Below are 131275 nucleotides of genomic sequence, written 5' to 3'. Positions count from 1 at the left end.
GGACCACTTCCTGTTTTCTGGTGGCTAACTGGAGATGAGTCTTACAGACTTTCCTGCCTGGGGCTGGCATCAAACCTCAATCCTTAGATCTCAGCCTCCAGAGTAGCTAGGATTACAGGTGTGAACCACTCTGCTGGGCACCCATTAATCTCTCTCTCTCTTTTTAAGTACCCAGTTGCAGATAAGCATGCCTATATTTGCTCATTTATAGCTCTTCAAACCATTGACTACAGGTGTACAGACAAAGTCCTTCTCAGTTGACAATACTACATCCAGCTTTCAGAAAAGTGAAAATTCCCTAAGCCCCAATGCACAAGTAGTTCTTAACAGGTCTTATTGCCTTGTTTGTTCTTCATATAAATTGGAGTTTGTGATAGTTATTATGAGAATTGTCTCCTTTTCAAAGTGTATTGAAATGTTTCCATTGCTTATCTTAATTTCTTTATTGAAAGAACCCGGTGCCTGAATAAAGATTTTGTTGTTGTTTTGTTTTTTGGGTTTTGTTTATTGTGTGGTTGTTTTTTGTTTGTTTTTGTTGGTTCTGGGGCTGGAACTCAGGGCCTGGGCACTGTCCCTGAGCTGCTTTTGCTCAAGGCTAGCACTCTACCCCTTGAGCCACAGTTCCACTTCTGGCTTGCTGACAGTTTATTGGAGATAAGAGCCTCACAGATTTCCCTTTCTGAGCTGGCTTTTGAACTGTGATCCTCACAGCTCAGCCTGCTGAGTAGCTAAGATTGCATGCCTTAGCCATCAATGCCCAGCTCAAAGTTTATCTAGTGGACTCAACAGATTAAGAAACTGAAAAATGCAATTAATTATCCTTAAGTTGCTAGTGGCTGTTAACTGTCTTTGTAATGAAAGATGATATTGCACCTAAGAATTCAAATAGGCAAACATACAATGTGTTTCTCATTGTGTCAATGTAGATTCTTGAGCCAAAATATGAGTTGAGTTGGGTGGATAGCCCAGACCTGTCATGGAGGCTAAATAGGCGGATCAAGGTTCAAGTGCACACCAGGGCAGGAAGCATGACCCTAAAGAATAACTAGCACAGAATGGGGCTGGAAGTGTGGCTCAACAGTAGAATACCTGCCCTACCAAGAATGAGCCCCTGAATTCAAACCAGTTCTAACAACAAAAAAAATCTGGTTTTGAAAGTAGTAGTTTGGAGCTGCTTCTGAAGTAAATTCTGGTGGATTGAGGTGCTTTCAATATTTTCAAGCGTAATTTTATGCGGACAAAATAATCCTGAAAAGGATTTATCCTGATGTAGGAACAGATTCTGTTCAAGCACGTTCTTAACTTTTTGAAATCATCTTACTTTCTAGAATTTAAGAGAAATCCCAAAGATGACAACATGAAGCTATCTGAAAACAAGCCTCTCATCTAGAGAGCCATTTTTACTGGCAGGAGATGGAATCCCAGAGTTGTGTTGCTTTGCATTTCTTTTATAGCCAGAGATGATGAACATTTCTTCATCTGTTTATTGGTCATTTTTATTTCTTAGAAGTTTCTGTTTAGCTTCTTTGACTGTTTCTTAATTGGGTTATGGATTCTTTGAGAGTTTACTTTTTTTTAAATCCTTACGTATTTTAGTTATTAGGCTCTTGTCAGAATATAGCTGTCCCTTTAGCTTAGTGACTGTACCTTTACTATGAAGTAACTTTTTGGATTGATACAATTCTATTTGTCACTTCTACTGACTGAGTCCTTGGATTTCTACTTAGGAAGAGCCTTCCTATGCCAATAAATTGTTTCCTCTATGCCTTCTTGTAGTAGTTTCAAGTCTTATGTTGAGGCCTTTCATCCATGTTGATCCATTTTGAATTGATTTTAGTGCTAGGTAAGTGATGGATCCAGTTTCAGTCTTCCACATTCATTGAAGATGTCATCGTTTTTTCTTTTTTAACCCCCAATGTATATTTTTGGCTCTAGTCAAATGTCAGATAGCTGTGAGGATATGGATTTATTTCTGGGTCACGTCTGCTCCATTCATCTTGAGGTCCGTGTTTGTGTCAGTACCCCGCTTTTGTTATCGATGCTTCATTCTTGACTGTATCTTGCACCAAATGGAAAGAGGACAGAGTAGAATATGAAACATACAGAGATGCTAAATCTAATCGTAATAATAAGGGCTATTGATTCAAAACACTGAATCCTTGGCCTTTGCAACAGCCCAATCTCATTTAGCTTAGGCAGCCTGAGCCGAACAAGAGTCCTAGTACTCACTCAGGCCATTCCGAACAAGTCTGAACAAGCCAGATATTGTCCATCAGGTCGCCTGGGCATTTTGAAGGTTTATTTCTAGCCACTGGCCAGATGTAAATTGAGAACGCCAAGTCATCCCTCATATGTGAGCCGCACGTGAGGTGAAGGCCCTATCCCTTTAGAGCACAAAGGGACTTTTGAGGGGAAAAAGTCCCACCAACTCCTGCTGAGGCATACGGCCCATATTTGGATCAAGTTTCTGAACAGTGTCTTGATTTGGAAGGCACAGCTGTTGCTCCAGACTCTTCAATGCAGCCTGCTGTTCTCTGTGGAAGCTATGGTGCATTGGTGAAGTTCACTTGAGACGCAGCAACCTTCCCCTGCCCCATATTCCCCCACCCCAGGACTTCCCCTCCTCCAAATAGAATCCATGCTTGCTTGCCAGTGGGCAGCGCTGATGTCGCTTCAACAGAACACACACAATTTTAGGAATAACGTCAGCCCTCTATGGGCCTTGGATCTACTGAGTCAAGACAGAGAGCAGGCTCCACTTCCTGCTGGGAAATCTACCCAAGAGTGTGCAGGTAGCACTCGTGCTGTCGGGGAGATTAATCAATAGAAGCCGAGGTTTCTAAATCAACCCCAGAAGTGTGGCTTTGAGAGCATTCCACGAAACACGAGACAGGGAGCAAGGGCAAAGCCAAGGTCAGATGGATGCTTTCGACAGCTGTGGCTTTCCCATGGTTTCAGGATGAGGTGGCCAACGCCACAGCTGCAGATTGACTTCTTCACAAACACAAGGGAGACACCAGCCCACGGCCATTTTCTCTTTTGCAAAGCCTCAAGTTATCTCTTGAGTTCTGTGCTGGCAGGATGGAGGCTTAGTGGCCCCCTGCCCTGAGCCAGACATAAATACAGGAAGTTAGGTTCCTTCACTCTGTTTTTCCAGTCACACGAATACTTTTTTTTAAAGATGTCCCAGACCTGTTGAACTATCAAGAATTGAAGAGTTCTCAAGTCCCCAAACAAGAATAAGCTGGCTCTTCTGTGTCATTTCTTATTTCTAGACCCATAGAAGACATTACTAGTCAGTTCACAGATCTCCCACCTTGGATCAGACATTCCTTTGCATCAGAGAGGCGGTCCACACTGAGAGATAGGAAATCGCACTCAAGGTAAAAAGTCATTGATTATCCCTGATCCAATACCTGCATCTTCCACGTGGAAAACTCATGTCTGAGATGCAAAGAAATTGGCCAATGTCATGTGGTGAATCAATGTGGTTTTTGGAACTAAAGAAAGGACCGAGAAGCCGGGTGCCGGTGGCTCACCCCTATAGTCCTAGCTACTCAGGAAGCTGAGATCTGAGGATCGAGGTTCAAAGCCAGCCTGGGCAGGAAAGTCCATGAGACTCTTATCTCCAATAAACCACTAGAAAACTGGAAGTAGCGCTGTGGCTCAAGCGGTAGAGTGCTCACCTTGAACTGAAGAGCTGAGGGACAGTGCCCAAGCCTAGAGTTCAAGCCCCATGACCAACCAAAAAAAAAGAAAGGAAGGACCCAGAATTCCTGGAAATGTCAAGTTAAAAACTAAGTTTACTGCTCCCTTACTCATTGGATCGTGTTTATCTTTCTATTTTCGCGGTTGATCGTGCTGTTTGTTTTTCTTTCTTTTTCTATTTGCCTTTACTTTCTCTCTCCCTCTCTTTCTTTCTTTTTTTCTTTCTGGAAAAGTCTGATTGTATAGCCCAAGCTGACCTCAAATTCATAATCCTTTCACCTCAGTTTCCTGAGTAACTAGATTGCAATTGTTCAATTTTTTTTCTTATATCAAAGCAACCCATGAAACAAGAAGCCCATTCCAAAGCTCGCTCTCTCCATACATAAAGCCGCTGCAATCCCTTTTCTGTGTATGTGGACATAGATGTCTCTCTTTCTCTGGTTTCTTATGGGAACAATTCGAGCTTCCCTCTTGCAATTTCTGGGTATAATAAATTCATAATTAAAAACAATAGGGCATACAGCCAAAGTGAACCCAGTCTTAGCCTATTGTTTTGTGAGCTGCTTCATGTAAATGTTCATCAGTTGTAATATTTACATGTACTCTTAACTTCTATGATTACACACATAAACAATTAGCCAAGTTTTGCTATTCTAAATAATAGCATCCAGGTGAACTTTGGTCAGAAACATAATTTATTTTTAAAGAAAATTTCTAGAGATCTAGATCAAAGGACAAACATGTTTGAAAGGCATTTGAGGGGCCAAGGTGTAGCTCAGTAGTAGACAGCACGCTTAATATTGCAAAGGTCACAAGTTCCATCCCAGCATCAAAAACAACAACAACAAAGCCTTTGAGACACCAACACAGCTCAAAGCAGAGGATTAGCAGTGTATGAAAAATTAAACTTTATGATCATCTTGTTCTTCTGTTTGAATGCTTTGTGTAGCAAATAGTGTAAAATGTCTCCCACTGGGAGAGCAAATAATGTAACATGTTGACTGAATAAATTTCGTTATAATTCATAGTAGTGAATTAGCATTTGCTTAAAAAAAAAAAAAAAAGTCCGTGGAAGACACTGGACATTTGCTCACAGGTTTACAACAATCCATGTTCTGAAGGGAACTCAGAGAAACAGAGCAACTTGCCTAAAGCCACACAGGATCGCAACTTAGGTTAAGTCCAACCTGAGTGTGCTCAGTCGCCTCTTTGGTTTGCTACTGCCCTATTACCCGTACAAACAAATATTCCCCACTTTACATAGGCTCATGTGCTATTTTCTTCTAGTGGATCAGACACAACTCAGCAGCAGCCGTACAAATGGACTAAAAAAAGCCACGTCACCAGGGTCCTAGTCAGTTCTGCCATGAGTAGTCCCTCCTAAGAATGCCAGCAATGTGAAGCTGGATGTGAGGCTGTGACCCGAGCTAGTATTTTTATGAAGGATTTCTTCTGACTGGGAACGCTCAGAAGGAAGCTTGAATTATCCCCTATGAAAACATCTCCGGCTAAGATTATCGGTGGCATTTCCTTTTTATAGTATGGGGCGCTAATAATAGCCCCAACTCCTTCACCCAACTTTCCAGCTTTTTAAAAGAACAGTAGGGTACGGGAAGGTTGGCACAGGCTCACTGGTAGGAGTGTGGCAGCCAGAGTTGCCAGGGTTTTGCCTGAAGTGGGGTGGGGCAGGGGGATCAAGGAGTTTGCGGCCCCTGCACAGGCTCTGTGCCGGGGAGACTGCATTCTTAAAGGAGGGAGGCTTGGCATGGAAGGCCCCAAGGACGGCAGCTGTGAGGGGTTTTCGTGACATTCAGAAGGAAGTTAGATGATCTACCCTAGGTTTCTCTTCCCACTTTGTGGCCCTGCTCCAGCTAAGCCCAAGCCAGCCCTCCCTTCCCAAAGGCTGAACGCATGCAAAGTCTCAGTGATTCCTACTGGGCTTCGCACGTTTGTTAGAGCCATACCTCTAGCCCTTTTCGCTTTGGCTGCTGGGCTCACCTGGTCTGCCAGGCTCCCTTGCTGAGCTTCTGAGAGGGGGCTGAGCACTCATTTCTCGTTGGCTAATGCCTCACCGTGGAATTGTTGCGCCGCAGGTGGGTGATAGTGAACTTTCCAACGATTTATGGAAGCGGGATATTATTGAGAGTAGTATCAAGTGGTAGCTCACTGTGGTTTAATCTTGTGTTTTCCTGCTAACTAATCGTGTTGAACATCTGGCCATTCCTATGGCATCTATTTGGGAAGCGGCTCCAGTCTCTTCACCCTTGTTTTTAGTGACTCACCTTCTTATGACATCTTCTCCCCTCTTTTCTCCGCACCTCCACTTTCATTTTGTTTTTGTGTTACTGGGAATGGAACCAGGGCCTTACGCTTGCTAGGCAAGCGTCCTATCGTTGGAGCTTTTCACCCAGCTCTTTTGTTTCTAACACAGATTCTTGCTTACTTTGCCCAGGCTGACGTCAAACTCGTGATCTTCTTGCCTCCATCTTCCTATAACTTCAGTTACAGGCTGTGCCACTAGGACTGATTATAAACTCAAAGAGTTCTTCAAACATTCTTGGTACAATCCTTGATACAAATCCACACTACAAACATTTTGCCCAAACAATGGCTGGCCTTTATTAGTTTCTTAGTGGTTTCTATCTAAGTCCAGAAGTTATTTTTATTTTGGTGAAATCTACCTCATCAATGTTTTTTGTTTTTTTTTTTCTGTCAGTCTGGGCCTGGGCATTGTCCTTCAGCTCTTCAGCTCAAGGCTAGCACTCTGCCACTTGAGCCACAGTGCTACTTCCAGTTTTTTGAGTGGTTTATTGGAGATAAGAGTCTCACAGACTTTCCTGCCCAGGCTGGCTTTGAACCTCGATCCTCAGATCTCAGCCTCCTGAGTAGCTAGGATTATAGGCATGAGCCACCAGTGCCTGGCTCAATGTTTCTATTTTATGGCTTATGTTTCTGTATCCTGTTCATGAAATCCTTATCTACCTTGAGATTGTGAGTTGGTTTCTCCTGTGGTTTCTCTGAAGTATGGATGTTTGTATATTTGTATATATGTATATGTAAGTATATAGGTGTATGTGTATACATGTGTGCATGTGCATGTATATACATGTGTGCATGTGTATATATGCAAATGTGCATATAGGTATGTACGTGTATGTGCATATATGCATGCAAGTGTACATTATGTGCACTGTGTATGTAATATGTGAGTGCACATAAGTGTGTCTGTGTGCATGTATGTGTGCACATGCACGGCATGTGTGCACGTATATGTTCATATAAGTATGCATATGTGTGCATGTATATGTGAACACGACTGTACGTGTGTGTGTTGCATTGCATACATGTATTGGTGCACACATGTATAGCTAGGTGTATGCAGTATATACATGAATGTGTATGTGTGTATGTATAAGTGTTACATGTGTGCATGTACATATGCGTGTGTGCACATGTGTGTATATGTATGTTTGTACACGTGTGTGTACACGTGCATTGATCCCACGTCCCTCACACACACCAGGCAAGGGATGTACGACTGGGCTACATCCCCAGTTCCCTCCTGAAGGTCCTCTGGACATTTGCTTCATCACTGTTTGTTTCCAGCTAACTTTAGCGTGCGATGTGCCATGAGCAATGCAGATGGAGCTCCTCCTTTCTCATGAGCGGCAGCGCCCGCACTGTGTACGGGCAGCTCGTCTCTTCTCCCACTAACTTCCCCTCACGCTCCTGTCCAGGGTCCGCCCGCGCTGTGTGCTCGCTTACCTCTGCTCCTGCTACTGACTAGCGTCACCGCCTCGGGTGAGGACTTCGCGTTTCAGAGGCCCCACGTCTCTATCTAGAAATGGAATAACAGCATCTGATCGGGGGTGCCTTGTATTTCCTTCAAAGAATAAATGCGTGTGAGAGCTCTGTCTTGCCGTGCAGTGTGGCCGTCTGCTGCAGAGCTAGCTCCGTGTGTGCAGCACATTGCAAATGAGGTTAGATTTGGACTTTGCTGGTTTTCTTCCTCCTCCTCCTCCTCCTGCTCCTCCTCCCCCACACCCCCCTCTAACTCCCCCTCTCCCTCTCCCTCCATCTCTCCCTCCACCTCTTCCTCCTCCCCCTCCCAGTACCCAGAAAGTGCTAAGGCTATATCCTCTTAAGTGCTTACTGGAAATGTGACTATCTAGTGGGCTACGAAAGTATCTTATTTCCTCTAAACATTAGTCATGTTTCTGGTCCTCCTTCTCATGGCTGAGCACAGTGTGCAGCCCTCCCTGGCATCCTAACCCAGCTTGCTTCCATTCCGTCCTCTCCTGGTTTCTAACATGTAGGTCTAACAGCACGTTCACCGTTCACCACCAGGTCTGAATCCAAGTGCTTGTGGTTGTAAAAGGCAGAAGTAAAAGAGCTGTGTTGGTTGAAAAGCCACAGGAGACCTCTCACATCCAAAGAACAGAGGTCCGAGCAGGCTGGGAGGAGCGCTCATGGAGGAGCTGATCGGTGGTGGTTGTATTTGAAACCAGGTCTGGCTGTACCATAGCAAGGTGTGTGTGTGGGGAGGGGGGGTGGTAATGGCAGGAGAGGTCTTTTCCAGCAAACAGAACAATTTCCTTAATTGTAGGAATACAGGAATGTGTAAGCCATTCTCAAATACTGTTTGACACTATGGTTATTTCTGCTGGATTCTGATGATAGATCTGATCTTAGATTTCTTCATATTGTGTTAGTACCAAAACTCGGAGAAGAACTGAGCTGGGGCATCGGTGGCTCACAACTATAATCCTAGCTACGCAGGAGGTTGAGATCTGGACGATCAGGGTTGGAAGCCAGCCTAGGCGGAAAAGTGTCTGATTAACTAAAAAGCTGGGCCCAGTGGTAGAGCGCCAGCCAGGACACGAGCAGGAAAGCTGAGAGCTGGAGGTCTGCAGGTCAAGCCCTGGTACCCGCACCTTCATCGTCACCACCATCATCATCTCAGTGAGTGCTCACAGAACGGTGAGATGTGATGGTCCATTCTTTCTCATATGCTTTTCTAGTTGTCTGAGTTCTTCTGAAATCCTGCCGAGGAATTGAAGGCCTGGGAGGCATGTTCTGTAGCTTGACCACAGAGATGACTCCAAAGGTACAGGGGAGCAATTGGACTCCAACCCAAGCCTTTCGGTTCCTTAATGTTGAACTTCAGGAACTCTTTAGAGAAGGTTCCATGTTCTTGGTGTTGGCCATGTCCCCACAGACACCTGTGGCTATTAGACTGTTGGTACCACACACTGAAGGGATGTGTGTTGTGTGCTCATGCGTGCCAGTCCCCGGGCTTAAACTCAGGGCCTGGGCACTCTCTGACCTTTTTTTGCTCAAGGCTAGTGCTCTACCACTTGAGCCACAGCTCCACTTCTGACTTTTTGGGTAGTTAATGGCGCATACGCGTCTCATGGACTTTGCTGCCCTGGCTGGCTCTGAATCGTAATTCTCAGATCGCAGCCTCCCGAGTAGCTAGGATGACAGGCATGAGCCACCGGCGCCTGGCCTTAAAAGATTTTTTTCATGATGACTTCATTCATCACTAAGATGAAAGATAGAAAGGCATTATTTTTGCAACAAGCTCTTCTTCCAGTGGGCTCTTCATGCTCAAGCCTGCCAATCTGGGAACTGGGAGGAGGTCACCTTGAAGTTAGCATTGCTGAGCTCCGGGCTAACTGCCTCTCTTGGAGCTGTTTCCCTGGCTTAGTTATTTGCTCGGAGAACAGTGTTCACAGAGAACACACAGGCGAGGCTGTGCAGCTGATACTGATCAATACGCTCTAGGAAGGAGATGCCGGAGACTCAGCCCGTGCCAAAACGCACTTCCAGGATATCAACAGCTGTGCTTTCACTGTGCCTGGTATTAAAACCATGCCTCTACTCCATGAATTGAAAGAAAAAAAAAAAAAAGACCGCCTGGTACATTTGTTGCACTGTATTTGAGATGGAATTCCTTGGAATTAAAAAAAAAAAAAAGCCCTCTGAGCGGTAATATCTGAATCATGGGCCATATATGGCCCTGAAATTTCTTGTCTGACTGGGCAAAAGGATGTGGGGGTGATAGAAAAGGCTCCTGGCTTCAGGAAGGCGCATGAATCATTCAACACAGCGCTTGGCACCCACCCATCGTCACATTAAATCCCAGCGCTCACCCTCCTCCTCCTCCTCCACCCGTAGCATCTCAGAAATAGTGGTTAGAGTGACTTACTAATGGAGGTGCAGCTGGTCGCTGGTGACTCACACCTGTCATCCTAGCTACTCACGAGGCTGAGGTCTGAGGATTGCAATTCAGAGCCAGCCCAGGCAGGAAAGGCTGTGAGACTCTTATCTCCAATGAACCACCAGAAAACCGGAAGTGGTGCTGTGACTCAAGTGGTAGAGCGCTCTCTTTGAGCTGAAGAGCTGAGGGACAGCGCCCAGGCCCAGAGTTCAAGCCCCACGACCAAAAAAGAAAAACAAAAAATTAATGGAAGTTACTCACATCTATGTAACTTGGAGTTTACCAGAATTTTGCATCATTTATTCATCATTGATCATTCACTAACTTGAGCTTAATAAGGATAGTAATCTTCTAGGCCCAGTGGTGGACAAGCATTATGGCAAACATGAAGGTGGTGGATGTATCGTTCATACGGTCAGGCCATTGCCAGGACAGACTTGGTAGTCCAGGACAGTGAGGAATGGCTCAAGACAATTCAATAACATTTAGATGAGATACAATATCAAATTGTGTGTGTGTGTGTGTGTGTGTGTGTGCGTGTGTGTATGTCAGGATGATGGGACCCAGGACCTCAAGCATGCTAGGTTAATGCTCTACCATTGAGCTACATCCTCAGCCCTAAAATATGCTTCTTTTTTTTTTTTTTTTTTTTTTTTTTTTTGGGTCCGGTCGTGGGGCCTGAACTCTGGGCCTGGGCGCTGTCCCTCAGCTCTTCAGCTCAAGGCTAGCGCTCTACCACTGGAGCCACAGCGCCACTTCCAGCTTTTTTCTTTTTGCTTATGTGGTGCTGAGGAATCGAACCCATGGCCTCGAGCATGCAAGGCAAGTGCTCTACCACTGAGCCACCTTCCCAGCCCCTAAAATATGCTTCTTACTGAGGGTTCTGACTAGAAGAGATATGGGGAGAAGGCAGTCAAAAATTCCACACATAGGGCTGGGAAGGTGGCTCAGAGGTAGAGCGCTTGCCTTGCATGCATGAGGCCCTGGGTTCAATTCCTCAGCACCACATAAGCAAAAAGAAAAAAAGAAAAAAAATTCCACACATAACCCACAAAACTAAGAAGAGAGGAAAGGGATGGATGAGAATATTAAAAGGGGTGACACGACTCAAGATACATTGTATTCATAAACTGCTTTGTTGAATGGCATCTTCTATACAACGACTTCAAGACAAGCAAAACACATACACATTTGGGACACCCTGGTTTGGTGGGGGCTGGTGTCAAATACCTTAAAATCCATCTCCCAAACAGCTCGTGGAGAGTCCTGAGTCTAGGGCAAAAGAATTGCTTGTGATGGTGCTGGCCAGGCACTATAGTTGGCTGGAGAAGTATAGGTAATCAGACAGAACCACGCTTGCCTCCTCTCCCTGTGGACTAACTGGTGTTATACAGTGACGTAGAGGCCACTCTGTGTGCCCCCCTCCCCCACCCACCCTACCCTCTCCCAGGCTCCTTCTCCATTGCTCATACCGCTCCCTCCCTCTCTCAGTTGCCCAGGAAATCCTAGCTACTTGGAAATGCACGCTCACCTTCTAACATTCAACTTGAGTAACTCTTTGTCTGTGCCTCTGGGCTACTCTTCTAGGCAGAATTGCTTATTGCGTTGTCTCCCATTACCCAAGTTCTCATCTTCCTTCCTCTTCTGGTCAGAACCCCTGCCTTCCGTCACCCGGGCCCTTGTAGCCTCAGACCCTCACCTCCTGGCGCTGAGGACAGGCAGGATTTATACAGAATATCACGTTCTGGATAATTGGGTCAAGGAAGACCAATCAGGAGCCATTCTTGGCCTTTTTCACACTAGGATCATTTGTGCTGGGTCTATAGTCTGTCTCCTGCCATACTTGTAAGTTCCTTCAAGGCAGAGATTGTTCTTTGATTTAAAAAAAATGTGGCTTCATGGTAGAGCGCTTGCCTAGCATGCATGAGGCCCTGGCTTCGATTCCCTGGCACCACATAAGCAAAAAATAAAGAAATAAAAGAAAAAAAACATTTAAAAATGAGTTTACAAAAAGAGTTAAAAATATGTATGTGTGTGAGTTTGTAAACATGGTATGTTCTGTTTTGTCAACAAGTGTTCGTGATCATTTCTTTGTGAGAAGAAAATTGAAAACCCAGCAAAGCGTTGTTAAACACATCCTCCTCCCTCTGCTCAAAGAGACTTACTATGCCTTTCTACAATGCAGAGATACACAATGCTCCCATTTTTCACATTTATAACATAATTGAACATGATTTTTATGACTTTTTCACTTAGTAAGAATGTGAATTTTCCCCCTTTATTAGATATTTTCCACATGATTTTTTATTTTCAGTCTATTATTCTGTCACATGGATAAAATGTCATGCCGTATTCATCATAAATCCACTATCAACCTTGATAGCTTCTGCTGCCACTTATGGGCCTTGAACTCTGGGCCTGGGTGCTGTCCCTCAGCCCTTCAGCTCAAGGCGAGCACTTTACTACTTGAGCCGTAGCGCCACTTGCAATTTTCTGGTACTTCATTGGAGATCAGATTCTCACAGACATTCCTGCCCTGGCTGACTTTGAACTGCAATCTTCAGCTCTCAGCCTCCTGAGTAGCTAGGATTACAGGCCTGAGCCACGGGTTCCCCGCTTTCACCATTATTCTTAAACATGCAAAGATTAGTCGTTAAACTAAATGACACTGGGTCAACACAATTTCTGCCTGGGAAGCTCACGAGTAATCTAACGCTATGGAAATCTATGGCTACAATCACTCCACTTCTATAAACAAGAGTTTGGGCCTGGCTTAACCACGTCTTCTGCTTGAGTCTCCCGGGCTACGAGCAAGGTGCCGGGCTGGGCAAGGATGGATGGCTTCCAAACTCTGCTGGTTGCTGGCAGAATCCGGGTCCTTGCAGGCACCAGGCTGAGGGCCTGAGGTTTCTGCTGGCTGTTACCTGCGACCTGGCCTCACCTCCCTTCTCCACGGCTCGTCTTCACGGACCTCTTACAACATAGCCACCCGCCTGCTCACAGCCAGCAAGGAGAAACAGAGTCACCTCCTACTTTCCGATGGCTCCAACTTCTTCTGGGATGCAACCATGCCCACGTAATCACTGCCAGCCTACCATCTTGCTGGTGAAGACAAAGCTAGACATCTTACCCAGCATGGGAATCACAAGGATGATTCTAGAATCTGCTTCAGTAGGGTTCCCAGATTTCCTCCATTCTAATGCCTTGGCCATTGTTTTCAGGGTACCACGGAGTCAGAAGGAATACCTCTCTATTCCGTTCACTGAGCAGCTCCATCCCAATCTTTTTTATGGTTGTGGGGCTTGAACTCTGGGCCTGGCTGCTGTCCCTGAACTCTTCAGCTCAAGGCTTACGCTCTTCCACTTGAGCCACAGAGCCATGTCTGTTTTTTTTTTTTTTTTTTTTTTTGTCAGTCGTGGGGCTTGAACTCTGGGTCTGGGCGCTGTCCCTCAGCTCTTCAGCTCAAGGTGAGCGCTCTACCACTTGAGCTACAGCACCACTTCCGGTTTTCTGGTGGTTTATTGGAGATAGGAGTCTCACGGTCTCTCCTGCCCAGGCTGGCTTTGAACCTCGATCCTCAGATCTCAGCCTCCTGAGTAGCTAGGATTACAGGAGTGAGCCACCAGCACCCGGCTTCCATGTCTGGTTTTCTGAGTGGCTAATTGGACATAAGAGTCTCATGGATTTTCCTGCCTGGGCTGGTTTTGAACCGTGATCCTCAGATCTCAGCCTCTGAGTAGCTAGGATGACAGGCTTGAGCCACCAGTGCCCGCCTAATCTTATCCTGAGAACTCAGTCTTTGTTTGGGGGGAAAAATAGTACACACAAATAGAAAGAAGATGTATTTTTACTGTACTTGTAAACGGCTCCAATGTTTACCAATCCTTTGGGCTCCTGGAGCCCCATACCACTTCTCCATTCTCACAGTCAGATTGATCACCACCCTGGTCCTGGTTTCACATGGCATTTACTTTCCTATCACAGCAAATGCCAACAGAACCCCAGCTAGGCAAAAACATGATGTCACGGGAGGAGGGAATGTGGTAGGATTTAATGTTGAAACTGTGAACTGCTTCAAGCTAAAAGTGGTATCCAGCAGACAGTACTGCATTCCCTTAAAAGGTAAAATGTCCCCTGGTGCCCCTTTGGGGTGGAAACTGTGGTACCCAAGGGTGATGTGCTATACAGTTTGGGACCCGTGGCCACAGGGAACAAATGGTCCTCATCTGTACCTCATTCCAGAAACCAACATAAATTTCAGCTAAAGTGCAAAGGTAAATGTGAAATGGAAGTGTTTCTCTTTTAATTTTTGAGAAGAGGGCTTGTTGTTTGATCCTGGGGTAGGAAAAAAACATTCCTTAAATGGGACCCAACATGTGCTAACCACAAAAAAATAAATAAATAAAAATACAGCTGGACACCAGTGATTCACACCTGTAATCCTAGCTACTCAGAAGAGGTTGAGATCTGAGGATTGCAGTTTGAAGCCAACCCAGGAAGGAAAGTTTGTGAGACTCTTATTGCCAATAAACCACTCAGAGAGACAGGGAGAGAGAGGAGAGAGAGGGAGAGAGAGAGAGAGAACAAAAGCATACCTCATAAAGTGAAATAAGACATTTGCACACATAGCTGACCAAAGGCTTGTAGCCAGGATGTAGAAAGAACTATTAACCAAGAAGAAAAAGGCTACCCAGTACAAAAAGGAGAAATACCTTTGAACAATCATCAGAAAAGAATGGCCCTTACTCATATAGAGTATTCTCAACCTTATTCATCATCAGAAATGCTAAAATTGAAACCAGCTTGCTCTCGACATTTACCACATCTCTAAATTTTTTTTTAATGGAAAATACCAAGTGTTAATAAGCATACGAAGAAGCCAGAACTTGACCAAGCTGATGGAGCATATAAATGGATATGGTCATTTTGGTGAGTTGTTTACCAGTATCTTCTAAAACTGACCATAGCCAGGTGCCAGTGCCTCACACCTGTAATCCTAGCTACTCAGGTGGCTGAGATCTGAGGATCGCGGTTCAAAGCCAGCCTGGGCAGGAGAGACCGTGAGACTCCTATCTCCAATAAACCACCAGAAAACCGGAAGTGGCGCTGTGACTCAAGTGGTAGAGTGCTAGCCTTGAGCTGAAAAGCTGAGGGACAGCAGCCAGGCTCAGAGTTCAAGTCCCACCACCGGCCAAAAAATAAAGCTGATCATATACTACAACCCAGTAATGTCCTCCCCATCCACCCCAGCAAAGATCTATGTTACTAGAAGTGTGCTCATGACAGTTCCATGTACAATGTCCTTTATCCAGAAGCAACTCAAATGTCTATAAGTTGTACACATACATACATTGTGGTACATTCAAATAATGACATACTGTACAGAATACACAATCTCGAATAAGAAACAATACAGCAGAATCTCCCAAACATATAATTAAGGACTCTCCTCACAAATGCCCATGTAGATGCTGCCCAACCCTGTCTATGCCAAGTGAAAATGAGGCAAAATGAACCACCTCTCTTAGAAGGTGAATGGTTTTCTTGATTGGAGGTGTTTTTTTGTGTGTTTTGTTGGTCCTGGGGCTTGAACTCTGGGCGTTGTCCCTCCGCTCTTCAGCTCAAGGCTAGCACTCTACCATTTGAGCCACGGCACCACTTCTGGTTTTCTGAGCAGTTTATTGGAGATAAGAGTCTCATGGCCTTTCCTGTCCAGGCTGGCTTTGAACAGTGATCCTGAGATCTCAGCCTCCTGAGTAGCTAGGATGACAAGCGTGAGCCACCGGCGCCCGGCTTTGAATGCCATTTTTAATGGGCGGTATTTATTGGTGGGATTTTCCTTTATACCATCCCCCGCCTCCTTCATTTTATTTGAGATGTAAGAATGGGATTTATCTATACACCAGTCACTCTTTCCGAATGCTTATCTCAGAGAAGGGCTGTTTGTATGGTTTGCTTGCAGTGTGTCTTGATCTTTTGGCAGAGCTGAGGAGCGAGCTGGATGTGCGGAGCGAGCCAAGCCTGCCCCATCTCCGGGCAGCCTTCAGGCCTCATGCCTTGCCGATTCATCACTTTACACTTCTAATTTGGCTTTCGTTACTGGGTGTGACTGTGACCTTGAGTAAGGCAATTTCCTCTTTCTGGATGGTGGTAACCCTCACTAAGAAGCGAAATAATGATCTTGTCTTTGGAACAAGACAGTTTCTCTACTGCTCCTTAGATCTCAGATCCTAGGATTTACGTTTTCCCCCTCCTCAGCAGTCTGGTCAGGAGAAAGTCACCTTCAAATGCTGGAAAAAAACCAGCAACATGATTCCTGGATCATAATACAACATAGAAATGCAGGACGCTTTGTCCCACAGTGATGAAGAGGTTTGGGGATGGAATCCACAGAGCTGTTGCAAATGATTCTCTCCATTTGATTCTGGTGTGAGCTTGAAAAACAAAAAAAAAATCACTGCTTTAAACCTCATGCCTTTTCTGCTCAGAACATTGTTCTACCTCAGGACATAGGAGCCTTTGACCTGTGTTCACTATTTATTAGTGTTCAAGTTTGGATGTAAAATACTCTGAAAAGGCTCTTGTGTTTTTTCCTTAGCTCCACCTCTTTCCTCTTCTCTCTTCCTCCCTCGCTGGTCTCATGGGGATTTTTCGCCTTTCTTTTTCCCCCCAAACATTGACCACTTCTTTGCTGTATGCCTTTGTGTGTTGTAAATTTTCCTCCTTCGAGACCCAATGAAAACCCCCTTCCTTCAAGAAGCTTTCTTTAATCTATAATTCATAGATTTTTCTTTCATTTATACCCAATCGCTCCTTTCCCAGGGCCCAATCAAGTCTCCACTTCCATTCCAGGTAAAACTTGCTCCCCATTGGCCAAAGGTAAAATCAAATTTTACTCCCTGTCTCCCAGCAATGCCTTTCAAGTTTTAATTTGTACACAAATCACCCTGAATTGTGAGGTCTGGAGTCTGAGAAGCTGCATTTGAAACAGCTTCCCGGTCTGTGGAACATTTGGTAATAGTAGTAGGGTTTTGTGGCACTGAAGTTTGAATTTGGAGCCAAGTTAAGTAGGTGCTCTATGGCTTAAGCCCTGCCCATCACATTTGGACCTTCTAGAAAGCAAAGTTCCTTACATAAGCACCGTTAGTTTCCAGAATACATGACAGTGCTTTACATATTGAGGAATAAAAAAAATAATAGGCTCAGTAGCTCTTCTTGTTTATTTACTCGCTTAGAATGCCGGTTTCTTCTTGGGCTCACCGACACCCAGCCCACATAGCTTTTAAAATGCAATAAGATAATGCAATGAAATGTCTCTGTAAGAGGCTTTTTTTTTTTTTTACATCAGGACAGGAAAAAGTGGCCAGTCCCCGTGGAAGGAAGCAGCTGCAGGAAGCTGGCTCCTACCATACTCTTACATCATGATCACTGATAAAAATATTTGACTTCCGGCTTCCAGTCCGGCAGCTAAGCATTTTAGGATTTGTCAGCCCATCCCACAGATAAGGAAAAAGCAGAGCAAGCTGAAAAGGCGACATCTCTTCGTAGGTCCATCTGAGAATGAGGTACCACCAAGTGGGAGAGAGATGGACAAGTGGAGGACAGACAGACAACCATAGCCGTAGCTGGCAGGCGGAGCACCCAGGGAGGAGGGCTGGAGGTTAGAGCTGTGGTTGGTGAGCTGGGGGCAGGGTGTCACCGCTCTGAGAGCTGGACTGTCCACCTTGGTCCAGTTCACACACTGCTCACACGCGTGTGAGTTGTGCCTCCAGGAACTATTATTTCCTCCAGGGAACATCAGAGAAAAATCCCCCTGTACCTTGAACGGAGGAGGGAGAAAGGAACTATTAGAAACAGGCCCGAAGATTTGGCAAGCCGTGCTCTTAGAAGACACTATTTCCCTAGGGCCAAACACCCTAGGACATTATCCCAGCTGAATCTACCCAAAGACAGGGACATAAGATCACAGTGCCCGCCAGCCTTCCGCAGGAGAAACGAGGAATCCATGACTGCAGCCCTCCAGCCTTCCGGCCCAGCCACCCACGGGGAAGGCGGTTGAGAAACACAGGTTTTCCAAGACAGACCTACCCACAGGACTCTAGAATGCTCTTCTCCCAAATTTTAAGACCACATTACCAAAGGTCTATTCACCACAGCTCCTGTTTTACCTAGTGTATTATCCTGGTCACCTTTTGATACAAATTACCAGGCATATGAGACAAAACACACAGTCTAAAGAGATAAAACAAGCACCAGAACCAGAGTCAAATACGATAGAGATTTAGAGGTTTGTTTTTTTATATATACTAGCAATTACAAAATTCAATTATTACTATGCTGAAGGGTTGAATGAAAATGTACGAAACATTTGAAAACAGATGAGTAAACAGAGATGGAAGTCTGAAGGAAACATCAAAAAGAAATGCTATAGATTTTAAAAAAAATTCTCTATTTGAGATGATTTTTTGTGTTCTTTTATATGTTTACTATTTACCCATTTCCTATTGCTAAAGTAATGATTATTAGGAGTGTATGTGTGTTTGTATTTGTGTGTGTGTGTGTGTGTGTGTGTGTGAGAGAGAGAGAGAGAGAGAGAGAGAGAGAGAGAGAAAGAGAGAGTTCAAACCAAAAGGATTTCATCCATAATCTCATGAGACAGAGGAAACCACTGCTGACATTTCAGACATATTTCCTTCCAGTCTTTTTTTTTAATGTCTTTTATTTACATAGCTGAGATCATTCTTAACTGTAATTTTGGATCCTGTAATTTTTTTTTCACTTAACGTCAGAGCGTAAACTTGCATCATTTTAAGTGGTTTCACATTAATCCATCATATGGCTATTAAATAATTTATGAGCTGTTCCTTCACAGCTGGGTATTTAGGTTGTTTCCAATAGTTTCACTATTATAAATAACCTGCTAGGAACATTCTAGTCCATAAATCGGCGTGTGCATCGCAGATTATGTTTTTCTTTTTTTAGGATCGTTTCCCAGAATTGTAATGAGTAGGCTCGACGGGATGAATATTTTAAAGATCATATAGAGATGTAGGATTCTTTATAAATAGCCCATACATTCTTCACAAGTTAACGGAAAAGTCGGAGGTCAGGAGTTGTGGACCTACTTGTTCCTGTGTGGAAGGGTGGGGTATGATGAGAGACAGCGCTGGGAACCTCCAGATTCCTTGGTGAAACCTCAACCCCTGGACTTCTCTCTTGTGAGCACATTCACAGAATATGCTGGTGAAGCACACATCAACCAAGGCCCAGGAAAATGGAAGTAAAATATGAAATCTGTTTTTTCAAGATGTCCTCACAAGCTCAGGTATGTGTGACACGCCCACATGCTCCTCTTGCCTCTGTGACTGCTGTCATCAACAGCTTCTTGAAGCGTCTGAGTGGGATGGAGTACAGCTGACCATTCCTGTTCCCAGGTTGCTCATCAGAAACTTGGGGCTAGAAAGGAGAAGTGATTTACCCCAGGTCACAGGGTTTTCTGGAGAGATCGCTGGGACTTTTGGCTCTAGGACTACTGAGTCTTTTGGCTGTAGGACTATAGCTTCTATTATGTACTGCATTTCTATAATGTACAGCTTCTGTTATGTCCCCTCACCCCATGTACCTAAGTAGAGTAATACAAGAGGTAATACAAGCATGATAGGACCTCTGTTCTTCCCACAGCTCCTCCCTCAACGAGGTGGAGAGGGGAGGCTGTGTGCGGACACACAGAGAAGGTGGCTTTCTATAGACCAACGTGGTCTCCCCAGAGATCACCCCAGTGGCCCCTTGCTCTTGGGTGTCTAGCCTTCCACACTGGGAGAAAATACATTTTAGTGGTGTAAGTCACACAGTGGTATTCCTGGTATTTTGGTCCTGAGAAGTATATGGTACTCCCATCGCCACGTGGAGGTGGCTTCAAAGGAAGAGACTGCATGAGCAGATGCTAAGACTGTTGTATGCTAACTCAATTAACGGGGTCCAAAGATGCCACCATTCAAACAGGTCGAATTTGGAGTGTTTATGAACAGGTTGGCAACTGCATGGTAGACTCCTGTCCCAAAGACCAGCAGCCCAGAACAGAGCTAGCACATAGCTTTTAAAAACCACTTTACTCCAATTAAAAGTAACAAGGATGGTCACTGGGAGCAGTTGTTAAGCATGGTCTTACCTGGAACTTATTGAGGACAAACTTGTAAGAATCCTCTGTGGGCCCGCTAGAAACCACATGCATATAACTGCAAAACAGCACAGAGACTAAATCACATCATTTCTTTGTGCAAACACCCCTTGTGGTCTATTGTGGGGATTAACATTACAGCTACATGGAAGAGAATACAAGAAAATCCGTCAACAAGGCCAAGGTTCAGGGCGATGCAAAAGTCTGAGCTTCAGTGGATCCGAAATGGCTAGTGCCTTCCATCCTGAATCCACAGGTTTTAGTCGAGGGTGTTGGAGCCAGACAGGGATCTGGTCTACCTTCACTGTGGTGGGAGCGGTCAGGATGACAATGTAGGGTCTCTTCCAGGCAGGAGTAAGGCCATCTGTGACTAATTTCTTGATCCAAACAATATCTCCAGGTTAGAAAGGATGGACTGGAGCTGAGCTGGGCAGAGATAGAATCTCTCGGACCTGTTTATGTGCTTCCTGCTGAGTCTCCTGGAAATTCTGCAAGAACTGGAGTAAGTGTTGTTAAGTTCAGCCAATATTTAGAGAGAAGCCTAGGGTAAATGGGTGGGGGTATCTCCCAAACATTACTCCAATGGGGTAAACCCTGCCCTAGAGGGGATACATTGAGTTTTCAATAAAAAGCAGTGGTAAAAGATGGGTCCAGTTGTCACCCATGTCTAAAATGAATTTAGTCAAGGTTTCCTTAAGAGTCCAAACCATTCGACTTGCCCTGAACTCTGAGGTCGACAGGCACAGTGCCATTTCCAATGAACATTTGAGGCTTTTGCCACTGGTTGGGAAATTTTTGCTATAAAAGCTGGACCATGATCAGAACCTAAGGTTAAGAGCAAGCCGAACCGGGAGATCATTTCATGCACTAGGTTTTTCTTCTTTTGTCACAGCCATAGCTGTTTCTTGCCTTTGTGGGAAACACTTCTACCTACCCTGAAAAGATATCTATGAACACTAGCAGATTTTTATATCCTCAGGTGGGGGGGGGTTACCTTCAGTGAAGTCCAGTTCCCATGGGAACTACTTCGTGTGGGTGGGGGTGGGGCTCTGGCTTTTACTTCTGAAGGTATCTTCTCACCCTCTCTTGCATTCACCTGAGCACAGGTAGGGCACCTACAGATCATTACTTCAACTACCTGCTCTAATTTAGGAACAAAGTCATGCTCCTTAAGAAGGCTTGTACTCTTGGTTATTCCTGAGTGGGTTGCTTTTGCACCAGATCACCCAAGGTTCTGCCCAAAGCCTTGGGCAGGAAAATCCTACCTTCTGGAAGGATCCACCACCCTTCAGGGTTTTGTCTTCCATTCAATGTCTTGCCTAGATGTTCTCCTTCTCCTGAGTACACTGGCGTGGGTAGTGGATCAGGCTCAGGACCAGTTCCTAAAATACTTCGTGGCTCTACTGGTTTTGAGGCCACTTCTTGCACAGCTGCATTGGCAACACGATCTCCTTAGGCTTCCCCTGAAACTCCTTTTTCATGCCCTGGGCAGTGTGCTATGCTAGAGCAACAACTTTTGGCAACTAGATTGCCTCCAGCAGGGCCAAGATGTCTTCCTTGTTTTTGATGGTTTTTCCTGCAGAGGAGAGTCAGCCCCTTTCCTTACAGATAGCTGATGAACGTGGGCCGTGGCACGGGCATCTCTACTGTCACTGTAGATGGTCACAGTGTTTGCCTTCACCCACCAAAGAGCCTGTGTCAGAGCAATGACCTCTGCCGTGGAGCAGAAGTCCCATGGCGTGAGGCTTGAGCCCAAGTGGCTCGATCTAAAGTCACTACCGCCGCTCTTGCATATCTTACTCCTTCCTGCACAAAGGTACTGCCGTCGGTGAAAAGTACCGCCTCCGGTTCATTTCGGGGAGCATCAGTGAAATCAGAGCGCGCTGTCTGAGTCAAGGCCAGCACATCTAGACAGTCAGGTAAGGGCATGATGGGGGGCATCATCTGGCAGGAGACTAGCTGGAGTTATTGCCTGGATTTTGCTAAACCATACATGGGGGTAGTCTAGCAGCAGGGCCTGATACTGCGTAACCCTAGCACTGGACAGCCAGCGCTGTGGCGTGCTGTGGAGTAGAGTTTCAACTGTGTGAGGTGCAGTGATTGACAGTTGCTGCCCCATGCTCAATTGACCAACCCCCCTTTACCTCCTTATCAGTGGCAGCTACTGCTCGAAGGCAAGTGGCCCATCCTGAGCCCACAGGGTCTAGCCTCGACATGTAGGCCACTGTTCTGAGCCAGTGTCCTAAAGTCTGAGTCAGGACCCCTTTCACCTCATGGGTGAACAAATGGAAAGGCGTAGTACTATCAGGCAGAGCCAAGATGGCGGCTGAAATGAGCGCTTATTTAAGTTGCTCGAAAGCTTGCCGCTCAATGTCTGTCCACGCTAAGGCTTGATTTCCCCCTGTGCTTGAATATAGGGGCCTGGCGATTCATACAAAGCTTGGAATCTGCAAGCGACCATAGTCCACAGCCCCCCAGAACTCCCGTACCTGCCTCTTGGTTTTAGGCACCGGAATTTTCATGATGGCTTCAATACAGCTTTTCATTAAGGCCCGCTGACCTCGTTGGAGGACGTATCCCAAGTAAGTTGCCGTTGTTCCACAGACCTGAGCTTTCCTGGCAGAGACACCATCGCCAAGACTCTGGGGAGCGTCCAGGAGGTCCTCAGTGGCAGCTGGGCATCGGGCTTCCATCTCTGTGGCTAGGAGCAGATCATCCACATACAGGAGCAGGGTACATTCTAGGTGGCTCACCCCAACCCTGTCAAGTCCTGATGGAAGGCTTCATCAGACAGGGTAGGAGAATTGTTGAAGCCTTGGGGTAGCTTGGTCCACGACAATTGCCCTGAAAATCCTGCTCCAGGGTCTGTCCATTCCAAAGCAAATATGGACTGAATGACTGGTACAAGAGCAATGTTGGAAAAAGCATCCTTTAAGGCCAGGACCCTATAGACCGAAGAGCTGGAGAGAAGAGGCTCAGTAAAATATGGGGGTTGGGGACCGTCGGGTGTATTGTCTCAACCCTCCTATTCACTTCCCTCAAATCTTGTACAGGACGATCATCTTTTGTCCCCGGCTTCTGAACGGGAAATGGGGGGGGGGGAGGGAGGTGTTCCAAGGCAAGTGGCATGTAACCGGAATGCCTGTTTTGAGAAAAGCTGAAATGTGGGGGGCAATTCCTTTCTTTGCCTCTAGGTCTCACCCAGAAGGGGGTGGCATCTGATGCCAACTGTACCACCACTGGTGCCTGGTGTTTGGCCAGTTCTGGAAGGCTGATCTCAGCCCATTCATGCGGATATCGTCGTCGTAATTCTGGGAGATAAGTTGCTGGCTGTTCTCCTTACAAATCCTCCTCGTGCAACGAATATTCCTCTGACAAGGGACCAGTCCACAGAGCTCAAACTGGTGGAGGAGCTTCTTTATCTGCATGGGTGGTGAAGAAGGCTCAGTCTTCCTCCAAGGAAATAGTAGCCTGCAACTTCCTAAGGAGATCCTGTCCCAACAGGGGATGGAACACTCTGGAATGACTGAAAAGGAGTGGGATAGGGTGGTTTTAGTTTTGGTTTTTCCCCAAATCCACAGTTCTTTCTGAAGTCCATTTTCTGGTTTCCCCTTGGATGTGTCCTTTTCGAAGTTGTAGGTCTTCTAGAGGATGTCAGTACTGAGTGGGCAGGTCTAGAGTCTACCAAAAATTCCTCTGGGTGGCCCCCAACTTTAAGAGATGCTGACTGTAAAGCACATCTTCTCAACCACAGTGGAGGGTTCTCGGCCAAGGCTCTCCACTGGTCTACGTGTGGTATTGGTCCAGGTGCCCAGGATTCCCGGTTACCACATTCCAAACTGCCAGGGTTAACTCGGGGTTAAAGGAACCTTGGCTTGGCCAGCCAACCCCAAAGGTAGGCCAATCTACTGTACAAAGACTTTTTAGCTTAGATTTAGAAATGCTGACCCCATAATCATCTGAAAATCCCAATTTACAATTGCTCAATATACACTGGAGGCAGGGTATGAGTGGAATTTTGGTTCCGCGTCCCAGCGAAACTGGGAATAATAACAACAGCAACAGCTAATTAGAGAAGCAGGGCTACAACCTAGATTATGATGGCCTCAGGTGTTCCTGAGGCCATGAAGTACCAAGGCATATCCTACAACAGGTGTCTCGCAGGTAAGAAATTATGCCCTAGAAAATAAGGAAACATTATTTCAAGCTTGTAAATCTTAGGGAGAGACGAGAGAACAACATGGATGAAATCAACACAAAGACAAAACATTGGCTGGGTGGAGGGCTTCTTCCGTTAAGAATGGGCCACCCGGCCCAACTATAACCAGAACTCTCTACTGCATGGGAGTCACAGAAGCTGCAAAACTCTCCACAGTACAGAGTCTGCCCAGTGAGCCTCTCCTACTCAGCGCCACCAGAACCTCTCTAGCTTGTCAGCGGGAGAGGAAGAAGAGCGGGTCACAAGCATGTCTGCTCCCCGTACTACTTTAAATTCCAGATGAGTAGACCCCAGGTTTCAGAAAAAACAGAGAAACAGAAATTTAACTTACTTCTGGAAGATTTATAGTGACTCCAAAAACGTTGTTGGCTTGTCAGGCGCCCACGAAACTGGCTGTTGGAGTGGCCGAAAGACCACAGGGCCCTGGAAAGTCTCAGGAGGCACACTTCCCCTGTGGGGATTTCTGCGTCCCCTCATCTCCAGCAGCCAGCTCATAGAGGCTGTCAGCCTGTGACTCAAAGGAACCCAAGTGCCCTCCTTGGCACTGGTATCTCGTTGGGGCCCCCAAATGTTATATGGTAACTCAATTAACGGGGTCCAGAGATGCCATCCAATTTGGAGTATTTATTAAAAGGCTAGCGACTGCGCGGTGGAGTCCTGTCTCAAAAACCAGCAGCCCAGAATAGAGTTAACACATAGCTTTTAAAGACAAGAACACATGCTTGGGGTGGAGACCAAGCCTTAACAATCTCAACAGAAGTGTCATACATAAAACAAAGCAAGCTAAATGAGCATACTTATTCCTCATAAAGCAAAGTGAATATATTTATTCTTAACAAACTGGTTATACAAAGTGAACATACTGGGGCTGGGAAGGTGGCTCAGTGGTAGAGCACGTGCCTTGCATGCCTGAGGCCCTGGGTTCGATTCCTCAGCACCACATAAGCAAAAAGAAAAAAGCCAGAAGTGGCACGGTGGCTCAAGCGGTAGAGCCCTAGCCTTGAGCTGAAGAGCTGAGGGACAGCGCCCAGGCCCAGAGTTCAGGCCGGACCGGAAAAAAACAAAACAAAACAACAAAGTGAACATACTTATTCTTAATAAAGTGATTATAGGTAGGCCAAGTGACCGGGTAGGGATACTTAACTCTAACAGAAGTGTTCTACATAGGCATAGCAACCAGGTGGGGGTACTTAACTCTAACAAAGTGGTTATCTATAGGCAAAGTAAACTCTCCAGTGGGACAATAAGGGACAATCAGGCCCCCAATTATCCAGGGGAAGTGGGAGCTTCCTGGGACCCTACGACTAATAACATTTTTGCAATCCAAAGAGTGTCCTCTTTAACCTCTAGTGTTTTCAGAAAGTCCCCATCTACAATTAATATCAAGATGCCAAGATGGCATCCAGTTACTTAGATGGAGTATCCATATTTCAAGACTACTGTGGCCAGGGCTCAGTGAGAAAAGCAGAAGATTATAGAGAGAAAACCGCTTGTCTTAGAGGCTACCTGTGTCATCATGAACAGGGCACTGGTAGAAATGTTAATATTGTAGGTTACTCATGGTCACTTGATTCCATTGTATTGAGGCCTAATGAGAGGGAGAGGTGGTAGGAGGAGGAGGGAGAAGAGGAGGAGGAAGGAGAGGAGGGAGAGGAAGTAAAAGAGGAAGAGGGAGAATCTGAGGATAAGATATGCCACTCAAAGTCAAGTAGCCAGTGATCCACTTCTACCAGGCAGACCTCAGTTTCGAATATCCTACTCAGCTATGCATTGGTCAATGAATTAATCCATTGATGAAATTAGAACCCAAGGGGTCCAGTCCCTTCTCAATAGCACCACCCGCTGGGAACCAAGCCCTCAATACAGGAGCTTTGGGGCATGGGGGGGAGGGGATTTCACATTCAAACCATTACAGGAAGGTATTTGGCAGAAGAGATTTCCAAACAACACCCTGAAAGGAATTGGGCCTTATTTCCCCTGGCTGCTGAGATAAAAGGTAACAGGGCTAAGAGCAACTGAAAAAGCTGCTCCGCAAAAAGCAATCCGGCCTTGCGAATCCGGCAGCCCATCCTGCTTATTCTTGACCAAAACACACTCCTGGAGAGAGGGTGTGCAGATTGTACGTGGCCAGTCGAGGAGGCGATTTTAACACCGGCTCGGCTCGGTGTGGGGATGGGACTCTGAGCAAAGGCTCAGCGGGTTGGGACTGAAGAACCGAGGAGGAGATAAAGGAAGAAGTAGATGCTGCTGCCCCTGGGGGGGGGGGGGCTCATCAAAAGGTGGGTCCCAAACCAACCAAGATCAAACCTGAAGGCGTTTATTTGTCCAGAGATAACAACGTCCCCGAGATGAGGGAGATCCTCCCCTCTAGAGGTGAAGTCCTCAGGCCCTGAGAGCCAGGATTATGGGGGGGGGGGCCCTTAACTTCATCCCAACCCATCTCCAATTCCAGTCCTCCCCACCGTGCCCCCCATCCCTCCCCCCCATTCAGGCCCAGCTCCCCCCCTTCTCCTGGGGGAGGGGGGAACCCCGGGGCTCCACACCCCCTCTCCAGGATTGTTTCCCTCCCTCCCCCCCCTTCCCCTAGGAAAACAACTCCACAGGGCGCTCAGTTAACCCCTTCAGAGCCGCCTGGGGTGGGGGTGGGGGGCGCGGGGTGGGGGTGGGGGGCGCGGGGTGGGGGTGGGGTCCGCCAGCTCTGCCCCCCCCCCCCCCCGCCTCCGCCTTGGCCCGCAGGGCTCCGGCCGGGGGGGGGGGGGCGGAGTCGGCTCCTCCCCGGCCAATCGCCCCCTCCCCCTCTCCCTCCCGCCCCTCCCGCCCTCCTCCCCCCGGGGCGGGGCGTCTCCGACCCGGCCGGGCTGGGCTGCGCGGCCGGGAGCCGAGCGCAGGAGCGGCGGCGCGCGGCGCGGCCTCCTCCACTCGCCGAGGGCCGCTCGCCGCGATGCCCGGGGGCGCGGGCGCCGCCCGGCTCTGCCCGCTGCTGGCGCTGCTGCTGCCGCTGCTCCCGCCGCAGGCGGCGCGGGGGCCCGGCCCGACGCGCGGTAAGCGGCCGGGATGCGCGCGGGGCCGCGCGGCGCGGGGCGGGGAGCGCGTCCCGGGGACGACCCGGCGAGTCCGGCCCGCCAGGCCCGGGACCTCCCTCGGGGCCGCGGCCCGGGCTCCTCTGGGGTTCCCCGCGGGGCCTAGGCCGCGTGCGGGGCGGGGGACAAGGGCGACGGTGTTGGGGTCCCCCTCCTCCTCCCTGGGTCTCCCTCCGGGTGTGGCCGGCGGTGGGGGGGAACCTTTCCCCGGAGGGTGAAGAACCGGTACGGCTCCGACGAGCCCATTGTACAGGTGGTAAACTGAGGCACGCAGAGTGGGGGAGGGAAGCAGAGGCTCTCTGAGCCCCCCACCCCGACCTCTGCCCTCGCTCGGCCTCAGTTTCCACATCGGTGGCGTCCAGGTGTCCAGCTTGCTTGGTGATGGTTGTCTGTCCTTCCTTCCTTCCTTCCTTCCCTCCTCTCCATCCCTCCATCCTTCTCTCCATCCTTCCCTCCTTCCCTCCCTCCTCTCCATCCCTCCCTCCTGCCCTCCTTCCCTCCCTCTTTCTCCCCATCCCTTCCTCCTGCTCTCCCTCCCCTCCTCTCCCTGAAGGGCTCTGCTAGGATTTGTCGGAAGGGGCCATCCCCGGAGGAGGGAAAGGTGGGGGCTGCTAGGTGTCTCCCCCCCCCCCCCCAAGTCTGTCTGGACAACCCAGGAAAGTTTAGCCTCAGTTGCACCCGGCCCGGACTTGCTGGCCGGGTCTGCTCTCTGCTTGGAGGGGCCCCGTGGTCAGCGTTTGCAAAAGAGGGGGCTGGGCAGGCTGCACCCCGGGGTGGGGGGCGCCTCGAAGTTGAGGGAGCCTGGCCCGGGGACTAGCACGGCCCCCGGCTGTGCCCTCCTGAAGGAGGCCCCGGAGGGGAAGGGAAAAGCCAGTAGCTGCTCCTTCAAACACATCCAGAGACCCCAGGCCGCCCCACCCAGCCTGGGCTGTGCATCTCTGGAAGGAACCGGAGGCGCAGCAGAGGTTAAATAATCTGTAATCTTCCAATCGCACCATTGCCATGAATAATTTGGGGGTGTTACTTCCTTTGGTGTGTTCCTGTAAAATATTTCTGGGTAACCGTGCAAGCGCACCTGGGCACTTTGCCCTTCTCAGATCATTAGAACGCTCCATTCTGGTGAAGCTGGTTAAAAGGAGTAATTACTGGAACTAACTGGCATTGGGGAGAAATTGAAATCTCAGTGGCTCAGAAATAGGGGCGCGGGGGCAGAACAATGTAATATTGGTTATCTTCCTATTGTGCTGAAAATCTTTTGTCTCTCAGGCTCAGAATCCCACAGTGAAGACATAACTTCACAAAATCTAGGCGGTTTTGTGTTCTGTGCATGTGTGCTGACTGGTACTGGGGCTTGGACTCAGGGCCTGGCACTCTTGTTTGGATCACAGGTGGCACTCTACACACGAACCAGGCCTCTACTCTGGCTTTTTGCTGGTTTATTGGAGATGGGCACTGCTTGGATTTGTCTGCCCAGGCTGGCTTCGATCTTCTGACCTTTAGATTTCAGCTGCCTGAGTAGCGTGGATTACTAGTGTGAGCTACTTTAAGATGTGAATCAGTAGTAGATAAAAAGTCAAAGGTAGCGGGGCCATGGTGGCTCACGCCTGGGATCGTAGCTACTTAGGAGGCTGAGGTCTGAGGATCGAGGTTCAAAGCCAGCCCTGTCAGGAAAGTCCATTAGACTCTTATCTCCAGTAAACCACCAGAAAACTGGAAGTGGCGCTGTGGCTCAACTTGTAGAGTGCTTGTTTTGAGCTGAAAAGCTCAGGGACAGTGCCCAGGTCCAGAGTTCAAGTCCAATGACCAACCAAAAAAAAGTCTAAGGTAATTTTCCCTAAGATAATTCAAAACCCACAGGAAGGCTTGCTAAATAAACTGCCCGATGATGACATTGAAAAGATATCTTGCCTTATTTCCAACTTTGTTGTTGTTGTTGTTCATGGAGCTTGATCTCAGGGCCTGGCTGCTATCCCTAAGCTTTTTCGCTCAAAGCTAGCACTACCACTTTGAGCCACACCGCTACTTCCAGTTTTCAGGTAGCTAATTGGAGGTAAAACTTAGGGACTTTCCTGCCTGGGCTAGCTTCGAACTGTGATCCTCAGATCTCAGCCTCCTGAGTAGCTAGGATAACAAGCGGTGAGCCACTAGTGCCCAGCTATTTCCAATTTTTGAGCATTTCTTCTTCTTCTTTTTTTTTTTGGTCAGTCATGGGGCTTGAACTCTGGGCTTGGGTGTTGTCCCTGTGCTCTTCAGCTCAAGGTGAGCACTCTACCGCTTGAGCCACAGCACCACTTCCGGTTTTCTGGTGGTTTATTGGAGATAAGAGTCTCATGGACTTTCCTGCCAGGGCTGGCTTTGAACCTCGATCCTCAGATCTCAGCCTCCTGAGTAGCTAGAATGACAGGCGTGAACCACCGCCACCCCGGGAGCATTTCTTCTTAAGCTATACTATGTTCCTCTGTTTTTGAGATGTTAGATTACTTTCACTATTTTCTTTCGTGATCATTGATATCATTTAATTACATTCAACATTCCACTAAAACAACCATAGCTCCTTTTTGTTGGAACAATCAGGGCTTATCAGAGCCTACGTTGTGTGGGGCTCAGGAAGTCGATCTTCTTCAGATGGTCTGCACTCAGGGTTTGTGGTCAGCAAGCAGTCTTCCCCAGTGTTTTCAATTCCTTTTCTTGCAAAGTAGAAATCCTGGTTTGCAGAGGAAGGAGAAGTAGGGAGTGCGATTAATCTGGGCAGTGAAGAAATGGAAATGAGTCACCGCTGGGAGGCAAGCAGCTGGAGCCGGTGCTAGGGTGCCGGGCTGGGTAGCAAACACGCTCAGAGCAGCTCTAGTGGGTATCATGGTCATTGATGCGAACATGAAGGCCCACTGGGTACTACGCCCTTGGGGAAGATTTCCAGAATCCCCTCCCTTCCTTCCTGTCCACTGATGGCATCCCACCAGGACCTCAACGCCCCCCGCCCTCCCGCCCTCCTCCCCTCGGCAGACACGCTGAGCTTTTTAAAACAGAATACAGATCCCATTACTCTGCCTTAGAAACCTCCAGTGCCTTCTAAGTCTATTTATAATGACATCCAGACACCGTGCATGGCCAAGATACTGTCAGGCCCCAGGGCTGTCTGTCTGTCTGCATCTCTGGTCTGTCCCTGCTACTCTGCTATTGTGCCTTCTACCTGGGGTGCCCCCTGCCCATGGTCCCCCCAGCTCTCCATTAAATGGCATCTTTGCTGGCCACCCTGTCCGAAGTGGACACCTGCAGCGGGTCCCTAGGCCCTGGCCTAGTACTTTCTGCCGGGGACATAGCACCATCTGAGAACATTGGATCATTTCTCTGCCTCACCTGTAGCACGTGACCCCGAAGAGCCCAGGGCCTTTGCTCTACCACCAGCACGGGCAGCATGCATAGGGTCCCGTGGAGCCCCGTGGGTTTTCTGAGTTCTTTCTGGGGCCGTGGCTTCAGCAGGCCCCTTCAGTACAGGGCTTTGGGGCTGCAGGTCTGGGATTCTCATGACTGTGTGTTTTGTGTTGGCAGGAGGAGGTGAAGAAGGCAGCCATCTGCTTCAGCATGAACTCATAATACCTCAGTGGAAGATTCCAGAAAGCCCCTCCAAAGAGAAGGTAAGCAAGGGTCTTGGGAAGGCAATGGAGATGTTACTCTGCACTTACAGAAAGGACTTGTGTTCTATAGTACTCTTCCTGCTTCTGGTTTTTACTGCTCAAAGGTAATGAAATTACCCTGTGTGACAGAAACCTACGTGACTCTGTACTTCATAAAGAAGTTGTGTTTTCTCATTTACAAACTAGGTCTTAGCTGGGTGCTCACGCCTGTCATCCTAGCTACTTAGGAGGCTGAGATCTGAGGATCGTAGTTCAAAGCCAGGCCAGGCAGGAAATTCTGTGAGACCTTTTTTCTTGTCAGTCATAGGGCCTGAACTCTGGGCTCTGACCAGTGCTCTACCACTTAAGCCACAGCATCACTTCTGGCTTTTTCTGTTTATGTGGTGCTGAGGAATCGAACCCAGGGCCTCATGCATGCAAGGCAAGCGCTCTACTACTGAGCCACCTTCCCAGCCTTCCCCCCACTTTTTTTTTTGGTCAGTTGTGGGGCTCGAATTTGCCACCTGGGTGGTGTCCCTGAGCTCTCTGGCTCAGGGCTAGCACTTTACTACTTTGAGCCACAGTGCCACTTCCTCTGAGAGACTCCAATTAACCACAAGCACACCAGAAGTTGTTGAACTACCACCCTCAGGGGGAGGAGTTGGTATCTAACATCTGTTTGGTTCAAAAGGGCCTGATTATTGGGCTGTATACATGAGCACAATGCCTGCAGTAGAGAAATGCATCATGAAAGACTTATGTATGGTGACTTCGGAGTCTGGAAAAATGTCCAGAATCCAAACATATCCCCAAATGTTCCAATTTTTTTTTTTTTTTTTCCAGTTCTGAGGCTTGAACTCAGGGCCTGGGCTTTGTCCCTGAGTCTGTCTGTGCTCAAGGCTAGTGCTCTCCTTGAGCCACAGTGCCACTTCTAGCCTTTTCTATTTCTGTGGTACTGAGGAATTGAACGCAGGGCTTCATGCATGGTAGGCAAGCCCTCTACCACTAAGCCACCTTCCCAGCCCTCCCATTTATTTTTAGGAAGAGGGAAATGAACAGAGAACATGTCAGGACAACCATACGCAAGGGACCTTTGGCCCCTCAAAAGTAGAGAAGGCTGAGAATAGCTTCAGGAAAAGTCTCGACAGATGAATGGATGGCCATGCAGGAGCAGATTATTTTTCAAAAAGGAGATCTTGGGTAGTGCGGCTCTCCGGGCTTGCCAAGGAACAGATCGGATGCTTTTCCTAGAGGCTCCTTTGTCCCTCCCGATGCAGGATGCGGGCATCCTCAGGAAAGGCCCAAGAAACAGAGCCCAGGATCAGATCCTGCCTTTGTTCCCAGCCCCATTGTCTCTCCAGATCGTGGGCAATTGTATGCTGTCGGAATTGTCAGCACAGTGCCTGGCACCAGAAACATTTGATGGAATGAACAAATGAATGACAGAGGTTGAGAGAGACAGAGACAGAAAGACAGAGAAAGACAGAGAGAGATGCCAGTCAAAGCTAGATTGCTACTTCTGTGGTACTGAGGAATCGAACTTAAGTTCTTTTATGTTATTAAACACAAATGGAGCCAGTACCCACACAAAAGCAAGCAAGCAAATACACATACACTGATTGATCGCCGACAGAATACTAAGTGTTAATACTAGATCTGAAAGGTGCAAACAGACAGGGCAGGTCCGCTGTGCTCTATGCAGCTGAATCCATTGCAGCCCTAAAGAGAATAGGAAGGGCTCTGCGGCCTTTTCTCGGGAGCGCGAGCAGCCGGTCATCCCCCCCAGGCTCCCCAGGACCGCTGGTGTTGCTCAGGGCAGCATTGGAGCTGCAAGAGGAAAGCTGCTCGGGGCCGGCCGAGGACCAGGGCGGCTTCACCACACATGGAGCGCAGCCTCAGTGTTTGCCCGCAGGGTCTGCGTGAGCTCCTCGCAGAGCAGAGAACTATCCACACGAGCACTCGAGTTGCTGCCCAGTGTCTTTGGGAGAGACAGCGTTGTGCTTGGATTGTGTCCCTGTCCCTTTCGTGCGTGGCCCCACATGCTTGCCTCTCTTGGTTTAGGAATTCTACCAGCTCTGTTGATAGATGCTGTTTGTCAGAGGCTCTAGTGGGGCTGTGTCTCTCTGTGACACTCTGGGGGACCAGGCCTAATCCCTGCATCTGATTTGAGATGTCCTGAAATCCTTCCTTCCTTCCCTCCTTCCTCCCTTCCTCCTTTCATTCCCTCCCTCCCTTCCTCCCTTCTTCCGTTCTTCCCTTCCTCCCTCCCTTCCTTCCTTCCTTCCTTCCTTCCTTCCTCCCCTTCCCCTTCCACTCTCCCCCCCTCCTTCTCCCCTCCCTCCTGCCTTCTTTCTTTCCCCCCTCCTTTCCTCCTTCTTCCCCTCCCTCCCTTTCTGTGCCAGCACTAGGTCTTGAACTGACTGCTTGGGTGCTGTCCCTTAGCCTTTTCTCTCAAGGCTAGCATTCTGCCATTTCAGCCACCACAGCTCCATTTCCAGAGTTTTCTTTTGGCGGTTAAATTGGACATAAGAGTCTCACAGACTTTCCTGTTGGGGTTGTTATGAATAGCGAGCCTCAGATCTCAGCCTCCTGAGTAGCTAGGATGACAGGCGTGAGCCACCAGTGCTGGGCAGCATTTTGAACTCTGGATCCATTATTTTTCAGAGACTTGGTTTGAATTCTCAGTGGTAGGGTGAGCGATTGCTCATTTTCCCACACGCTCCTTGCCTTCAGACTTACAGCTTTAAGTCGTTTCCCTTTGCCTTTGTTTCTGGTGTCACTTTTGTTGTGCTTTTTGGAGGAGTCCTGGAACAGTTTACTTGTGATGTCAGGCATAGTTTTCATGCTCTGTGTGTGTGTGTGTGTGTGTGTGTGTGTGTGTGTGTGTGTGTGTGTGTGTGCATGTGGTGACCCAATCTCGCTATACAATCCAAAGCTACACTTGAACCTACAGTCTTCTAGTTCTAGCCTTCTGAGGCTGGGATTACAAGAATACACCACCATGCTCAGCTCCCTTTGTATATCTTTAATGCTCCAGGTGGGTACATCTTTAAATCACTAGACAAACTGCTCGTGTTAAACTATAGCTACTTTTGGGCTTAGGAAACTGCAATTTAAGGGGCTCCTAGTTACTGCCTCTGAAGTGACTGCAGTTTCCAAACTGAGAGCCAAAATTATAAAATCATGTAAGCATGCATTCTGAAGAGATCCCCTGGTGCTTTACAAAACATAGCCAACATTTCCCAAGCCATACACAGCTCACACTCATCTCACTTAATTCTGACAAGGTCGATTATCAGCATGCTTATTATTATTATCTCAGTATTACCGAGGGAAACACAGGATCACAAGTGTTGATCCAGGTCTGACACCCCTCCCCTCCCCCTCCTCCCAGGAAATTCCTGTGTCTTCTTCCTCTCCACAGACCACACGCAGGCTCTAGGGCAGATCTCAGCCTGGAGCGCCTGCTGGGAGAAAGCGGAAGGGGGGAAGGATTGGGGGGGATTGAGGTCATTTCATGCCTGGTCTGAAAATGCAGCCGCCCTTCGGTCACTGGCTTCCGGTGGGTGGCCGGTCCCGTGCCCATCGGGAAGCCTGGCTCCCTGCCTTCAAGGAGCTCATTTTCTTCTGTGGTTCTTTCTTCCAGCATCCCTCTGCAGCCGAGCTCAGGGTCGTGGCTGAGGGCCGAGAACTGATCCTGGACTTGGAGAAGAATGAGTAAGTCAGCTCCTTCCTCCTTTATCCGCGAGAAAACAATGATCGTGTTCGTCCGCGCCGGACGCAGGTGCCACTGTTTGGGAAGGAAGTGGTTCATGGAGCTGAGCCCCGGCTCTCAATCCTTGGACCCTTTGTGGGAGCATCTTACAAGGACAGAGGGGGTTTTTTGTTATTGTTATTATTATTATTTTTCACTGGCTCTGGATTTGCTGAGGTTGCTGGGCTGCTGTGTTTCCGGTGTCTGGGAATTGACCGCAGGCCCTAGGTGTGTGTGTGTGTGTGTGTGTGTGTGTGTGTGTGTGTGTGTGTGTGTGTGTGTGTGTGTGTGTGTGTGTGTGTGATTAAGGGAAGGAGCCACCTTTCTAGTTCCTAAACCTACGATTCTGCCAGTCAGAGTATTGTCAGCAGAAACCCTGGCTTCCCGCCGCGCTGACCACATGCGTCCCGGGTAGCGTGGCCAGAAATGTTGCCACACTGACTTGCCATCAAGAATGGTTGCAGCCAGGCACCAGTGGCTCACGCCTGTCATCCTAACTGCTCAGGGGGTTGAGGACCGCTGAGGATGTTCAAAGCTTGGGCAGGAGAGTCTGGGCGACTCTTCTTGCCAATTCATCACCAAAAAGCTGGAAGAGGAGGAGGTGCGACTGAGTGACAGCCTTGAGCAGAAAAGCTGAGGGACAGTGTCCAGGTTCTGAGTTCAAGCTCCAGCACACACACACACACACACACACACACGTCATTGATGGGTGCTAGCCATGGAGCAAGGCTGTAATGTCTGAGACTGTGGGTGGGTACCACAGAAAGGGCTCTGCGTATCGAGCTGAGGTCTCTGAAGGCCTTTGTCATTTCTCCCCCACCTACTCTGGGCCTGGGCGCTGTCCCTCAGCTCTTCAGCTCAAGGCGAGCGCTCTACCACTTGAGCCACGGCGCCACGGACTTTTCCTGCCTCGGCTGGCTTTGACCCGCGATCCTCAGATCTCAGCCTCCTGAGGAGCTAGGATGCCAGGCATGAGCCACCACCCGGCCTGGGCAGACTCCCACTTAGATCTCCCACTTAGACCCTGCGGGGAAGGGAAGCATGTGCGTGTGTGGAGGCCGCGGCCTCCTCTGGGCAGCCTCCACACGCCCAGGAGAGGCTCGGGGCGGGGCCTTTCCTTAGCCAGGGAGACAGGAATGGAATGGAATGCATCCCAAATTTGGGCTCTTGGGAGAGCTGTGTGGGGAGCGTGATCACCGCCGTGGTGTGGCTCGCGCCTCTCTTCTGCCTCAGGGACTAGTGTCCTCTAGGTCACCGTGGTCATTGCTGCTCTCCTCTGGTGTGAAGCCAGGCCTCTACTGGCCTGGGGACACGCTGCCCCCTCCCTCTCGGGGGTTCTGTGTCGTGAGTGTCCCCCGTCTTAGGGAAAGGCCCCTAGAGGGGTTGTGCCTGACAGTCCGTCCCCAGAGAGCTCGTTTACTTTCCTGATGTCATCCACCTCTCTTTTGTTCAGCCCTGGAGTGGACCACGTGCCCTCCGCCCCCCCCACCCTACCCCCACCCCCACTTCCACGGCTCCCCCCCAAGTGTTTGGGGGTGTTCTCTTGAGCAGACCTTTAGATATTGGGTCCATGGAGCGTCCTTCCCTCCCTTCTTGGAATTGGGGCCAAAGATCAGGGGAAATAAGAGCAGGGAAAGAACAATGAAAGTCAGGGCTGGGAAGGTGGCTCAGTGGTAGAGCACTTGCCTCGCATGTATGAGGCCCTGGGTTCGATTCCTCAGCACCGCATAAACAGAGTGGTGCTGTGGCTCGTGTGCTAGAGCACTAGCCTTGAGCTGAAGAGCTGAGGGACAGCGCCCAGGCCCAGAGTTCAGCCCCACAACCGTTTTACACACACACACACACACACACACACACACACACAAACACACACACGAAAGAAAATAGTTGGGTGTGGTGTCAGACTCCTGTCATCCCAGCCGTGTGGGGAGGCTGAGGTTCCATGAGGATCAGAGTTCTAGGCCAGCCTTGGGGGGAAAAAAAACAAAAACAAAAAAGGCTTGTGAAACCCCATTTCAACAGAAAAGGTTAGGTGCGGTAGCAGAATCCTGTCATCCCAGCTCTGGTGGGAAATGTGAAACAGGAGGATCGTGGGAAAAATTGGGAGATCTCCCCTCCAAAATAATCCCAGTGGCAAGGAGCTGAGGGCGTGCGTGGCTCAGGTGGTTGGGGTGGAAGCCCCGAGTTCAAACGTCCACACTGCCCAAGGAAAATAATCGTCGCACCAGCCGCTGCGAGTTTTACGCCCAGATGCAGAAACTTCAGCTCACTCAGAGAGGGGGAGACGTTTGTCTAAAGCCACACTGCGGGTTATTGGGAGGGATGAGAGTAGGCACGGAACGTCGCTTGCCTTCTTGGCTTGGGTCTAGAGTCACAGAAGGCGACACCTCAGGCAGGTTGTGGAATCTTCTGGAAGGGCTGTGGGTACCCTCTCTTGTGAAATGAGAATAGTAATGCCGACCTCATGAGGGATTGTGAGGATCTGAGATTAGGTTTTTCAACCCCAAAGTCCAGGAGTCTCAAATTAGGTTGGGCCACGTGAAGACAAAGAAGGCTGATTTCATGGCCGCCGCTGGAAGACAGCAGACAGCCCTTTATTACCTCTCCAGAGCTTCAGAGTAGATAGACAGTGTGGGAAAGGCAAGCAGAGCTCCGCCAGTCCCCGGTCACACTTGTGGCTTGGTTCACCATTAGCCCAGACTTTGCCTTTGGAGAATTGTTAACCACTTTTTCAGGGACGGAAGAGGATAAAGGTAGAGACCCTCAGCGGTTTGGGGCTGTGTTCTTTAAGGAGATAAGATGTAGATAGCGCCTGTCGGAGGGGTAGCTGGCCTTCCTTCCACGCAGAATGTTAATCCAGAGTCTTCTCTTCCTTGCTGAAGTGGGTGGTGATTGCAAAGTTAGCTGCAGCAGTGAGCAGCTCAGATTGCAGGGTGCAGACGCAAAGCTGGGGGTGGGGGGTGTGGGGGGGTACTTCATTCACAGGGCCCAGGGAGGAGCCAGCAACTGTGATCTTTATTAGCCCAGGGCTTGCCCAGATGCGGTTCTATTGTCTGCCACGGATTCCAGCTCGCAGCCACTGGTGAGCAGTGCAGGGGCTGGTTGTAGTACCTGACTGCCCGACTCAGCAGAAGGCAAGGGAATTGTGACCTCACCAGGTGTCCCCAGGGGCTGCTTCCTGCATCCAAATCTGGCCCTTTTTTTTTTTCCTTCTGTTTGTTTTTGAACATGTGTTAGTGAGCGGAAGGGCAGTTGCACATGACTTCCGGCTGTGTTGATTTCCCCAGAGCTCCTCATTCACCGAGAGCTGAGTCCAGACTCCAAACAGCTCTGGAGTGGGGGTGGGGAGGGGGGAGGGGAGCGAGGCCTTCCTGAGGTTTTCAAGTGGCTGTTTCTGTAATCCCCTGATAGCCCTGTCCTGTGATTTCTCAACGCTGTTTGTTAACCTTCTCAGCCCATTTCTCATCTACCCCACGGCTGGCTGGAACATTCCAGGCCCCGGTGTAGATACTAGGGGTCAAGCTGGGGTAAGACACCGAGGTAGTGAGCAAGCAGATTAGCGCAGGGTATGTGAATGGTCAGTGCTTTGGCAGACGCACACACACACACACCCCGTTTATGAATGGCCTGCCCCAACTCTGCTATGGATCGTTGATATCTGAGATACATCAGATCTGAATGCTTGCGCCGTGGAAGATGGCTGAGAGAGGAAAATGATAGCCGTGGTCACTGCCACGTTCAAAGGCCCCATAGAGGATGGAAGTTTCTCGTCCTCTTCCCTCCTTCCTCCTCCCCCTCTCCCGCCCCTCCCCTCCAATATTTCTCCAAATGGTGGTTGCTTCTCGGGTCCCCCCAGGAGCCATGGGAGAGGGCTTCTGAGACTTTGGGGGTGGGGTGGGGTGCAGGGGAGAGGATATTTTAAACCTTTCACCAGCCCGAGGTGTCTGGCCGCCGCCCCCCCATGAAATCAAAGCCCTCGTGCTCATAATGCGGCCCGAAATAGCAGCAGCGAGTGGCCTTTAATGGAATTCGCACATGGGGAGATCATGGCCAAGAATGGAGAGGAAGAGGGGCAGGGGGAGGGGCCGGGGGCGTGGCCAGCCCTGCGTGCAGCCCACCGCTTTGGCTTTGGAGCAGCCCAGAGAAAGCATGAGACCTGAGTGCCCCCCACGTCCCACCGACCCCCCCCCCCAAAAAAAGAAAGAAACCGTCCCTTAGCACAGTCTGTCTGCAGGCTCCTTTGTGCTGGAACCGTCCTGTATTTGCGTCCTGGCTCTGCCACTGAACAAAGCATTCCCCCTGGGGACCGTGTATGTGGTGCTGAGGAATCGAACCCAGGGCCTCATGCATGCAAGGCAAGCGCTCTACCACTGAGCCACCTTCCCAGCCCCTCATTCCTTTTCATGTTTATGCTTTCAAGTTGTTGACTGTGCTCGGGGTTCGAGCTCAAGAACCTTGCGCTCGCTAGCAAAGTGCTCTGCCACTTGAGCCATGGCGCTCTTCTCCCACCTTTTTTGTTGTTGTTGGTTTGTTGGTTTTCAGTGCTTTCTGAATAGGGCCTTGCATTTTGCTCGAGTAAAGCCTGGACTGGAATCCGCCTGTTTGCCCTTCCCGTGAGGCTGGGTGACAGGCTTGTACCACCACCCCCAGATTTTTATTGGTTGCAGTGGGAGTCTCTGTTGCCGCCAGCTAGCCTTGAACCTGGATCCTCCTGACTTCTATCGGTGGGATTACAGGAACGAGCCACTGCGCCCGGCTTGTTTGTTGTTTTCACACTGCAAAGGTAGTGCACACTCATTGTGTGTAAGAGGCAAAAATACCAACTGAAGCATGAGGGCTTCCCACTCTCGAGGAGACGCCACCATTAAACTATGTGGGGGCTTAGCTTTGACCTTCCCTGGGCGCGTGCTGTGATGCCCACCTGTAATCTCAGACACAGGTGAAAGGATGTACATCCTCACGCAGACTGCTGTCTGCGTCAGGGAAGGAAGAGCAGAATGAGATTATACCAGACCGAGTGCTGCTTTGCGATTCACTTGACTGGATGACAAGAATATAACCAACTCAGGTTGAGTGCGCTGTTCCTCTTTTCGTGGGTACATACACGCCATTTGCAAATGTGGACCCCACGGAGTCCTTGTGGACAGCGGACGTAACACTGAGCTCAGAGACGGACTTTGGGGAAGCTGCCCGCACCCCATTCCACCCTCCCGAGCCTCAACTTTCCCATCAGGAAAATGGGCTTTTGTCTCAGCTGGATTCCCAAGGATTCTTCCTGTGCTAGGAAATGGGAAAGGGGGTCTCTGGCTCAGAGTTAAGTTGTGGGCAGAGGGACGACCGGAAATGGTACCCCCGAGAACCAGCTTGAGGTTGGGAATGAACCCTGAGTGTAGGACTTATCAAAAGAAACACAAAAAACAAAGAAACATAATTACAGGAGCGAGATTCCAGGCTGCTGCTCCACAAGCCGGCGTTCGGCGGCCTCAGCCGTCATAGTTTTCTCCATGAACTTAGGCGTGGTCTCCGAACCCTATAGTAACCACACAGGCTCTTCCTTCGCATCCTGGGAGCCAGATATCGCTTGGGAAGTGTGATGGGTCCTGGCAAATCTGCACCGCCCCCCCCCCCTTATTCCCAAGGGAGGGCAGATTGACCTTTTTTCTACCGGCTCCCAGGATGCTCAACGTGGCTCTGCTAAGTCGTGGGGTAGCGTCAGCGTATTACAAGGTCACCTTCAAAAGCAAATGAGCCACTGGGCGCTTTGCCCAGAGGTCTGATGGCGGCCATGGCCTTCTTACTGCTAGCTAGCATCCTAAGCACATTGGAGCCAGCTCTACTTCCTTGAGTCCAAATGATGATAGAAAGAGTGAGGTGGAGACACGGAGCGATGGCCTTTATGCTCATTGCCTTTATTGTGCCCTGGCCCAGGCAGCCAGGGAGAGAGAGAGAGAAAGAGAGAGAGAGGCTGTCTGTACAAAGTCTAGCGAATAAACATGGCCATTTGTTTTACGTGCTGCTTTCCCGGCGCTCTTGGGGGCAGGCTTGTCAAAACAGAATGCAGGCGGCTGGAGGTTTATGGATGTTCGCAGGCCCCATGATTTCTGACCTTAATCTCCCTCCATAGCTCAGAGACATTACAGGAAAAGAGGATTGTTTCTGTTGCCTGGGAAATTATGGGACAGCCTGGAAAATGAACAGCCATTCTCTGTGGATGATAGGCTCCATCTTTTTCCTCTCAAGCCTATTTAGATTATGTTGCGTGCTAGAGGAACGGGAAGGGGAGAAGTAGCTGAGGGGAAAGCTTTCTGGCGATCGGCAGAAATTTATATATAAATTGCTTTTATTATATTTATTTATTCTTTTGTCAGTCCTGGAGCTTGAACTCAGGGCCCGGGCACTGTCTCTTAGCTTTTTTTGCTCAAAGCTAGTGCTCTACCACTTTGAGCCACAGTGCCACTTCCAGTTTTCTGGTGATTCATTGGAGATAAGAGTCTCCTGGAGTTACCTGCCTGGTCTGGCTTTGAACTTCAATCCTCAGACCTCAGCCTCCTGAGTAGCTGGGATTACAGGCGTGAGCTGCTGGCACTGGCTAGTTACCATCTCTTATTCCTGTACTTCTCTCCCAAGGATGTCTGGTAGAATACCTCTCTGGCTGTGCCCAGACCCCCACCCCACTTCCTCTAGGGCCAGCAGTAGCCTTCAGCATCTTATCTAGGTTAAAGGATGTCTCTCTTTGACCCTGCCTTAACTGGAGCTTCATTCGTTGTTGGCAAAGTTCCATTTCCTGGATCTGAAAGAGCTCAGAATGGCTTAGCCACGGTGTCGCCGTTCCCAGCCGTCTGCTCGGCTGAGTTACATGGAAGGACATATGGATTGCATTTCACTTTAAAATACACATGGTCGAGGAAATTAAAGGATATCATTCTTTAACCAACGATTTGGCAGATCCCAAATATTCAGAATGTTTCCCAAGCCCTGCATGCAGCTGCACTGCACGCCGTGTGTGTGTGTGTGTGTGTGTGTGTGTGTGTGTGTGTGTGTGTGTGTGTGTCTGCAGCTTCCTTCCAGTGATTTCATTGTTGTTGTTGTTGGAGGAGGAAGAGAGTGTCAATAACAGATTTAACCCTGCCACGATGAAGACCGGGAATGCATGGACAAATTGGAATTCAAAGTGCTGAGTTGGCCTGCCAGCTTGTCCTGGAAGGACCTGGAAGGTTCTGGCTTTCTGTGGACTGAGATGATTTCCTTTGGAGCCTCCCTGACCCTTGGAGACCCCCTCTGGAGTTGCAGAACAAATGCACTGTTAGCTAGTGTTGGCTTTGGGCTGCGGTTTAGCCAGATTCTCAGCCACACCCTTCAGAGGCTAGGTCTCGGATTACAAGGAATCCGGGTCTCTGTGCTACCCTAGCCCAAACCTTTACACCCCATGGACCAAGTTGTTTGGAGCAGATGAGCTCCAGCCCCTCGTGCGGTGCCAGCTGTTTAGGTGTTTGGTGCTTTGCCATCTGAGCCTTCCTTCTCCTTCCTATTCCTGCCCATGCGCACTGTTCAGCGAGTCTTGGCTGAGCTATCTCTTGCAGAGACTTCTCAAACAATGGCTTGTTTCAGGAGCAATGTTGTCATGATCCCCTTTTCCTAAATAAGGAAAGTTAAACCTGAGGAACTGAACTAATTTACCAGCCAGCAAGCAGAATCGGGGGGTCCATCTCCAATTTGACTCTTAAAAGGCAGTTTCTACCTGCATGGAAATGAGCAACATTGATACCTTCATTGGCGGGCATGTGGTAAACAGAAAAAATGCACGCTCGACGCTCTGCTCCCCAAACCCATCCACATGCTCATCTCTGAAAGATGTAGCCGTGTCGCCTTATAAGGAAAAGAAAGGTTTTGGAGGCATGCTTTAGTTCACTTAAGGCGTGCTTAAGTTAAACTAGTGGAAGATGATCCCTAGATTACCTAGCAGAGGCTTAAATGAGATCCAACTGTGTCTATTTATTTGTATGGAGCAAGACGTTGAAGGGAGATTGGGACACAGCAAACCCGAGAAAACAAGTAGGCAGGGTTTGTGGCGGAGAGATATTCAGTCCTTGGGAACTTCAGACCATGTCTGGCACATTGAGAGCAGACCTGCCGTCCATGCTGGCTTTTGTGAACAAGAATGAAGGTTTGGGGAAGGGTGCTTGGCGATGGGCGAGGCATGCCCATCCTCTTGCTCCTCCCGCCTGCGGAATGTCCGTGTGTGGTGAATGACACGGGTGCCAGCTCTTTGCGTGCTCGGGAGCTCCAGGAACATCATCTGCTGCTGCAGTGAATTCGCAGCGTTAACACCCTGACAGGACTTTACTAAAGTCCCGGATGTACTGCAGCAGCGCAATGAATAGCCGCTGTGTATTTGCGTTTCGCAGGGTCAGAAGAGCATGGAAGGGTGATGTCAGAGGGAATTCCCCCGAGTGGGCTTCCAAATGGAATGAAGAGAGGTTGCCCCCGGAGGAAACCACCCCTGCTGTTCCGTGGGGCCCAGTGCCTGCTACCACCAGGGCAGCCTAGCCCGTTCTGCGTTCGCTCCCTGGCCCTCCCGTGGCCAGGCCTGACTATTTGATAAGGGTTGGGGCGCGGGGGTGGGGCGGGGTGTTTGGGATCCGTTCGCTGCTTCTGGCTCTATCTCCATCCAGGGACCCAGCCCGGGCTGCCGGCCTAGCCAGGAAGGATGTCCACTGTCTTCTTTTGTCTCAAGCTTATTTCTTCTGGCTGCCCTTCAGCGGGAGCGCAGGGGAAAATGAATGGGAGGAAGCTGTCAATTGCCCCGGTGGCCCTCAGATAGACCCTTGTCAGGGCTCAGGGATGCTGGGTGGAACTGAGAAGAAATCCGGGGCTGGATCCCTTCATCTTCAGGGTGCTGACCTAGAAAATAACAGCAGCTCACACGCGCTGATTAGCTCTTACCTACATTTACCCAGATGGATCCCCCTCCACCATCCCCGGCCTCAGGGCTAGTGCTCTACTCCTTGTGCCACAACTCCACTTCGGGCTTTTGGGTGGTTAATGAGAGATCGGAGGCTCACAGGCTTTCCTGCCTAAGCTAGCCTCAAACAGCGATCCTCAGCTCTCAGCCTCTTCAGTGGCTTGGATTAGAGGCATTGGTCACCAGTACCCAGCCAACAACAGATGGCTTTTGATGAGGCCAGGAGGAGAGATAATTGGGCGTCAGATGGAGAAAACAAGAGATAAACACTGGGTTGAGCCAAAGGCAATACAAGCTGTAGCCCTAATAATCTCAGTATTCCTAACTAGACACGTGGCTGGGTCACTCGGAAGAGTGTGGCTGAGGAAGGGGGTGGGCTTCTACGAGCCAGAGGTCCTTGGATCCACTCAGGGAAAGCAACTCAGGGTGCTTCCCACAGAGGAGAATCTCCGAAGGCGAAAGTTTTAGCAGTGATTTATTTCAGTATACCAGGGCTAAAGTAGGGAGAAACAGGAAAAAGGAAAGCATTTCCAGCTGCCCTGCAGGAAATAGGGAAGGAGTTCAAAACTCAAAACTGGCCCCTCTGAACTGTAGCTCATATACCTTACTGAGCGACTATAAGGAACTGCTGGGTCCCTGGACAATGGTGTTGCGTGGTTTGAGGTGGGTGAGGCCCACTCGAGCCCCGGGGACCTTTAGGATTTCCATGACCCAGGGCAGCCCTTCATTGTGTTTTGTTTTTTTTTTCTATCTCTACTCTAGCAAAGCCAGTTCCTAGCTTTTTACTACTTCAAAGGAGAGAGCCTTACCTCATTCTCCTAATCTTGTAATTTAACCCACGCAAAAGTAGGCGCCCTGGGAGGGAACAGGCGTGTGCTTTTTTTTCTTTCTGGTGACTTCCTGGTTTCATCTGTAAAAACAATAGAGTTTCCTCCTCTCCTCTCTCTATCCCTGTCTGGATTTGAGCGGCTCTGGGCTGAAACTGTGGTCCTCCCTGGGCTAGACTGCGCTTGCTGTGGCCAGGAGGAGAAGCATCTCCTGACAGCTTGAGAAAAGTAGGCCAAGCCTGGTGGATGGAGCACCAGGCCAAGATGGCTTCCTGACACCTGGAGTCAGTCTGGGAAGCGGTGCATGCTGGGATGCACTTGGGGACTGGGGTAATGATCCCGAAGTCCCGCCTTCCGGTCCTTCCTTTGCTCTTACCTTCAAGGATCTGACTAAATGCTTCATCTAGGCTCCCTGGAAATTTGAAGGTGTTTCTGACCCCCCTCCCCTCCCCGCCCCTCTCCAGTCCTTCTTCGTAGCCAGTGGAACGTGCCTGTGGTGGGGAAGAAGAAAAAAAAGATCTATGAAGAGTGAGACTGAGCCTGAGAGTCGTGGGAACCCATCCCGGGAGAGAAGCTGAGTTGTCTTCCTGAGGAGATAGATACTTTGATGTTAGGAAAATGAGCTTTGTGTGTCTCTCAGTGCGCGGAGGCATACACGAACCTCCTGGCTGAGCCCCTGAGTCCTAACTGAAGAGGCTCCTGGGAGAGTTGGGGTGCACTCCTCAATTAAACTCAACTGGGACAGATGGGGGGTTCAGAGAATCTCTGGCTTGACCTTCCTTCCTTCCTTCCTTCCTTCCTTCCTTCCCTGCCTCCCTCCCTTTCTCCTCCCCACTTCCTTTTCTGGGTTTGAACTATGCTTGAAACTCAGCCCTATTACTGCCTTCCAAGTCGCTGGGATTCTAGGTGTGACCATCTCTCTCAGTTCTTTTCTGACCAGTCTCCACGCCCTTGTACTCCTTACGCCTTCCTCCTGCCTTTCCTCCCTCACCTCATGGGCACGTACTGTGCGTGGTGGCTGAGCCAGGCCCTGGCTGCAGGCAGTGGCCACCCCAGCCACACCCTGCCACCCAAGGACTTAAGGGGAGACGGAGGAAGCACTGCGTGCTATCAGAGTACAGCGGGTGGGGGGAGCTACCCCTGGATTGGGGGCTCTGGAGGCTTCTAGAAGGAAGTGAAGAAAGATCAGTGGGGCGGGTGTGGCGGAAGTGAGTTGCCAGAGCTGTCCTAGGGTGGGAACAAAGGCCCTGAGGCAGGTGAGAGGCTTTCAACAGTTAGAGTCCTGGGGGAGGCAGGAAGTGGGGGGGGGGGGAGGGCCTTGGGGGCTCTTGGAAAGATTTGGGATTTTTATCTGGAGGCCAATGAGAAGGGATGGTGAAGATTTAAGGAGGGGGGTGTAGAGGACTAAATTAGGGAGGAGGGGGGTAGGCAGGGCAGGAGAAGAGGAAGGAATCCAGCCCTGTGTATGGGGGGACCATGGAGATGGGAGTGGGGAGACCTGGGGCGGATGGGTAGGGTAAAGAGCGTTGGTGGCTCACGCCTGTCATTGTAGCTACCTGGCAGGCTGAGTGCGGAGGATCCCAGTTCGTAGCCAACCCCAGGCAGGAAAGTTCACGGGAGTCTTTGTCTTCAGTCACCCACCCAAAAGCTGCAAGTGGAGCTCTGGCTGAAGTGGTAGAGCGCCAGCTTTGGGTGGAAAAGCTCGGGGGGCGGGGGGGGGGGCAGCGGCCAGGTGTCCGGCTTGAGCCAGGAGCAGGACACTTGCCCGCGCCGCGGGGTGGGACGTCCTGAGCTTGGGGACGCGTGACTTCTTTACCCGGAGCTTCCGTTTTTCTCTTTCAGTGGAGTGAGTGACCCCGTGCTGCCGCCTCTGCCCGTCATGGCGGGACCTGCTGAGGAAAGCTTTGTGAAGACTCACATCCTGTATTGTCCATAACCCTGGCAGGCCCACTCTGCCCTTCCCTCGCCGTCTGCCCCCCTTATTTACAGTTCTATCTACTTCATTTCCTAGGAAATGGGAGACACCCCCCCATCCAGTGGGGGCGGGGGAGAGGTTTAATCCTGGGGGCCCCCTGGGGATTTCAAACCAGCTGTTGTTGGTGGCAGTGATGTCATGGGCTGGACAGAGCTGGGCTGGGCACCCCTCTGCCCCCCCTGGAAGGAGAAACGGGGTCTTTATGACTTGTAGGCTGTGCCGATGGCTGGGCCTGGTGGGGGGTGGGGGGTCAGGGGTTCGCAGAACACAGTCACCACATTCCTGCCCCTGCATCAGCCTCCCCAGAGAAGGGCCCAGATGCACCAGAGGCTACAATGGTGACATTATACCAGGCCCGGCTTCTCTTTCTGAGACCACCCCCCTCCCTCTCCCCCTTCCTGGAAGGGAGGAAGTCAGGCGCAGGGGACTCGCAGTGGGAGACTGAGGAGGGTGCAGGGGGGGAGGGAGGTGAGGAGTGCTTGTGTTCTAGAAACTTTTCGTCTCTCCATGTGCAGATCCTAGATGGAGGGCTCCAGGTGGAAAGCGCCAGGCATGCACAGGTCCAACTGAGGTACGGGGTGGCAGAAATGGGGTTAGGAAAGAGGAGATTGTCAGTGCCTTAGATCAGCCCTAGGCTGGCCTTGCTGCCCACCCTCAGCGCGTACATGCGCGCACGCACACACACACATACACACACACACACACGCGTGCACACACACACGCACACGCACACACACACACACACACACACACATGCGCGTGCGCACGCCTGTGCGCTCTCTCATAGCTGTGAAAGAAGCTTGTTAGGGGAAATGAAATCACTTACTACACAGGTTTGCAACTGTGCTAGGAAGTACATTAAACAGGTGGGTTGTGAAAAGGCAACTTGCCTTCTGCCCCAGGGCCTGGGAGGCGTTGCCAGCCCTGGACATGCCTGCTGCCCGCTGCCCTTGGCCTTTGCCAAGATGATCTCCTGTCTTGATCGTGGCGGGAGAGGAAGCCCCAGGCCCCAGCCTGCCTCTGGGCTGCCCGTTAGCACAGGGCTCCGCTCATGGCCGGCCTCAGGCCATTCTTGTGGAGTGAGTGCCCTGGGTCTCAGGACTCAGAAGACGAACTACAGCATGGCCGACACAGAAAGCGTATGCTGGAACCAAGACAGGAGGATCGTGATTCTGCCTCCCGTGTGTCCCAAGCTGCCCCATTTACCAGCCACCCCTACGATCGGTTATTAGACTGCTTGGTGTCCTTCCTTCTGCGCTGGGTGGATGCCTTGATCTACCACAGACATTTAGCTCTTGAGTGTGTGCTTAATTTATTGAGATGGACACAAAACATAACTGTACAGTGTTGGGGATGTTCCTGTCATTGGTACTTGGGTTAGAACCCAGAGTCTTGTGCTTGCTTGGGTCTAGTGCTCTACCACCCTAATTTTTGTTCCTTCTTTTCGACAGAGTTCTTTTCACAGACTTTTCTGTCTGGGCTGGCTTTGAACTGTAATCCTCGGACCTCTGCCTCCTGAGTAGCTAGGATTACAGGTGTGAGCAACTGATGCCCAGCTTGCTGCTTTTAGCCTTAAAAAAAAAAAGTCAAAAATGGGATATGGACAAAGGGAGTCGTAAAGATTGTTTTGTTGACTGGGCATGGTGGCACACACCTGTAATCCCAGCTACTCAGGGAGGACAAGGTAGGAGGATCATGGTGGTGTGAGGGGGGTTGAACCAAATCAGCTCAGAAAACCTCTCTGAAGCGTGAACTCAAGGCAGAAGGGCTGCGGTGGTAGCCCACGACGGTGAAGCCCTTGGATTCATCCACAGTAACCACACAAAGACAGTTCTGTTGCAGCAGCTGCGGCCTCAGGACACACTCTGGAAAAGATGAGAGCCAGCCCACGGCACGAAAGACCACTGAAGCGCTGGGTTTGGATAGGATAACCTCGGGAGTTAATGGACAGTCCAGGCAGGAGCTAACGCTGGGCTGGCACCCGACTCCCACACCATGCCGGGGCTGGGGTGTGGCCCCGGGGCTGGGGCTGTCAGCCCTCCGGTCTAGAGGGAGCGGGACCCTTATGGATTCCCAGTTTCCGTGTCAGCAGGGCACTGGCTGCCAGGGAGGACTGCTTCTCTGCTTGCAAATTACACCACGTCATCTCTAGAACGTGGACTGGACGCCGGGCAGCCAGGGACAGCAGATGGTCCTGGAATCTGTGAGGACTTTTCACGTTCCCAACTTCTTAGCCAGGCACCGGTGGCTCACGCCTGTAATCCCAGGAGGCTGAGATCTGAGGATCAAGATTCAAAGCCAGGCTGGGCACGAAAGACTCTTACCTCCAGCAAAAAGCTGGACGGGGAAGTATATCAAGTGGTAGGGTGCCAGCCATGAGCAGAATAACGCTAAGGGACAGCACCCACACCCTGAGTTCAAGATTGAGTACTAGCACAGAAACCCCCACAATCTCTTTTCTCCCCCTCCCTCTCTCCCTCTCTTTTTTCTTTCCCTTTTTCTCTCTCCCTCCTCTCTCCCTCCTTCCCCTCCCTCTCCCTCTTTCTCCTCCCCTCTCCCCCCTCTGTCCCTCCCTCTCTTTTCCTCTCCTTCCCTCTCCCTCCCTTCCTCCCTCCCTTCCTCCCTTTCTCTCTTTCTCTCCCTCCCCACCCTTTCCTTTCCTGACTTTGAGCTCTGGCCATGTCTGCTGGTTTTAAGATGCTAAGAAATATTGGACGAGTCTGTGGAAGTGACTGGAATATTGGATCAGTCTAAAGGGGTGGAAGCAAGGGGCTCCTTTGCTCTTCTCAGGGCCTCTTCCTCCACGTCCTCGCAGATGTACAAGTCTTGAGCTGTTTTCTTCATCTTCCTGCGCGTTCTTTCTCCCCGAGCGGATGTGAGCAGCAGGCCCCTCCCCCGGCCGCTCCTCCCTCACCTGTGGTTTCCGCTGATCTGCTGGACAAACACGGCGGTGGTTTACTCCACACGAGTTGCTGAAAGACTGCCTGGAAGACAGAAAAGTTTCATTTCCTCCAACTGTTTTGGGCCGGTTGCAGTATACACCCATGAAAGGCAATGGGGCGGGGGAGGGGGGCATTTTGAGGGTTCCCAGGATCCCTGTCTGGGACCATGAGTCATCTTGGTAGAGAGAGCCAAGAGGGAGGTGGTAGAGGATTAAGACCCTGACAGCCCCAGGAGTAAGCAATGCTTGTGCAGACATTCTTGAGTAAATAATACAAAAGCACACAGCCCCCCCCCCCCCCCCGCATTGCTGCCAAAGCCCCCTCCCCCCCTTGGCTGTGGTTGGGCCTCGGAGTCAGGTGACACATTAGGCTTGATGCGCAGAGCTTCCCAGGGCCTGCCTTCCTCATCCTCTGAAAAGGAAAACCAAGATGCTGGGGATGTGGCTCCATGACAGAGCATATGCCCAACGTGTTCAAGGTCCTGGGTTCGATCTCCAGGACCGGGAATAAAAGAGGGAAAGGAAGCGAAGGAAGGGAGAATTGAATAGTCTGAATAGGGACTTGAATAACTTGCACAGAATCAATCCCCACTAGTGTTAATACGTTAATATCAGCATGTCCGACGAGGCTGGGGGCGTGGCCACCAACAGGAAGAAAGCTATAAAGGTTAAGGTTTTAATGGGAGGAGGACCCCCAGAGCCCGGAAGAGCATCTGGGGAACAGTTATCGAAGATAGAGGTCGAATTCCCCAGAGGACCCGCATGGCACCCAGGGTTTTATCAGTTTATTTTTCCACGAGCCTTCCTGGCATTGTGGGCCTCCTGAGTCCCATGATGGTGGCCTTCAGAGAATGAGCAGGGAACCGGAGGGGCCTAGGTCCCAGAGAACTCCCCCAGAGCAACTAAGATGGAGCCTCCAGTCTGTGCCTCCCCAGGGCCCAAACAGCTGTAGCACACCTGTTGGTTCTTGGCAGAATCAGGCAGAAACAGACCAGGGGAAGGAGGGGAAGGTGGGGGGGGGGGGAGGAAAGTGGGGGAGGGTAGCCTGTGGGAGGAGCAGGGTTTGCTGTGGGTGGGGGTTGTTTTTTAAGGTACTTGAACTTATCAACACTGTTGTTTATTGTTGTTGTAACCAACCGGCTTATCTGATGGGGCGAAAGGCAGCTTGAGTTTTGTGGGTTTCTTTTCATCATCCCCTTGTTCCTCCCGAGAGGGAGTTTCAGCTTAGCTATGTCACCAGAAATCTCCAGGCCCGAGGATTGTTGACCCCGTCAGTCCCTGTGCTGTGTGTGGGCCTGGCGGCTGGAGCCTGTGAAGTTCCAGGAGCAGTCCGTTCTGTTCCTCTAAGGAGAGTGGTGGTGTTGGGGCTTGTGTCTGGTGTGCATGTGTGTTGGGGGTGGGGGGTTTTCTGGTTGGGATTCAGAGCATGCGTGTTTCACTTCAGGACCTTGAGTGAGTCTGAGTCACCTGTGTTTCACCGAGAGTTAGCTGTACAGGGCCAGGTGCTGCGCAGGGTGTTGTGGCTGCTCTCTTCCTCTCGTCTCTGCTCTCCTCTCCTGAACATAACAGAGATTGCTTTTCTTTTTGCCTGTACTGGAGCTCGAACTCAGGGCCTGGGCATAGTCTTTGAGCTTTTGTGCTCAAGGCTAGCACCTCTACCACTTGAGCCACAGCTTCAATTGGAGATAAGAGGCTCATGGACTTTCCTGCCCCCAGCTGGCTTCAAACCTCAATCCTCAGATCTCAGCCTCCTGAATAGCTAGGATGACAGGCGTGAGCCACTGGTACCTGGCTTTACTTTAAGAATATAGCTGATAGACATGGCATGGGAATTCAGTTTGGACCATGTGCTAGGGTCCACCCAGCACCTCCTAGCACTCCACTATGAAACAGGAGGGGCCGAGTACCTCACACGTGCGCCAGGACTAGAGATCCCAGCACTGAGCACATGTGGGTGGCAGGCTTGGGTGGGACCCGGCGAGTAGTCAAGGCAGGTGGGTGAGGTGGGCTGCAGTCTAGGGCAGCCGTTCTCAGTCTGTGTCAGAATCACAAGGGAAGTAGAGGAAATAGTTGGTGGGGGCCAGGCCCTGGGGTTTCTATCTGATTCAGTGGGTCTCACTTGGGGTGGAACCCAACGTGTGCATTTCTAAACTAGATGTTGATTAGAAAGGCGGTTATGGGCAGACAAAGCACACTGCTCCCTGGAGATACAGAAGATGCAATGCACAGTGATCAGTGGTGGGTGCTCCTGACAGAGATAATTCAGTGTGGATAGAACTGGTCGGGTAGTCAGTAACGTGCCACCCCTGGAAGTTTTCCATTGTTGAGTGGCCACCAGTCCGACTCTTATACAAGGTAGAAATTCCATCCATCCATCTACTCACCCATCCACCCATCCATCGATCCACCCACCCACCCATCCATCTGTCCATTCATCCACTCAGTCATCCATCCATCCTCCATCCACCATCATCTTTCCACCATATATTCATCATCCATCCATGGAGGCTGGAGGCAGAGCCTCAGAATAAGAAACCATGGAAAGACACTTAGCTTCTGTCTGGATGTCTGGCTGAGAACCAGCAAGCATCTGAAAACCTCCAAGGCTAAGGGCACACAATGAGGTCTTTGGCTGTAGCATTAGACTGTGTTCGTATGCCATTTTGTATGCATTTAGACATGTATCATTACTATGCCATTTGATTTTTTGCTGGGTGTGGGGGTGCTGGGTTTGAACCTAGTGCCTCATACTTGCTCAGAAGATGGTGTACCTCTTCAGCGATGCCTTTTTGCTTTAGTTATTGTTCAGATAGTCTTGTTTTTTATTCCTAGGTTAGCCTCAGGCTGACTCTCCCGAGGCCTAGCATTTCTCATAGCTGGGAGTCTTCACCATATCCCTTCATGGCTGCTTTGTTCTTTATGATAGCGTCTTGCAAAAAAGAAATTTTTTTTTTCTTTTCTTACCTGAGCTGGCCTCCAACTTTGATCCTTCTTTCTCTGCCTCCAAAGTAGCTGGGATTATAGCCCTGGGCCATTGCGAGGTCCTAGGACATTTGATTCTTGACAGTTTATCAAGGAGATACATTTTCCCCATTTTTTTGGTGGAAAAGGAAGCAAAGGTCTGGATAAATGATTTATTTAGCTTCTGCTAGGACTCAGAAGAGGGTGAGAATGTACTTAGCACAAGTGCATTTCCTGTGGGAAAAATCCACGCCTTCCCATTGGCACCTAGGATGGACCATTACACTCGGAACCCAGGCCAGCTGTCCATTATGCAGTCTGCAAAAGCAACCCAGGAAACAGGCTGCGGGAACGAGCTAATTGCTTTTCATCGGCTCGCTCAAGAATTAATGGCTGGAGAGAGTTAGAAAGACATCTGCGTATCTGGAGTCTTCCACCCTAAGCCTTCTAAAAAGCAATGGTAAAGCCAGGTGCTGGTGGCTCACACCTGTCATCCTCACTCCTTGGGAGGCCAAGATTAGGAGGATCAATAATTGAGGCCAGCTCAGGCAGAAAAGTTCATGAGACCACCTCTTGACCGAGAGCTGGGTACAGTGGCAAAATGAATGCCTGTCATTGTAGCTATGGTGGAAAGCCTCAAGTACGTAGACTATGGCCCAGGAGTATGCCTGGGTGGGAAGTGAGGCCCGATGTCAAAAACAGCCAGCACAAAACAGGTCTGGAGGCATGGTTCAGCAGTAGAGCACCTGCCTGGAAAGCCCAGAGCCAGTGACGAAAATCGCTTATTTTTACCCGGCTCCACTCTGCACCAGCTATGCGATACATGTATTCTTGTCTTCATTCTTAAGACAGCCTTGACAAATTTACCCTCATTTTGTGTGTGTGTGTGTATGTGTGTGTGTCTGTAAAAGGAACTGAAAATCTGAGAGGGATAGTAAAATAGCAGAAATGAATCAAAACCCAAGTATTCAAGAACCCGGGCCATGCTGATTTTCCCTTCATCACAGAGATTACAGGCACACACTACCAAGCCTGGCTTGCCTTCCCAGAGACAAGAGTCTCCAGAACTCTTCTGCCTCCATCTACCTGGCACCATGATTCTCCCAAGTCTCTGGCCCCAAGGTGGCTAGAGATGCCAGTGCTTGGCCATCTGCCCAGCTGTGGGTTGAGAACGTGTCTGTCTGGACTGGCCTCAAAATTCAGACCTTCCTTTTCTCAGACTCCTAAGGAGCCAGGATGACAAGGCATGATTGACACCCTACGCTGACTTTGACTGGCAGGAGATCAGTTCCACTCGCTGAGCATCCATTTGACTCTTTCATTTGTCTTGTAACTTTTTTTTGGGCCAGTCCTGGGGCTTGAACTCCAGACCTGGGCACTGTCCCTGAGCTTCTTTTGCTCAAGGCTAGCACTCTACCACTTGAGCCACAGCGCTCCTCCCGCCCCACCCCAACCCTGCTTTCCAGCTTTTTCTGTGTATGTGGTACTGAGGAATCGAACCCAGGGCTTCATGCATGCGAGGTGAGCGCTCTACCACTGAGCCACCTTCCCAGCCTCTTCTTGTAACTTTTTTAAAAAGTTCTGTCTCGTGTCACCTGACTTTTGGTGGGAGATTCTTTTTTATTGTTGTTGTTGGTTGTGGGGCTTGAACTCAGGGCCTGGGCGCTGTCCCTTGTGCTCGAGGGTAGCGCTTAACCACTTGAACCACAGTGCCACTTCCAGTTTTTTTGAGTGGTTAATTGGAGATGAGAGTCTCACGGGGACTTTTCTGGCTTTGAACCTCGATCCTCACATCTCAGCCTTCTGAGTAGCTAGGATGATAGGCGTGAGCCACTGGCGCCTGGCATGGTGGGAGAGTCTTAGTATGTTTCTGAGGGTCGATAGTAAAGGAGAAACCAATGTGCAGGTTTAAAGAAGAAAGGTAATGGGCAGAATGACTTAGTCTGGAAACGTGACCCAGTAGTCTTGGAAAGTGGGGTGAAGGCAGCCCCAGGCTCCCTGGTGACCTGGAAATATCAGTTTATTGGGTTTGCTGGAAGCATAGACCAGCTTCCGGCCAGGGGTCTTTGGGACCCTGCAATTGACAGTCCCACCCAAACATGCAACGGGAGGGAAGTAACTCTCTTGAGAAATGGATGGACTGATGCTAAATATCTTCACCTGTAGTGTTGGAGGGCAAAAACCAACCAAACACCAAATCAACAGCCAGGTGCTGGTGGCTCATGCCTATTATCCTAGCTAATCTGGAGGCAGAGATCTGAGGATCGCCATTCAACCTGGGCTGGGAAGTCAGTGTCTCCAATGAACCGCCAGACAGCCGGAAGGGGGACTGAGGCTCCAGGGGTAGAGCGCCAACCTGGAGTAGAAAAGACTAAAGGGACAGCGTCCAGGTCCTGAGATCAATACATGGATTAATTAAAACATCACTGGCGGCGGTCCCAAGAGGCTGGAGTCTGTCACAGATATTAATGTCTGCTTGTGTTTATTCTTTGCACAGGTATCTTTTTGCTCCAGCCTATACAGAAACCCACTACACTCCGAGTGGCACCCCTCAAACCACCACGCTGAAATCTGAGGTAAGTTCAGCTCAGCACTTGCCTATCTAGCTGTGGCTCTAGCCAGGCCCTGTTCCTAGGGCCTATGGAGATGTGTGGTGGCGATGGTCCCTTCTCTGAAGAGCTTGTTTCCCCTGACCAAAGACCAAGGCCTAATGCCCATCCTTTGTGGCTAAAATTCCTACACAGAGGGCGGAAGGGTTTAGGATCATGGCACTGATCAGAAACGAGTACAAGTCATCTTGAAGGATGTGTCGTCTTGACATGTTAATTGCTCACATACTAACAAAGTTGTTAAGTAAAAAAAAAAAATACATTTCTGCCAAGCTATCTGATTAGATATTTAATTAATCCCTTTCCCACGATATATATGGTTTATGGAATTCTGATCAGGATGCAGATTTCATGGTCTGCCTTATTCATGTGATTTTAAGTTATAAAAGTTGCCTTCTTTTGCGTCTATTTTCATATCAGACACCTTCCCCCCTCCCAGTGTCTGTCTGTGTCTGTGTGCGGGTACCGGGGCTTGGACTCAGGGCTTGGGTGCTGTTCTGTAGCTTTTTCTTTCAAGGCTGGTCCTCTGCCTCTTGAGCCGCAGCTCTACTTCTGGCTTCTTGGGTGGTTCATTGGAGAAGAGAGTCTCATGGAGTCTCGTGCCTGGGTTGGGTTGGAACCCTGACCCTCAGCGCTCCATCTCCCGATTCAGTAGGGTTAGGCGAGAGCATCGGCCCCAGTTTGAATACAGAATGTCTTAACCAGATTGTCACAGCCATTCTTAGTCACGGACAGCTTCGCTGACCGGGGAAGGGACAGGACAGCTCTGGGTGGATCTAGGAGGTGGAGTGTGCGGTTACTAGGCAGTTGAAGGGCTCTTCGAGCTGCATGTGAATGAAGATCCGTCACCTTTACCAGGACCTGCCCAAGTGGCAGCAGGCAAAGTGGGCTACGTCTAGCAGTCGCCCATACCTTCTCTTTTCTTCCTGCCTCAGTTCTTGGCCACCCTAGGGCCAGGAACAAGCTCCCCCGAGCTTGGCTCTTCTACTCTCAGAGCTACAGCTCAAGAACGCTCTCTGTCCCCAAGTTTTCGATGAGCTCATACTTCCTGGTATGAAAGCCCGTCCCCCCACCCCCAAGGTGACCCCCCCCCAGCCAGAGAACCCATGGAATGCAGTGACCTCATTGCTGGCCCCCCAATCGGGCTTTGTGCTCTCCGCTGGAGCACTGGGCTGAGAAGTGTCAAGGCTCTCTTAGAAACAAAGAAGTGGAAGAAACATTCCACCCATCCCTCCTCCCACCAGGGTCTGGCTGGTTGAAGCTGGACCATGGGATAGCTCACTGTTACCTTTCTTCAAATGCCAGTGGTGGGTCTTAAACTCCGGGCTTGGGTGCTACCCTTTAGCTTTCTCTCTCAAGGCTGGTGCTGTACCACTTGAACCACAGTTCCACTTCTGGCTTTTTGGTGTTAATAAGAGCTTCAGAGTCTCACAGACATTTCTTTCCCCAGGCTGGCTTCAAACTGTGATCCTCAGTTCTCAGCCTCCTAAGTGGCTAGGATGACAGGCATGAGCCACTGGCACCTGGCTCTCATTATTTTCTTGAATGCTCTGCTACCGGAATCTTACAAAGTCTCCACCCAGACCCAAGAGGCTCTCAGCTTTCTCATTTGCAAGCTGAGAAATCAAGGAGAAACAGGAATGGAATAAACCATTCGCAGCAGCCCTTGGCCCAAATATCACGGCTGCTTTCTGCTCCAAACTTGGCCTCACACGGCGGGAATTCTGGGAACCTTATCTAGACTGATGGCCAGGCCTCGGGGCCATAGCTCTAATCTAGGCCAGGTCACTGGGGATACGAATCTTAGCGTATGTGTCCGCAGAGAGAGAGAATTAGAGCTCTGACTCAAGTCCACAGCTGTGTATTCTTGGCTTTCACCCGTTCGTGGCCTTCATCAACCCTTTTGACCTCATTATTGTTTGGTGGTGGTGGTTGTTTTAATCTTAAAAAATGGCGATACTGGTATCTGATCGTCAGGGCGGTGGTGGCGTTCAGTGAGTCATGGCTTCTCGTGGGAATTGATGACAGCTTTCCCAGCTCCAGAGTGGACAGATGAGGGAATTTGAATTTCGAGAAGAGGAAAGATCACTTGCCCGCGTTCAGAAGCGGCGAGGCTTAGACTAGAACTTGTCCACTTGGCTGCTGGAAGGTAACAAGAGTCAGAGGCTTTTGTGGCCAGGGAAGGCAGAGCGTGGGGTTCAGGGGTCCACCCTTACTCTGGCGTTCCAACACCACTTGGTGGGGTCACTCAGCAACAATCACATCCCAAGGCTGGGGGGACTCAGTCTCCCCTGGAGTCCCAAACTCTCAGCACAGGATCACAGGCTTGGAAGGAGAGAGGCCCAGCCCTCCCTGAGAGAAGCGGGGTGAGGCGTGCAGGGGGCTGGGGTGACCGGTCACCTTGGCCAGTCGCTGAGGTGAGGATCCGCCTGCAGGCCTCTGGGCCCACGCCCAGGAGCCATGTGGCAGGCAGATGGCCTCCTGGCCAGGGGCGATTAGCCTGCCTCTCCCCTCTTTCCTAGCTGCTAGAGAATGTCCCCTGGGCGTACATAGTGGCTTTTCTCTGCCAAGGGCTGAAGGTCACCAACCAACTTGTTTTAAGATCCAGGGAATTGTGATGTAGAGGAAGAGTGGGTACTTGCACCTCCCCCGTGGCTGGAGTGAGCGGGAGTGGACAAGAAGCTGGCTGTCTACACCCCAGGCTGAAATTCCAGGAGTCTAAAGTTAGGCCCAGCCACCTACCCCCCATATGCCAGATTAAGAGACTTAGTGAAGGCAGAGACAGGAGATTTGTTCTATGGCAGCCATTGAAAGACAGTACTTCCTGTACCTCTTCAGCCATCTGCAGACATGGGCTGCAGGTTAAATAAGGGAATCGGGGACAGGAAGGCAAGGAAGGGTTGGATGCAGGGTTAAGATTGTCCCAAATCACAGGCTGGTGCCCTGGTTGACATTAGCTCGGTGTTGGTCTCCAGAGCGACTCCCAAAGCATTACTGCTTCAAAGGAACAGAACAGGGATGAGGTGATCTCCTGAGTCTTGGAGGACTGCCTCTTTAAGAAGATAAAAGAAGCAGGTGCCAGTAATCCTAGCTACTCAGGAGGCTGAGATCTGAGGATCATGGTTCAAAGCCAGCCTGGGCAGGAAAGTCTGTGAGATTCTTATCTCCAGTGAATCACCAGAAAACTGGAAGTGGCGCGGTGGTTCAAGTGGTAGAGCGCTAGTCTAGAGCAAAAGAGCTCAGGGAGTTCAAGCCCTACCCTACCCCCCCCAAAAAAATCAGGGGGTGCTGATGCAGCTCAGAATAAATAGCTCAGATCAAAGGGTACAGATAGGGCGGGGAATGAGGCTCAGTGGTAGAGTGCTTGCCTAGCATGCATGATGCCCTGGGTTCGATTCCTCAGCACCATATAAAAAGAAAAGGCTGGAAGAGGTGCTTACATGGTAGAGCAAAAGCAGCTCGGGGACAGTGCCCAGGCCCTGAGGTCAAGCCCTAGGACTGGCACAAAAACAATAACAAAAACACACCACAGGTGCAGATACAAAATTGGAAGGCTTAGTCCCTTCACAGAACCCAGCAAAAGCATCTTTGCAGTCGAATCTTACAGATGAAAGAGCCGGATCTCTGGCTGATGGATTATCAGCAGATGCAGGGCCACTTGTGGTCCAGAGAAGAGCCCACAGCTAAGAGTTGACTTGGCCTGAATCGCGATCTGGCTGCCTGGCTCACCTGCACAGGATGGAGGATTGACCCAGCGGATTCCTGGCTCAGCTCTCTGGTGGACTTCCAAGTCTCTTGAGGCCGAGTTCCATCCCTAATGAAGAAGAATGTAGCAAGAAGACGGCCACTAATACGGCCCGCTGCTCTGAGCCAGCTACTCTGCAGTTGTGTGTGCGCTGTAAAGCTAGCTGCTTTGTTTATAGCACTCTCCCCACTCAACGAGGTCGGGGCCAAAGATGGGGAGGACCAGACAGGTTGGTTTTGTGGCTGGTCAGTCAGGGATGGTGCCTGCATGACAATCTATGTAAAAATGTTCCCGTTGGATTAGCAGGTTGGACTCAGTCTCAGAGCTGGATGGGAGATGGGCCTGGAGACCCTGAACGTTTAAAGATGGTCTTTACTGAAGCTCAGAGTGTTAGAACAAGAGAAGGCTCCCATGTCTTTAGACCCTTTCAGAACCTGTACCCGGGAGGTTTGCTTCTGCTCCAGCCAGATCGTCTCCTCCCATTGGGGAAGAGGCGTACAGGAATGGGTCACCTGTGACCCCTTCTGCGTTCGCTTTGTCGGGCCCAGCAGTCATGTCTGCCTGGTAGATGCTGCTGTAGGCCCCCTACCTGTGTCCTGTGGTCGTTGTTTTGGGCCGCACAGGGGTGTAGAACTCAGGGCTTCGTGCTGGCTAGGCAACCCGTCGGCTGCGGAGCCAGGCTCTGAGCTGGTTCTCCAACGTGTGACTCGCTCTGTCAGCACCATGAACGTTGTGTGAAACGATCTTTGGCTTTCCAAGTAAGGACTGGCTTCCAAAGACCATCAACTCCTGAAGACGGCAGCTGTGTTTCTGTCTGTCCATTATGGGACCTCCGGGGCCCTGCTCTGGGGTTGCATGGTAATACGCAGCAGCCATGAACAATGAGGGAGGAATCTAGCTGGGTTTGGGGGACCAGATGGCCACAAGCAGGATGGCTAGAAAAGGGCATCAGGGACCGGGGAATCAGGAGCCAACGCAAGTACGAACCAGGCATGGCTTTGGTGGTGGGAGGTGCATTCTTTGCTCACAATTCTGCAGGTTGAAAGTTCAAAACCCAGGTGCCGCAAGGCAGGGCTGCGTCCCTTCCAAACCGGCCGCCGCTCACAGCTTCCAGGGGCTCCTGAGTGTCCCTCGGCTGGTGGTCTCCACGTGCCCCTTAGCTGCTTCTCTTTCTGTGTGTCTTCTTTGTGACATTTCCTCTTCTCCTAAGGATGTGAGACACTGGGTTTAAGAACTCCTGTGAAAACCTGTATGGCCAGATGTGAAAATCCTGGGCAGCCCCACACAGAGGGAAGATCTTTGGAAAAGTCCTTACCCCTGAACTTCATCAGATCAGGGGACAGAGTGATAGCTGCCAGCCCTACTTCCCAGATTTCAATGAGAATCAAACCAAGATGGTAGCTGGTAGCTTTAAAGGATTTGTGTGTGTGTGTGTGTGTGTGTGTGTGTGTGTGTGTGTGTGTGTGTGTGTGTGTGTGTGTGTGTGTGTGTGTGTGTGTGTGTCATGAGGCTTGAACTCAGGGCCTGGCCTCTGTCTCTGACCTCTTCAGCTCAAAGCTAGCGCTCTACCACTTTATGCCACAGCGCTACTTCTGGTTTTCTGGTGGTTCACTGGAGATGAGAGTCTCAAGGACTTTCCTGCCAGGGCTGGCTTTGAACCACGATCCTCAGATTTCAGCCTCCTGAGTAGCTAGGATTACAGGCATGAGCTACTGGTGCCCGGCTTCAAAGGCTTTTTGACGTGTGGGCTGCAGTATGCGAGGTTAGGGTGGAGAGGATCTGACCATCAGTTGTCTGTCACGGTCATGACGTTAACCTCAAGCTGCTGACCAGTGCTGTGTGCCCTGAACCCTTCTTTCTCTTCCTTTTCCAGAATCATTGCTTTTACCACGGCACAGTGAGGAACGCAGGAGACTCGAGCGTCACCCTCAGCACCTGCCGGGGCATACGGTAAGAGACCCCGAAACTACAGGGGAGCTCTCCTGAGAAACGGGGTTCACAAGGCAAGCAGAGCTAGCCCAAGACCAAGGGTCACTGGAGTGGGTACAGGCAGCTGAGACCCACTGGGGAAATCCTAGGTAGTCCACACATTTTCTGGGCTTGGACTCCGCTTTCCCATGGATTGATTGTCTTAAAATGTGGGTGATCATAGTGTTTAGTAAAAACGGGGGTGGGGGGGGAGGAAGATTCCCTCCGCCATGAGGGGAAAACATCGGGGCTGGGAAGAACCGGAATGGGGGACGAGGATAAATGTGGCCAAGTGCGGTCAGCATGCGTGCTACTGGGAGGAGCGGAATTCTGTATATCCTTCGATCATTCAGCGGTAATCGCTGCTTTCATTCGGCAAGTTATTATTGAGTGCCTGCTGTGGGCAGTGAGCCTTCGGTTTCCTCATCTGTCACATAAGCACGAAGGCCAGGCAAGGGGACACGACTCAAGTGCGTGGCTACATCGCACAGACATGTGGGCTTCACCTCATCTTGCAGCAGCGAAACCCTGCCAAGAGTTTGCCGGATTTCCATCCAAATCCAGGGCCCCTCTTCCGGCGGGTCCCCGGGGTGTGTGTATGAATCGGACCCCGGCTCCTCTGTCAGGCTGTGCGGTGCCGTCTCCTGTGGGAATCAGGCAGGAAATAGGTTTTGCCTGGGAGAGGCCATAGCCTCCAGTCCCCTACTCAAGCCATCTGGTTGAGCCGAGCCAACTGGCCACGGTGTGTGGTGTTTACAAGACCCGGGCCATTCCCAGCTGCAGTCTGGGAGTAAACAAAGTCCTTCCCTAGAAGGGGACCAGACTCGTGCAGGTGTGACCCACTTATGCTCCCCTCCTCCCCCGACCCCCTCCCCTCTGCCTGGAATGGTGGGAACTTGGCCGGCCCTCTCGTGAATCACTCCAGCAGCTGTGCTGAAGTAGCCAGCTGCCCATGTGTTTCTGGTTTGTATGCTTCCGGCTTTCTTTTGGGGGTGGGGGGAACCTGGTCTGCTCCCTCCACACCTGAAGAAACCAGGGTTGCAGTTGACTGATGTGTCCATCTGAGTGCGAGAGGAGGAGCAGCAGAGCGCAGACCCAAGCCACCTCCCAGAGCCCTCCCCGCCGCGCTGCCTAGGGATGTCACCATGGCGACCGAGCTCTCCTGGGAAGTGGGTAGGACTTCCGCAGAGAGGGATCTGCATGCAGGCTGACTGAGGGACAGAGGTCCTCAGCAGGGCCTCCGGCTAACGTCTGCACCCCTCATCTAAGACAACTCTGTGGGTGACTGTAAAGTTGAAGAAGTGATACCCCATAATCGTAAAATAGTCCCAAAGAGTGCGCAAGTGTGTGCTCACTTGGAAATACTTGCAAAAAAGGAATGCACATACGTGATATAATCCTTTGTCACATTATTTGGGTCCCTCACACCTTTGAGAAACAGGGCTGAGTTAGTAGTTAGGGGCACTTGTAGACTCCAAAGGAGTAAGCCACCATTTCATTTCAGATCTCAAATAGTTGCATCCCCAACCCCGTCTCCGATTAAGGAGCCACATGTAAAAGTTACCCTAACTTCTTGCATGCATACATCTTTTTTCTTCTTCTTCTTCTGAGACGGGGACTCAAAGTTTGCATGTGAAACTTCCACTTATTGGCTGGCGCTTTACCGCCTGAGCCACACCTCCAACCACACTAACACACAGTATTAATGTGAGGAGTTGTTACCATTTGTGAAGAAATCCAGCCAGTATTGGTTGTGGTCTCTGCCTAAGTCTGAGGACCCTGGAAAACTGTGTGTGTTTATCTGTGTGTTTGTCTGTGTGTCAGTGTTTGTGCCTGCAGTTTGTTCTTAGTAGGAAGCATATTTCTTTAGAAAGTTACTTATTTTTTAAAGATGATGCTTACTGAAAATTGCCATTATGTAACCATTTTAGCATTACATTTTAATATACATACCCTTTAACATAATCGTCCTATACAGAGTTTCTGTACATTTTTCTAACATGGCATTATATCTCTATTATGTGTGCATATATCAAATTATTTTAATGATTGCTTCAGACTTTATGTGTTAATTTCCCAGGAGTTTAATTATATGGGCACCTTTGAAAGTACATTCCCCGAGTCCTGGGGTCCCTCTGTAGACAAGCCAGTTGGGTCACAGAAAACAATGGCTGGCTCTGTCATCTGAGGCTCTGTGCAAACTGGGGATACCTTTCTGATCCCCTCGGTAGGGCATTTGTGACGGTCTGGGTAAGGTCAAGGTGAAGATTCTGGATCCAGAATGCTCCAGCACTTATTTTTACTACTTGTGTAACTTTGCTTTAATTAATGAGCCTTGCTGAGCCTTTGCATTCCCACTGGTCCCCCAGGGATCTCCCTTGTGAGGATCAGAGATGTTTGGTGTAAATAATGAAAAGATGTTTTAGAGCCTGGCCCGCAGCAAAGTCTCTACTGTGATGATTCTTGTCCATCATGCTTCCCATTTGGGCATGGTCTCTGTCTTGCCTGGTCCAGAGGTTTATTCACATAATTGGCTAACATGTGAATTTGCGCCAGTTCCAGTGTGGAACTTTCCACTCACTGGGTTCAATAATGATTACAGCCACACCCCAGCACTCACAGGACCACCAGTTGCTTTGTGGTTCAGCCCTACTGTGGTGCCAGCATTGTGGCGGTGAGGGTGAACTGAGGTGGAGGGTGAGGCATTGGTCAGCAGGGAGGGGAGGGAGGCTGGGGGGGGGGGGGAGGAGGGAGGCCATAGCTTGAGATAGCTTGCTCTCGCCTCTGCCCTTTCCCGTGTTGACCTAAGAGGATGCCTGTATTATCAGTTGGGATGTTGGCAGGCTCCCTGGCACAGGGACCAGGTCAGCCAGGGATGGATCTGGGCAGGGCTTCAGCTAGTCACCACCAGATATGTCTTTCCTGAGAACTTTGTAGGCTCTTCCCAAAGGACAAAACCTGGGGTTGACACCCGGGAAGGAGTGGGGAACAGCTGTGGGGTGGGGTCAACACAGACCAAGAGAACATGACTACCAATGAACAGTGGCAGAGTCCCTGAGCTGGGGATGCTGTAACTTCAGAACTGGCTGTGAGGCAAGAGCCTGAGTGGGTTTTGGAGCATATGAAATGCTACCGGGATGCTGGGGAGGTCATCCTGGCCTTCATCCTCTCCATAGCCTTGATCCCATTCCCTTGCTATGGCAAAAAAGTAATTTTCATTTCTCTTGAGTCATAGTTAGATTTGTATCTTGTTATCCAAAGTTCAGATGTAATAGATTTAGGAGGCCAAGTGCCCTGAGGTTGAGGGCTCTAACTCCATATCTGCATATCTGTGTGTTTCTAGAAAGGGAGATGTTGAATTTTCATCTGACTGTGGTGGTGGGGCACTGGGCCACATTGTGTGTGGGGAGTTGGGGCGGGGGGGGGGGGGGGGGAGAGCAGGTGTGATCAAACCATCCATGCCATTTTGCATATGGTCCTCTATGAGGGACTTTTCCATTTCACTCTCTTTGACTAGAGATTCTATTTCTTCTACCAACAGAGGACTGATTATGGTGAGAAGTAACCTCAGCTACATCATCGAGCCCCTCCCTGACAGCCAGGGACAACACCTTATTTATAGATCTGAACATCTCAAGCTGCCCACTGGCAACTGTGGGTTTGAGCACTCTAGGCCCACTGCTGGGAACTGGGCTCTTCAGTTTACACAACAGACCAAGAAACAACCTCGCAGGGTGAGTTTCAAATCCCTCTGTCAGTCTGGAAGTAGACTTCTCCCCTCTGAGTACCCTTACTTTGAATCGAGGAGTATTTCCAAACCAAGGGAGGGAAAATCCTGCTCCTTTTATTCTAAAATCTCTGCTGACCATGAGATAACCTCATAAGAGAATAACTGTTTGGGAGAGAAACACTACATTTAAAATAGATGTTGGCCAGGCTCCAGTGGCTCAGACCTGTAATCCTAGCTACTTGGGAAGCTGGTATCTGAGGATCATGGTTCAAAACCAGCCTGAGCAGAAAAGTCCATGAGACTCTTTATCTCTAATTAATCACAGAAAAATGCAGATGTGATGCTGTCGCTCAAAGTGGTAGAGAGCTAGCCTTGAGTAAAAGGAGCTCAAAGACAGTGCCCAGGCCAAGAGTTCAAGCCCCAGGACCAAAAAAAAAAGATGTTGAGTTCAGAAACTATAAAAGATGAGGGGAAAAAGAACTATCGAAGGTATTGGGCACTGGTGGGTACGTCTGTAAACTTAGTTACTCAGGAAGCTGAGATTGAGATCTGATGATTGCAGTCCAAAGCCACCCCGGGCAGAAAAGTCCCCATGAGACTCTTATCTCCAATTAACCACTCAAAAACCAGAAGTGGTGCTGTGACTCAAAGTGATAGAGTGCTAGTCTTGAGCAAAAGAGCTCAGGGATGGTTCCCAGGCCCTGAATTCAAGCCCTACAACCAACAACAACAACAACAAAATCAAACAAAAAACTATAGAAGGTGAAAACAATTTAGGAAATTTGCAATAGCCACTTTCATCCTGTGCACAGAAGTCACGTGGTCTAAGGTTTATTTGGGAACTTGGCTGTCAGTGTATTTTCCCCTACTTTGGAGGCCTAAATTCCACCTCTTCCTAACTACCGACTGCATTTCTCAGCAGGCTTTTTGTGATTGTTTGGTTTCTTTCACTGAGGCCAAGTCCACCATCTCTACAGCTCTGATCTGCTTCTGTCTTTCTTTAGATGAAAAGAGACAATTTGCACTCAATGAAGTATGTGGAGCTTTACCTCGTGGCAGATTACGCAGAGGTGAGTGGGAGGTAGTGGGTTTAGCAGAAACCATTTTCTGCTCCTGATTGTGGCCATCCAACTGCTCTGGGGAAATGTCAACACTTTGGTTTATTTACGGTCCTGGGGCCTGAACTCTGGGCCTGGGCGCTGTCCTTCAGCTCTTCAGCTCAAGGCTAGCACTCTATCACTTGAGCCACAGCACCACTTCCAGCTTTTTTTTTCCTTTTTGCTTATGTTGTGCTGGGGAATCGAACCCAGGGCCTCATGCATGCAAGGCAAGCGCTCTACCACTGAGCCACCTTCCCAGCCCTTTACAGGATTTTTTGACCTTAAATTTGACCCAATGCTCTTTTTTAATTTTAATTTTTGCCATTTTCACTTGGGGAGGGGAGGGGCCCCTAGGAAAAGCCGGTCCTAGCTCAATATAACAATAAGATAGAAAAGCCAGACAGAGGCAGGGACAGGTGGCTCATGCCTGTAATCCTAGCTACTAAGAAGCTGACATCTGAGGATCAAAATTCGTAGATTCTTACCTCCAATTAACCACCCCAAAGCTAGAAGTGGAGGTGTGGCTTAAGTGGTAGAGCACCAGCCTTGAGCATAAAAACTAAAGCACAGTGCTCAGGTCCTGAGTTCAAGCCCCAGAACTAACATTAAGGGGGAAAAAAAGACAGAGAATTAAAATGTGGTTGGCATTTCTCAGATCCAAATGCATCTTGAAGGCCTTATCTTCTGATATTTATTCATATCAGGAGTGGTCTATTTTCCATCATCTATGGGATGCTATTTTCTTACTCACGCTGATCCACTGTTACAGCCATGTCCACCCCCAGGGCAGTCTTGGTTATGGCTTTGACTATTGGCATGCTGTACAGTATGTGACCAGCTGGGTGATGCAGGCAAATGTGGGCTCCAGGGCTCCAAGGGAGCCATCCACAGACCATCTACAACATGGCTGCCCCCCAGGAGAACATTCCCCAAACAGTATCAGCTCCCCTGTGCTGCCCACCCCAGTACCTGGGCTCCCCAGGGGCACAGCTCACCCACCATGTTCCCAGCTCGCCCTCCCATCACAGGAGCTACCCCCTCGGCTCTGCCAGGTTTACTTACAGTCCCGCAGCCCAGGTCCTGGGGGCAGAGCCAGGGGTGAGGAGAGGGGTGAGGCTCAGGCCTGAGAGCTGCCTTCCAGCATGGGTGGTAATAGGAAGTGGCCCTTGAGCTGTGTTGAAGGACCAGGGGGAGGCCACGGGGCATGGGAGTGAGGCTGAAGGGCGTCCTGGGGAGGGAACTTAGTGTTCACTCTGTGGAGTGTTGGTTTTGCCAGACTGTGTTTGTGTGTGTGTGTGTGTGTGTGTGTGTGTACTGGGGTATGCACTAGGGTTTTCCTTTCCTCTCCAAGGACTAGTATGGTACAGGATGGGGGGGGCAGGACCCCCAACCTACCCCCCCCCCAAGCCCTGGCCTGTGGAACTGTCCCCACTTCATAGAATCAGGACATTTGCCAAGAGATAGCTCAGTTCGCCCGACCCCGTGACAGGGTATCTGAACTTGCATGTGACTAAGGTCATCTAACTGAGCAGGCTTCCGCCATTCCGCGGATTCTCGGTGGAAGGCTTGACTGATTTACGTGAGGGGTGGGGTTGCAGGGGTGAGGTGGGGAGGGCAGGCCAGGCTGGATTCTCAGGCCCCCTCCCCACCTCTTTCCCTCCATCTTCCAGGCGCCTCTCTTGCTCTGCAGGGAGAAATAACATCCCTGACAACTCATTCATCTGGCAGGGGGGGAAGACAGAAAACAGGAGGGCTGCTTCCCTCCGGATTTACAACTTGGTACAGAGACAGAATGGCCTCCTCCCCTGGACAGTGGGGAGTGGAGACTTGGGGGGGGGGGTTGGACGGGGAGCAGAACATGGCGTCTGTCCCAGAGAGCTGTTAGCAGCGCAAAGGCGCAAGCAGGTCCTGCTTCCCTCCTGGGCCTCGGTGGCAGCTCCTGGGTGGTTCTGGCCATATCTGATCCTGACATGAACCAGCATCCAAGGGGAACGGGGAGAGCAAGGCTCTCGTTGGAGGAGGGGACAGCATCATGGTAACGCAGGCCTGTGAAGCACTTCCTTGGTGCCCACAGGAAGTGAGGTTGGGGGGAAAGGAGGTGATGCACCGTGTGCTTCCGGCATCACCCAAGGAAATGGAAGGTTGAGCTACTTTTTTTTTAATCTTTAGTTCCAGGGTTAGGATCTACCCCGTGGCCAAATCCAGCCCACCATGGACGTGCGTAGTTTACTGGAACCCAGTTACAACCGTGGGTTTGTACTAAACAAGGCTGCTTCTAAGCCACCCAGGCAGAGCTGAGTGGCTGGATGGCTCATCCAGCCTAAAATATTTACTGTGTGGAGCTTTAAAGGCAAGGTTTACAGATTCCTGCGGCCGACTTTTTAAACAGGGCCTTCAACGATGGTGGCCTTGCTTGTTTGAGGACAGGATTAATATATTTGAAAGAGGGAAATCTTACCCCAGCGTGCTCATAAATATTTAACTGAGCGGATGGCGTTGATGTAAAAGTTTTTTGTGGGGCTGGGAAGGTGGCTCAGTGGTAGAGCGCTTGCCTTGCATGCCTGAGGCCCTGGGTTCAATTCCTCAGCACTACATAAGCAAAAAGAAAAAAGCAGGAAGTGGCGCTGTGGCTCAAGTGGTAGAGCTCTAGCCTTGAAGAGCTGAGGGACAACGCCCAGGCCCAGAGTTTAGGCCCCACGACTGGACCCCCCCTACCCCCCAAAAAAAGTTTTTTTTGTGCCACAAGACCAGTTTGGCAATTGGGGGAGGTCTGCATGATGGAAACATCCAGACTACCATTTTGCAAAAGTTTAGAATGTATAACTCTGTAGAAAGCAAAGGTGATAGTCCCGGGGAATCCCAGGAATTCCCATGACCAGTAGGAGAAGGGAGGGAGGGAGTGTGTGTGTGTGTGTGTGTGTGTGTGTGTGTGTGTGTGTGTGTGTGTCTTTCCTGAATGAGAGCGGGCACACAACCCGGGAATTCCCATGACCAGTAGGAGAAGGGAGGGAGTGTGTGTGTGTGTGTGTGTGTGTGTGTGTGTGTGTGTGTGTCTTTCCTGAATGAGAGCGGGCACACAATCCTGTCCAAACAAACACACCAGGTGTTGTATTTGGCTGGTCATGTTGTTGCTTGTTTGGTTATTCCCATGGAGTGGGATGGAGGAAGGATGTGAAGGTTTGGAATTAAACAGATCAAGTATGACACTCACGATAATAAAAACAGCTACCCAGATTCCACTTTACACTGGAGTGTATGGGAACGTCTCACCATTTGTGAACTTAAGTTGCAGTTACAGGAAATTTTTTAATGTTTCAAATTGTGAAGCTCCTCTTCATTGTCGCAGCTGGCCAGGATCTTACGCTTCTGAGACAGAATCAGAGGTCCCTGCGAACAGATCCTCTTCCTGGGTACCCACGGCAGACATCTGTAATCAAGCACGGCACTCTTCTTATGCTTGATTACCAATGTCTGGTTCAGAGTCCTCCTCTCCGGGGAAGGCACTGCCAGATAAGGCCTGTTTGCTAAACATCTGACGGACGGACGGTCCTCTTGTCCTGTTGCGTGACATTGTGTGGCTTCCCGCTGCGGCTATTTCTGCACATGTTTCTCAGCAGGCTTCGTGGCCCCTTTAATCATGTGCTCCTTAAGCTGAGGATCTGTCATCGTGGTTATTTCTGGTCCTCTTGGCATTGTAATTGAAGGTCGTCTAGTCTGGGACCGACATGCTAAACACAGTGTCTTGCTTGTAGCCACTGCTGTGGTTTGATGAGTTGACAGAAAGACCAAGGAAAACCCGAAAACCTCGTATTATCCGGGTGGTGGATAATACCCCAAAGGGGGGTGGCTAGGGGCCTTGGCATTTGAGGGACAAGAAAATAAGGTGGTTTTGACTTCAAGAGCTTGAAGCATAGAATTCAGTTCATAATGCTGCCTGACCGATCGGGTGCCTAGCACTGAGCAGGTAGACGCTGAGACAGCCCCGACCCAAGAAACTCCCTCCCAAGAACCATCATTGTGGTAGACTATCTGATCGCATCAACCTGTCTGCTCATCACCAGACGCCACCGGCTCACACCTGTAATCCTAACTTCTTGGGAGGCTAAGAACAGGAGGATGGTGGTTTGGGCAGGAAAGCTTGTGAAACCCCTTCTAAGCCCCTACCTAGGTGGGGTGGTGTATACCTGTCACCCCAAGCTATGTGAGAAGATGAGATTGGGAAGATCGTGGTTCAAGGCCAGTCCAGGGAAGAAAAGTGAATGGGACTCCATCTGCAGATGGAGGAAAGCAATGACAGAAGACAGAGGGGGAAACAAGCCGGAGTAATGAAGCCCAGAAAGGGCCGGGGAAGAGGCACTTGGGGGCAGAGGGTCTCACCTGGCTGTGTGTTTTTCTATTTAGTTTGAGAAGAACCGCCGAGACCAAGACGCCACCAAGCACAAGCTCTTGGAGATTGCGAACTACGTGGACAAGGTGAGGCTTGGGGGGGGGGGGTGATGGGGGGTGATGGGGGGGGAGGGGGTGATGATGCGCTGTGTGGGAGGGGCCGGCCCCCAGAAGGGCACACGGGAGATAGCGCCCTCTGCTGGATTGCTCACTAGGCATCCCGAGGCACGGGCTTTTTGGGTTTCAGAATTTCTTTTGTTTTTGCTCTTGTGTTTGCTTTGTTTATAAAACCAAAGAATTAGACTAAGTCAATGACTTTCAGTTTAAAAGAAAAAATACGATATCTATAATATAGACATAAAACATAATATAGACATAAAACAAGCCATGGGGCTTGAACTCAGGACCCGGTGCTGCCCCTGAGCTTTGTTGCTCATGGATATTATTATATTGGTCTACGACTAGAGGTTAGAGGTTCAGAGGTCATCAGCCGGGAAGTTCTCAGATTCATAGTTTGGTTCTGTCCTGGGGACACAGATGACAGTCCCCTCTCCTCCCCCCCCCCCCCCCCCCAGTTCCCTCAGCAATAACCATGAGATAATCATTGCGGAGCTAAAACTTGGATGCCCGACTTCCATTTGCTGAGTCGTGGGTCCCATCCATCCGGAGCAGCGCCTCCAAGTTCACTTCCTTACAGAGCTTCCCACGGAAGCAAATTCCAGGGTCAGGTGCAGGCACTGGGGTCCTAATCCCAGGTTCTGCCGCCAGTGTCTTCTTACCAAGAGTTCAGTGGCTTCCCTAACGTCTGTGGACCTCGCTGCTTCCACAGTGCCCAAACATTACTGCCCCAATGACTGTTTTTAGCTGGAGAAGCACCTGCCAATTTCCAGTGGGTCTCCATTTATTTTTACTTCTTTTTGGCCAGTCATGGGGCTTGAACTCAGGGCCTGGGCACTGTCCCTGAGCTTTTTGCTCAAGGCTAGCATTCTACCACTTGAGCCACAAGCACCACTTCTGGCATGCAAGGCAAGCACTCTACCACTGAGCTGTATTCCCAGCTCTGAGATTTTAATTCACACTTGTTAGGCAGATACTCTACCACTTGAACCAGCTTTTTTTTTTTTTTTAACTTATTTTCAAATAGGGCATCATTAAAAATTTTTTAAATTGTTATTACCAAGATGTTGTACAGAAGGGTTATAGTTACATAAGTTAGATAAAGAATGCATTTTTTTTTTTTGGTCCGGTTGTGGGGCCTGAACTCTGGGCCTGGGCGCTGTCCCTCAGCTCTTCAGCTCAAGGCTAGTGCTCTACCACTTGAGCCGCAGCGCCACTTCCGGCTTTTTTCTTTCTTTTTTTTTCTTTTTGCTTATGTGGTGCTGAGGAATCAAACCCAGGGCCTCAGGCATGCAAGGCAAGCGCTCTACCACTGAGCCACCTTCCCTGCCCAAAGAATGCATCTCTTTTTGGACAATGTCACTCCTTCCCTTGCTCTCTCCCAGTTTTTCCCTCCCATCCCCACCCAAGAGTTGTATAGTTAATTTTCAACATAGTGTCCAGTGAGTACCACTGCTGCAATTGTCTACCCTTTCCCCTCCATTTCTGTACCTCCCCTTATCCTCCCCAAAACATCTAGCCTAACAAACAGAACCAAAAGGAAAGAAAACCACACCAAAACTGCAAAAAAAGAAAAAGAAATCTCATCTTCATTTCCTGCAGTTCATTTCGATGAATATTGTATGATCAGATGCACATAGGCATTGTGCCTTTTGTTCCTCTCCTAAGAGTATCCTCCTTTGATGTAACTGTAACCCCTCTGTACATCGTCTTTTTTTTTTTTTTTTTTTGGTCGGTCGTGGGGCTTGAACTCTGGGCCTGGGCGCTGTCCCTCAGCTCTTCAGCTCAAGGCGAGCACTCTACCACTTGAGCTACAGCGCCACTTCCGGTTTTCTGGTGGTTTATTGGAGATAGGAGTCTCATGGTCTTTCCTGCCTGGGCTGGCTTTGAACCACGATCCTCAGATCTCAGCCTCCTGAGTAGCTAGGATTACAGGCGTGAGCCACCAGTGCCTGGCTTGTACATCGTCTTTACAATAACCTTTTTTAAAATTTTTATTTTTTGCCAGTCATGGGTGCAGAACTCTGGGTCTGGGCGCTGTCCCTCAGCTCTTCAGCTCCAGACTAGCGCTCTACCACTTGAGCCACGGCACCACTTCCAGATTTTTCTGCTTATGTGGTGCTGAGGAATCAAACCCAGGGCCTCATGCATGCAAGGCAAGCACTCTACCACTGAGCCACCTTCCTAGCTCCACAATAACCATTTAAAAACAAAAAGGAGTGCCGGGCGCTGGTGGCTCACGCCTGTAATCCTAGCTACTCAGGAGGCTGAGATCTGAGGATCGCGGTTCAAAGCCAGCCCGGGCAGGAGATACCGTGAGACTCCTATCACCAGAAAACCGGAAGTGGCGCTGTAGCTCAAGTGGTAGAGCGCTCGCCTTGAGCTGAAGAGCTGAGGGACAGCGCCCAGGCCCAGAGTTCAAGCCCCACGACCGACCAAAAAAAAAAAACAACACAAAAAGGAGTATCTTCCTTCGATCTCACTCTGTGAGGACATCACTTTTTTTTTTTCCTGAATCATCCTACCTACACTTCCGGTGAAACTGGGATTACAGGCATGCACAGCCATACCTGGCCTTACATGGGACTTTTCTTTTGGAAAGGGGGGCAGGGGAGGTCTTCAAATAGGCTCCTCCTTTTTGGAAATCTGGGATGCTGGTTTTCTCAGCCTCTGTGAAGTGGGGTGTTGAGGAACTTTATGGACATTCATAAGGCAGCAGCTAGAGCCCTAGGCCCATCCTGGTGGCGGACAATAAAGCACACTCGTCACTAGCTCCAGAACCAGCCTCGGTAACATCAGACTTTTCTTTTTCCCCCCATGATGATGAAGTTGAGTGTCTTGTCTGGTTATTGCCTTCCATTTCCTTCCTTCCTTCAGCTCCCTGACCCCATCCCATGGGACTCTGGGTTTCCCATGATTGCCCAGAGGTCAGTTCCGGAAGTTACAGCAGCCACCGGAAGTGCTCTGTCTTTGGCAGTGAGGTTTAGTTGCTTCAGGTCAGACCCAGCCTTGAACCCCTTGATCAACAGGTTCCCTCCCTTCCCCACTCCTCCCCTTCTTTCTCTTCTCTTCCCCTTCAGTCTCCTGCAGGCAAAGGCGCACCAGTCCGCTGATGGCGTAGCTCGGGATGTCATGCCTCGCACCTGCTCCCACCCAGGCAGAAGGGGGCTGCGCCATGGGGGCCAGAGCTTTATCAGCCCCACACGGTACTGGCGGAGATGGTGACTTTGGTGTCCTTTTCAGTTTTACCGGTCCTTGAACATCCGGATCGCGCTGGTGGGCCTGGAAGTGTGGACGCATGGGAATATGTGTGAAGTCTCGGAGAATCCCTACTCCACCCTCTGGTCGTTTCTCAGCTGGAGGAGGAAGCTGCTCAAGCAGAAGTACCACGACAATGCTCAGCTCATCACGTAAAGCCCTTAATCCCTTCCTTGGGGGGCGGTGGGATGGGGGGGGGGGATGCTGGCGCTCAGTTTGCCCTTTCTGTCTCCAGCCATTTTGAGTGTTGGGTCCCCAAGACCCTCCCCTCTCCTTGGTCCAGATAACCAGGCTTTTTTCTTACGCATGCTCTGTGCCGACCTATCTCGGAGGGGGTCAGCAGCCTCTCTCTGAAGCGCTTGCTGCCTTCGGGAGGAAATCAGATTCATAGCCAGCCGACAAGCCTCAGCCACCCTGAGGTCTAATCTCACTAGACCACTTTGGTCTGATCTCCCAGCACAGGCCGGGGAGAGGGGTTTCCTTGTTTTTCCAGAAGGAAGTCGAGAATTGACAGGGAGTGTGGGAACTGTGCGCTGGGTGGGTGGGTGGAGGGGATCTCCAGGAGGGACCGTGTGGAGTTTATCAGCCTCAGAAAGAAGCGCACACACGGGGATGGGTGGTGGAGGACACAGCTCCCAGAGGGCGATGGCTTCCTATTTTGGAAAATAACTGTGTGTCCCCCCCCCCCACACACACACAAAATCTGGGCTATGAGTGGTCGCTTGATGACACTGTTCACCCCCAGGAGAAGGCTTGATTTCCCAAAACTTTGAGCCTTCAATGAACTTTGAAAGCTTGATGTCTTACTTTTGGGGTGGGGTAGGGCAGGGGGAAGACCTTGAATCTAGGTTTCCCACAGGACACGTTGAATGGAATACTAAGTAAGACTTTAGATAAGATTAGCATCTATTCTGCAGCCTGCTTCTCTGGAGACAAGTCTCTGTTGAATTTAGCAAACCTCTCGCTTAGGGCCCACTAGACAGACGTCAGATGCTAGGTTCTAACGATTCCCCAAAGAGACAGGACGGCCCGGCTCTCAAGGCGCTGTGGTCTAGGGGGAAAAAGAGGCTTACACGCAGATGGCTACCACCTACGGAATTTCCACGGAGATCCTTTAAATAGCTCCGAGGTTTCCTTTATTCCTTCTCGTTCACCCTGGATGGATCTGCAGCTGAGAGGAGGCTGGCTCAGGCAGGAGCCGGTGGGGCGGGAGGACGGCCTAGCTGGCCTGCCATTGCAAAACAAAGGCAGGAGCGGCGCGGCCTTGCACGCAGCTGCACTCTGGAAGGTTCCTGGAGGGACACAGCTGTTTCTTGGCTGCCTCCCTCCCCCCCCCACCACCACAGTTTTGTAAGAAGGAATCTGGCCCCAGAGACACACACCACAGGGGGCAGCTGGCTGTATGGCGTGATTCCTTGAGCATCAGAACCTGCGCCGCCCAGTCCTCCATCCGCCCCTGTCCTGCTCTGGTCTCTGATGAGTGGGGTGGGACTGTTTTCTCCCTGGAGGGAACTGGCTCTGGGCAATGGTAGGGAAGAGTGTCTGGGGGAGGGGAATGCATGAGAGGAAGTTGAGAGGTGTGGTGACCAGTGGTCAAGGATCCCAGGCCCCTCCCCTTGGGAATGATCTGGAAATGGCAGTGGGGACCCCAAGAACATAGGAGCCATCCCCCAGGCACAGGGGAGCAGCTCTCTCAGCCCGAGCTGTCATCTTTGCTCTTCCTGCTCTAGGGGCCTGTCTTTCCACGGCGCCACCATCGGCCTGGCTCCGCTCATGGCCATGTGCTCCATGTACCAGTCTGGAGGGGTGAACGTGGTAAGTCACATGCGATGTAAATGATGTCACAAAGGCATCCCCAATACCAGAGATTGAACTTGGAGCCTCGAGTATTCTACCACTTGAGCTGCAGGGATGCACTTGGTCCTGGGCATTTAGTTTGTGTTCTAGATAGGGTCTCACACAAACTTTCCCAGAGCCAGTCCCAAAGCAGGATCTTGCTACCTCCGCCTCTCTAGTTGCTAGGATTATAAGCATGTATGGGAAGCTATCCTTAAAAATAACAACAATAATAATAATAACTGGATATTTGTTATAGAGGAAGAATGAAGCTCTGACATTAACAAGAGCCACTTGAGCCACATCCCCGGCCCTATTTTTTCCAATCTGTTGGGTCTTGCTTTTTGCCTGAGCCACAGATAGATGTTCCCATTTGTGTTGTGTGCCTAGCTGGGATGGCAGGCTTGTGCCACGGCACCCCGCATTTTATTGGTTGAGACGGACGCCTTTCCTTCTTTTTGCCTTCACTGGCCTCAAATCACAATGTTCCCAGATTCCGCCTCCTGGGTAGCTGGAATTACAGGCAGGCGCACAGCCACCTTGCCTTCTCGCCTTTTAAGCTCCTGCTTTCGATGATTAAACACCACACGCTTATGTGTGCTGTGTCTGGGGGGGTGTACCTGTATTGTGGGCTGCCCTCAGCACCCCATTACCGGCTTTGACGTCAGTGGTTTGGGGCTTTTTGGTTGAAATCAGGCCTGGAGAACCTGAGGTAGAGAATCCAAGAGGAAGCAGCAAAGCTGGGCTACGGAGATAGAGGTGGAAGCTGGGGAGACGGGGCAGTGGCCCTTGAATGACCTAGCTTCTCTCCCCGCGCAGGATCACTCTGAGAATGCCATTGGGGTGGCTGCCACCATGGCCCACGAGATGGGCCACAACTTTGGCATGAGCCACGATGTTAAGCATTGCTGTCCAGCCAGTGCCCAAGATGGCGGGTGCATCATGGCGGCCGCCACGGGGTGAGTCAACAGGAAAAGTGAGGATAGTGAGCCTAGAGGGGAGGAGGTTGGGGGGGAGGGATGTAGGGGCGAGCCTGGAACTCAGCCCCTGGGCTCTGTCCCTGAGCTTTGTTGCTCAAGGCTAGTGGGCTACTATTTTGAGCCATAGCACCACTTCTGGTTTTCTGGTGGCAAATTAGACATAAGAGTCTCACAGGCTTTCCTGCCAGGGGCTGGCCTTGAACCGTGATCCTCAGCTCTCAGCTTCCTGAGTGGTTTTTAACTGTTTGATTGGAGATGAGAGTCTCTTGTATTTATCTGCCTGGGCTGACTTCAGACCTCAATCCTCAGATCTCAGTCTCCCAGATAGCTAGGATTATAAGTGTGAGCCACCAGTACCTGGCAGATTTTTGTTTTTTAAGATGGCATCTCACTGGGTTGCCCAACGCAGCACATAGACACACAAAAAAGGTGAATACACCAGAATGGCAAGGTTCCTATTTTCGTGATGAAGCTAACATGCTGATCAGTGTTACAAAAGACGTGTACGTGCGGCTGTGGCAGCTGTATTCAGGTGGCATCGGCCGGGTCGGGTGTGCAGTAGGACTATAAGCTATCTCATGGTGTGTGCATCGCCCCCGTTAATTCCAACCTTACCCTCTTGCCAGGCACCCCTTCCCCAGAGTGTTCAATGGCTGCAATAGGAAGGAGATGGACAGGTACCTGCAGTCGGGGGGCGGGATGTGTCTCTCCAATATGCCGGACACCAGGACACTGTATGGAGGCCGGAGATGTGGGAACGGATACCTGGAGGACGGGGAAGAATGCGACTGTGGAGAGGAAGACGTGAGTGTCCTTGCGCATTGGTGTCGATTCCCGCGCTCCAGGGAAGATGGGGCTGCGATCAGTAACTCCTTGGTCGTTGGGATTGCCTGCGTGTGTCCACCAGAGACCCCGTTGCCTAGAAGATGTGCAGAGAATTACCCCAGGATGCTCCTACATCCTCTGAAAGTTCCGTGTGTGTGTGTGTGTGTGTGTGTGTGTGTGTGTGTGTGTGTGTGTGTGTGTGTGTGTGTGTGTGTGTGTGTGTGTGTGTGTGTGTTGGAATTGATGCTTGAACTCAGGGCTGGAGTGCTCTCCCCCTAGTTTTTTTTGCACAAGGCTGGTGCTCAAGGCTTGAGCCACTGCTCCACTTAATGGCCATTGGAGATGAGAGTCTCATGGACTTTTCTTTCCCCAGCTGGCTTCAAACTGGGACCCTGAGGGGCTGAGAAGGTGGCTCAGTGGTAGAGCGCTTGCCTTGCATGCATGAGGCCCTGGGTTCGATTCCTCAGCACCACATAAGCAAAAAAGAAAAAAAAGTCGGAAGTGGCGTAATGGCTCAAGTGGTAGAGTGCTAGCCTTGAGCTGAAGAGCTGAGGGACAGCGCCAGGCCCAGAGTTCAGGCCCCATGACTGGACCCCCCCAAACTGGGACCCTGAGATCTCAGCCTCCTGAGTCGCTAGGATTACAGGTGTGAGGCACCGGTGCCTGGCTCTCTTGAAGAGTTAAGTTGTTCTTGTGCATGTCTAGCCTGCCCAGAAGCTATGGCCCGTTGGCATGTTGACTCTCTGTTCTCCAGAGGAGGTGCAGATGGGCCCCTGGGTTCTCTGAATTTGTTCTAAGGCCACACAGCTGGATTATATGAACTTGAACATGAGCCTGAGGAGCTTCCATAAAAAAGCAGGCTTGGCCAGGTGCTGGTTGGTAGCTCATGACTATGATCTTAGCTACTCAAGAGACTGAGATCTAAGGATGGTCCTTTGAAGCCAGCCCAGGCAGGAAAGCCTGGGAGACTCTTTATCTCCCATTATCCTCAAGAAAACCAGAAGTGGTGCTATGGCTCAAACTGGTAGAGCGCTAGCCTTAAGTGGAAAAGCTCAGGGACAGCACCCAGGTCCTGAGTTCAAGCCCCACAACCGACAAATCACTCAATCAATCAATATTGCAAGCTCATTCTATTCTGCCTAGAGAAGAGAAGATTGAAAGGGGATGTAGGAAGGGCAGTCCAGGCTGGGGAAGGGAGAGAAAGACACAGCAGAGCTCCCTGGATCAGCTTTTCCTTCTCTCTAGTCTTCCAACCCAGTGTGGCGGGCACACAGACTCGTCCTGTCCTTTGCCACAGAAGCATGTTTTTCTGGGGGTGTGGGGGGAGAAACAGAACTAGCTGGGCGCCGGTGGCTCACGCCTGTAATCTAGATACTCAGGAGGCTGAGATCTGAGGATCACAGTTCAAAGCCAGCACGAGCAGCAAAGTCGTGAGACTCTTATCTTCAACAACCACTAGAAAAGCACAAGTGATAGAGCGCTTACCTTGAGCTGAAGAGCCGAGGGGCAGCAGCCAGGCCCGAGTTCAAGCCCCATGACTGACAAAAAAAGAAAAGAAAAGGAATAAAAGCAGAACTGACTTGTTTCAGCTCTGTGCTTCCACGGATGAGACTATGTGTGTGAACTCCTGCGCGTGAACCATCTGTGACAGCGCCTGGCCTTCATCAGCTTCTGCGGTGTGGTGTTTCTTCTTTTAAATTTAGATTTGAACATAAGGGTGTAACTTTCAGACTAAAACAAGAACTAGTGAAACAGGCTACCCTCCCCTCCCCAGCCCCCTCCCCCTCCCCACCCCCCGGAGCTCCGACACTTCAGAAATGCATCCAGGAGTAGAAGGATTTTGTAAATGGAAGTGTAAATGGAGAATCAAAGCGTAGGGGCAGATTTGCACTTGCAGCATCGCTGCTCCTAAGTTGTGGCCCCGAGGCCTGTGCACGTGTGTGTGTGTGTGTGTGTGTGTGTGTGTGTATGTGTGTGTTTGCTATGGCAAAACACCTGTTACCTGGGGATGCTGAGGCTGGTGAAGTCCGCCCTGGGGGCGGGGCTTGTCCCTGACTCCTCCCCCTCCACTGCCTCCCTAGGAATGCGACAACCCCTGCTGTAATGCCTCCAACTGTACCCTGAAGGAAGGCCTGGAGTGCGCCCACGGCGCCTGCTGCCACAATTGCAAGGTGAGCAGCCTTTGGGACTGGTTCTCTGTAGGGCGCTAACCTGACAGCCTGCAGCCGCAGGCCCCCCTCCCCCCCTCGGCTGCGGGGTGGCCCAGCTTCCTCACTCAACTTGATGAGCCACGGGCAGCCAGGTTCCACGCGCAGGACTGGAGTGTAGACCCATGCGAGAGGCCACGCGAGGCCACAGGTTCAATCCCCACCACTGCCTGTCCCCCCCCCCCCCAAAAAAAAAGAAAGAAAAGAAAAGTGGGATGCCAATGGCGCTCACGCCTGTCATCCTAGCTACTCAGGAGGCTGAGGTCTGAGGATCAAGGTTCAAAGCCAGCCCAGGCAGGAAAGTCCGTGAGACTCTTGGCTCCAATTGGCCAGCAAAATAAAACCAGAGGTGGAGCTGTGGTTCACGTGGTAGAGTACCAGCCTTGAGCAAAAGAAAAAAAGGGACTTGGAGGCCAACCTGGGTCACGTGGTAAGATCCCACTGTGAAAATCAAAGAAAGAGGAAGAAAGAAAAGACAACGCACACCCAAGCCAAACACTTAGGTCTCATTACAGAAACACTAAGGTGTGTGATCGGTACACGGTGCTCTTCCCAGAAGGCTTTGCAAGATACATATGCAGTTCATCATGCATACATATGCATGACATGCACGTGTCTGCAATATATATATATATATATATCTGTGCTACAATATTTGAACATCTGTGCGATTGATATATAAATCTGTCAGGGCTCTGGCCTAAAGCCACGGACCTGTGTTCTCCCCACCTCTTGCGGGGAGTGAGTCCGACACGTGTCCCCTTGACAAGCCCAGGAGGGGGCGTTACCTCTGATTGTGGGTGGATAAATCGACACACAGAGGCTGAGTGGCTGCCCAAGCTCCTACTCCTGCTTAAAGTCCTCAATTCTCACCAGGCTCTAGAGATCCTGCTTAAAGTCCTCAATTCTCACCAGGCTCTAGAGATGCCCCCGGGGTGGGCCTCCTTGGCCCCCAATCCCTCCTGCGAGGAATGAGCTGGTGTGCAGCACCCCCCCCCCCAGCATACTCTCCCAGGAATGGAGGCATTTGTTCCCCCATTGTGGGTGTCCTTGCCCGGCTTCCCTCCCTTGTCCAGGGCTGCGAGGGGCTGAGTCCATTCCAGCCCCCTCCCAGGAAGAGCCTGGAGTCTGACCTTCTATTCAGTCCCACGCGGACCCTCCTGGTGTGTGACCTGCTGTCTGAAACCTACATTTTTTTTTTTTTTTTTACCTCTTTCTTAGCCATGGGGCCTTAGGGTTTTTATCTATAAACCGAGAAGAGTGTTAGCAACTCTGAGCGCCCAGGATCTCTGAAAGTCTGAAGGATTTTGACGGTATCCCAACGTGAGCTAATATTGGGCTCTTTGGACCGGCAGAGTAGCTGGGCGGGCCTGCGTCCGGGCTCCATGGTAGACTGTGGTATTGCTGGGAGCTTTGTAAATCCAAGAGGTGTTAGGTGAATCGTGTGTGTGTGTGTGTGTGTGTGTGTGTGTGTGTGTGTGTGTGTGTGTGTGTGTGTGTGTGTGTGTGTGTGTGTGTTTCCTTTGCCTCTCACACTGAGTTTTCAGACATCTATCTATCTATCTATCTATCTATCTATCTATCTATCTATCTATCTCCATCTATCTCTATCTATCTAAATATATTTCCCCAGTTCTGGGCTTGAACTCAGGGCCTGGGCACTGTCCCTGAGCTTTTGCTCAAGACTAGCACACTACCACTTGAGCCACAGCGCCACTTCCAGCCTTTTCTGTGTATGTGGTACTGAGGAATGGAACCCAGGGCTTCATGCATGCCAGGCAAGCACTCTACCACTGAGCCACCTTCCCAGCCCTCAGATATATTCTTCAACCTCTTCAAGCCTCAGGTTTCCTCCTCTGTCCAGTAGAGATGGTTCCATAGAACTCTCGTGAGGACTAAGTGAAGTCCTGTTGGCCCTGGGCTCTTAGTAGGAGCTGTGTGGGCAGAGCTATCACCAGCCGGTGCGGAGGAGACGAAATGATGCCGCACACGTTATCTCTGACCTTCGCTTCTTTCCGCCGCTCTGAAGACGAAGGGATTTAGCATTTGGGCAGACACCCTGAAGATTCCCAGCCATGAATCCTTTTGCTCCTAGGAGGCCGGTGATGGCTTGCACTAATGGTCACTGGGGACCAGAGGTGGTGGAAAATTCTGGGGACTTCTGCTCCCCCGAGTGCTGCTCGCCAGCCCTGGGCGGCTGGGGCTGAGGGCACCAAGAAGGCTGACTTCTGCGTTTCTCCACTCAGCTGGTGGCCCCCGGCACCCTGTGCCGGGAGCAGGCAGGGCAGTGCGACCTCCCGGAATTCTGCACGGGCAAGTCTCCCCACTGCCCCTCCAACTTCTACCAGATGGACGGCACCCCCTGCGAGAGCGGCCAGGCCTACTGCTACATCGGCATGTGCCTCACCTACCACGACCAGTGCCAGCGGCTGTGGGGGCCTAGTAAGCACTCTCCCCGGGGATACAGCTGCTGTCCACCTCCACCGGCCTCGCCGGCCGGCCTCCCCTGCTGGCCTCCCCTGCCGGCCGGTTGGGATGGCTTAGCATCTGGTCTTCAGAATACCCTCACAAAGCCCCTCTGCCCTCCTCCAGGCAGGATGGATGCTCAGGAAGCGCCAGGGCCCAGCCTTCCTCCCAGACCCAAGATGCTTTTAACTCTCAGAGAGAAAACACTAGATGAGAAGAATGCAAGGGATGGGGGAAAAAAATGAGCAGATGACAGGACATAGAAAGACACATGAAATTGGTCTAAGACTTGCATCCTGTCTGGTGGAAGGGTATGATCGCTGTTTTGTGGTTTTTGTTTTTGTTTTAGTTTTTTTTCTGTCGGTCATGGTGCTTGAACGCTGGGCCTGGGCACCGTCTCTGAGCTCTTCAGCTCAAGGCGAGTGCTCTATCACTTGAACCACAGCACCACTTCCGGTTTTCTGGTGGTTCATTGGAGATAAGAGTGTCATGGACTTTCCTGCCTGGGCTGGCTTCAAACTGTGATCCTCAGATCTCAGCCTCCCCAGTAGCTAGGATGAAAGGTGTGGGCCACCAGCACTTGGCATATATTAAAACTTTTAATAGATCTGTTAGGCCTATGAGTTTCGGTTTTACTACTGTAAACTACTGATGCTACACTTGAATTTGCATGCCCATGAACATATGTCTTCAACACTGTTGCTAATCATAGCAGTTACAACCTTATGTTTTGTGGGTTTTTTTTTTTCAACCTAGGGACCAATTAAATTAACTCTGGGAAATCCAGACAATGGAAGAATGCTGTATGGCTAAGTGAATGGAAGGCGCTGAATGAAACCATCCCCACAAAAATGCAGGGCAGAATAGTGCCTTCGAAATATCCTTGCATTCCTCATTAGATCCTTTCTCAAAGTTGCACCTAGAATCTTACCTAAGAGAGGCAGAGCAGAAGTGGGCAAAAATGCAGTTATTGCCAGAGGATAGACTACAAGGAATTGTTGGCTTTTATAGGAGTGTAAAAACTGGAACAATCATGAGGCAAAAACTCCAAGAGCATCTGTTACATCTTTAAAATCTTTGTATACATTTTACCTAATTTTTTTTAAATCCTGAAAGTAGACAGGACTTTTATTTGTTAGTAGCAACCAAGATTAGCATGCAAACTCCAGTAGATAAAAGTCCTTCATAAAGCATTACAATGAACTTAAAACTTTTTATTTAAATGGATCTTGATGAAAATACGAGGGTAGTACCAGTACCGAGAGAGGTTTCAGGTGGAAGAGGCTGAGGCTTTCTCTCCGCAAAGTACCCTTCCCCTGGTGCTTCCGCTCCAGGCTCGCTTTGCCCTGGCTGGCTTCTGGCAGGCTGGTGTACTGAGAGGGTGTGTCTCCCAAATCCAGGAGCCTGGACTGCCTCGGATGACTGCTTCGAGAAGGTCAATGTGGCAGGGGACCACTTTGGCAACTGTGGGAGAGACATACATGGCCAACCCAAGAAATGCAATATAAGGTAAGGCTCCCAGGACCCCCTCCCCCACCCCGGCGGGGCGTGGAATGACAGCTCCCCCTCCCCCTCGCCCCCAGTTCCCACTGGGGCCTTTGCACGTGTCACCTGCAGTCTGGAGCCGTTCTTGGCCTGTGTCTTGATAGTGCATCCTTCAGCCCCATGGCAGGTGCGAGAATGGAGTGTGTGTATGTGTGGGGGGGGGGGGCGGTGGCCTTCTTTCAATCCTGGGTGCAGAGTGCTAATTATACCACGGTCTGTCTCTCTGTCCCTCTGTCCCACCCCACTCAAGCCTGGACCAAGAAAGACTGCAGCTGGGGGGGGGGGTACCCTGCTCTGATCGCGTCTCCTCCCCGCCCTCCCTCCCTCCCTCTCTCCCTTTGGGGTACAGAGACGTCAAGTGTGGGAAGATCCAGTGTCACATCCCCGACGCCCAAGCCAAGGAGTCCAACGCGGTGCCCATCAAGACCACCATCACTCTGAACAAACGGACGATCGAGTGCTACGGGGTCCACTTCTACCGGAGCAACGAGGACGAGGTGGACAGCTTGGACCCGGGCCTGGTGATGACCGGGACCAAGTGCGGCCCCAACCACGTGAGTCCCTCCCCCGCCCCACAGCCCCGCTCTGGAAGGCGCTGCACAGAGTCAGACAGAGAGTTCTGGAAGGGAAGGCTAGGCTCTCAATCTCTGAGCTTCCCCAGGCTCCCCAACATCTGAGCCAATAGGATTTCCTTCATGAACGTTGGGGGCGCAATGACGGCACAGCCTGGCTGGCTTCGTTACTGCAACAGCAATAGAGGAAGGGTGAACCAGCTCCTCTCCAGGAGCGTCGCGGAGGAGCATGCCAGGCTCACAGCATGAATCGTGCGCATGAAATGGTTTTAGGAAAAAAAAAATGGAGCTGGGAAGGTGGCTCAGTGGTAGAGCGCTTGCCTTGCATGCATGAGGCCCTGGGTTCGATTCCTCAGCACCACATAAGCAAAAAGAAAAAAGCCAGAAGTGGCGCTGTGGCTCAAGTGGTAGAGCGCTAGCCTTGAGCTGAAGAGCTGAGGGACGGCGCCCAGGCCCAGAGTTCAAGCCCCACGACTGGACCCCAAAAAAAAAAAGAAAAAAGAGAAAAAAATGTGGGGGTTGGAGGCATGACTCAGCTCAGTTGGTAAAGGGCTAGTCCTGAGTGAAAAGCATCAAGTACCCAGTTCAAGTCCTGATCTTGGACCTAGAAAAGGAAAAAATGCAAAATACACAGCATAGTTCCTATAGTTCCTAGCACAGAACACTATTAAGTACATGTTAATAATTATAACACAGTAGCAACGTAGACCATATGTGAAAAATATATGAAATATTATTTTACACTATTAGAATTATTTCACACTATACATATGTTATGGTATATGCATGTATGTACGTATATATGTATAGTCTGTATAATATGCATATATCTGTATTGTATATATAAGACGTGTGTGTGTGTGCGTGTGTGTGTGTAGTGTGGGTATGTCAGGGTGTCTGGACAGGGACTTGAACTCAGAGCATTGAGCTTAGCCATGCCTCCACTTCTGGCTTTGTGCTGGTTATTTGGAGATAAGAGTCTCATGAGGCCGGGCGCTGGTGGCTCACGCCTGTAATCCTAGCTACTCAGGAGGCTGAGATCTGAGGATCTCGGTTCAAAGCAAGCCCAGGCAGGAAAGTCCCTGAGAGTCTTATAAACCACTAGAAAACCTGAAGTGGCGCTGTGGCTCAAGCGGTAGAGCACTCACCTTGAGCTGAAGAGCACAGGGACAGCGCCCAGGCCCAGGGTTCAAGCCCCACAACTGACCAAAAAAAAAAAAAAAAAGTCTCATGAATTTGTCTGGCTGGCTTCAAACTCTAATCCTCAGATCTCAGCCTCCTGAGCAGCTAAGATTCCAGGTGTGAACTACTAGCGCTTAACAGTATATCATATTTTATTATATTATTTTTTTTTTTACCAGTCCTGGACCTTGAACTCAGGGCCTGGGTGCTGTCCTTGGGCCTCTTTGTACTCAAGGCAAGCATACTACCACTTGAACCTCAGTGCCACTTCTGCCTTTTTCTGAGTAGTTTATTGGAGATGAGTGTTATGGACTTTCCTACCAGGGCTGGCTTTGAACCAAGATCCTCAGATTTCAGCCTCCCCAATAGCTAAGATTAGAGGCATGAGCCACCGGCACGCAGTTCCTATCATATTTTAATACTGCAATGTTTTGTTTGCTTCCGCCTTAATCATGAGGCTAAGAGCTGAATTTATCTAAAACAAAAAACATTGTGCTTGGCCTTTTCGCGTCTTTCGTTGCCCACTGTAATAAGAGCTCAGTGACTTCCTCCCGTGTCCCCCGCAGATCTGCTTCGATGGTCAGTGCAGAAACGCCTCCTTCTTTGACGCCGAAAACTGTGAAAAGAAATGCAATGGTCACGGGGTAGGTAGACCGGTCCTGGGGGGGCGGGCTGCGGGGTGCTGGTGTCCTGGGGGGCAGGCTGTGGGGTGCTGGTGTCCTGGGGGGCAGGCTGTGGGGTGCTGGTGTCCTGGGAGGGCAGGCTGCGGGGTGCTGGTGTCCTGGGGGGCAGGCTGTGGGGTGCTGGTGTCCTGGGGGGCAGGCTGTGGGGTGCTGGTGTCCTGGGAGGTCAGGCTGTGGGGTGCTGGTGTCCTGGGGGGCAGGCTGTGGGGTGCTAGTGTCCTGGGGGGCAGGCTGGAGGGAGGCTGGAGCTCTCCAAGGTGCTGACACTTCTGCCTTCCCCTCGTTCTAGGTGTGTAACAACAACCAAAACTGCCACTGCTTCAGGGGCTGGGCGCCCCCCTTCTGTAACACCCCCGGCCATGGGGGGAGCATCGACAGTGGGCCCATGCCCCCCGCGAGTGAGTGCGGGCCGTCTGGGGGGCGGCAGCCGCGTGGGAGCCCGGCTGGGTCTCTCTCACTTAGTTGCGAGGGAATTCAGGGGGACCCGAGGTCGTGGCATAGCTACACTTCTTTTGGGGGTGTGAGGTGGTAACTGGTCATTCTGGGGGCGCTTGGAAATCAGGGGCCTGAGGCGTTTGGGGTTGGTAAGATGAACATAGGCACAGAAATGCCTGGCGGGTTGTTAGTGAGAAGTCGCTGCGTGTCAAAGCCTGTCGCTTCCTTTTTTTTTTTTCTTTTTTCTTTTCTTTTTGCCGGTCATAGGTCTTGAACTCGAGCTTTTTTTCTCAATGTGAGTGCTCTACCACGGTGCTACTTCTGATTTTCTAATGGTTAATTGGAGAGTCTCACAGACTTTGCTGCCTGGGCTGGCTTTGAACCATGATCCTCAGATCTCAGCCCCCTAAGTAGCTAGGATGACAGGTGTGAGCCACCAGCACCCAACATGTTTTTCATTCTTCATAGTACTAAAGTTCTTTAAACACAGAGGATTGGGGCTTTGGGGGAAGAAACCCTATAAAGCATTTAGAAATATCCAAGCACTGATGGTTTATGCCATCCCAGGAGGCTGAGATGTGAGGCTCACAGTTCAAAGCCAGCCCAGCAAAAAAAGTCTGTGAGACACTTATCTACAATTAACTACCAAAAAGCCATATAGTTGTGGCTCAAGTGGTAGAATTCCAGCCTTGAGTGGAAACGCTAAGGGGCAGTTCTCAGGCTCTGAGTTCAAGCTCCAGTTCACACACACACACACACACACACACACACACACACACATACACACACACACACACACGCAAGTGAATCTGGTTGGTTTAAACAGACTTTGTTATTTTTCTTAAACTGATTATTAGGGAAGAAAAGATAAAGTTTTAATGGAACCAAATGGGAAATGGAGAGTGAGAATTGAGGGTTATAGTACTGAATGAGTCTCAGTCTCTCTCTGTCTCTCTGTCTCTGTCTCTCTGTCTCTGTCTCTCTGTCTCTCTGTCTCTCTCTCTCTGTCTGTCTGTCTGTCTCTGTCTCTCTCTCTCTCTCTCTCAAACACACACACACATACACACACACAGTTTAATCTTGTCCTGTCCAGGAAGATCCTGATTCAGGGTGAAAACTAGTGCTGAAGGATAGAACTTGAACTGCTTATCCCAAAAGAGAATCTTCCCCCAATTAAACAGAGATGGCTGTAACGGTTTCTTATTTATAAGGTCCGAGCTAAACAAATTGAGCCCGGTCTTCAAGCTCCTCGTAGGATATAAGTCATAATTTGTCAGCTAAAACAAGTCATACAAATGACAGGTGAATCAGGTTTCTGAAGAGTTGGGAACACATAGTTTTGCTGTCTTGGAGCAGCTTTTCAATCTCCTGTTCGGGTTCTGTTTCTGGAAGGTGCTGGGCCTGTGGTGGCTGGAGTGTTTTCTGCTCTCTTCGTCCTGGTAGTCTTTCTGCTGATATGCCACTGCTGCCGACAGAACAGCAAACTGAGCCAGCTCCAGCCCTTGGCCCTTCCTTCCAAGCTGCGGCAACAGTTCAGGTAAAAACGGGGAGCTGGGAAGGACTTGGGGGATCCCCACTTCCAGGTTGAAAAGCTGTCTGTTGACAGTATTTGGTGAAAGAGTTGGTGATTGCGGGTCTAATCCAGGGAAAGAGAATGCCCTCTCTGTTTGTGCCACATTCTGTGGCTGTGGCAGACATGAACAGATGATCCTTCTCTAAGGGACAGACATTACTAGATGATCTTCATCACCCTGGGCTGCACAATCTCCTCCCTCTTCCTTCTTTCCAGCTGTCCCTTCAGGGTGTCCCAGAACAGTGGATCTGGTCATGCCAACCCAACTTTCAAGTTGCGGACGCCCCAGGGCAAACGGAAGGTAAGGGCCTGGTGCTGTGGCAGTTCCTCAACTTTCCCAAGAGCCCATGCGGCCCATGTGGGAGGGGTAGGAAAAGGTCTTGCTAATAACCGTGACCCAGGCTGGCCTTGATCCACAATCCTCATCATCACCTCCGAAGCAGCAGCGGGGATTACAGGCATGCCCACCACACCTGTCTCCCTCGGGACTTTTCATCTGAACTCCTATGTAGGGTACCCTGAGCCCCAAAGAGCACTGAGGACTCCTCACCTGAGGTATTCCTTGTCTCGTGCACAACAGGTGAGCAGCACCCCGGAAATCTTCCGGAAGCCCTCCCAGCCTCCCCCCAGGCCCCCTCCCGACTACCTGCGTGACCAGTCTCCCACCGCCCCGCCGCCAGCACACCTGAACAGGGTGCCGAAGAGCTCCCCAAGCCCCGGGGCTCAAGTACAGAGAAAGGAATCGTCCAGGGGGCCTCCCCCCAGCCGGCCTGCACCCCCCGCCCCAAACTGCCTCCTCTCCCAGGTAAGTTCTCAGAAAGCCTGAGCCGGGGGATATGGTTAGTGTGGCCAGGGGCCAGCAGCTGTGGAGTTGGACTTGGTGGATCCCCGGGGGCTCACAGCGGGGTGGGCAGTACAGTGATTGAAGCCAAGTGCCCACCTCCACATGCCCCCCCCAACTACAGCTTCCCCCCCCATTAGCCACTTTCTACCCCAATTCACCCCCATTGCAAGTGCCACATGGACTGACAGGCGTCTTCTGCCCGTCACTGGATCCGGGATGTCACATCTCCCTGGGGGAGATCTCCCCCACCCTCACCCCAAATCCCAGCTCGCTTCCTTGTAGCGCTCTCATGACGTCTTCCTCTTACTGATGGATGCCTTGCTCATCCAAGGGGCTGTGCATCGGGCGGGACTTCCGGGAGGTGACGGCGGGGCCTCTGACCCATCTGCCTGAGTCCCCGGTATGCACAAGGGCATTGCTGGGGTCCTGGCTGGCGTGGTGGCTTCTGGGACTGGGCTGTTGGGTCTTGGGTGAGGCCCTGCAGATGGCCGGCGAGGTGCCAACCCTCACCATGACCGTGGGCTTGGTCCAGGCCGTGGGATGATGGGTTGGGGGCCCAGAGGGCATGAGAGGAGGTCTGGTTCTCGGCTGTGGATCTGCTGCCGTCTTGTTTCTGTGTGGGAGGGGGCATGGTGTGAAGGGGAGAATCCACATGGTAGAGCGCTAGCCTTGCGCAAAAGCAGTTCAGGGACAGCTCACTTAGTCTCAATTTTTAAAAAATTATTAAAAAGAAAAGAAATTAGGCGGAATTCTATTATAATGGCCCCAAACAGAGTAAGCGCAAGATGCGTGCACCAAAAGCTATGAAATAATGTCAAAAGAAATGAAAGAATATATGAATAAATATCACAGCTCCATTAAAAAAAAAAATCCACTGGGACAGGCCTTAATCCAATCTAGTGTCTTGGCAAGGCGGAAATGCTCGAGCCAGGCTGCGCAGTGAATTCCGGGCTGCAGAGCCTTGAGATTGCCTCAAGGAAAGAGCCAGAAGGAATCAGGGCCCAGTCAGGAAGGGTCACGCGAGGACGAGGGAGACTTAGGAGAAACCACAGTGCCACTTCCGGCTTTTTCTGCTTATGTGGTGCTGAGAAATCGAACCCAGGGCCTCATGCATGCAAGGCAAGCACCTTACCACTGAGCCACCTTCATTTTAGTCTCTGGGACTTCTCTGCCAGGGCTGGCTTTGAACTGCAGTCCTGGATCTCAGCCCCTTGCCCACCTAGGACTGCATTCCTGTTAGACGCGGGCCGTTCAGCCCGTGGCTTTCCCCCTCTGATTTCCAGCGCTTGTCCTGCGGCTGTTCCCCTCCAGTGCTGGCCTCTTTCTTTCTCCAGGACTTCGCCAGGCCTCGGCCGCCCCAGAAGGCGCTCCCAGCCAACCCCGTGCCGGGCCGCAGGGCCTTCCCCAGGCCGGGCGGCGGCCCTGCCCTGCAGCCGCCTGCGGCCGGACCCCTGCAGATCCAGCCTCTGATCGCTCCTGCCCCGAGGGTGAGTTCACCGAGGCACCGGGGTGCACCGGTGTGTGGTTGCACTTCTCTGGTGGAAACTTCTAGAAGGAAAGCCAGAGCTGGAAGCCTGTTGCTTCCGGATGCCTGGGTGTATGGACTTGATCTCCTGATGATGGACGCTTTACATGGAGCCGCACCCGTGGCTTGACTCTTATCTTCCTGTCCCCCAGATGGCACTGGAAGCAATTCCCCCCCCTCCCCCACGGACACACACACACACACACACACACACACACACACACACACACACACACACACACACACACACACACACACACACACACACACACACACACACACACACACACACACACACACACGGACACAGCTGCCTGGCCCAGGGCCGCTGCCTCCACCCCGTCCCTATTCTTCCTGCTCCTCTGTGGCCAAGTCCCCAGCCCAGCCCCCGCTTCTCTTCCCTTCCAGCTTCCCCAGTACCGATCCCAGAGGACTGGAGCCATGACCAGCTCCAAGATCTAGAAGCATCTAGAAGTTTCTCGAGGATGCCGGATGTTGCCGAGTGGATCCCAGAGTCACGGGATCTGGGTGTGAAGTCTGTGTGGCCTCCTTGGAGCCAGCTCCTCCTGCCTCCCGGGGTCACATTCTGGAACGCTCTGTCCATCCGTCCGTCCGTCCGTCCGTCCGTTCCCCCCACCCTCGACGCGAGGCCGGCTGGGTGTCCTCAGACACCCGCGGGAGAGGATCTCCCCTCCGATGGCTCGTCCGTGTTGTTTGGTGCAATACACAGCCCGGAGAGCTCCGGGAGCCCCGCGGCAGGGGGTGGCGAGGCTGCCGTGGACCGGCCCGAGGCCGCCCGGCCGCCCTGGCCCGCGCCAGGCGGGAGAGGCCGCCCAGGACCTAGAGTGGCTGCGTCCCGTCCCTCCACCCCCCTCCCCGTCTCCCCCTCCTCCCTCCCGCGGGTCCCCACGCTGACAGGTACTAGTTGTTGTAAGCAGTGTAGACAGCAGGGGCGCCCCAGGCCGGGGCCGCCTCTGAGCCGATGCCAAAGGTTGCCCTGTAGCCAGCCAGTCCCTCCCGTGCCCTCCCGCGCTTCGTGGCCGCCGCGTGCCGTCCAGCCTCCCATGGTACTGTGGGGTGGGCCCTGAGCCGTCGGGGCGCCGCGCTGGTGGCCGATGAGAGTCAGGGTCCAGCCCCAGGGGTGTGCAGGTCCTGCGCTGACCCAGCAGGCCCCGCGCCGGGCGCTGGTCTGTCTTTGTCGTTTGCTGCCCCGTGGGGGGTGAGCGTTCTCCACACACACACCCTCCCCCCACCCGCATCTGGGGTCCCCCAGGGATGGCAGTGGCCATCCCGGCACGCACAGGGGAGACCGCACCCCTTGTGATGGGCTCCTTGACCGGATGTGGGTCTCTGTCCCCCTCGGAGCGGACGGCAGACCTGTTTCTAACCAGGCGGCTGCACGCGTCTCTGGGGGTGTGGGTTCGAGGCCGCAGTGAGCAGCAGCTCCCTGGGGGGCCCCTCTTCCACCCCACCTCCCCACCAGGCTTTTTTGTAGGTGTGCGGGGACACAGGGGCTTGAACTCAGGGCCTAGGCGCTGTCCCTTAGCTTTATATTTTTGCTCAAGGCCGGCGGTCGACCACAGCTCCGCTTCTGGCTTCTTTTGCTGCTGGTTCATGGGTGATCAGAGTCTCGCAGACTTCTCCCGCCCCGGGCTGGCTTTCAGACTGCCATCCTCAGAGCTCGTCCTACTGAGCGGCTGGGATTCCAGGCGGGAGCCACAGCACTGGGCTCCCAGGCAGGCTTTCTGCCACCCACTCCCTCTCATTCTCTCCAACAGCCCCTACCTGACCCTCCCTCCCCGAAAGACCCCTGAGCCGAAGGTGGACTCGGTTTCCCCAAGGAGTCCGCCTTGCTCGGGGGTCCAGAGCGGAGGCTGCACGGTGCTCTGCTAGAGGGGGCCATTTCGATAGAGTAGCTGGGGATGCTCTCAGAAGGGCCATCTCCCGCCTCCACCCCTCCCTCCAAAAAAGGTGCTGAGTGGCTTAGTACCCACTTCTTCCAGGGGCGCCCCCTCCTCACCTCCTTCAGGGAGCAATTGTTTACGCTTGGAAACCTCAGTTGTGAGGAGGCGGCCGAGCCTCTGGCCCCCATCCTCCTCCCCACGGCCTCCTCCCAGCTCTCCGCACACTGCTGCTGGGCGGAAGTCACTTGGGCTTGCAGGCAAGGGGGTGTGGGGTGGGTACCAGAGCCACGGACATGGAGTGGGGTCGGACAGACGTCAGGACAGCACGGGTCCCGACCCCGAGGGCCCGTGATCCATGTGGCCACGCTCTGATTTCCACAGAAAACAGCCCTGCGTGTGCACACTGCACCAAAGAGCCTCACGCTGGAGCTGGGGCCCCAGAAAAGGGAATCCCTCACCCCAAGCCAACAAGAAACTGCTTCAGCCCAGCCCTGGACCCCTACATGCTCCTGTGGACTGTGTGGCCATTCTCTCTCTCTCTCTCTCTCTTTCTTTCTCTCTGGTGACAAAACCACAGCCATCATAACCACGTGACGCTTGTCCGTTTGTCTGTCTGCTTGCCAGTAATAGGGTCTGGACTCAGAGCCCTTGTGCCCTCAATCGGCTTGCTTACTCTGCTGGTGCTCTACCACTTGAGCCACACCTCCAGCTTGGCTTTTTGTTGGTTAAATTGGAGATAAGAGTCTCGTGGCCTTTTCCGCGTGGACGGTCTTTTGAACCGCAGTCCTCCGGATCTCAGCCTCCTGTGTAGTTAGGAATGACAGGTGTGAGCCACCAGTGCCCGGCTTGTACGACTCTTCTGACCCTGAAATCCACCGTCCCTAGAACTGGAGCGGGAAGTGGACCGCGTCGTGTTCTCCTTGCTTTTCCTTTTCCTTTGCTGTTATTTTAACGCATCCCTCGTCCCATGAAATGATACTGTGAACTGGAAGCCGGTAGGCTTTTTGAATCAGATCGGGAACTTTTGATAATGAGTTCTATTCACCGCCTCACTCCTGGCTCTGTTTAGGGGGCCGTGGGGTTGGGTGGGGGGGTGTTTTCCACGGGTCAGAGACGGCTTGGGGTGGGAGGGACAACGCCCATTTCGCACCATCTTTTCCCCCAACCAGTGCGAGTCTACAGTGTCAGGCGCGCACACGTCTGGACTCCAGGAAAGGGAGACTTTATTCTAGAGGACGGTGACCAAGGCAGGAACATCACGGGGATAGGAGGGGATTTAGTTTAGTTTTGGCCGGTCATGGGGCTTGAACTCACGGCTCTGAGTGCTCTCTTGCTCAAGGTGAGCGCTCCACCACTTTGAGCCACAGCGCCGCTTCTGGTTTTTCTGGTGCTTAATTGGAGATAAGAGTCTCAAGGACTTCCCTGCCAGGCTGGCTTCCAACCGAGGGCCTCAGATCTCAGCCTCCTGGGTGGCCAGGATGGCAGGGGTGGATTCCTGAAGCAGGCGGTACCCGGAGCCAGCCCAGCCCAAATACCCGGGCATCTCAAAGCCTGGCCGCGGAGGCCTGGGGTGGGAAGGTGTGACCATGGCTAGACATAATTTCTAGGACATGACCGGTGTCCACTCACTGCGTGGGCCGGCCAGGGCCAGGGGTAAGTTCTAGAAAGCCTCCGATCTGGCGTTGGAGGAGGGAAACTTCACTGAGTTCCCTCTGCTTGCGGGAGGAGGATGTCCGTCTGTTTTGTAGGAGTGAAATCGGCGTCCTGCAGGCTTCTCACTTAGTAGCGACAGGGGGCATTGTAGGCATGAAGATCAGATGTCTGTCCGTCCAGCGCTCCTGAGCCAGGTCAGAAGTGTGCAAATAGTTGCAAATAGGAGAGGCAACACGTGGATCTTTGTTGTTTTTTTTTCTTGGGGCCAGTTCTAAAGGTAGTGATTTTGTTCAATGCATTCATCATTGCGCCCCTGGGCCCGCTTAGCAAGCTAAGGGGACCCCCCCCCAAAGCTTCCCTTTTCCCACCCACCCACCATGTAAGTGTACGGATATGTCTAGGATCCAGATCAATGTGAATTTCCTTTTTCTTTTTTTTTTTCCAGTGTAGGCGATTAGCATAGAAAACTTGCTCTCCTCGCGTCCACTTTTAATTGTTTACAATATTTGTACATCTATGCAAAATACTTGAACGGGCCGTGGTGCCTTGTGGGTTTCCCTGTTTTGTTGTTTCGTTTTTCCTCGTTTGTATTTAATTAAAATGAATTTGCATTTGCAATGCTCTCTGGCGTGGCAGCTCTTTCTTGCCTGTAGTTATGGGCGGGTCCCACTGCTCCGACCGCACAGGGTTAACTGAGCCCACTTCCTCTCAGAAAAAGGTCCCTCCAGGAACAAAAGTGCATTCTGCTCAGGCCACCATGGATGCTTCTAGCACTGTGAGCCACAGCCAAGCCCTAGCAAGGCTTCTCCACGACCAGCAGAGGGGGCTGTTTGCCTCCCACCGGACAGAGGCCAGCCTGCGTAATTTGGATCTTGGATCACGAAACTCCTGAACGATCGTGGACATCTGGTATCTTTCATCTCCTGTACTATTGCCTTTATCTTATTTTTGGCGTTGGTGGGATTTGAACTCGAGACCTTACTCCTTACCAGGCAAGCTCTTTACCCACCTCGAACCAGCCAGTTCCTCAGGCCTTTTTTGCTTACTGTTGCTTTTCAGACAGGAAAACCTGTACTGTGATTCTCCTACCTCTACCTCCTGTGTAGCTGGGATGGCAGGAATGCACCACCATGCCCATCCTCCATTACTGCCTTTAGGAGGAAGCCGAGAAGTTCAATTCTCCCCTTCATTTCATTGCTAAGATCTGTACCCTAAAGATGGAAGCAGAGGTCAGAGAGCTGGGCTTTGATCCCAAAACCTGTGCTATAAAAGTAATCTTCCTAGTCGCTGGTAGCTTGCGCCTGTAATCCTAGTGACTCAGAAGGCTGAGATCGAGGATCCCAGTTCGAAGCCAGCAGAGCAGGAAAGTCTGTGAGACTCTTCTCTCCCAGTAGACTCCTCAGAAAAAGCCGGAAGCGGCGCTGTGGCTCAAATGGTAGAGCGCTAGCCTTGAGCACAAAGAGGCTCAGGGACAGCACTCAGGCCCTGAGTTTAAACCCCAGGACCAGCAAAAAGAAAAAAAAATCGTCCTTTGTTTTCTCAATCCCTACCTCCATTCAGAGGCTGAGGGTAACGAAGTGAGGGGCACCGTGGGCAGCGGCCTAGACACTGGAAGCTCTGCTGCCGCTTGTTTACTTCTGTGGCAGTGCGGTCCCGAACCTGCGGCCCGCACTCGATGGGCCAGCTGCTCACCACGGAGCTACAGGCCCGCCCTTTTAGTGTATTTGCTGTTTCTTTCTGAGATTGGATAACCTTGGTCTGCCTGGAATCTGCAAACCTCCTGCCTCCACTTCCCAAGTGGCTGGGATTAAAGGCATGCCTCACCGTGCCCTAACCTACCATGCTTTTTCTTGATGTGGACTGCTTTAGTTCATCTTCACAGAAATGGGGTGGAGACTAGTCTCTCCAGAGACTCTAGTCTCTATTCCTGTCTCCTATCCAGACAGGAATAATCCTGTACCATCTGGGCCTTAGCTGTGTTTCCTTCCCCCATAGATTTTGGAGGTTCTGTCCCCAAGGAACCTCTACTGGGAGGCGGGGACACTTTTAAGATGGAGACCTTCTTCTCTCCCCCCCCCACCCCCATCCTCATTCTGGCTTCACTTTCTAGCCAGAGCTGCGCTCTGCCTGGCATTCCCATCACAAACCTACAGCCACAGAGCCAAGCAACCACGGACCAGAACCTCCGAAACCAGGAGCCAAACTAAACCTGATCGATCTCTCTTGTGTGTGGGTGCCAGGGCTCGAACTGGGGGCCTTTATACACTCCGCTTTTTTTTCTCTCTCAAGGTTGGCACTCTACTTGAGCCACACCCAGCTCCGCTTCCGCCTTTTTGCTAATTAATTGGAGAGGAAAGTCTCTGACTTGTCGGCCTGGGCTGGCTTCCTGCCATGATCCTCCCAGCTCAGCCTCCTGAGCAGCTGGGATTACAGGCATGAGCCACCAGTGCACCTGGTACACTTAATATAGGGTGGAAAGCTGGCTGGTGTAAACACTTAGCGGTGCTATGAACTCCTATGAGCTGGAAAGGCCCAGACTAGGGGCTTCCTTCCACACTGCTCCCCGAAGAATTTAGGCAAAATAGGACTTGGAGCTGGCATGTGTCCCTTATTACAAAGCCAAATGTGTGTGTGTTATACATAATACATATATTATATATATATATATATATACATAATTATAATGCACATCATTATTATATGCATAATACATATATATTAATGAATAACATTACTGAGCATCATATGAATGCCAACTATGTGTGGGTCACTTCGGATACTTGATAAATCTAGACCTGCTCAAGTAGCTCATGTGGAAACATTACATTGTATCTACAAGACAATGTATCTATAATCTGATGGGGAATCGGGCTTGATAATGGAATGGGGGGGCATTTCCTTTTGGGGGAAGGCACACTGTGGCCTCATGATTGTGACCGTGGTGGGCTTAGAACCAGATATCAACTCTTTTGTGCTGTGTGACCGTGGCCAACTCTCCAATGTCTCTGAGCCCCTTTTCTTGGGAATGAAGGTACGGCGCATGCCTGGCGGATCTGGGAAGGGTTCAAGGTGCTGCTCGGTGAGGGCCCAGGTATGAACGGCAGCTGGAACTCTGTAGTGAGGTTAGAAGAGTAGAACACTCCAGAAGGGTCACCTGCTCTCCTGGAGATCCGGGGCTGGCTTTCCTTACATGATCACGGTGGAGGTACGCGCATGGAGTCCCCCCACTGGGAAAGATAGTTTTTATTCTGGACCCTGGAGTTCCCTCTCGGGGTCCCCGCCATTCGTAAGCTCTGATGCGTTGCATTGACTTCAGTTGCAGACGGAAATCCACATTCACGGGAAGCGGGGCGGGGAGTGGGGAGAACACAGTGCAGCCCAGCCCCCCCGGGGTTCACCTGGCTGCAGCTCCCGAGGGAATCTGACCTGTGGACAGGGAACTCCATGGGGGGGGGGTGTCTCTGTACCAATGGGGGTGGAGGGGGGGATTCAAGCCTTCCTACTCACTGGCTTTCTGATGATCCTTATACACACACACACACACACACACCAGAAAATTCTCCAGCTGCCTCTGGCCAAATACAAGTCAGGGATTCTGACTTGGCTGCTGGGAATTAAAAGCCAGGCCACGCCCTAGCACTGCTGCTCAGATATTACCCAGCATCCTTTCAGCCTGGGTGCCAGGCTGAGCACGGGCTGAAGCCCCGCGTGAGCTCGCAGCTGCCTTCTGCCACGCCTGACCTTTCTCCTGGGCTCCCTAAATCACACGCTGATAGGAAAGGAAGATGCATGATGCCAGACCCCAGGCCAGACTCCAGCCTGGCATCTGGACTCTCTTTGGGATGTGTGAGCCAGTAATGCGGGCTTGAACTCAAGGCCAGGGCGCTGTCTCTTAGCTTTTTGGCCCAAGGCATGTCTACCACTTGAGCTCCACTTCCACCTTTTTTTTTTGTAATTGGAGAGAAAAAACTCCTCTACTTTTCTGCCCAGGCCGTCTTCGAACTTGATCCTCAGCTCTGAGCTTCCTGAGTAGCTAGGAATTACAAGCATGAGCTACAGACTCCCGCCACGGGCCACTCTTAAAAGCAGGGAAATTGTCCTCTCTCCAGGGGAAGAGAACATGGCCATGGGGCTCGGTCAGCAAAAGCTGACGTTCTAAGGTTATGGCATGCGCATCTCACCAACTGACGCCTTGGGATGGCCAGACACTGGAAGAGCCGGCGGTGTAGGCATTGGGGTGGATGAACACCAAGATGGCGGACCACCAGGCTGGAGCAGGTAGGGAATGGGGCTGGGCGAAACTTCCCTGAGACATCAGGTGGTTTTCACAGTAAGGTCAGCTGAGATCGGGGCTTCTTTCTGTCTCCAGGAGGATCTGGCAGGGTGGGAGGCCTTTGGATACGGACAGTCACCTTGAGATGAGGTGGCTGACATCATCTTCCTCTCTGGGTCTCTAGATCTGCTCCCATCTGGGGCTCCCACCTGGAAGGTCTGTCTCTGGGTGGGGAAGTTCCTGATGCCAGTAGCTCAGGGAAGTTCTTGGCTGTACTACATTCAACGGGTCAAATTCTATCTTCTTCCCGGCCACACAGAGATGGTATCGAGGTGAGGCACAGGGTGAGGGTCCAGGGACCTGCTGGTTCCAACATCAATGAGGGGATGTGATCGCTGAGGCTGTGATTCCAGAAAGTTCCATCCCCCACTACTCGCTGGGTAGGGATTTTTGTTGTTGTTTTCTTCTCCCCTAGAAACAGTGTTGAGGTATAAACATCTCCAGAAGAGCCATGCCCACAGGCCACGGGGTGGGCAGCCACGAGAGAGGTCCGTGGGGGTGATCGCTGACTCCTCACACCCATACACGGCTTTACGAATGGATTGTGAACACTTTGGGCTTCTGTTCCGGGGATGGGGTGCTGCTGGAAAGTTCGATATTGTCCACCAAGACATTCTTGTCTTCCAGTCTGACGACTGCGGCGGCGGCGGCGGCGGTTGGCTGTGGGCCGGGCCCTGGGGCCGCCGGGTGTTTGCGCATGTGCGGCAGACAGGTGTGGCTCACATCCAAGTCTTTGAAAGCGTGGAGCATGAACACCCCCAAGATGATGGTGACAAAGCCGGAGCAGGTGCCCACGATGTCCACGGCGGTCATGGTGTGCCACTCCTTGAAGAGCACAATGGAGGAGACCACCACCACCGTGGTGAAGAACACGTAGTAGATAGGGAACACCAGCGATGTGTTGAAAATGTCCAGCGCCCGGTTCAGGAAGTTGACCTGAGCGCTGATGGAAAGGGCCAGAATGAGAGACAGGATGTAGGGGAGGGGATGCCGCACGACGGGCAGCCCCTGGAAGAAGTTCCTGATGGTGATGCCCAGCCCCTTGACGGCTGTCACAGAGAAGGAGCCGATCACGGAGCAGATGATGATGTAAATGAGGATATTCCTCTGTCCGTACCGAGGGGCGACGATGAAGATGAGCACCAGGCAGGACACCAGCAGGAACACGGCGAACACGATGAACCCTTCCGGAAGTGAGGGATGGGGACAGCATGTAGGATTACCCCCTCTCCTTCCACCCCCCACCCCCCCACCAATGACAGGGGAACGTAGCTCCAAAGTCAGACAGGAATACTATCTCAGTGGTGAAACTTTTCCTTTTTCTTTTTTTGATTGTGGGACTTGAACTCAGGGCCTGGGTGCTGTCCCTGAGCTTTTTCGCTCAAGGTTAGTGCTCTACCATTTTGAGCCACAGCACCATTTCCAGTTTTCTGGTGGCTATCTGGAGACTCATGGACTTTCCAGCCCACGTTGGCTTTCGACCACTATCCTCAGATCTCAGCCTCCTGAATAGCTAGGATTACATGCATGAGCCACTGGTGCCTGGCTTGAAACGTTTTGTAACTCAGGGAAGTTATTAAACCCCCAAGGCTTCACTTTCCTCATTTGAAAGAGACCAACAACAGTGATATTTGTAGGACTGTTGGGGGAGAGTGGATGAGACAAAGCATATAAAAGGACATCAAAGGTCCCTTATATGTGTTTTATCTACATACTTGGAGATATATATATGTATGTATGTATGTATGTATGTATGTATATTTAGAACAGTGCCTGGTGCTTCATAAACAATCAGTGATATCTTTGGATGCCCGGTCAGGAAGTCCTTTAAGCTAGCCTTGCAAACAGTACTCGCCCACCAACTTCCTTTCCACAGCTCACCTATGCAGGAGGTCAGACCCCCAATGGACCAATAGACATCCCACAGGGTTCGGCCCCCCCTTCCCCCCAGGGTTTTCCCAGGTGCTGCTGCTTTAAGCATACCTGTGTCCTTCATCTTGGAAGCCATCTCCATGACGGTGGTGACCTTGGCTTCCTCCGGGGCGTGAATCACCATCACGGTGCTGCCCGCCATGCAGATCACACAGCCCAACTTCCCCAGCAGGTTCAGGCTCTCTCCCAGAAAATAGGAGGAGAAGACAGCGCTGGGGGTAGACATGGGAGAGAGAGGGATGACCGGAGCCCACGCCTGTGCCCGTATCCCAAAGGAACATGGGTTGAGCAAGCACTTGTGAGACACAGCCGATCCCAACTCAATCCTCTCTAGCATGGGAGCCTTTCTAGATTATTTTCCCCCCCCAAACAGCTGAAATAGAAACTCATTTCTGGGAGGGTTCTGGGGCAGCAGGGAGAGCGTACCCCTTTTCAGACCAAAGTGAGCTGCAGGGAGGGCTGGGTGGAGGTTCCCTCTTATCTATCTATCTATCTATCTATCTATCTACCTACCTACCTACCTACCTATCTTCTGGCAGTTTTTCTTCCTGATCCCAATTCTGTCCCCTTGGGCCACAAGACAAACCTCTTTCCTCTTCTGTTTGATATTCCCGTCTAAGCAACCACAATGAGAGTTGTAGACCTCATACCAAACGTGGTGCCCACAACGTTCCATTTACTACCTCACTAACAGCTCAAAACTTTGTGAGCCAGATGCCGGCGGCTCACACCTGTCATCCTAGCCACTCAGGAGGCTGAGATCTGAGGATCACCCTTCCCAGGTAGGAAAGTCTGTGAGACTCTTATCTCCAATGAACGACCAGAAAATCCTGAAGTGGAGTTGGGGCTCCAAGAGGTAGAGTGCTAGCCTTGAGTGAAAGAGCTCAGGGACAGCGCCCAGACCCTTAGGTCAAGTTCCACAACCAAAAATCCCAAAAAGACTTCTTTGTGAAGAGTCGGTGGAGATGGACGTCCCCCATGGGATAGATGAGAGAAGCGGGGATCCACAACCACGTCAGACTGATCACACAGATCGTGCGGGGTGAACCATGGTTCTGACTGTGTAAATGTTGTTAACCAAGAAGTCACGGGCACTGGCTGTGCTCGGTTGTGATTTATCAAGGTTCCAAGGTTAATCCTCCAAACCAAAGCCTCCTTCACTGTGGCCTGAGGACCCAACCCACAGAGGAATGGGTTCTGGGTTTTGCAGCTTGGCAGGAATAAGAATGTGAGAGGTGCATGTATCTAATATATATCAGTTCTTTTCTTTCTTTGGTGTGTGTGTGTGTGTGTGTGTGTGTGTGTGTGTGTGTGTGTGTATGTGTGTGTGTGTGTATGGCAGCCCTGGGGATTGAACTCAGGGCCTCACCGTTGATAGTTAAATACTCTCCCACTTGAGTCACACACACACACACACACACACACACACACACACACACACACACACACACACACACACACACACACACAGAGTCCTTTTGCTTTTAGTTGGTTTTCAGATAGGATGACAAGCTAACTTCTACCCAGGCTGAACCATGATCCTCCTATCTCTACCTCCTGAGTAGCAGGGATCACAGGATGTGCTACCATACCCAACTTTATGTCTACACACACACACACACACACACACACACACACACACACACACACACACATACACATACAAATTCAATCTAGAAATCTATACTAAATCTAGAAATTCAATCTAAGGCTTTGGACCCTCTATAATCACTTAACCACTGAACTACATCCTCAGCTCTGGCATCAGTTGTTTTAAAAACTATCATTTGAGCCGGGCGCTGGTGACTCACGCCTGCCATCCTAGCTGCTCAGGAGGCTGAGATGTAAGGATTGCTGTTCAAAGCCAGCCTGGGCAGGAAAAGCCATGAAACTCTTATCTCCAATGAACCACCAGGAAACCGGAAGTGACACTGTGGCTCAAGTGTTTAGAGTACTTGCCTTGAGCTGAAGAGCTGAGGGCCAGCGCCCAGGCCCAGAGCCCAGAGTTCAAGCCCCATGACCGACAAAACAGAAGCAAACAACCCAAACCTATCATTTGTTGTTACATAAGAGACAGCTTAAGACTGTGGATAGCAAGCCAGAGGTTCTACTTAGAACCTGCTTATCTCGGCCCGGTAGCGGGAGCTCTCATGGTCTTGAGTGAGGATGGCCGAGGAAGATCAGAGGACTTGGAAACTGATCACCTGGCCAGCCATCCAAAATTAGGGCCAGCCCTGGTTACTCTTTAGCGCTCTTTCTGCCTTGTCTCGTTCACACCTGCCCTGGGGGACGTGAAGAGCATTCCCCTTTTACAGATGGAGACAATAGAGGCTCGGAGTCCGTCCGTGACAGTCTACAGTAACATGACCGCTACGTGTTAGAGTGAGGATTAGAACTCATGCAGAATTGATCTGGGGTTCTCCTGCCAAAGGGGAAAGCATATACAAAGTCTCCTGGGAGACGCTCAGCCTGGTGGCAGTTGGGTGACAGGTTTGGGTTTGGCTGCCCCTCTGTGGCTCATCTTCCCGAGGGGTGGGACCCGTCCAGACGCCTGAATGCCAAGACAGCAGCCCCCCCCCGCCCCGCCCCCAGGCCTGGCTGGCTTGAGATGGCCGAGGGTGGACACAAACCTTATGAGGACACTCAGCGCTCCCAGCGGCGTGACGACCGTCGCGGGCGCAAACGCGTAGGCCCCGAAGTTGGCGACTTCTCCAGCAGACACTAAGAGCGGAAGAGAGGGGGGGTGAAGTCCATAGCACCCCACACCTGCCACGCACAGCTCACGCCGATTGGCGAACCCCAGCTCTGCTCAAGACCCCAATCCCAAAGCCAACGCTGGTAGAGCATGCCTGCCGTCCACAGGGACTAGTCATCTCTACCAGAAACCAGGAGCCAGAGATGACAGGGAAGGGGCAGAGGACAAGTGGGTGTGCAGATCTGAGCAAACTTGAGCTCTCACATCCACTAGGCTCAGGGGGCCCAGGCCTGTCATCCTAGCTTCTCGGGAGGCTGAGATCTGAGGATCGTGGTTCGAAGCTAGGGCAGAAACGTCCCTGGGAGACTCTTATTTCCAATGAACCAGTCAAAAAATTGCAAGTGGAGCTGCGGCTCCAAGTGGTAGAGCGCTCGCCTTGAGCAAAAGAGCTCAGGGACAGCGCCCAGGCCCCGAGTTCAAGCCGGCCCCCCCAACCCTGCAGTCAACACACCACCACTTCCGGTGCCCAAAGATGCCACTTACTGGTGGCGAATCCGGCCCACCACATGGCGTCCTTCAGGTACCCATAGCCGCCGTCCACTGTGGAGGGAAGGGATGGAGAGTTAGAGGGCAGCCATGCTCTCTCGGGCTCTCTGACTTCTGGATCTCTACGTGTCACCGAAGAGCTCCAAAGACAGTGCTCTGCTCCTTAGCCACGGCTCACACCAGTCCTCCGAGCTCAGTTGTGTACGGATTGCTTCCCTGACACCTCTTAAGTCTCTCACAGACACCCCCAGTCTTGGTCTTAACTGGAACCACCATGTTGCATGGGCTAGCCTCGAACTGAGATTCTCCTCCTCTACCTCCTGAGTAGCGAGAACTACAGGTCTGGGCCACCATACTTGGCTCAATTTTTGGTATGAAATATTCCCTGCTTACTTGGAGCTAAACGGAAGCACAGTAAAGGGCGCTGGTTAAGGCCTGCCTGTGGATCTGTCTCTAAAAAGGACCTCAAATGGATCCACTCCTCTGCCAGCACCCACTCAAAGCCACTGTCCTCTTCCATCGAATGAAATGGTGGCGTCCTTACTGGCTAAGTTCTACTCGTCCCTTTAATAATTCATTCATTTGATAGACACCAGTGGCTCACGCTTATAATCCTAGCTACTCAGGAGGCTGAGACCTGAGGATTTCAGTTCAAAGCCAGCCCAGGCGTGAAAGTCTGTGAGACTTATCTCCAGTGAACCACCAGAAAAGTGGAAGTTGTAGAATGCTAGACTTGAGCAAAAAGAAGGTCAGGGACAGTGCTCAGGCCCTGAGTGCAAGCCCCAGTACAGAAAGAACAAGAAGGAAGGAAGGGAGGGAGGGAGGGAGAGAGGGAGGGAGGAAGGGAGAGGACCCAGTGACTGAATGAAACCCAATTCTGAAATGGGGTGCTAATCTGAAAAATGGTAGGCCTGGGCACTGTATATGAGCTTCTTTGGCTCAAGGCTAGCGCTCTACCACTAGAGCCACAGCGTTACTTCCAGCTTTTTTCTGTTTCTGTTGTACTGAAGAATCGAACCTGGGGCTCTGAGCCACATTCCCAGCCCTGGCCTGGGCTCTTTTGCTCTACCACTTGAGCCACAGTCTCACAGACCTTCCTGCCTGGCCTGTGTTTTTCAAACTGTTGATCCTCAGCTCTCAGCCTCCTGAGTAGCTAGGGTTGGATGTGAGCCACCAGCGCCTGACAACCATGGATGGACTCTGGGCCATGAGATTCCTTTCCTCGCTGGGCGCTGGTGGCTCACGCCTGTCATCCTAGCTACTCTGGAGATTGAGATCTGAGGATCACGGTTCAAAGCCAGCCTGGGCAAGAAAGTCCGTGAGACTCTTATCTCCAATGAACCACCAGAAAACCACAAGTGGCGCTGTGGCTCGAGTGGTAGAGAGCTAGTCTTGAGCTGAAGAGCTCAGGGACAGCGCCCAGGCCCTGAGTTCAAGACCCATAACCAACCAAAAAAAAAAAAGATTATTTTCCTCTGAACTGCTACACACCCATTTCAAGGATCCACTTCCCCTTTCCCAACATCCCAAGTTCCTTGCGGGCAGTGCTTCCCAGTGTAGCTCAGGGCAATGGGGCTCGTGAAGATCTGGGGGAGACTTGCTTCTGTCTTAGGACGGTGTCAGGACTTGCCTGGGCTGGGAGGAGGGGAAGAATCAAGCCAGACCTGAGCTGCCGGCTCCTAACTCTGCGTCCTGAGGCTTTCCCTCATCTCCCCGCAGTTCTCAGCCATCCCTGGCACCTGGGACGGTGAGCGAGCTTGCCAAGGGAAGTCAGCACCCAGCCACGCCTTCCTCCAGCGCAGGGAGCTCCCCAGCCCTGCGCCCCATGCCCCCCAAGGAGCCTACCGGCCCTAGTGGAGCCTGTGGCCACAAGGCGGATGAGGCCTTTCTTCTTGAGGATGACGCTGCTCCCGATGAGAAGGCAGGAGAGTAAGGCCAGGCCCACGCCGATGTAGAAGCCGTAGCTCTTCCTGATCCTCTCCTGCCAGCTGACCGCCGTGGCATTGCTGGGCGCCTCGGGGCTCAGGCTGCCCACGATCTGGCACAGGACTTCTTGAGAAGAGCAGTAGAGGCTGATCAGGGAACCTGGAAGGGGGAGGCGGTGGTGGGAGAGAGTCCCACGGGGGACGTGAGTGTGTTTTAAGACGCGTGAGCCACAGGCCGCTGGCTCACACCTGGCACCCTAGCTACTCAGGAGGCTGAGATCTGAGGATTGTGGTTCAAAGCCAGCCTGGGCAGGAAAGTCCGAGAGACTCTGATCTCTAATGAACCACCAGAAAACCTGAAGTGGCGCTGTGGCTTGAGTGGTAGAGCACTAGCCGTGAGCTGAAGAGCTGAGGGACAGCGCCCAGGCCCAGAGTTCAAGCCATAGGACTGGCACCACGCGCACGTGCGCGCGCGCACACACACACACACACACACACACAAATCTTGAAATTGGTCCCTATTTCAGACTCTAGGCTTTCATGTCTGCAAGAACAGATACACAACCACACACACAACCCCCCCCCCCACACACACACACAGCCCAATCGCCACACAATCATTAGCATTCACTAAGACCTGCCTTTGGCTACGTGCTTTATTGCTAAGCACACATCCAACTCTCACCACAACCTGTCAAACCCGCAATGCCCACAAACCCCATTCCCCACGTGTGGGCACGGGGGGGGGGGGGTGAGGGCGCACACACCGTCTGACTCTGGAGCCCCAACTGCTCAAGCCCTCCCCCACCAGGCTGGGCCCCTCCCCCTGCTCTTTGCCCCCCGCCCCCCCCCTCAGCCTTAGGCATGTGGTCTCCCAGCTCCTGACTCCATCGGGGACCCCTCGGGCCTCACTGGAGCTCCCAACCTCGTGCTACTTGTTTTCCAAAAAGTACAGTCATCCCACACACAGCCAGTCCAACCCTGTTCCTTTCAGCTGGGGAAACTGAGGTACGCTGAAAGGAAAAGACTTGCTGGAGTCCTACAAATGGGTCCAGAACCTGCCAGGGCACCTTCTGTTTTGCAGCAGGCAAGCTGTGCTGACACCCGGGAGGGAGATGAGGGAGACGATATTTTCTTTTTTAAAGGCATCATCTCAGCTCATCAGACTGGTTCTGTCCTGCTCACTCCCGTTCTGCCAGCCCCGCCTCCTGGCCCAAGAGCCAAACCTGGGAAGGTCCCTGGGCCCAGGAAATGAGCCAGAGCCAGGCAGGAAGGAGACCAGGGAGAGCCGGGCCCAGGCCTGCGCCCCTGGCCCGATCCCTGCAGATGCTTCTCTACGGAGGGCAGTCGCCTTAGACCTGGCCCTCTCCCAAGCCCAGGGCCGGCTTCCGCTTCCGTGCTCCCTTACAATGCGCAGGAAAGAATATCCGGGCGCTATGGTGGCTCCTGTAATCCCAGACACTCAGAAGGAAGTGATCTGAGGACCAGGCTCAAAGGCACCTGGACAGGAAAAGCTCCAAAAGTGGAGCTGTGTGTGGCTCAAGTGGTAGAATGCCAGCCCCGAGTGAAAAAGCTAAAGAGCTTGAGGTCCTGGGTTCAATCCCCAGTACTGACAAGGAAGGAAGGGAGGGAGGGAGGGAGGGAGGGAGAGGGCCCAATAACTGAATGAAACCCAGTTCTGAAATGGGGTACTCTGAAAAATGGTAGGCAAAGGATTCCTGTCTTCTCCAGAATATTCCAAAACCAGAACCCCTCCCCCAGGATGGGGGTGAGACTGGAATGCTTTGCTTTCTTGCCTAAGACACCCAAGTGGGCCGACAGCCAGGTGACTGGCGGCAGGCAGCTCTCGGGATGGAGATGGAGCAGGAAAGAACAGACAGGGCAAAAAAAAAAAGCGCCTGTCATCCTAGCTGCTCAGGAGGCTGAGATCTGAGGATCGAGGTTCAAAGCCAGCCTGGGCAGGGAAGTCTGGGAGCCTCTCTATCTCCAATAAACCACCTAAAAAGCCAGAAGTGGCACCAAGGCTCAAGTGGCAACGGCTTGAGCGAAAGAAGCTCAGGGACTGCGCTTAGGTCCTGAGTTCAAGCCCCAGGACCGGCAATAAAGTAAAATAGAAGAAAGAGCGAAGCAGAGCGGGGAGGCGGGGCGTAGAGGTTCGCAGCACAGGGGCCCCGTCCTCTGCTGATCCCCCACTGTCTCCCTGGGCAGATCCGGGCCTGGCCTGAGTCCCCTCCGTCCCAGCACAGGGTCGCGCCTCCTTCCTAGAGTTATGTCCAAGAGGAAGCCAGCGCGTGCGGGCCAGGCCTTGGCCTCAGCCAAGAAGAACTCATCTTCAAGCCTGGGGGCTTTGAACTGTGCGCCTCAGATCGCAGCCTCCTGAGTAGTTAGAATCTGACAGAGTGAGCTTGTTATGGGGAGGGTGTGTGTGTGTGAGAGAGAGTGAGTGTGTGTGAGTGTGTGAGAGAGTCTCTGAGCCCCTCATTCCTGGGTCCCTGGTGACAGCCAGCCAGGTGTGTGCAGCTACTCAGATCCTGACACCCCAACTCCCAGGCAGCCCCCCCCCTCAGCATGGATGCCACCCCTTGAAGGTCTAACAAGTGGGTCTGAGCCCGGTCCCCTCCTCTCCCCCCCCTGCCCCCCTCCCCTGTCCTCTGACCCCCTCTCCTCCCCCCCCACCCCTCCCCTCCCCTGACCCTCTCCCCTCCCCTCTGACCCCCTCCCCTCCCCTCCCCTCTGACCCCCTCCCCTCCCCCCTGACCCCTCCCCTCCCCCCTCCCCCCTCCCCCCTGACCCCCTCCCCTCCCCCCGACCCCCTCCCCTCCTCCCCGACCTCCTCCCCTCCCCCGACCCCCTCTCCTGTCCTCTGACCCCCTCTCCCCCCCCACCTCTCCCCTCCCCCCGACCCCCGCCCCTCCCCTCTGACCCCCCTCCCCTCCTCCCTGACCCCCTCCCCTCTCCTCCTCCCCCTCCCCTCCCCTCTGACCCCCTCCTCTGTCCTCCTCCTCTGTCCCCCTCCCCTCCCCCCCACCCCCTCCCCTGTCCTCTGACCCCCTCCCCTCCCCCCTGACCCCCTCCCCTCTGTCCCCCTCCTCTGTCCCTCTCCTCCGACCCCCTTCCTCCCCCCCCCCCCGCCCCGCACCCACCGTTCTCGCAGCTGGCGTTGCGGACCCGCAGCTCCATGGGCCTCCCCGGGTGGGCGCCGGGCCGGGCCGGGCGGGGACGGGACGGGGCGCGGGCGCGCGGCGCCCGGCTCCGGGCTTGGCGGCGGCGGCGGCGGCTCCGGCGGGGCTGGACGGCGGGGGTCAGGCCGCCGAGCGCCGGCCGCGCCCCCAGAGGGAGGGTCCCGGGCCCGGGAGGCGGCGGCGGCGGCGGCGGAGGAGGCGCCGGCTCTCCCCGGGTGCGGACCCGGCCTGGCGCCCGGCCAGGCCACCGCCGCCCGTGCCAGGGGCCGATCGGGGACGCGGGGGGGGGGGGGGGGGGGGCTGGGCGCCCCGGCTCCGCCCCGCCCCGCACCCCGCGCCCCGCCGAGCCCCGGGATCCCCGCGCGCGCGCCCTCCGCGCGCTCAGCCGCGGGTTCGGATCCCTGCCAGGCGCTCCCAGAGGGACGGACGGACCCACGGACGGACAGGTGCGCGCCTGGATGGGAGATGGGAGAAGGGAAAAGATACGCAGGGGCCCTGGACAGAAAGACCCGGGGCTTTCCAGATCTCCACTGATGCCGTACACATAGATGTGTACACAGGCGTGTGCACGCGTGTGTGGTGTGTATGCGCGTGTGTGCATGCACCTGCGCGTGTGTGGTGTATATGCGCGTGTGTGCATGCACCTGCGCGTGTGTGCATGCACCTGCGCGTGTGTGCATGCACCTGCGCGTGTGTGCATGCGTGTGCTGTGCCGGCAGTACTGGGGAGGGCTCCAGGGAAAACAGACTTGCTCGGCTGGCGCTCCACCACCCGTGCCAGGCCTCCAGTTGGGCATTTAGCCCAGGTAATGAAGTCCCCTTAGACCTTTCTCTCCTGGCTGGCTTTGAACCTTGACCTCTGATCTCACAGCCTCTTGCTGACAGGCATTCCCCAACCCCATCACTGCGTTTGAACTGGGTTGGACGGGCCTGGGATGCGAGGTGGAGTGGTTTGCCTTTGGCTCAATTTTTAGTTTCCCCCCCAGCTTGGTAGCAGCACTGCCGGATCTGCAGGAGGACAGTTTACGCATGTATTGCCCAGTGATTACCACCAGCACGCTAATTACGCATCCACCCTTCCGCACACTCACTCAGTAGGCGTAAGGGGGAGGGCGGGGCAGGGATGCTTGTGTTATCTGAAGATCTCTTGGATTGGGTGTGGTTGCTCTTGTCTATAATCCCAGCTACTTGGGAGGCGTGAGTAGGTGGATCACCGTCCTACAGCAGTTCTGGCAACAACTTGAGACCTTATCCAAAAGATAACTAAAGCAGAAAAAGTCTGGGAGCAAGGCTCAAGTGGCTGGAAGGGTGTTTGCCTAAGGTAGCATGAGGCCCTGAGTTCAAGCCCCGGCTACTACTAAAAGGAAAATTAAAAACCAAAACAGAGTGGGCATGCCTATCAGCCTGATCCTTTTAAATCGGCAGAGAGGGGGGGGGGGAGAAAGGGAGAGAGGGAGAGGGAGAGAGAAAGAGGGGGGGAGGGATGTTTAGATTGCACTTGACCTTTGAGAGGCCACTTAATTGCAGGGTCTGGGTTCGAAGTCCTCTTACCTGGGATTACAGGCAGGAAGTACCAAGCCCCTCCTGTGTTTTGAGAGGTGGGTGTGTTTGGTGTTTTAGGGCAGGGGGCTGCCCTTCCTCTCTGGACCTCAGGGTCCCCATCTGCTCCAGGAGGGGGCTGGGCCTTCCCCGTAAGGGCACGGAGGCATCTTCCAGGGCAGACAAAAGGGCCCCATTGAACCCCAGGACGCTCCTCACAAAGGCCTTTTCTCCTCCAGCCACAATGGCTCTGTCAAGCAGGTAGCAGGGTCTGAAGCTTTGTCTCCCCCAGAGGAGAACGGAGCTCATTGTCAATCCCAGCCTCAGTCTCCCTGGGGGGGCGGGCCAGCGGCTTGGAGGGGTAGAGCTGGGCCTGGGACAGATGAGCTCTGTCCTCAGGCAGCGAGGGTCCACTGAAACAGCTTCCATCCTTTCCTGCTCCTCCCAGGAAAAGGAATTTTACCAAAACAAACAACAAACAACCCCAGGTCTCTAAATCCTTGCGGGTCTTCAGGAAGCACCTCACATTTCATAAAAGAACTTCATTGTGTGATTAGGGAGCCGAGGATTCTGTGAGCCCTGACCCGGTTAACCATCTTCTCATTCTGATGTTCTGGGCCTTCCTTCCAGGGTAGAATGCATCCTGCAGGGCACCAGATCCTTATCCTTGAGATGAGGAAGGCGACGTGTTATCTGCATGTTGGGGGAGGAGGTGGCTTACGTTGGGGGGGGCATTTTTCTCAGGCCACTACCTCTTGCCGGACAAGCATTAATTCTTGGGGTGAGAAATACATCGCTCTGGAAGGGATGCATCCTGAAGTATGCCATCTTCGAAGCAAAGGTGGCACTTCGGTGTTTCCAAATACGGTATTTCTGCCTGGCCTTCACTGGGCCTCAGTTTCCTCAAGTTATCTGGCCTCATTTTTTCCCTAAAAATGACTTTGGTCCTTTCATCTTACAGCCAGTACGTGAGGGGCTATTTCCTGTAAGCTGACCATTCCTCCTTCCCCTCCTCGTCTATCCACCTTCATTTCCCCTAAAACCATCGTGTGTGTATCCTTAATCTTAAGGGAAGTTAGATGCGCGATAAGCTTGAGTGTTTGGATTCCGGGCAGCCATGTACCATGCCTCATTTTGCCTAGGCTGGTCTGCCTCGCTCCTAGTGTCTCTGACCTTGGGGAAGAAGGTTGCTTTCCCTGGCTGGGGAGGTATGGGGGGGAGCGGGGAGACACACCATGTGTCTTCCTCGGGCACAGTATAGACCATCGGGATTCAGACAGACAGACACACACACATACACACACACACACACACACACACCCAGAGTGGCTGTTCCCTTGATAGACACGCTATCTTGGAGGAAATCTACTGGTGCTCTACCACTTGGACCACCCTCCACTTCTGGCTTTTTTTTGCTGGTTAATTGGAAAGAAGAGTCTCACAGACTTAAGCCATTCTCTCAATCTCAGCCTCTTGGGTAACTAAGATGAGAGGATGAGTCTAGAACCTTTGCCACGCCTTTCCTGGTCCTGCTCTCCAGGGGGGTGGTTCAAAGACCCAGGGAGCATCTACACCATCTTCTCAGTAGCCCTATTCCTGGAACTTCCCCTTGGTTTACAGATGGGGAAACAAAGGCACAGAGCAAGCCAAAGCCATGCCCAACTAGTTTGTGACAAAATCAGCCCTCCATTCAGTCACTTGAAACCAACCTGGCACTCTGCCTCTGATTTCTTTCTGGACAGAAAGGGCTGATCGGAGAGCAAATCCTGTAACAGTTAATATTCTGGGGCATTTGCTAAGAATGAGCCAACACACTAAAACTTCCACACAGGCCCCTGGGGGTCACGCCTGTAACCCAGCCTGTAACTCACCAGGCTGAGCAGGAACATCCTAGAGACTCTTATTTTCCTCCACTTAGCCACCAAAAAGCCAGAAGCAGAAGCATTGCTCCAGTGGTAGAGCTCCAGCCTTTAGTGAAAAAGCTAACAGTGTCCAAGCCCTAGAATTTGTGTGACCTTCACCAAAAAACACACCTTCTTCCCACACACAGTACTCCATGTATGTGATGATCATGCACCTGTGAATTCGGAGTGTTTCCCTGCAATGGGAGTTCTTCCCATTGTAGAGATGGGAAAACTGAGGCTCGGGAACGTGAAGTAAACCTGTCTGCGGAGCTGGGATGGAGCCTGGTTGACGGACCCCAGCGCCAGTGACCCCAGCACTCATTCCACAGGCTGATCACGCTCTGCTTCTGGAATCATCCGCCACCCCCCTCCCCCCAGGTGGAGCAGTCCGAGGCGGGCAGAGCTCTCTCTGAGGCAGGTATGTGGACGAGCAGCATCCGAGTATGCGGAGGTGAAGGCATCCCGATGATCCAGACAGAACCTCGGCATCAGCTGGCGGGCCATGGGGGCGGCCACTCCTGTCTGTCATTTCAACTACTCAGAAGAGGAGAATGGGAGGATTGAGGTTCTGGGCCAGCTCAGGCTAAAAGTTCCCATCTCGGCCCATAGCTACTTGGAAGGCGATGACAGGAAAGCTTGAATTCCAGGCTGACCCAAGCAAAAAGTGAGTCCCTTTCTCAACAATAAACCAAAAGCAGGAATTACAGGTGTGCACCACCACACCTGGCTTGTTCCAGGCTGTTTAGATGTGTCCTCTCTATTTTTACGGCAATCCTGCACAAGGATGACCTCATGGAATGCCACTTCGGTGGTAGCTTCAGGGAACCTGAACTTGTCCTAATTTTACAGCCAATGACATGTAGTCTGTGAGGTCACGTGCCACAGCTCAGAAGCACACCGACTGTAGACAGCTAAGGGATCAGGGCAGGATCACAAAACATCACTTCTTCTCTGTGCCTGAGCTTGTGTGCTCAAGACAAGCACTCTACCACTTTGAGCCACAGCCCCACTTCTGCCTTTGGGTGGGTGCATGGGTGATCAGAGTCTCATGGACTTTCCTGCCCAGGCTGGCTTCGAACCACGATCCTCAGATCGCAGCTTCCTGAAGCAGCTAGGATGATAGGCGTGAGCCGGCAGCGCCTGGTGGCTTCTCTTCCCAGTGTTTGCCATTCTGAGTCATGGCAACCCGGGGGTAAGAGCATGGAGGAGTTGGTACTCCTGGGCCTGTGGGGACCGGCATCGCTGGGCATGCAGAGGCAGGGAGGGACGGGAAGCAGCTAGCTCTGAGTGTGGCCAGAGAAAGAAAAGCTGGGCTCTGCACTGGAGGTCAACCTGAAAATAAATGACAAACCTAGGCTCAAGGGACTCATGCGCCCACTGGAGCCGATGTCAGAGCCTGGATAAAAAGTCAGGAGGAAAGCACTGGTGGGTCACGCCTGTAATCCCAGATATTCAGGAGGCTGAGATCTGAGGATCATGGTTCAAAGCCAGCGCGGGCAGAAAAGTCCATGAGACTCTTCTCTCCAAAGAACCACCAGAAAACCGGAAGTGGCACTCTAGCTTAAAGTGGTAGAGGGCTAGCCTTGAATGAAAAAGATCAAGACCAGCACACAGGTCCTGAGTTCAAGCCCCATGACTGACCAAAAAAAAGAAAAAGTCAGGAGATGTGGATTCTAGTCCCCATTTTTGTCCTGCTTCTAACATACTGGAACTTGAGGTAATCCTGTCACCTGGGTTTCAGTTTCCCATCTGTGCAATGGTTTTCTTTTTTGGTGGGACCTGGATAAACAGCACACTGTTTTTCCTACCGACCCCCCCCAAAAAAAATTGCATGGATAAACACTCTACAAGTTGCTTGACAAAACAGCATCTTTTGCCACATGCTGAGGGCTCGCCTTTAATCCTAGCCACTGTGGAGGCTGAGATCTGAGGATTGCAATTTGAAGCCAGCTGGGAAAGAATAGTCCAGTCAACCAGCAAAAAGCTGCACTGGATGCGTGGCCCAACTGGAAAAGCACCAGCATCTTCCATTGCTTAGGGAAGGGCTCAAGGAACTTTGCTCCTGAGTTTCCATTCTTTCCCCTGCCACAGGAGGAAGATCCTTGGCTGGAAGGATCCTAGGTTAGGGGTCTGTATGGTCTCCTAGTTAGTTATAGACTGTCTACAATGGCCATCACTCTTATGAGACGCTCCCTTAGAGCCAGTACAGGGCTCAGAAGACTGGCCAGAGGCCTCCCTGCCTGTAGAGAATGATGGAAGAATGTGTTTAGAAGCTCTCCGTTTTCCAGATCCATTTGTCTAAGCCTGGGTGTGAACCCATCCCTAAAGACAGCTCCCGCAGGTTCCTGAGGAGCTGGGCTGTGCGCCTGCGCAGATAGGTGCTTCGTTGGCAAACTTCACTTCAGCCAAACTGGGTGGGCTTCCCTCCGAGATTCTAGGAAGAAGCAGGCTTGTGGCTGTGTGTAGGCCTCACCTCGCCAAACCATGAAGGAGCCAACCCCCACGGGCGAGGTAGGCAAGCTCAGAGCCAAACACACACCGGGCCAAGAGGGAAAGGAGTGGAGACACATTTCTCATCCGCTCAGCTAAGAGGATCCCCGTGCTTTATTCCCAAAGCAATATCAGCATCTCCACCCCCACCCCGACAGAGCAAGAGGGAGGATGGGATTGTTTTCTTCTTAACTTTGTTTATAGAGAAAAGCACTTTAAGGGTAGGCATATTCCCCAACGTGCTGAGTTCAACACGGAAAGATGGTAGACATATTTGGGGGCATCACTAGCTCAGGTCAGCATTGAGCCATGTTTGAAAGGTTAAAATGCCGGACAGGAACACCTCTGGGCACGCTCAGCTCACCTCATAAAGATGGTGGATAAGAATGTCTCTGGATTGGATCTGTTTTGTCCAAAACAACGACAACAACACAAAAAACAACCACCATTTTTAGAGCTGCGTGCTAGTGGCTCAGGCCTATGATCTACTCAGGAGGCTGAGATCTGAGGATCACAGTTCATAGCCAGCCAGGGCAGGAAAGTCTATGAGACTCTTATCTCCAATGAACCATCAAAAGATGCCAAAAGTAAAGGCATGGCTCAAGTGGTAGAGACACCAGCCTTGAACAAAGAAAGCTAAGGGGACAGCACAAAGACCCCAAGTTCAAGTCCCAGTGCATACACACACACACACACACACACAACCATTTTAGCTGAAACTAAATGAAAGGACACTTTCAAAATGCACTAATACAGAATTTTTCCTCCAATGTTGCCTGCTTTACTTAGAGTCTAACACTAATACTGTGTCTCTTTACTTGTCAGGACCTCGGACTCCTGATGGACAATGATGATAAGTCCCCTCTTGCAGATGCCACGTGCATGCCATGAGGGAAATCAACAAACCTCCAGAACCCTTAGAAAGCAGGGGTGTCGTATTATCCACTTAGCAGAAGAGAAACTGAGGCAGAGAAGGGAGACGGCTCACCCACGCCTCCAAAGTTATACCTCTCAGATGGTGAAGCTAAACGCATGCTGATTGGGCTCTGAATGCAACATTTTCACCTGCAACATTCTACCACCTTCTTCCAATAAAACCTGCCACGAAGGGGCTGTTGTGAGATGTCTGAATCGGAATTGTAGAGCTGGTGTATAGCTGGTACTCAGCAAGTGAATTCTACCTATGGGCCTAAAGTTGTTGACGAGGTTCTTAAAGGCCTTCCTCTTCCTAATGGGTGAAAGTAGAGAAAGGGGAGACAATTCTGTTTGATCTCTGGGGGGGAAAACATTCTTTGTCCTGCAAGCAAGCAAGCAAGCAAGAGTGTGTGTGTGTGTGTGTGTGTGTGTGTGTGTGTGTCCTAGGGCTTGATCTCAGGGCTTGGGCTCTGTCCCTGGCCCTGTTTTTGTTCAAATAGTGCTATACTTCTAGTTTTTTGGTGATTAACTGGAGGTCAGGGTCTCATGGACTTTTCTGCCTGGGCTGGCTTCAAACCGTGAGCCTCAGATCTCAGGCTGACAGGCATGAGCGCCCAGCGCCCAGCTCACTAGCAAACTCCTTTAACAAGTCTTTTCCCATCTCTGTTCTGTGAGAAAGCTTGCATGGCCTGGCATCTGTCATAAACAAGCAAATACATTTAAAGCAACAAATAAGAGTCCTAATGATCAGAAAGGAGAGAAAAGGAGGTGAGAGGTAGCAAGGGAATGGGAAGACCACAGCCAGCCCAGGTGAGGTTTCACCTGAGATTTGAGTGGCTGGGTTTCCATTTCCGGCTCTGACCCCCACCAGCTCCATCCCAACCTGCTTCATTTCCAGGAGAGACCTAGGGGCTGCAATCTTGTCCTTCCTCCCCAGGCAGATTATCAGCCCCAGCTTTCTGCGCTGTTCATTAGCTTTCTGCCAACACAGTCACACTGGAAATTCTGGTTCTCAAGCCTGACTTGGATGAGAGACCCCACAGGAATCCAGAGTGTGGGTTAAGGTTTCCCAACAGCTTGTCAGGCGAGGTAATGCATTCGCGTCCTGCAACCATCCAGGACCAACGCCCAGGCCAATAGGCATCTGCCTCAGGATTGGCTGCAAACCAAGGCACTGGACCAATAGGAAGCCACGCTTTAGCTTGAGCTAAAGATCAACTGGTGATAACTTTTTTTTTTTTGCATTTTTTCCCTCCCCAAATACAAATGTCATTATTTGGCAATGTGTGGGCCTTTGTCTCTCCTATCTGCTCATTCCCCCAAAGCTTTATCGGTAAAATGGACTGAACTGCCATAACCAGAAGTCAATTGTCTTCATTTTAGGGAAGGACTTCTCAGGTAATTCATAACATCTTGGGGGCCTCCATCCCTTTAAGTATTTGACAAAAATGTGTTGAGAAGGATACAGACAGCCCTTAGCACTGCGTTTTAAGGGAACACAGGCGAATTGATGACCCTTGGGTTTTGGCCAAAGGGGAGGAAAATATCCTCTAGGGTTGAATACATATTTATATGAATTATATTTATATTGAGGCAGAATTTCATACAGGGGTACCAAATCTTTTTATCTGTCAAGGGCTCTTTGAATAATTTATAACACCATGAGGAACCATACGAAAGGATCAACACAGACAGTCTTTGAGAAATGTCTGGGGTCTGTCCTGACATGTATCAATGATTTAGGTGGGTGATCTATCATAGGGTAACCCCTATGATGGCAGCAGCACAAATACAATTTACAGGATGCAGGTGTGTGTGAAGCTCAGCGGGCTTTGACTTATTTTTGTTTATTCTTGTTCAGGTACCAAGGCTTGAACTAGGGCCTAGCTGCTGCTGTCCCTTAGCGGGTTTTTTTCCCCCTTAATTCAAGGCTAGTGCTTTACCACTTGAGCCACAAAACTCTACTTCTAGGGTTTGGTTGGTAAATTGGAAGTAAGAGTCCCACAGACTTGCCTTCCTAGGCTGGCTTTGAACCGGGACCCTCAGAGTTTGGTCTCCTTTGTAGCTAGGATTAAGGGTGTGAACTACCAATGCCTGGCTACAAAGAATATTCTCCTTTACCAAATGAAATTACTCGATACAGATTATGTCTCAAGCTGCTTTTCTCCTGGCAATTTACTTACTGGCTTTTGAATGCTACTATGTGTGAACAAGTGTATTTTGAGAGTACTGCATACTTTTAAAATACTGTAATGAAGGAAGAGCTCTAATGTTATTTCACTCATTTTCTGCTGATTTTCAGTGGTACGGGCTCTATTCAGGTTTAAGGAAGGTAAAAACTCTGTCATAATAGATATTCTAAACATACCTCTTTCTACATGGGTATAGTTAAGCCTGTAGGGTAAATTCTAGAGGTAGAATTGCTGGGTTAAAAGATATGATTATTTAAAATTTAAATTCTTCCCACAGAGCTTGTGGCAGGTGAAATATTAGTTTACTCCTCTCGCGTCCACATTTTAATCCCTGGAACCTGTGATTGTTACCTTCCACGGAAACAGGACTTGGTGGCTATGATTATGTGAAGTGCCTTGACCTGGGGTGAGAATTGCCTGGAATCTCCAGGTGGTTCCAATGAAATCAGGAAAGGCCTTATAAAGAGGAAGCGGCCGGGCAGAGTCAGTGGGGCTGAGTGATGGCAGCGAGATCTACATCCAGGCACTTCTCAAACCGAGAAAAAAAATTGCCATTTTAGCTCTGAGCTTCCTGGAGGAGCCGGGCTGCACAGAGCCTTGGCTTTGACCCCAGCGAGCGAGGTCAGAAGACGTCCATCTTTTGATGTCCTCAAGACGGAGAAAGTAAGTTTGTGTCGCTTTTTTGGTTCCTGAGCTTGTGATCCTTTGTGACAGCAGACAGGGAAATATGGATGCACTTGGCTTCCAAGATGGCCGAGGAGCCTGGAGGCCCAGATCTTCCCAGACAGCACGGGGCCTCCGTGTGGAGCAGAAGTCCTGGGTCTCTTTGGGTCAGCCCGAGACCCCCTGTGCAAAGAAAGGGGGTGGCTATCCCAGAAGTCTTGTGGCCCCAAAGAATCTGAGCGTTCCCCCCTTCCCTTTGGCATAGATCTGCTCAGTCCGGGCTGAGTTTTTGGTCTGATCTCAGCTCCTGTGCTCTGGGCAGGAAGGCCTCGGCCTCGTCGTATTGTGTGTCTTTGAAAAATGGGGGAAAGGAGGCTGGATGGAGAAGGCTAGTCTTTGGACTTCCCTGTGCCTTTTGCTTGGGAGTGAGGGGCTGGGTTGTGGGGGGGGCTGCGTGGGGGGGCGGGGGGCAGTGTCCAGCCTGGGCTGAGCTGCTGGATGTCAAGGTGCAGGTGAGACCCGTTTTCATTATGAGTCCAGGTGGACTCCGCCCTTCCACTCTGCTCGGGTGAGGTTTATGCACTCACAAGGCCGAAACGGGGCTCCTGGCCTCTGATCTGTGTGTGTACGTGTCTGTGTACACGTGGGTGCCAGTCCTGGAGCTTGGACTCAGGGTCTGGGCTCTATCCCTTAATGTTTTTGCTCCAGGCTGGCACTTTCCCACTTGAGCCACACAGCTCCATTTCTGCCTTTTTAGAGTCTCAATGGACTTTCCTTCCCCGGGCTGGCTTTGAACCTCCATCCTCACAACTAGGATGACAAGTGTGCGCCACCAGCCCATCTTGGATTAGATTTTTTATTTTTTTTTTGATCAGTTGTGTGGCTTGAGCTCTGGGCCTGGGCACCATCCCACAGCTCTTCAGCTCAAGGTGAGCGCTCTACCACTTGAGCCACAGCGCCACTTCTGGTTTTCTGGTGGGTTATTGGAGATAAGAGTCTCCCAATTCTCATGGACTTTCCTGTCCAAGCTGACTTTGAACCTAATCCTCAGATCTCAGCCTCCTGAGTAGCTAGGATGAGCCACTGGTGTCTGGCTTTGAATTCCATTTTGAATAGAGGGCGCGGTGAGGGACAGGCTGACTGCAGAGTTTCTCTCAGAGCGAGTGGAGCTGGAGACTTGAGGGACAACCAAAGGCTTGGAGTGTGGGGGGGGACATTTGGGGAGATGGCAGGTGTAGGAGAGTAGGGAACACCCCTGGGCCAGTGGTGAAGCCGCCTGCCCTGTGTTTTGCCTTTGGTTGGATGATGGCATTTGCTCTAAGGGGGATTGGGGGTCGGCAGAGGCTGCGGGCTGCACCCTGGCTGTGTTGCCTGGGCTCTCCGTACACCCCTGCCCCCCTATCTCCCATCAGCCCCCCTTGAACCCGCTCCATGCACCCCCTCCAGCTCCCCTGAAGTCTCGGCTTCCAGCCAGGACGCCTGGGCAAACTTCCATCCCAGGCCTCCTGACTAATGAAGGTGGAGTTGAAGCTGCTGAGTCCTTGCTGGGATCCGTCCCTGGCCTGGTTCTCCCGGAGGCCTGGGCTTGGGAGACAGGACGGGGAAGCTCCTGGAAGCCAGAGACTTCTCAGGAGAAGTCAGTCAACCACAGCACGGGAGAAGCTGAGGCCTGGGAGCCAGTGGCTGTGCACACACAGGGGAAGGCGGGACATCCTGACACTGTCCCGCCATTGGCTAGATCCTCTTTTAGTGTCACTGAGCACAGAGTCAGAGCCAGCCCCCTCCCCACCCGCTCCCCACTCCTCCCCTCCCCCTCCTCCCTTCCCCACTCTTCTCCTCTCCTCCCCACTACCCTCCCCGCCCAGGTCAACAAGTACCACACCCCACCTGCCTATCAATAATGAGTAGATGGAGAGACAAAGGGTGATGTTTGATGCTCACTAGACACTGCGTGGAAATGAACTCTACAACTTGTGGGTGGGGATGGGAGGGAAAACTTGGGAGGGAGGGAGGGAAGGAGTGACATCATCCAGAAAGAAAGGTCCTCATCACCTGACTTGCGAAACAGTAATCCCTCTGTGCATCACCTTTATAAGAACAATCAAAAATATTTAATAGAAAATAATGGATAGGTTCTATGTCACGCTAACAAATGGTCACAAAGCACGCTCTGTCTCCTGCCTTAAGCAAATAAACCTTTCTCATACTACGTGAACAGGTGGTTTTTATATGACCAAGTAGGCAAAAGGAAAAAAGCCAAGTATTTTAATTTGATTTCTTTTCCTTACACATTTTGAAGCCTTCATTGTTGGGCCAGTCGTGTCTGAATGGATTCAATGTGGAATTGGTATTTACTACATGCATTCATGGGCTCTTTGAACAGTATTATGTTCTTATAATAAAACTTGTATGTAGTTTGTATTCTGTTGTTAGTAATGCCAAGTTGGACAAAGTGTCTTGAGTCATTTTACCTCTTGGATGTGTATGTGTGTGTGTATGTATGTGTGTACATGTGTGTACACCATTTTTGGCTAATTTCAATTTGGAGAACCTTTGGTCTTCTAAAGAATAGCACTTAGAATGTTGAATGTGTTTTTTAAATTTTTTCTTGTTAGCACACATTAGTTGTAAAAGGGGTAGGGGTTGATTATGATGTTTCTACAATGTATTCCAATAGGATTTTTTGAAAGCAATGTTTTAAAAAAGAATTCTTAAAAAGATTTTTTAAAGAGATGGACCAAGCCGGGCACCAGTGGCTTCTAGCTACTCAGGAGGCTGAGATCTGAGGATCACAGTTCAAAGCCAGACTGGGCAGGAAAGGCTATAAAACTTTTATCTCCAATAAACCACCAGAAAACCAAAAGAGGCGCTGTGGCTCCAGTGGTAGAGCACTCGCCTTGAGCTGAAGAGCTGATGGACAGCGCCCAGGCCCAGAGTTCAAACCCCATGACCACCACCAACAACAAAGAAAAGATGAACCATGAGCCAGGCACTGGTAGCTCATGCCTGTGATTCTAGCGATTCAGGAGGCTAAGATGTACAGATCAAGGTTCAAAATCAGCCTGGGCAGGAAAAGCCATGAGTTTCATTTCTCATTGACTGACAAAAAAAGCCAGAAGTGGAGCTGTGGCTCAAATGGTAGAGTGTTAATTAGCCTTGAACGCAGAAGCTCAGGGACAGTACCTAGGCCCTAACAAGCACACAAAAAAAGAAAAGAGCCAGAAGGTTTGTTCCATGGAATTATTATTGCAGAAAACATTCTGAAAATATTTTATTCTATATTATGTATTATAGATTATGTAATAAATATAGCCTTAAAGCAATATGTAGATCATGGAGTATTTCTAGGTGATGTGTGTGTGTGTGTGTGTGTGTGTGTGTGTGTGTGTGTCTGTGTGTGTGTGTGTGTGTGTGTGTCTGTGTGTGTGTCTGTGTGTGTGTCTGTGTGTGTGTTGTATGTATGCATATGCATACATTCTCAAAGCTTCAATTCTGGGATATTGGAGGAAATTCCTATTTCATGAAAGACTGTAGTTTGACATTTTTTTATGGCCAAAAAATACATCAGTAGTTTGTAAACAAGTTAGAATTTTTTTTTATTATAGCTCTTGTGAATGGGATGGCTCTTGTGAATTTTTTCTCAGTAGTTTTGTTTTTGCTTTATTTTATTGACAGGGTTTGAACTCTGGGCTTGGGAAATATTCCTTAGCCTTTTAAGGTGCTTTACCACTTGAACCACAGCTTCACTTCCTGGTTTTTTTTTTTTTTTGAAGTTACTTGGTGCCCAGATAAAAGCTGCTGACTTTTGTGGGTTTGTTTCTTATGAACCTTCCTGTGCTTGTTTATAAATTTCCAATCTTGAGATTGGGTAGGTGTGGAAGCCCAGAGCATGCGACTTCCTCCTTGGCGGTACGGAGGGCTCTGTTTTTGCTTTGTTGTTGTCCTGGTGAAGAAGTCTCTGACACGGTCTCCAGTGTGAGTGGTAACAATGGACACGTGTGCTGTTCTCTGGGTCTTTGGGGCTGGGGGCTCAGCTTTTTCCCACACAGTAAGCTGTGGATCTGCCATACATGGCTTTGATTGGGTTGGGGCTGTCTTCCTTCTATACTTTTTTAGGGTTTTTTTTTTTAATATGAAAGATGTTAAATTAGTTCAAATGGGTTTTTTTTTGGTGTGTCTATTGAGATGATTGTATTTTATGCTAAACTCCATCAAGTGGGCTTTGTTGTGCAAATTGAGATGATTAAATATTTTGTGCATGCTGTGTTATTTCTTAGTTTGCGTATGTTGAGACACTTTGCATGCCTAATACATAGTGCTGGATCATGTGTTCCTCACGTGCTGTGGGATTATGGTTGAGGAATTTTGCATCTACCTTATCAAGCCAGGTGGGTTTGAGATGGGAAGGTGGCTCAGCGGTAGAGTGTTTGCTTTGCTTGCTTGAGGCCCTGGGTTTGATTCCTCAGCACCACATAAGCAGAAAAAGCCAGAAGTGGTGCTGTGGCTCAAGTTGGTAGAGTGCTCACCTTGAGCTGAAGAGCTGAGGGACAGCGCCCAGGCCCAGAGTGCAGGCCCCAAAACTGACACACACAAAAAAGAATGTCCGGTTTTATTAATGGTGACCTGGCAGAATCTGAAAGAGACCTCTTCCTTTTGGTATTTTGAGAAGAACTGTCTTCAGTTCTTTAAAAGTTTAGAAAAATCTGGGCTGGGACTGTGGCTTAGTGGTAGAGTGCTTGCCTAGCATGCATGAAGCTCGGGGTTCCATTCCTTAGTACCACATACACAGAAAAAATCCAGAAGTGGAGCTGTGGCTCATAGAGTGCTAGCCTTGAGCACAGAGAGGCTCAGGGACAGTGCCCAGGCCCTGAGTTCAAGCTCAGGACTGGCAAAAAAAAAATTTAGAAAAATTTAACTGGGAAGGTGGCTCAGTGGTAGAGCGCTTGCCTTGCATGCATGAGGCCCTGGGTTCGATTCCTCAGCACCACATATGCAAAAAGAAAAAAAAAGCCGGAAGTGGTGCTGTGGCTCAAGTGGGAGAGCACTAGCCTTGAGCTGAAGAGCTGAGGGACAGCGCCCAGGCCCAGAGTTCAGGCCCCACGACTGACCCCCCCCCACCCCCCCCCCCCCAAAAAAAAGAAAAAAAAAGAAAAATTTAACAGAGAAGCCATCTGGTCCTGGGCTTTTCTGGTTTTGGTTTTTGTTTTTGTCAGTCATGGGGCTTGAACTCTGGGCCTGGGCACTGTCCCTGAGCTCTTCAGCTCAAGGCTAGCGCTCTACCACTTGAGCCACAGAGCTACTTTCCAGTTTTCTGAGTGGTTTATTGGAGATAAGAGTTTCAAGGACTTTCCTGCTTGAGCTGCCTTTGAACCACAATCCTCAGATCTTGGCCTCCTGAGTAGGTAGGATTGCAGGTGTGAGCCACCGGTGCCTGGCTTGGGCTTTCCTGTGTTGGAGGAAGCTCTTAAAATACTGATCCAGACTTTTCTTTGTTGGTCACAGGGCTTGAACTGAGGGGCTGGGCACTGTCCCTGAGATCTTTTTGTTCAGGGCTAACGCTCTACCACTTAGAGCCACAGCACCACTTCCTCTTTTCTGATGGTTCATTGGAGATAGAATCTCATGGACTTTCCTGTGGGGCTGGTTTTGAGTTGTGATCCTCAGCTCTCAGCTTCTTGAGTTGCTGTGCATATGTCTGTGTGTGTACATGTACGTATATGCACACATGCAGGGATGTGTGTGCCCCGTTGGCGGGTTGAGGGGTCAAGGTCAGCTGTCTGTGGGGTGTGCCTGGATGGGGGTTCAGAATTCCTTCTCTTTATGTGCGTCATGTGAACAAGATGTGTGACTGGGCCCACGTGGCTATACTACTGCATTTCTAGAGCAGGTGGGTGCCTTTGGGGCTGCAGCCAGGCCAGGCCACACGAGAGGTCTCCTTTAGGGGCCTTGCAGGTATCCATGGATGATCTGCCACCTTCTAGGCTCTCACTTGCTTCTTCTCAAGGCTGCGTGTGACACACACAGAGATGTGGCCCTTTCTTGGTCTATTCACAGACACCCTAGGGGGTTTCCTGGTTATTATACAGAGTGATGTGACCCATGCAGGTCGCTTCAGGGAGTTGGGAAGGAACTGTGGGACTGGAGGGTAGTGCTATTTGTAATTCCTTATAAATCTCAGTCTGTTGTCAGCTTCCATCACTGTGACAAAATTCCCGAGACAAGCAATGCGGGAGGAGGGAAGCTTTATTTGGTTCATAGTAAAAGAGGTTTCAGCCCGTGGTTGGCCAGTCACGTGGAAGCACACCAGGATGCGGAGCCCCTTCCCAGGGGCTGGCTTCCAGCCTCAGTCTTTAGATCTTCGCCTTTTGAGTAGCTAGGATCACAGGTGTGAGCCACTGGCACCTGGCTGAGAGGAAATACTTTAAAACTTTAGATGCTACAAGTTTTACAATTCTGAGATGTGCAGACGTTACAGAAATAGGCTTTTTATTGTTTATTGCTACCTGACACTGTCATTTGTCTGGCAAAACAAAATTATGCACTTAAAACAGGAGGATGTTTAGCACCCAGGCCCTGAGTTCAAGCCCCATGACCCACCAAAAACAAAAACAACAACAACAAAAAAGGAGGGTGTCTAAGTTGATGGCAATAGAGATGACAGGAATCGCAGTTTATAAAGCCTGCCATCATTTTTACACAGCAAGTTTGAGAGATTGCAGGTCTCTAGTGCAGCATTTGAAGAGATATCAAGATTCTCTCAGACAGTAAAAATGGGGAAGGTCCAGAGTATCATTTAAAGTAGAATCCTTCCAACTTTCATTCCCCTACCCCTCAGAATCGCTTTGCCTATTTGAGGGTGTCTATGGTTTCCTGTAACTTTTAGGATTATCTTTCCTCCTTTACCTGTGAAGAGTACACTTGGGATTTCAACAACTTGGCTCTCATTTTATAGGTGAACTTTCCCTTCTTACCCCTTGCTTAAAGCCCTGTGGATATTTGAAGCGTATTATTCGTATTTTTCCATTTACTAGTGCCTGCTTCAACTTCTTTCATGAATATCTTACGGTTTTCATTCTTTTAAGTCTTCTACTTCCTCAGTTAAGTTTATTCCAAAATGCTTTTGTAAATGGAATTATTTTCTTGGCTATTTTATTTACTTTGTTTTTGGCTAGGTCCTTATTTGTGTACAGAAATGGTGCAGATTGCAATGTATGTTGTTTTTTTCTTTTTTCTTTGTCTGTCATGGGGGCTGAACTCTGGGCCTGGGCGCTGTCTCTCAGCTCTTCAGCTCAAGGCTAGTGCCCTTATCACTTGAGCCACAGTACCACTTCCAGCTTTTTTCTGCTTATGTGGTGCTGAGGAATCGAATCCAGGTCCTCATGCATGCAAGGCAAGTGCTCTACCATTGAGCCAACTTCCCAGCCCTATGTTGAATTATTTTAATTAAAAAATTCCTTAAGTTTTTCTGAATCCTCTCGTCAGATGTGATGATTTTTTTTTTTTTTTTGGTGGGTTGTGATATTCTATGTATCTGTGTCACCTGTGAATAGTGATAATTTTGTTACTTCCATTTTGATTTGCTATTCTCTTTTCATGCACATGTGTATAAGTTTACATGTGTGTATGTGTATGTTTGTGTGTGAATGATTGTACTTTCAGTGGTGGGATGGACACCTTCTACTTCGTAGCAGGCTTAAGAGGTTTCAGTTTCTTCCCATTGGTTATTGTGTTAGCTGTGGATTTCTCATTATCAGCCTTTTTATTATGTTGAAGAACTTTTAACAGTTAAGTGATTTATATCAGGAAAGTTTGTTGGCATATGCTTATTCTGTGTGGATTGATATAATCAGGTCAATATTGCTCATCAGTAAATGTGACATATTGCATTGGTTGATTTGTGTGTGTCAAACCAGCCTTGCATGCCAGGAATAAATCCCACTCAAAGTGCATGATCTGTTTTAGATGCTGTTGAATTCAGTTTGCTAGTATTTTGTTAAATCTTTTCACATCAATGCCCAGCACTAGCCTGTAAGTTATTTTATTTTATTTTATTTTTTGGTTGTAGTGCTTGAACTCAGGGCCTGGGCACTGTCCCTGAGTATTTTTGCTCAAGGCTAGTGCTCTACCACTTTGAGTCACATCACCACTTTTGGTTTTCTGATTAATTGGAGATAAAAGTCTCACGGGGACTTTTCTGCTGGGCTGTCTTGGAACCACAATCCTTAGATCTCTGCCTCCACCAGTGTGAGCCACCGGTGCCCGGCTTCTTTTTGTTTTCTTGTGGTGTCTTTGTCTTGCTGGGGTATGATGCTGTGCTTGTAAAATGTGTTAAGAACTATTCCTCCAGGTCTGTTTTGGTTTGGAATTCTGTCTCATGTATTGGAACTAATTCTTCTTTGAAAGTTTGGTGTAATTAAACTATAAAGCCATCTTTCTGTACTTTCCTTTGGAAATTTTTGAATTACTATTTATTATTTATTTATTTAGTCACTGTTTGTTAGTTTGGGGATGTCCCTCCTCCCTTTCTCCCTCTCTTCTTTCTTCCTTCTTGCCAGTACTGGGCCTTGAACTTGGGGCCTGGGCACTGTCCCTTAGCTTTTTCACCCATGCTAGTGCTCTACCAATTGAGCCAGAGCTTCACTTTTGTATGTTGTTGTTGTTTGTTTAATGATTAATTGGAGATAAGAGTCTCATGGACTTTCCTGAGTTGGCTTTGAACCGAGATCCTCAGATCTCAATCTCCTGAGTAGCTAGGATTACAGGCATGAGCCACTGACCCCCAGCTCCATCTGTACATCTGTTGCTATAGTTTGGATATTCTCTTTTCTTAGTCAAGCTAAGGGCTTGTAATATATATATATGTAAATCAACCCTTAAGTTTTTTTCTTTTAACTTTATATGGTTTTCTGTTTTTCTCCATTTGATTTATTTCTGTTCTGGTTTATTTTCTTCTAACTTTGGATTTAACATTCATTATTAGTTCATTTGAGACACTATTATGCTGGTTTTGCTTTTGTTTTTTCTGATCCTACGTCTTGAGCTTTGGGGCTGGGTTCTTTAATTGAGCCTTTTTGCTTAAGGCTAGCACTCTACCACTTAGTTACTGCACCACTTCTGGATTTCTGGTGGTTAATTGAGATAAGATTCTCATGGACTTTCCTGCCGTTGCTGGCTTCTAATCACAATCCTCAGATCTCAGCCTCCTGTGTCGCTAGTACAGGCTTGAGCCACCTGTGCTTTGCTTTATTTGGGATTTTGTTGTTGTTGTTGTTGTTGGTTGTGGGGCCTGAACTCTGGGCCTGGGTGCTGTCCCTCAGCTCTTCAGCTCAAGGCTAGCACTTGAGCCACAGTGCCACTTCTGGTGTTTTTTGCTTATGTGGTGCTGAGGAATTGAACCCAGGGCCTCATGCATGCAAGGCAAGCACTCTACCACTGAGCCACCTTCCCAGCACCTATTTGGGATTTTTTTTTTTTTGTAGGCACTTGTTGTGATGTGTTCCTCTTAGAACTGCATTTTGCTTTAACCTATCGGTTTTGGTTTATGGTATCCATTGTCATTTGCCTCAACATATTTTACATTTTTCTTTCTGTTTTCTCTTTTGACACATGGGTAGTTGAGGAGCATATGTTCTCTATTTATGAAGTTTTCAAATGTTCTCCTTTTGTTGACTTGTTGTCTTAAAAAGAAATGCTTTGTGGTAAAAATACTTGGTATAATTTTAAATTTCCTTAAAAATTAGTGAAGGCTTGCTTTTGGTCTACCATCTGGTCTGCCTTAGATATTATGTCAAATGCTCTAGAAAAAAAATACATTTTTGCTGCTGCCAGATGGAAAGTTCTGTATATAGCGTGAGCCCTATTTTATGGAGGGTGCAGTTCAATCCCATTTTTCCATCTAGTTAATCACATGTGCAAAGTGCAGCATTGAAACCCCTACTATGATTCTTTGCTGTCTTTGTGTCTGGAAACGTTTGCTTTGTACACATAGAAATATCAAGCCTGGTGCTAGTGGTTCATACCTGTAATCCTAGCTACTGAGGAGGCTGAGATCTGAGGATTGTGGTTCGAAGCCAGTCTGGGCAGGAAAGTGCATATGACTCTTATCTCCAATTAACCACCAGAAAAATGGAAGTGTCACTGTGGCTCTAAATGGTAGAGTGCTCACCTTGAGTGAAAAAGCTCAAGGACAGCACCCAGGCCCTGAGTTCAAGCCCCACAACTGACCAAAAAAAAAAAATGTTGCTTGGGGGCTGGGAAGGTGGCTCAGTGATAGAGCGTTTGCCTTGCATTCATGAGGCCCTGGGTTCGATTCCTCAGCACCACATAAGCAGAAAAAAAAAGCCGGAAGTGGCCCAGTGGCTCAAGTGGTAGAGTACTAGCCTTGAGCTGAAGAGCTGAGGGACAGTGCCCAGGCCCAGAGTTCAGGCCCCACGACCGGACCCTCCCCCCCCAAAAAAATGTTGCTTGGCTATATAATTAGCTTGGGTTATATTGGGGAGGATTTCATTATTTCACTTCCACACACATTTACACTGTATTCCAGTCTATTTTGCATTGCTGTATTGAACTCCCTGTCCTTCCTTCCTTCCTTCCTTCCTCCCTCCCTCCCTCCCTCCCTCCCTCCCTTCCTCTTTCCCTTCCTCTTTCCCTCCCTCCTTCCCTCCCTCCTTTCCTCCCTCCTTCCCTCCCTCCTTCCCTCCCTCCTTCCCTCCTTCCCCTTCTTCTTCCCCTTCTCCTTCCCCTTCTCACCCCCCCCCCCCAAAAAAAAAAATCCCTCAACAGGTTTCCTTATTGCATGTGTATTTAAAATAAAACCAACCAGGCAAACTGGTGGCTCACACTTGTAATCCCAGCTAGTCAGGAGACTGAGATCTTAAAGATCATGGTTCAAAGCCAGCCCAGGCAGGAAAATCTGCAAGATTCTTTTTTTTTTTTTTGGGTCCGGTCGTGGGGCCTGAACTCTGGGCCTGGGCACTGTCCCTCAGCTCTTCAGCTCAAGGCTAGTGCTCTACCACTTGAGCCCCAGCGCCACTCCCAGCTTTTTTCTTTTTGCTTATGTGGTGCTGAGGAATCGAACCCAGGGCCTCAGGCATGCAAAGCAAGCGCTCTACCACTGAGCCACCTTCCCAGCCCAATCTGCAAGATTCTTATCTCCAGTTAACTATGAAAAAAGCCCCAAATGGAGCTGTGGCTCAAGTGGTAGAGCAATAGCCTTGAGCACAAAAACAGTGACAGTGCTAAGGCCCTGAGTTCAAACCCCAGGCCTGGCAAAAAAAAATTAAAATTAAAAAAATTATAGGCCCCTCTGTACAGTATTTTCACAATAAAAAAAAAAATTACAGGGCTGGAAGGTGGCTCAGTGGTAGAGCGCTTGCTTTGCATGCATGAGGCCCTGGGCTCGATTCCTCAGCACCATATAAGCAAAAAGAAAAAAGCTGGAAGTGGTGCTGTGGCTCAAGTGGTAGAGCGCTAGCCTTGAGCTGAAGAGCTGAGGGACAGCGCCCAGACCCAGAGTTCAGGCTCCATGATCGGACCGCCCCCCCTAAAATTATATACATACACACACATATGTTCTCTTCATGTGAGCCCTTTATCAAAAAATAATGACCTTTTTGTGTCCTGTCCCTTGTGTATTTCTGTGATTTGGTGACTTGGCATAGAGTCTAAGTCTTGGCTTTGTCGAGTCAGTTGCCTGTAGCTGTGTGTGTGTGTATTTCTGGGACCTCTTGTTCTGTTTGTCTGTCATCTGTCTGTCTTCATGTTGATACCATATTTTGATTACTATGGCTTTGTACTGTCTTTTTTTTTTTTCCTAGTCCTGGGGTTGAACTCAGCCTGGGCACTGTCCCTGAGCTTCTTTTGTTCAAGGTGAGCACTCTACCACTTGAGCCACAGTGCCACTTCCGGATTTTTTTTGAGTAGTTTACTGGAGATGAGAGTCTCAGGGAGTTTCCTGCCTGGGCTGGCTTCGAATGTGATCCTCAGATCTCAGCCTCCTGAGAAGCTAGGATTACAGGCGTGAGCCCCCAAACCTAACTCTCTGTATAGTCTCTAGGGATCACTAAGGATTGACAGACAACCACAATGCTGGTTTTGCTAGTTTGGAATCCATTTTAATGGAGATGAAATGTTTACCAACTCAACATAGGTAGCCCCAAAATACAAATCAAAATATCACCTTCAGCTGCATAGCAAATACGATTGAAGACTTGAACATCATTTTTTTGATCACAAGTGTCAATATAAGTCACCATAAATAAATGTAAATTCATTGTACAAAAATTACCCCAACAACTCTTCATACAAATATGGTACACATTTGACAGTTTCTGAAACAGAATTTTTAAATTATTTTTAAAATCTTGTTATTCCCTTGGTTCGTAGACATATTAAGAAAAAAATCAAAAGGGACTGAAAGAACACAGGATAAAGAACATGAACTTGTCCAGTGTTCAAGAAAGAAATGTAACCAGAGAGCTGAGGAGATCAAACTTCCGCGTGGAAAAGGGCAGATTGCTGTCCTGGGATCAGATCCCCTGAGCATTCTGGAAAGATCCACTTTGGGGTTTAAGAATCAACACAGGGTTGGAAGGGTGAATTGCTGAAATCTCAAATCTCAACACACGACTGTCTGTATTTCTACAAGGCAATGATCAAAGAGTTGGAATGAACTGTAGAACCAAAAGGGCTGGGTTTATCTTTATTTAAAAGAGAGAGCCAGCTACTGTCCCTGGAAAAGACTGAAGATTTGGAAGGGTCTGGAAGCTTACTTAGGTTTGGGGTGGGGTTTGGAGAGGTGTGTTTTCCTCGTAATATCCACCCCTCTGGGTTATAGCTAAGGTCATCAAGATGAAATTAGAAGAAATCTGATTAGATGGCTTCAGGTTGGAGCTGCCTTCCTGTGCCAGATTATTGTGTTTCCCTGTGTGTCAGTATTGGGGCTTGAACTTGGGGCCCTGTCCTTTAGCTTTGTCCCTCAAGGCTGGTGCTCTTCCACTGGAGCCACAGCTTGACTTGTGGTTTTTGGTAGTCAGAGATGAAGAGTCTCACAGACCTTCCTGCCTGGGCTGGCTTTGAACTGTACTCCTCAGATCTCAGCCTCCCGAGGAGCTGGGATTATGGGTGTGAGCTACACAGCGGCGGGCTTCAGATGCTTTCAGACCTCTGTGGTGCTTCTGGGCCTAAAGGCAGCAGGAGAATCTGCCTACCGCAGTAGCATGCAGAACTTCCACAGGCTGAGCTCCGGCAGCTGATGAAATCGTGGATCTCCGGGTCCCACTCCGAGTTTCAAACGAGGTCTGAAGTGGGGTCTGGAAATCGGTGCTCCAACACGTGTACCCTGGGAGCTCGGAACTACCTAGGGGTCATCCTTGGGC

General features: G+C 50.8%; 2 protein-coding genes across 2 annotated transcripts; one reads left to right on the top strand and one right to left on the bottom strand.

Moving 5' to 3' along the window:
* The first annotated feature begins 27268 nt into the window (after positions 1-27268).
* Positions 27269-91546, top strand: Adam19 (ADAM metallopeptidase domain 19). The gene is made up of 23 exons (XM_042699601.1): positions 27269-27368; positions 30957-31042; positions 34668-34738; positions 54939-55017; positions 60669-60745; positions 64305-64497; positions 65498-65563; positions 69995-70066; positions 73340-73506; positions 75085-75169; positions 76010-76149; positions 76797-76974; positions 79077-79166; positions 81449-81644; positions 83069-83177; positions 83563-83767; positions 85534-85611; positions 85940-86048; positions 87478-87622; positions 87875-87959; positions 88239-88463; positions 89837-89989; positions 90436-91546. Exons 1-23 carry the CDS (start codon positions 27269-27271, stop codon positions 90487-90489), a joined length of 2763 nt encoding a protein of 920 aa, XP_042555535.1. The 3' UTR covers positions 90490-91546.
* Positions 91547-98448: 6902 nt separating this feature from the next.
* Positions 98449-103154, bottom strand: Nipal4 (NIPA like domain containing 4). The gene is made up of 4 exons (XM_042699602.1): positions 103088-103154; positions 102480-102570; positions 99901-100061; positions 98449-99101 (listed from the first exon to the last, which is right to left on the bottom strand). Exons 1-4 carry the CDS (start codon positions 103110-103112, stop codon positions 98449-98451), a joined length of 930 nt encoding a protein of 309 aa, XP_042555536.1. The 5' UTR covers positions 103113-103154.
* Positions 103155-131275: the final 28121 nt, after the last annotated feature.

This window comes from Dipodomys spectabilis, unplaced genomic scaffold (assembly GCF_019054845.1).
Source record: "Dipodomys spectabilis isolate Male_0828 unplaced genomic scaffold, ASM1905484v1 ptg000258l, whole genome shotgun sequence".
NCBI lineage: Eukaryota > Metazoa > Chordata > Mammalia > Rodentia > Heteromyidae > Dipodomys > Dipodomys spectabilis.
This window is presented reverse-complemented; position numbering and strand designations above follow the sequence as displayed.

Excerpts from the sequence above, each read along its gene's own strand:
- Adam19 (XM_042699601.1), top strand. The coding sequence starts at position 27,269 with ATGCCCGGGGGCGCGGGCGCCGCCCGGCTCTGCCCGCTGCTGGCGCTG. Across the intron at positions 83,178-83,562 it reads CCCAAGAAATGCAATATAAG|AGACGTCAAGTGTGGGAAGA; the intron begins GTAAGGCTCCCA and ends TTTGGGGTACAG. Across the intron at positions 86,049-87,477 it reads TGGGCCCATGCCCCCCGCGA|GTGCTGGGCCTGTGGTGGCT; the intron begins GTGAGTGCGGGC and ends TGTTTCTGGAAG.
- Nipal4 (XM_042699602.1), bottom strand. The coding sequence starts at position 103,112 with ATGTGGTGGGCCGGATTCGCCACCA. Across the intron at positions 100,062-102,479 it reads GCGCTGAGTGTCCTCATAAG|CGCTGTCTTCTCCTCCTATT; the intron begins GTTTGTGTCCAC and ends GTCTACCCCCAG. Across the intron at positions 99,102-99,900 it reads TTCCAAGATGAAGGACACAG|GGTTCATCGTGTTCGCCGTG; the intron begins GTATGCTTAAAG and ends CACTTCCGGAAG.